Genomic DNA, 144,179 nt, shown 5'->3' on the forward strand with positions numbered 1-144,179 from the left:
GGGTTTACATCACTTCAAGCCACCAAGTCTCTCTAGCCATTTGGAGGGAAAATGTCAGGGTGTGTTGGGCAGACGTTAACATGAAGTTTTCCCTTGATTGTTACTACCTTATTTGAGACAGGGTCTCTTTCACTAAACCCGGAGCTCACTGGTATAGCCAGACTAATCGCACACTCCAATACCACACACACACACACACACACACACACACACACACACACACACAAAGCAGCATTATTGATGACTTAGCTGTTTATGTGTACTCAAGCCATATTTTAGTTATACTTTTCCTGGAACTGGACAGATGGCTCAGTTGTTAAGAGCACTTGCTGTTCTTGTAGAGGATCCCAAATTCTACGCCCCAGCACTGATATGTCAGTTCACAAATATCTGAAACTCCAGCCTTCTTGGGCACTACACACACACATGGTTCACATACACACATGCAGGCAAAATACTTCCACACATAAAGTAAAAACAAAACATTTTTTTTAATCTATATATGTTCATATCAATAAGCAATGAAGCAAAACAAACATGGTTGAATGGAAATTTTTCTCCTGTTAACTCAGAATCCTTTAAGTGTAATATTTTAAGTAATTCTCTATCAGATTTGGTGAGTAAACACATTGTCTTGCTCTATGTTGGTGTTGGTTAGAACCTATGCAAACAGGTGGAGAATGGCAGTCTGGACACTTCGTAGCTTTTTTTGTTAAGAGCCGAACAAAGTTCTGCTGTCAAGTTGCCAAGGCACTGTGGAAAGAGTTCTGGAAGGGTAATGTTAGAGGAGAGGACAGCAGACCTCCTTGACTCTCATGACCTTTATGGGCAATGACTCCGGCTGCTTTATTCCTTCTGGACCCAACCTCTGTTATGCAAACCCTGTGTCTTCTCTTAGTCAGGTAAGTATTGCTTTGTCTCCAGTGATGCAGTTAATTCCTGGCAAGTTAATTCCTGGCACTCCACTCTGGTGATGGGGGAAGGCTGAGAATTCACTGCTTTTTAGTCAGCTAATAACCTGGCTATTTTAATGTTGAAAAATAATGACAGGTTAGCAACTAAGTTAACTGCATGTGTCTGCTGTTCTAGAAACTCCAGACTAAAGATGTTTCAACTGGTATTAGGTTAAAAATTACAAGTAAGCAACTGCTTCTGCAGAACTGATGTAACATATAAAAATCAAAAATGAACAAAATTAGGGCTGAGGAGATGGCTCAGCAGGTAAGAACACTGACTGCTCTTCCAGAGGTCCTGAATCCAATTCCCAGCAACCACATGGTGGCTCACAACCATCTGCAATGGGATCTGATGCCCTCTTCTGGTGTGTCTGAAGACAGCTATAGTGTACTCATATACATGAAATAAATAAATCTTTTTTTAAAAAATAAACAAAATTAATTTGTAGCTTTAAATGTTAGACGGTGGTAACATCTGAAAACAAAATGGCTTCAGGGAGCCCCTGCAAGGCTTCTGACGTCCTATTCGTGTTGTTTCTTGACCTGGAAGGTGTCTACATGGGGATTTCCAGACTCAGTGATACTCGTGGTGCATACTGCATTCATTCAAAGGAAAATGTTTAGTTAATGGTTTCCACTTTGTGTCGTTGATACCAGGGCATGTGTGATTAATGATAGCAAGTTTGCTTACGTGGGTTTTTAATGATGAAGGCAGTATAAAGCTGTCCCTGAAGAAACTTGTTTTGGTTTTCTATCTGAAACACCTGTTTTTTTTTTTTTTGTTTTTTTTTTTTTTTTTTTTTTTTTTTTTTTTTTTTTTTTCTGGCCGTGATTTGAGTCGTGTCCTGGTCTTGAGATTAACAGATATCCATAGTTCGGTTAATGCACTTAGCTACAGTGCTGGCATTTCAACTAACCCTTTTGCCTTAGAACATTCATGTGGTAGACACATCAAGGCCAGAAAGCCAATTTCTGGTCTGGTCTGTGTAGCACATCAGTGGCATGACTGGCAAGAGACATTCTGTGCTACAAAACTACTGGTGCTTCTGAGTACACAGGAAGCCAGGGTGGCCTACTTCTGTGTTTCTCAGAGATTGTTAAAGAACATTCTGAAATTAAATCATTTTTATCCAAAAGTATAGGTTAAAAAGTAAACTGTCCAGGTTCCCTCTTCAGCACTTGATTTCTCCCATGAAATGAGCATCTGTCCCATCACAGTGGACAACCCAAATTAGTGGACATGTTAGAAAATAAGCTTGGGACCACACCCAAACATTGCTGTAACTCAAACCCTTGTGGCATTATTGGCAGCCAAGGCAGCCAAACTGAGACCTGCCTATGACAAATCAGAAATAGAAACAAATGGTGGGTTTCATCCTGCTGGAGTCTTTGAAATGACTTAATTCATGTTTTAAGAGGTGACTTAAACTCTGACAACAGTTTTGTGTGGCTTTGCAATATTGTACGTGATTGATGACATTTCTTAAGTTTTGAACATAAAGAATTACATAAATATCTTTCCTAATTGAGACAGAGTCTCACTGTGTGGTTTCAGGTTGTAATTCTCTTACGTGTGCATCCTGAGCGTTGGTGTTACGGGATATCAGACATGGAAATAAGTGTTAGAAAAATGTGTCAGAAAAATGTATTCATATACTTTTATGCAAAAATGCTTTTAAAATCTGTACACTTATCTTTGTTTTTTAAAATAAAGTTGTTCAATTTAAGAAAAACATTCTAAAAAAAATGTGTCAGTTCATGTGGTTATGCATAGCGGCTTTAATCAACACAAACAGTGGGGTTTTAATACAATTTAAATAGAGACAGGATGAAAACAACCCTTGGAAAGGACAGCTTACACCATTGTTTAACCTTCACGCCAGTCGAGAACATTCAGCTTCCATGGAAGGCCTTCGGGTCCATTGGTGTGGCTCTTTGATAGGCTGTTAAGATCCATTTTTAATTATTCATTTATGTACTTGGTCCTCGGTATTGGAACATGGGGCTGTGAAGATTTTGGGTGTGTGCTTTGTCACTGAGCCATAACCCTGGGTATGTCCTTGCTAACGTGTTCTTTAATCAGCAGACAGTAGATTGTTGTTCTTAAGGGCTCATTGCCTTTGGATAGGCCAAAAAGTATTTCTGCTGCATTCTCAGTGCATTGAGGCCTTATAACAAGGAGTAAATTATTAGTGTATAGTAAAATTGTACAGTGCTTTAGTAATAAATGGATCTTTACTGCCCTACTAGCACATTGATGCTGAGTAATGTACCAGTATATCTTTGTGTGCAATGGCCTAGTCCCATGAAGAGTGATGTCATACATCTGTAAGTCCTGCTGTAGGACTCATCACATTTGTGTTTCTATAACAGTACATCTGAGTTCAGCTGTATGCTTCCATGTATGTGTACTGCTTTGAGTGAACATGTGTCATGTCTCCTGCAATGATGCATCTACATACAGTACTTTACTTGATTTCCATGCCTGTCTCTGTACTAGTAAACCCGAGTGGACTACGGATCATGGACATCCATGTGTTCTCATTTACCAGGAAATTCACGGACACACCATGAGTAGAACATCAGGGCGCACCTCTCTGCTTCTGCACAAGTACATCTGTGCATGTGCAATGCAGCAGCGGTCTTTGCTATTTGAGTAAACGTTTGCACTTCCTTCCTAGTAAACATACACACGGTCCCGTCCAACTAGATCTGTGGACATGCAGAAGGAGTACAGCCAAGCTTGCTGCTGTGTGTGTACCCAGAGCTGCATCGCTCAGCCACTCCACTGATGCTCACCACACTGCTCCTACAACAGTGCTGTTTAAGCTAAGCATGTGCACTGTGATTCAAGTACATCCCTGTGCTCAACTGTTTCAGTACACGCACATCTGTCTGTGCTCCAGCAGTAGGACAACTGTTTTTACTCAGACACCGAGAGGCAGTGCTTTTTAGTGAGACATACATGTGAGCTGCAATATTATTGCTTTCAAGCACATTGCGGTACTCACATGTCCATGTGTGCTCCTGTCTAGTACTTTCATGTGAGTTGGCTTGCTGTTTTGCCCATTTGTCCTGCTATAACACATACCTACATGATTTTGTATGCCCAGCACATGTGTATACACATCACAACTGTGTATACATCTGTAATAGGACATCTGTGTGTAAAATTGTCGGAGTACATTCAATAATCTAATAGTAAATCTATGTGCGGTTCTTTTCTAGTACACCCATGTGTACTGCTGTACATGCAAGCATGCTGCTATCCTGGCACAATCGTGTGCATTCCTGTGCTCATATGTCAGCGAGCACTGTTTTACTATTGCATCGTATGAAATGCTGTACGGGTAATTCACGTGTAGTAATTTGTATGTGTAAGTACGTACAGATGTATTTCTTTCTGTACCTATGTCCTTGGCCTCCCAGTTCATTCTTGTCCAATTCTATATGCCTGTATGATTGTGTACCACTGTACTATCACATTCATAGATGCTGCCATACAAATACATCCCTGTCAAATCAATATCAATTGGCTCTCAGTTTATTGTGCGGACACTTTGTGTAGTGAGAATTTATTGATATAAATCTGATTGATAAATTGTAAGCCTCAAGGGTTTTGATTTTGTTGGGTTACTGGGAATTGCGACCATAACCATGGGTGTCAGGGGGCAGATGTGGGGAATGGGGGCAGAGAACCATGAGAGGGTTTCTGTTGCATGGGGCTAGCCATGGAGGCAGAGTCCGCCGGGGACAGAGAGTAGCAAGAGGCAGTGTGGCGTGGTGCATGGAACCGTGGTTTAACGTTGACTGCTGCGCACATGGACATCCGTGCTCTGCTCTTCAAGCACATCCATACACCAGGAGACAGTAGGATGACCGCGAGCTGTGCTCTCCTTCTGCATCAGTATTTCCATGCTTCAGAGCGCATGAAGACAGCCACGTGCAGATGTGCTACTTTACTAGTACAACCATGAGCCCCGACGTCCCAGAGCATTACCCCATTTCTAATAATACCTGTAGATCTTATACCAACTTTATACAAAACTCTTGCCTCACACTATCTGTAATGTGAACACTGTCTCTGGTGCCTAAACTTAGTCATAATTCTAACTGTAACTTAAACCTAAAATTAACACTAGGCCTACCTCTAACGATAACCTTAAACATAATGCCAATGCTGTATGTAATCCTACCAAAAAATTAGACATACTTCTAAATTTCACATTAATCTCAAAAATATAACTAAAATTTTCATTTTCTAACACAAACTCAGGTCTAAACATAACTCTGTCCCTAACTCTAACATTAATCTTAGAATAAACCTAAAACTGTCTCTAGAACTAACACTAACTAGGTAACTTTGGCCATTACACTAAACAAAACCTTATGTTTTATTACCTAACCTTAACCCAACACTTTTTATTACCTAACCTTAACCCAACACTTTCTGATCTCAATTTTAACCCCAATCTCAGCCTTAATAATTCTAATCAGATCCCAAGCGAAATCCTAACCTTAACTCTTCATCTTGTCCGAACACTAAAACTAGATCTAAAACTAACAAAAATAAAATTGTTAACACGAAATTTATCCCTTGCCAAATCCTAATCTTAACCCTAATGCTAATACTAACCACAACCATTACCTAAAACTAGTCCTAACCCTATCTATAAAACTTACACCCAACACTAAACAAAATGTTATACCTAACAGAAACACTGACACTAACCCTAGTTTTAGCCCTGAAACTATCCAGACATACTCTGATTCTAGCACTAGTTCTAAGACTACCTATAGTCTGGACTAAAACTAACCATGACCAGAACCCTAAACCTAACAGTAGCTCTATCAGTAGATTTAACTTGAATTATCATCCAATCCCTAGCTCCCACCTTATGCTAAACTCTAGCTCAAATAGTAGACCTAAATTTATCCCTAGCCCTAAACAAATCTAACACTGGTATTAAAACTATCTCTCACACTACACTTAACCCTCAATAGATCCTTGATCCTAGACAAAACTGTAACTCTTCCTCAAGTCTGCACCCTAAAACTACATCTTCAGTAACTTCTAGCCTAGTTCTAACTCTACCGCCTGCACTAACTTTAGACCAGCCCTAACTCTAAGCTTAATAAACCTTAACCCTAATCCTAACCATAGCCCTCCTAAACTGACTTTATACCAGCCCTACACCTAACACTAAACAACATTCACTCTACCACTAGTCTTAACATTAAAACTAACCCAAAACACAGCCCTAATTCTAACTCTAACCCTGACCTATATCTAAACTATCCCTATCACTAAACTAGCTCTAGCCATAGTCCTAATTTGAATACTAGCCTTAAACCTAACTCTAACACTTCCCTTAACTTCTGTTAAAACACTAGCCCTAAATAAATTCCTAGACCTAAATGAAGTGTACCTCCAACTCTAACAATCTAAGAAATGAACCTAATTTTCTCCACCCCTAATACTAACCACAGACACAACCCTAACCATAGCCTAGCCCTATAATAACCGTGTTTACCCCTAACACTAATGATATTTCTAAGCATACCCATACAAGAACCCCAATTAAACCACAGGAAAAAAATCTACTTGAACAAAACTAAGTATAAAACTAACCATAAAGCAATTTTTAACACAAACTCTATACCTAGCCTAATACTAAAGTCTCTTTTCCCTGAGTCCTAAGCCTAAACTTAGCTCTGACTCTAATTCCAAGGCAAATTAAACACTGACATTTACATCTAACCCAACCTTAACCAGACTCTAACCCTACTCTAAGCCTACATCTTACCTCTACCTAAACTGACAGCAAAACCAAATCTTAGCTGTCACCATAATTTTGACCGTAGCTTGAACACTGGCCCTAAATATATCAACAACCAGAAACCTTAATTCTGTCCTAACCACTATTCCTCACAACACCTTAACCCTAACCCTACATCTAATCTGCCTTAACCCTATATAAAATGTAAAACCTTAACCATAGACCTAAACCTAGCACTGTAAACTTAATATAACCATAAATGTTGCCCTAAGCCTAACACTCCATCAGAATGCCAAACCAAACTCTAATCTTACCCTTACACCAACACTAAATCTAAACATAAACATAACCCCGGTGTCAGCTGCCTAACACTAACCTTACAATAACTCAGAACACTATCCCGAACCCTAACTCCCAATCTTAAACATAATTCTAACCCAACCCTGACCCTAAACTCTCCTGAACCCTAACACTAACCCTAATTACAATCTAACCCAAACGAGCTAAACCTTAACTGTAATCCTAATGGTAATTCCTAAAACAAACCTCAAAACTCAAACTTAATTCTAATCCTAACCCATTCTTTACTTTTCAGTTATAACTCTAAAGTGAACTCAACCCCAACTCTAAGTCAACACTTACCATTTACCTCTACCTGAACATTAAGCCTAATTCTAACTCCGAGCTTTATCCCTAACACCCAAATACCAACCTTAAACATAACCCTCACCCCAATGGTAACACCAACCTGAACCCTAACCACTAAAGTTAATCCTAACTTATACCTTAACCACCAATCAAAAAGTCTAACCCTCACACTAAACCTTTCAACCCTAAACCTAAACCCTAATCTTAATGCTAACACAAATACAAACCTAACCCCTAACTCTAGTCCCTAAAGTCAGAACATATCCCCCCTTTCTACAGGCACAAGACCATTAACAGTCTGTGTTCAGGCACACAGGTAAACACAATCTCAGGGTACCATTATCTAGTCTTCCTTAAAACTGGGCATTTGGAAGGTGGGCTAAGGTACAGATGATAATCAAAAATGTCACATGTGATGATATTAATCTGTCCCAGGTCATAAACAGTTAAGTAGTTCACATATACACTCCAAGGAGTGTCATATCAATATTGTGACATTCTAAGCACAATTCACTGTGTATTTAACCAACACATAGTACCTAGTGCCTCCTACATACTCATGTGCCAGGGATGCAGAACTCTGACATGGCTGCTGCCCCTTGTAAGCACTGGACCATCCTGAGACGATGGAAAGCTTGTGTTAAGTATTTCTTTCTTTTTTTATTAGATATGCTCTGTATTTACATGTGAAATGTTATCCCCTTCCCCAAACCCACTCCCATCCCCCCTCCCCCTCCACTTGTCTTCACAAAGGTACACTGGATCCTAATCACCCTCTCCACCCCATTGCCTTGGCATTCCCCTACATTGGGAAAACACGCCTCCCTGGACCAAAGGCCTCTTCTTACATAGATGCCAGACACTGATATCTTTAGCTACATATGCAACTGTAGCATGTTAAGTATTTCTAAGTTACGATAAAAACGCAAAGAAATTAAGCTAGTACTTGATTTATTTAATTAGAGGAAGAGTTAGAAGATTGGTCTGTGCCTGTTGGGGAAAGTCTGACAGGACCAACTATTAAAGAAGGAAGCCAGGAGATGTGGAAGTCATCTTTGTTCACTCTATCTTCACATAAAGAATACCTGGCTTGGACACCGACTACTCCTCTCCTCCCCGTAGCACATTATAAAATCCCATGCCTTAACTGAGTAGTCAACACATGGCCACCTATGCTGAGGGCACCTCTCCACTAGCTTTCCTCCGTCTGCTTGGGCCTCAGAGTGACATTACACGTTATAGTAGATTGTGACCCCCCAGCAAAGCACTAGAAAAGTGAAAAGATAGGATAACATTTTTAATGGAAGAATATAACATTGTTTTGGAGTTTACAAAGCTTAGAAAAAAAATAATCTAAGAAACAAAGCCTCTGACGTACCCATTTTACTCTGGATAACAGAGACCCAGGAAGATAGATTTTGCTAATCTGATGATGCTAAAGATTAAGGAGTAAAAAGAGAAAAGACATATTCCTGAGTAGACCAGGGAGAGATGTATCAGGAAAGGCTTCCTGGCAGTAAGTAAGCTGTTGAACAGAAAACCACAACTATAGTGGGACAGATAAAGAAGAGGAGATCTCAGATGCCCTTCTCTGCAAAGGCTTGTGGATGTCTGAGAAGTTGGCAGGGACACAAAGATGATGACAGTGACTTCGACAGCAGCTGACACTGTGCACCAGTTAACAAAACAAGAACTATGTTCCTAGAGCCAAGATGTCTCCTTACCTGTACATATACCCATACACACAAACACAAGCATGTTCACAGAAAACACACACACACACACATACACACATACACACACACAGTATTCTCAGCAAAAAAAAAAAAAAAAAAAAAAAAAAAAAAAAAAAAGATGATGGGCTTTAGATCTTTCTGAGAGGCAAGGTGGGTGGAGGTTGGACAGGACAAGCTGGTTGCTCAAGAGACCTAAAGAGACAGTGGGAGTGGCGATCAGAGGTGTGTTCCCAGATCTCCTAGCGCTATTGGGTAAGCATTTGTTCCTCGTGTCTCTACTTCCTCTGTCTGTAAAGACAAAATAATATGTTTGCATCCATCTGCCTCGGGAATTGCTTGAAAATTAATGGTGCAGAGAGGCCCGACTGGTTTCCGTGAGTCAAACAACACCCTTGTACAGTATACTAGTGGCGCACATTAAATACTGATATATAAAATGCATACTGAAGGCAGACCTGGAAATAATTATAGTTTGTTAATTATTGTTAATTTTACCACAGCTTTGAATGGTGGACTTTCTCTAGATTCTAGAAGAGATTGTCACCCTTTCATCCTATTCAAAGAGGCAGTTTCTCACAGACAGCCCCCTCTCCTTATCCTTAATAGTTCATCCACTCCGTTGAATAAAGGAAACGAAAATCAGTAATTTTCTCTCTTAAAATCAAATTGTACACCTCTCCTAGTGGACTGACTCACTCTACAAAAAGTTTCTTTTCGTTTTATCTTAAACAAGAACCGGTACCCGTTTGTGATCAATAGAACTTTTAATGTGGGGACACCTGGACACCTGGGTTGCGCAGGTGATGTAGCAATAGAATTGTTTCGCTAGCCTGTCCTCAGATGCTGCAACATTTTGTTTTCATAGATACTCATTGACAGTTCTTAAAGCCCAGCAGAAGACCCGGGAAGAATCCTAGGAAATCAGTGGCTGGGAGACTTCAGGTCTCCCTGCCTCATCTGCATCCTCCTACCTAGACTAGGGCTTACAGAAAAAGGCTATGGTCACGCTTAGGTTAGTGACTAGAAAGCAAACTGTTTAACTGTGCTCTAGAGTGTTCTGGAGCAAGAAAAGAGGGAAGGAACGAAATTGAAGATAGGAGAGAAAAAGAAGGTATGGGATGATGGGGTCTGGAATTGTAGGGGCGTGGGGAGTCAGAAGTGGAGCTTCCGGAGGAACTCCGAAGGCGCACTAGGGGAGGTGGGACGCCCTGATCCTGAGCCAGAAGGAGGACAGCTTTTCCAGGGTGGGGCCAGGTAAATACTGGTTTCCTCTGTAGGCTTTTGGTCAGCAGATGGCAGGAGCAGCCTCCCCTGCCTGATCCTATCTCATGCTGCTAAGGGCTGGCGGCTTCCTCCGCGGGACCTGGGAATGAGGAGCGCCACCCAGATTCCACTGAGTGAGTCACTAGCTAACCAGTCCTGCAGGTACCGGAGAGTATAAGAGCTGGAGGGAACGGCCCGGCGGGAGTCGCCAGCAATCTTCATCCTGATCCTTCAGAATCCCTGCCTCTGGTCTGTAGCTGTAGGTCCGTTCTACATCACCCCCGACATGGCGAGGGGCTTGGATCTAGCGCCGCTGCTGCTGCTACTGCTGGCGGCGGTGACCCACTTTTGCACGGCTCAGAGCAACTGCACATGCCCTACCAACAAGATGACCGTCTGCAACCCAAATGGCCCAGGTGGGATCTGCCAATGTCGGGCAATCGGCTCACAAGTGTTGGTCGACTGCTCCACGCTGACTTCCAAGTGCCTGCTGCTCAAGGCGCGCATGAGCTCCCAGAAGAGCGGCCGCAGCCTGGTAAAGCCGAGCGAGCATGCGATCCTGGACAACGATGGCCTCTACGACCCCGAGTGTGACGACAAGGGCCGCTTCAAGGCGCGCCAGTGCAACCAGACCTCGGTGTGCTGGTGCGTAAACTCTGTGGGCGTGCGTCGCACGGACAAGGGAGACCAGAGCCTGCGCTGCGACGAAGTGGTGCGAACCCACCACATCCTCATTGAGTTGCGCCACCGCCCGACCTCCCGAGCCTTCAACCACTCCGACCTAGACTCGGAGCTGCGGCGGCTCTTCCAGGAACGCTACAAGCTGCACCCCAGCTTCCTGTCCGCGGTGCACTACGAAGAGCCCACCATCCAGATCGAGCTGCGGCAGAACGCGTCGCAGAAGGGCCAGAGAGATGTGGACATCGCTGACGCCGCCTACTACTTCGAAAGGGACATCAAAGGCGAGTCACTGTTCGTGGGCCGCCGCGGCCTGGACGTGCAGGTGCGTGGGGAGCCCCTGCATGTGGAGCGGACGCTCATCTACTACCTGGACGAGAAGCCCCCCCAGTTCTCCATGAAGCGCCTCACCGCCGGCCTCATTGCTGTCATCGCTGTTGTCGCTGTGGCGCTAGTGGCTGGTCTGGTGGTCTTGGTGGTCACCAACCGGAGGAAGTCGGGAAAATATAAAAAGGTGGAGCTTAAGGAGCTGGGGGAGATGAGACGCGAACCTAGCTTGTAGATTCCCGGGCTTCCTCGGCACCTCAGATGTGTTGGCCTGTTGATTCTTAGCCAAGTGGTAATTTTCCTCCCAGATGTGACCTCTTCCTTCTCTCTCCACAAACAAGTTCCCTAGATGCTGAGCTCAGGTCACCTCCTCGCCCTTGTTTTTGAAGGACGCATTTCTGAAATTCCTTGTCCAGTCACTGGAAACCTGACCCGGAGAGTTAAGCAAAGGCTGGCTAGGTGACTTGGTTAAGAAGCTAATGCCAGGCAGCCCAGTCGTTCTCCAGCAATTTGAATCTACCCAAAGACTTAGGTACACGGTTTGAAAACGGGAAAGCAGCGCTTTTGCTCTCCTGGGCTGCTGGGGATCCATTCGCTCCCTGCTTCACAGCCTGCAGGAAAGGAAGAGCGGCTCACCGACTGAGCCTGTGCAGTTGTTCAGTGCCCTCGTTGATATGGGAAGAAAAGGCGTCTCCGACGGACGTCGGAAGTCCTCTTAAATGGCTCTGTTGGACTGCATCTGTTTTTCTGCTTGCCCTTGTAGCTGATACTCGAAAGTTTTCTTTTGTAAAATGTTTGTACAGACGCGACTTTGATAATGCTGCTGTTTTTTTAAAAAGCAACAACTCAAGTTTAATAAAATGTGGGAAAGGCACGCCTAAAAGGGCTGTGTGACCGTTCCCTCCAGATTTATATCATTTTATTGTTCTCCTTGGAATTTTATATTTTAAGTTCTAACGCTTCCTTGTGAAATTCCAACATCTACTATCCTTACTCTGGTGTTTCCTGGAGGCTGGGCTAGTAGTGTGCTTGCCTCACGACTGACAGGCCCTGGGTTCCATCCTCAGCAGTGGGTGGAGGGGGAGAGGTAAACTTTGAGGTTGCTGTTCCTTTGAAGAAAGTTGCTAAAACTAATCACCTTCAAATCTGAAGGTGAGTGGAGCTGGACGCAGCCTCTGGCTGCTTATTAACCTTCCTTTGTGGTTTTGAAGCCACGTGAAGGAGTAAAGCCCACTCCCAAGGGTCCAAAGATATAAATGACTAGACTACTTCAGGTCTCTAAAACTTTTCTCAAGAATAGGGCAGAGTCTGTTTGTTTTTTTGTGCGGACAGGTGCCTGTTGGCGACAGATTATATAAAGGCTTCTATTGGGAGTTTGGGGGACAAAAGGGAGGAAAGACCTAAAGGTAGAAGTTGGGAGAATAGAGAAATGTGGGAGAATGGCCTGGTATAGCACCTCTGGATCCTTTCCTGAAATTCTTCTCTTTTATTAATCATTCCATTTGTTTACATTTCAAATGATATCCCGGTAACCCCTCCACAAACACCCCATTCCACATCCACCCTCTTTCCCACCCCACCCTCCGTGCTGGTTCTCCAAGTGTTTCCCAAGGGGTGGGAGGTGTAGTTGCCTAGCAATGGAAGCCGCGAGAGGTGGAGCCTAGGCGGGCATGCGAGTATCGGTTTCCTCTCTAGGCTTTCGTTAGCCCCGAGGCAGGTGCAGTTTGATGTTATCGCACGGGGTGGGAGGTGGGAGCGGAGGAGGTACTCCGGGGAGAGGAAAGGCCACCCAAATTCCTTTGGGTGAGCCGCTGGAACCAGTCGGTCCGGTCTGGCAGAAAGTAAGGGCTAAAGGGAGCGGCCTGGCCATCCGCAGTGTCCCAGCACCTAGCCTGAGCCTCAACCCCAGGTCTGCTCAGGTCCCTCGGAGACTAGAGCCGGGGTTCACGCTCGCGCTGCAGATGCTAGATGTTCGCCGCCGCGCGGGACAGCGACCCTTGCTCTGCCAACTAGATGGCAGGCTGACCACCTCCACGTGCCTGCTGCTGCTCAAGTGTGCAAGCTACTGAGTATCCTTTACTTCACAGCGTGTTTTCTCGTATGAGTCCCACTGTGATGTAGGAGGTACCAGTCTCATTTAGCGGTTGGGCAATATTAATATTGGTGGTGAGACTGTTAAGCAACTTCCCCAAACCCATGTTTATGAGCACATCCGTCTTTGTTTCCATTGGCTGTAGGAGCCAGTCACCCGATTTCATCAAGCTTAATGCCTCCTGTTCACTCCTGCGAAGCCAAGTGTATTGTGGAAAGGCAAAAAGACACTGCAATAACCGGGAAGCTGATGTTCCACGGCTTCAGTTTCTCCCCACAGAAATGCGTCTCACCTCGCCCCTTTGCTACCACCCAAACTGAGCCCCAGCTAGTGGTTAAGCGGCTGCCCATCTTCTAAACCTGGGGCTGTGGGTGTTTGGGCATTCGTGATTTAGGCTGGCATGGGATGACGGATTGGCTTCAAGATTAAAACTTCCTCTCCCGTTCAAATGAAATCACCTAAAGGAAGGGAGCGGGTTCCCAGCAGTGCGTGGAAGCGGAAGTGCATAGAGAGATTGCTTGGGGTCTTCATTCTCTGGCCGCCTTCCTCTCCTCTCCTGGGGGCTTTAGCTGAAAAGCCTTAAGGAAGAGCAGGGCATCTTTTGACCTAACCTTCCACTGTGAGGGTGAAATGAACAAGCAGTTTCCCAAAATTAAAGTTTCGTTGGCCCAACTGGAGCTTACAAGTTTCTTATATTCAAATGTTAAATAAACAGGTGTAGACGTGAAGCTGGCAATTGAAAATAACAAAACACAAACAAAAACTTCTTCGAGAAAACCTTCCTCCATCAGAATGGAGCGACTGGAACATCAGTTTCTCCTGGAACCCAAGGGGACGCTTGGCACTTCCCATCTCTCAAAGTTGGAAACCTGTTCACGTGTATGATCTTTGAGATATTGGAGAATCTGAATTAAAATCCAGCTTCCCTTTGGGGAAGAAAGTGGTTAAAACCCTTCTGTGTGCAGTAAAACCACAAAGCCTTCTCACTATTGTGAAAGGGACATGAGGTATTTAGTGAGTTCAACATACTTACACCTCTCTCTTTTCTAGATCACGTGAACGACACACACACAAGGAAACTAAGGGCCAAAGACATTGACTAAAACATATGTGCTCATCCTCCATGAGCCGAAGTCACCTTTGGCTTCCTGGACCAGGTGACTGTCACAGGCACCAGGTGTGTAGAGTACCTTTCCTCTTCACTTCCCCAAGCGGTTTCAACTCATTTCTCCCATTTCTGTTTCCACTCCAGCCTATCCTGAGGACAGGGCCAGAACAAGAAACCCTCAGGGTCTTGACCCCTCTTCCTTACCCTCCCCCTCACTCTGGCCGAGTCCGGGCTTAAGAGGAATGTGAAAAGCAGGTGGGGCTCAGCAGGTCGCAGCTTGCTCTTTGAGCCTCCAGCAGTCGGGACTGATTTCCTTGTGAGTCACGGGGTTTCTCCACTCTTTCCACTCCCTTAAGTAGAACAATATTGAACATTATTTACCTCGCTTGCATGGTTTTTGGGTTGGTTTAGTCTTTTGTTTTTTGTTTGTTTTTTTTGCTTTCTTACTGTTTTCAAGTAGAATGTTAGGGACAGGAGTGTCATTTAGTCTTATGTTTTATTCTACAGAGAAGAGAATAGAACACAGAGAAAAGACTTACCCAAGCCAGGCAGCAGGTAGCAGTATACTTGAGTTCCTAAACTCCTTATAGGCCTACCTAGTGTTCATTCTGTCTGCCTGCCTGGTTACTCTCTTGTTGTTTGTTTGTTCTTGATTGTTATACACGTGTTGTTGTTGTTGTTTTTAAGACAGGATCTCACTCTGTACCCTTGGCTGGCTTAGAACTCCAACTCTACCTCTGCCTCCTGAGCGCTGGGATTAAAGGTGTATGTCCCCATGCCTGCTGATCATTTTCAAACTTCAAGTGTGATTATTCTGTAGCTTTTGACTATCACTTAAATGGGAGAGATACTCACATAGATGTGAGATGGTAAGCCTTGAAGTCGTCCGGCTGCCTATTTTTCCTGTTTGCAAAGTGGGTATAGTTTTATTTAGCAACATGATTGTTCTTAATGGTTAAATCAGGCCTAAGGGCTGGAGTGATTACTTCTCTCCTGTTTCATCTACAGAAAATTAGCCTAAGAACCTGGGGGAGAAATTGCCAGTTGCGAATGCATTCGTAGAACCTCCACCCACCTGTTCGCAAGAACATGTCATTTTCTAGGCTTCTGTGAGAGGGAAACTGGGGCCACCTGTTCACAGACAAAGCCACGGCCTCTCTGATTTGTATAAGACTTCCATGTTCGGCTAGGTGAACAGAGACAGATCTTCAACTATGATGCGAGAAACAAATGTGTTTATTTTTAAACTTCAGGTTTGTCCACTTAGGAAAGTTCTAGCTTGTAAAACTGAAAATTCCTTTGAGAGAGCCAGAGTTGAGAATGGCGCTGGAGGGGCTCCCTGCACAGGGAGTAGGAGGCAAGTAGCCTCACACTGAGGAGTCAGGCTGGGACAGTTCGGCACCCAAGAGGTGGTTGATGAAGCATCTGGCTCACAGAGGAGCTCCCATGGTAAGTCACGCCTCTAGAAGCTACCAAGCCAAGTAGTTTTATGTCCTATATCCCTACCCAAATCCCTCTCCCTGTAATTCCTTTTTAATACTCAATGTCTATTTTAACGAGCATCTTGGTCCTGTCTTATATATTTTTTTCTTTTTCCCGTCTTTCTCTTTTTAATCACTCAAAGAGCAAATACTGTCCTGGTTTGTTGGTCTTCATGGACTCAGAGAGATGAAACTGTTCGGTATTATCTGCGACACATCGCTCTCCTCTCTTTCAGATTACTCTCTGCCCAAACTCTCTCATCTCACCCTCCTTTTCTTGCTCCTACAGCAATCCTTACTTTTATGGACTACCCTCCTTCGTGCTTTCTATCAATCCAGTGCTGATCACTAGTCTTTCTTACTGTGGGGTTTTTCTTTTGTTTTGCTTTCAATGAATACCCTTAATATCTGTTATATTAATATACATGGTACTACCAGTGTCTTTAAATCGCAAAACAATTGGAATGGTTGTTTTGTAATTGGTTATAACTTTATTATCATGATGGGTTTATTCCTAGATAGTGACTAATGAAGCAGATAGAATTCTACTCTCCTGGGCAGACTGGACTTAGAGCCTAGTGTCTTGAACACTAGTCTTAAAAAGGAAATGACTCTTCAATACTACTATAAAGTGATTTCTCCTGATCACTGAAAGAAGAAAAGTGACTTTCCAAATGCACAAGCCCCAACACAAACAAAAAAGTAATATAAACACAAAGACAACTTGTCTCCTCCAAAAGTATACAAATCCCCCAGTATTGACCCCAATAAGAATGACTTCAATGAAATCTGAGGCAAATAATTCAGAATAATTATCATTAAACATGTTCAGATAAATCAGAGAGGATATGAATTCTGAGTGAATTCTAAGAAAACACAAAAAACTGAATGAAATACAAAGTCAATACAAGGATTGAAAAACATGGAATTTATTCAAGAGATAGAAAGTCTGGGAAAATTTCCACAGCAATTAAGAGGTATACTACTCTTGCAGGGAACCTGAGTTCTTTTTTTTTTTTTTCCAGATTTTAAAAGTGGGGTTTAATTTTACACAAAGTGTGGATACCTGCTATTCTTTTTTTTTAAACTTTATTTTAAAAAACAAAGATAAAAGAAAAAAAATTTAAACATTTTTGCATAAATGTGTACAAATACATTTTTGTCAGTGCTTGGCTTTTTTGTTTTTTTTTTCTTTTTTTTTTAAGGTTTGATACTCTGCGTTAAGGTCTTACTAGTTACAATGAGCAAAAAGTACATGTAAAACAGGATGTAACCCGGAATTAGTCAACGTTTTCTTGGTGTGTAAGGATTGAGCATAATGGTTTTTTTTTTGTTGTTGTTGTTTGTTTTGTTTTCTTTTCTTTTTTCTTGAGCTTCACATAGTCTGTGAGTTGTTTCTGGGGCAGTCCGAGCCTCTGGGGTTAGCATCCCACTATCAGTGACTGCATATTATGTCTGTTCTTTTGTGACTGGGTTATCTCACTCAGGATGATGTTCTCTAGATGCAACCATTTTCTTAAGAATTTGGTTAAGTCATTGTTTCTGATAGCTGAGTAGTACTCCATTGTGTAAATGCACCACAATTTTTGTATCCATTCATCTACTGAAGGACATCTGGGTTCTTTCCAGCTTCTAGCTATTATAAATAGAGCTGCTATGAACATTGTGGTGCATGTATCTTTGTTGTATATTAGAGTGTCTCTGGGGTATATGCCCAAAAGTGGAATAGCTGGATCTTCAGGTAGTACTATGTCCAATTTTCTGAGGAATCGCCAGACTCATTTCCAGAGTGGTTGTATCAGTTTACAACCCCACCAACAGTGGAGAAGTGGGGAACCTGATTTCTATTCTCAACACCAACTTTAGGTACCTCCATGAATACCTGCACTCAAGTGCGCATACCTATACAAACACATATACATAATTTAAAATAAAATATTCTTAAAGATAGAACTATTGAATACAAAATGAAATTCTAGAAATGAAAGTTTCAACAAATCAAACAGAAATATCAGAAAAGTACCTCACCCATAGAATTTGTCATAGGGAGGACAATATATCAGAGACTGAGGACAACGTAGTGGAATTGTAACATTCTGTCAAGAACAAACATTCATTATTTAAAACATATAAATGAAATATAGAAGATCTATGGGCTGCTAAGAAAATAATTACATGTTAAAAGCATAGAAAATACTTTCAGTGTAACAGAAGAATCTACAAATCTAAGGAAGGAGATGTTCACTCATGTACAAGAGATATGTAGACTATAAAATAGATAACATCAGAAAAGAAGCTCTGTGTATCACATTAGAATCAAAATAGAACAACTAATTTATCAAAAGTTGCAAGAAATTAAAGTCACATATACAAGTGATTACTATACCTAGCAAAACTCTCTGTTGTCATCATTGAAAGGGAAATTAAAGTTTTCATGATAAAGTTGACTTAAGAAACTTTTTCTCCCAAAACTTCTTCAGACTAAACAGAATAACAATCCCATGCATGAGGCTACATAAAAAAATAGTTAAACAAATAAAGATAAGGTAAATATCAAATATTACAACATCAATAAGACAAAAGTAATTCATATATAACTTTCAATAAAAACTCTGATTATTAATAGTCCCCCAATCAAAACCTACAAATTGGAAAAACAGGTGCATGCTGGTGAGAGTGAAAACTTGAGCCATCACTCTGGATATCACTGCAGAGGTTCCTTGAAAAAGCTGGAAATAGACCTACCATGGTATCCAGCTATACCGCTCTTGATAACATTTCCAAAGAACTGTATATTTTATTATAGAGGTCACCTGGATCAGGGACAGGGTCCTGATAAACAGAGTTTGCAGAGGGGAGAAAGTGTGAGAGTCAATAGAAAACTATCATATAATGAGACGAAGTCAACAGGAAGCTAATAAAGCAATGTTGCCCAAAAGGAACACAGAATATCTCAAGTATGACACAGACTGAGCAACCCCAGTCTCCACAAGGAGAAAAGAAAAGTTCCTAGGAACAGAAACACTTAACTCCTTGGGCCCAGCCACAGACCAGACCTTGCCAAGTCTGCCGCTGCCCAAAACACAGAACTAGCCTACTCTCCATCCTTTCATAAGGACCTTTAAGAAAGTAGTGGAACACTCTGGATCCCAACACAGAGATCCTTCCTTTTCCTTCACTGTTGTTCTAGTCACAATTTCCAGGAAATAAAAAGAGCCTAGACGTTCACGAGCTAATGAATAGATAATAAAAATGTAACATATTTATACGATTAAATGTTATTCACGTGTTAAAAAATAAAATTATAATATGTTAAGGTGTACTGGCTGGATTTGTGCACCAACTTGATAACAAGCTAGTCATCAGAGGAAGGAGACTCAGTTGAGGAAACGCCTTCACGAGATCCAACTGTAAGGTATTTTCTCAATTAGTGATCAGAAGGGGGAGGGCCCAGCCCATTGTGGGTGGAGCCATCCCTGAGCTGATGGTCCTGGGTTCTATAAGAAAGCAGACTGAGAAAGCCATAAGCAAGCAGGCCAGAAAACAGCACACCTCCATCAGCTCTTGCCTCCAGGTTCCAGCCCTGCTTCAGCTCCTGTCCTGACTTCTCCGATGATGGATTATGATCTAGAAATGCAAGCCAAAGAAACTCTTTCCTTCCCAGCTTGCTTTTTTATCATGGTGTTTTATTGTAACCATAGAAACCATAACAATAACCATAATAAATGAAACTGGAAAATATCATCCTGAGTAAGGTACCACAGATTAAAAAAGATTAACTTTTAATCTTTAGATATGAGTGTTTTATTTGAAAGAAACATAGAGGTTAAGAAACAAAGGAATGAAGGGATCTTTCAGACAAGGATAAATAGAATATGTTTCAAAGGGAGGAAATGAGAATAGGAAGGATTGAAGAGGGTGGAGTGGGAGGCAGGGTAGAGGAGAGAATTGGAGAGAGACAACTGGCACTAAAAACATTTTGAGAAAGCCATAAGGAAACCTCCCAGAATACACACACACACACACACACACACACACACACACACATATATATATATATGTATATACTTTTTTAAACAATCACCAGAAGCTGGAAAGAACCCAGATATCCTTCAACAGAGGAATGGATACAGAAATTGTGGTACATTTACACAATGGAGTACTATTCGGCTATTATAAACAATGACTTTATGAAATTTCTAGGCAAATGGATAGAACTTGAAGCTATCATCCTGAGTGAGGTAATCTAGTCACAAAAGAACACTCACAGTACGTACTCACTTATAAGTGGATACTAGCCCAAAAGGCTTTGAATACCCAAGAAAACATCCACAGAACTTATGAAGCTCAAAGAGAAGAAAGTCCAGAAAGTGGATGCCTCAGTCTTTCTTAGAAGGAAGAACAAAACATTCATGGGAGGAAATAAATGGACAAATAGAGGATCAGGGATTGGAGAAAAGATCATCCAGAGACTGCCTCACCTGGGATACACCCCATATATGTCCAATAACCCAAGCATTATTGCTGATGGCAAATAGTGCTCACTGGCAGAAACCTGATATGGATGGCTCCTCAGAGGCTCTACCAGAGCCATACTGATACAGAGGAGGATGCTTGCAGCTAACCATCAGACTGAACACAAGGACCCCAATGAAGGAGCTAGAGAAAGGACTGAAGGAGCTGAAAGGGTCTGCAACCCCATGGGAAGAACAAAATTATCAACTATCCAAACCCACCACAGCTCCCAGAGACTAAAACACCAACCAATGAGTTCACATGGAGAGACCCATGGCCTGAGGTACACATGCAGCAGAGGACAGCATTCTCTGGCATCAATGGGAGGAGAGGCCTTTGGCCCAGTGTAGGGAAATGCCAAGGTGCTGAGATGGAAGAGGGTGGTTGGGAGAGGGAGCACCTTCATGGAGGAAATGGGAGGGGGAGGGGGATGAAATTGAGGGAAAGGGATAACACCTGAAATATAAATGCAGAGAATTTCCAATAAAAATATTTTTGGGGAAAATAAGGAAACCTACCAGAATATATATAAATATGTAAATATAACTATAACTATATATATATAAATAAAGTTAAATAAATAAGTTAAATAAAGCTACACTATAGTGAGAGACAATGCTGCAACATGGAGAGATCAAGTTGACACTAAGTTGGAAGTTTCATTCCTATTGGCTAGCATTAATAACGCTAGAGGATGCTATTCACTGGTGGTTCTCAGTCTTCCTAGTGCTGTGATCCTTTAATATAGTTCTTCATATTATAGTAATCTCCAACTATAAAATTATCTTCATTGCTATTTCATCACTGTAATATATACTGTTTTAAATCATAAAGTATATATCTGTGTTTTCTCACGGTCTTAGTTGAGGCCTGCCAAAGAGTCTTCTGACACCCCCAAGGGACTTTCGACTGACAGAGAGCCACTGCTGTACACACTGTGGGAGGAGGAAAATTATCATCAGTCTCACCCAGCCGTGAAATTTGCATGGTATAATAATGATACATCTAACAAGATATGCCCCTTAGTGCAACAGTGGCATAAGCTGGTGGAACACGACTTCAGTGACAACACATTTGGACCTGTAAGGCTTTAAGGCCCTCCTCAAGAGCCCAGACTGCTCAAGCTTAACAACTGATGCATAGGCATCGGTGGTGGCAAGGTGGGCTGGCAGCCCTGGGCAGTCCCTTCCTGCATCCACATTGGGATGTGTGTTCTAGCCCTTAAGACTACCTTTGGGGGCATAGAATGTTGTCTGTCACTTCAGAGAAGAAAAAGCAAAGCCCCAGACAGTAGCCTGCAGCCAGTGAAGAAAAGAGTCCAGATGTTATGGGATTAACCATCCATTTTTTGGCTGGATCTAAGGCCCACTCTATAAGATGAAACAAATATCTGGCACTGTTAAGACCAAGACCCTGCAGCTGAACAGCTCACAGACGCTAACAGACAGCCTACTACTATTATTCTGCTAAATGGATGTAGCATTTAAATGACTTCTAATGACTTACTGCTATCCTCATAGATCAGTGTGTCAATCATTCTTCATTAGAAAAGCTTAGTCTAGGGCTGGAGAGATGGCTCAGCGGTTAAGAGCACTGACTACTCTTCTAGAGGTCCCAAGTTCAAATTCCAGCAACCACATGGTGACTCACAACCATCTGTAATGAGATCTGATGCCCTCTTCTGGTGTGTCTGAAGACAGCTACAATGTACTCATATATAATAAATAAATAAATCTTAAAAAAAGAAAAGCTTAGCCTTTCAGTGGATGGTGATTATCACAGAAATCTACAACTGAAATCAGAAGTCAGAGAATAAGAGACTGTAGAATATTCATCCCTAAATGAGGTCTAGACCACAATTCAAGGTCCAGGGATATTCTTGAGGGACAGGGTGAAAAGATCATTAGAGCTTAATAGGATGGATGACATAGGACATGATGTTTTCTGGACACAAAAAGCATGCCTGCAGAAACTAGGGATTGTGGCAATATACTCCAGATCTGAGAAAGCCCAAGTCAGTCAGATTCCCCCAAGAGGTGTGACAAGGTAGCCAAGTAGTTAGTTCTATTCTTGGCTGAGAGTTAATTGATTTTTGACAACTGCTCAAAAAGGCATCCATTTTTGTAAATGCTTTAAGCCTTGATATGTTGACTATACTCTAGGGTGGGCGCACATCCATAGAAGTTAACCAATCCAAATCCAGAAGCTGGATTTGATGAGTGTAAAAAGAGAGAGTGCAGGAGTAAATGTATGAAAGAACAAAAAGTTGGATGAGTAAGAAGGTTTGGCGAATGTGGGAGAAACGGAGGTGTAAACGATCAAAATACATTGTATGAAATTTTCAAAGACTTAATAAAATGTAATCTAAAAAATTAAAACAAAACAAAACAAAAAGAGAAATATGAGCCATCTCTTTGCCAAAGACAAGAAATACATACAGCTTATTGTCAAAATAAGACTCTACCTTCAGTTGAAAGGATAGAGGAAAATATTACAAGCTAACAGATCCCGAAAGCAACCAGGAATTTCTCTTCAAATAGACTTCAAAGAAAACTACTCCAAAGAAATCAAGAAAGTCACTTTATGGTGATTAAAGGCAAAACAAAAACAAAAAGCAAAAAACAAAATCCAGAAGACATTACAATTATAAACATATATCAAATACAAGCACACTTGTCTCATGAAACAAACACTACAAGCTATAAGGTCACGGATTGTGATGAGTGGCATTATCTGTTAACTTGACGGCATCTAGCATCAGCCTGGAGATGTGTGCATGCCTGTGAGGCAGTATTTTGATCCTTTTAATTTAGGTGGGAAGACTCGCCAGTTGTGGGTGGTATCAATCCCTTGTTGGGATCTCGGGTTATACAACAGAGACAGTGAACTGAAGAGTTTGCATTCATGCATTGCTCTCTTCCGACTGTGGCTGTAGTGGAGCCAGTCTGCCTCAAGCTCCTGCTGCTTTCTCTTCCCAGGATGGACCACACCTTCAACTCTGAGCTAAACTAAAAAAAATGTCTCTACTAAGTTCTCTTTGTTTAGAATATTTTGTCACTGTAACAGAAAAAGAAACTAAACTAGACACTAACCGTGTGTTTACACGGATAGTGGGTAACTTTAATGCCTTCCCCATTCTTACCCTTAGACCCAGACATGAGAACAAACTAACAGAAACATCTGAGTTAAATGACATCATAGGTCAAGTGGGTGTATCTACAGAAAACTCCATCAAAATACTATAGAGCACATATTCTTCTTAGTAGCCCACAGAATTTTCTCAAACAGGACTCAAAGTAAGTCTCCAAAAGTATAAAAAATTTATAACTTTTTGCATTATATCTGACCACAGTAGAATAAAGCTAAACATCAACAGCAAGGCAAACTATAGAAAACATGTGCAATCTTGGAGATTAAGGAACAAAGTATGGAATGATGAAAGGTGTAACAGAAGAAATCAAGAAGGAAAATGTAAAATTCTTAGAATTGTGAGAGAATGGAAACCTATGGAAAATAATGAAAGCAGTCCTATAAATACAGATTCATTTATAAATTTTATAAATTTATATTTATAATACTTATATATTGTTTATTTATATGAAAAATTAAAAATCAGAAGATACTCCAATAAATGACTTAACCATGCACTTCACAGCCTTAGAGAAACAATAATCAGCCAAATCTAAAAGGAGTAGCTGGACATAAATATTAAGATAAGAACACGCTGAGTGGTGGTGGTGCATGCCTTTTATCCTAGCACGCAGGAGGCAGAGGCAGAACTGTGAGTTCAAGGCCAGTATGGTCTACAGAGAGAGTTCCAGGACAGCCTGTGCTTCAGAGAAAAACTTGTCTTGATAAAAAAGCAACAATAACACAAATTAAAAACATTAAAACAACAACAAAACAATGTGGCTTAGAACCTAGCCATTTCCCCAAAATTAAGGAAAGCCTCTTAGGCCAAGTGTGTAGCAGAGGGGACCCAGAAAGTACATTGAGTAAAGTTGTAAAGAGGAAGCATGCATTGAATTGAAGACTCCTAGATATTGTAGATATCAGAGTCCTGGGATACCTGCCAAGAATTTCTGCAGACAGATGTACAGCTAGCCCAAGAAAGAGAAGTGTATTATAGTCAACAAAGCTGAAGGGAGTGATATTGGAATCACCGTCTAAGTCAGGATTTGAAATTTGCCTTGGGTGGGTTTTAGTCTTGCTTTTAGTCTGGTATCTCCCCAATATGTCCCCTTAGGTCCCCTTACCATGAATATGGTATGGTTCCTTATATTCTGTGCTATTGTATGTTGAATGTATGTAATTTGTTTCTTGACTTTACAGGGATTTACAGTTACGAGATTGCCTTGAGTCTCAGTAGAGACTTTAGACTACTAATCCGTGTTGTGACTATGGGACTTGTTAAGTTAGAATAAATGTATTTTGTATTATGATATGGCTACAAGCCTTTGGGAGCCAGGGAGTTGATATGGTGGTTTGAAAGAAAATGGCCCCCATAGGCTTATATACTTGGATGTTTGGTTCCCAGTTGGTGGACTTTTAAGAACAGGGAGACAGCTAGGTTGTTTCCACTTTCTGGCTTTTTGGCTAACCAGTTTGGCTTACTCAGTGAACCTTGGGTCCCAGAAAATTACTCTGCTCCAACAAAACACAGTAGGGGGGTTCCTGATGAATAATACCCAATATTGACCTTTGGGTATCATGCATATATAGACACATATGTACACACATTTACATTCATATAAACATGCACATTTGTAAGCCCCCCCCCATGACTATAAATAAACTACTAGAAAACTATTGGTATAGATAGAATGAATCATGTCTCTGAAACATACTATAAATATGATATTAAAGGTAGAAATCACAATTGTGTAAATCAGAAAATTTGAAATTAATTATGTTTGTATACATGAATTAATAAAACTGAAAACTAACAGTGAGGGGGGAAATGTTACACATATGATTTATTTTAAATATATACTGAAAGGTCTTGGCTTTGGGGATCCAATGGTGATACCGAGGCAGACTGTCCTTGTGAATAGATTTATTAGAAGAGAGAGCAGTAAAGGCCTATGTAGCAGAGTGGGACCTTTCTTAAAGGTTTCAGAGAAATGGTTAGCATTGTGGTTGGTAGCTTGATAGGTAGATGGTGATATGGGTCTACAATTTGGCTGTCTCTGACTCTCAGCGGCACAGCAAAGGGAAGGGGGTATAGCATTCTGAAGAATGTGTGACGGTGAGGCTGTAAGGGAAGTGGAAAGGAGGAGCCCACTTAGTTAATGTGTGCCCATTATATATGGTGTGAGTTCTTTTCTCTGGGGCCTGTATGCAGGCTCAGCTATGGGAGTGGGGGGCACCTCATCTGATTTCTAAAGGAAACAAACTTGATCAATAAAAGGAGTGTTTTATTTTAAATGGATTGAAAGAATTAATAAGCAATTGCTTGAAATAGCAGGTAAACATGAAAAAGTGTTTGTCTTGTAAGTGACAAAGGAGTGTGCACTTAAGTGACAATAAAAGGAGTATAAGGAATAGCTCATCTTATACCGTTTCAAGTGCTTCAGTTTAGGGTATTTGAATTTTGTATTTCAAGAATGTTACATATCAAAATGTGAGCGATGGTGGGGGCACAGGCACTCTTCTTTGTTGTGTTTATCCTCAGTCCTGCAACTAGGAAATAATCATTTGCACTTAAAGGAGTGCTCAGCTGGAACTTCTGGATGTGTAAAGATGTATTCCAGCTGTGGCTGCTTCCTCTAGCTCCCCACGGAGCGCACTCAGCCATTTGTAATTTTCCTAGTTCCAACTTGAGAAAACAGATCCTGGTAGCTACTAGTTAGACAAGAGTGAGACTGTAGTCGGGAAGACCAGTCAGGATGTTGGTACACTAGCAATCCAACAGGTAGTTATAAAAACAGCATTCTGTGTGCTGGCATGAGCATTCTCTTCAAGAAAATAAATAAATAAATAAATAAATAAATAAATAAGCAAGCAGTAAGTTTAAAGTGTAAAATCTGGTCAGTGAGAAGAAGGGTTAACGTGGCAAAAAGGTAGAAAAAGTAAATAATGGATGAATGGTGGCATGTTTCTTTACTATTTTATTAGGTTCTTATTCCTCTACCTCCCTTCCAATCTTTATTCCACCCTAATTACTTTCAACCCCCCAACATTAGGTTACAAGAGAAAGAGGTTGTAGAACTCTCTCAGACAACATAATAAACTACTTCCTGCAGATCGGGGGCTGTACTGGCTGGTTTTGTGTCAATTTGACACAAGCTGGAGTTATCATAGAGAAAAGAGCCTCAGTTGAAGAAATGCCTCCATGAGGTCCAGCTGTAAGGCATTTTCTCAGCTAGTAATCAAGGGGGAAGGACCCAGCTCATTGTGTAGGGTGCCATCCCTGGGCTGGTAGAACTGGGTTCTCTAAGAAAGCAGGCTGAGCAAGCCAGGGGAAGCAAGCCAGTAAGTAACATCCCTCCATGGCCTCTGCATCAGCTCCTTCTTCCTGACCTGCTTGAGTTCCAGTCCTGACTTCCTTTGGTGATAAACAGTGGTATGAATATGTAAGCTGAATAAACCCTTTGCTCCCCAACTTGCTCCTTGGTCATGATGTTTGTGCTGGAAAAGAAACCCTGACTAGGACAGGGGCATTGGGTTCCTAGGATTAAAACAAAAACATATTCACATAACATAACTAGATTTTTAAAGAAACTAAAATTTTCACTACAAATAAAGGAAATGCCAAGCTAATTTCTATTGGAATGCAACTTGTAAATCAGGATTCTGAGATTCTTTTGGTTGGTTGATATCAAACTCCCAGCCAGTATTTCAAACACCAGGTTAGTCACACCCAGTGTATATTCTAGAAAGAAGAGGAAACATTTCAGGCAAACTGCTGTCCCAGTGTGTGTTCATTTTGGCCATGATTCTCATAAACCCATGGCTATTTCACCTGTGTCACAGGCTTACCAACAACAGCCAAGATCTGATTATTACAATGAGCACCTATGTGAACCTGTTATAAAAACAAGTCACACATCATAGTTCTGCAGATTTCTTATCACCTTTAACTTAGTATCCAGCTTTCAGTGCATCCTATAAAAGATGTGAGTGAAAGTTTCTCTATACAAATGTGGCTTTCTGTGGGAAGAATTTGAGATGTATTACACTGGGATCTCTGGAAACAGAAAGGTGTATCAGTGTGCAGGATTATCGTACAAAGTCTCCAGGACCAAGGAACACTGAGCAAGCAAGTTAAATAGTGTGGCATTTCTCGGCCAAACCCCGGGAAGGGCTCAGGTGCCTGCATACTTGTCTTCACGTGTAGCACAGGAGCCTTGGTTTTGTGTGCACAATCAATCTGTTGTTAAGTTTGTGCTGTCTCAGAGAAGAGGCATATGCTTTATCCATGGAAAATGTAGACGGCAGGTAGCAGCTTGGATGGGAAGCTCTGTGGATGGGGACAGGGTATATACAGTTCAGTGACTTCTCTGAATATTAATGAACAAAGTCCTAATGACAAAGATAGTGTCAGAGAACAAAGGCTTTGATAGAACTCAGGTAGCTATCCTATCATGAATATTTAGATAAAACATACTCACAAAACATGCACATACCTCATCTCAGCCATAGTCCACTTGGAAACACTTTTTCTAAGGACTTAGCCAAAGGAAGTTATGTTTTGTTCCTTTGAATACAGGTAGTTTGGAGACTTACGATTTACAAAGTTTTTGGATGTAGTATGCTGTGTTAATTTTCATTGCTGTGGAACATGCCGAGAAAATACTAAAAGGAAGGAAGGTTTGTTTTACCCATGATTCCATGCTGAACATTACAATGGGGACTTGCCTTCAATATGCCAGATTTTGGGGGTCACAATGTATATTCAAGCTATACAAGTCAATACAAGAATGTTGGTTCCTGAATGATGTCCGATAAGGTATCTAAATTACCTCCTCTCCTATATTAATCACCGTTGCTTCACCATCATCAGATTCTGGTTGAGGGTCCCTTTCTTGTTTTATAGACAGATACTGTATATTCACCTTGTAAGAGGAGAAGTTTCTGATCTCTCTACTTCCCATAGAGAGGTCTATTGTCATTCAGGAAGACTCTCCTTCCATTACCTAATTACCTCCTCTCCTCTATTAGTCATCTTTGCATCACTACAATAAAAATATCTGACATCATTAACTATTTTTAAAAGGTTTATTTTGGTTCATGGTTTGAAGGTTATAGTCCAAGATGAAGTAGGCACATCTCTCTTTGCCACTGTTGAAGTGCCAGACAGTCATAGACAAGAAATATGGTAGAGCAAACTGTTCATATCATGAGCTAGGAAAAAGAGAAAAGGTGGGGTGGGGAGAGAAGACTGGCTGGGTCCCACTATCTCCTTTGTAAATTCAGCCTCATTACCCAGGGCCCTAAGTAATGTTATGCTGCCTAAAAGTCCAGAATACCTCCAAATACTGGGGATTGGGCTTTTGTGGTCATGTAATCCCATCAAGAGCATCTGGACACCATCACATCAGGTATTCAAAATATGAATTTGGAGGCATATAAACATGTTGGATTGTTTGTCAGCATGATGCTGTATATTCCAAACAGAAAACTTACGCAAATTATAAAATTTTTGTAGCTGCCGAGACATAGTTCTAAAGAATCTTCTGTGGGAGACTGCTGTGTGACACTGTTCCTGGGAAGATGCACACAAATATATCGACCGTGTGCAGGGAGCTTGTTACAGACAAAATCAATGACACCACTGAAGTTCAGCCTTGTAAAGCAGTGAGTTTTACTGGGGACACATACAGGGAAATAGGCAAGGGGTCACCTAGCGGTAGCAGAGATGATGCAAAATCGCTGAAGCACCAAAAGCTCTGCCCAGCAAGGACAAACACCCATGGAAGCTGCATGACTTGAAGACAGATCAGCAGGGTTAAACATCTCTTCCAGGAAGCTCAGCTCCTCTGAGCACCCTCATAGCGGTCCTTGCTGCTAATGGAACTTTGAGGAAGGCGCTCCTTGTCACAGCCTGTCAATTTGGGGGAACTCCTGTTTCTTTTCCATTTTAATTTTAAAGTTTTAGTTTTAGATTTATGTATTTACTTACTTTTGTATGTGAGTGCTTTGCTTGTGTGGACATAGGCATTCCATGCATGCCTAATATTCACAGAGACCAGAAAAGGGTTTCAGATGCCCTGAAACTAGAGCCATAGATGATCCTGAGCCACCATGTGGCTACTGGGAACCTAGGCTGGTATAAGAGCAATAAATTCTCTTAACCATTAAGCTGTGAATTCAGCCCCCAAAACTTCCAGATTCTTAAGGGGCCTCCTTCTTGGGTCTTGAGGAGCTTCAGAGGACATTTCTATATGGCAAGAGTATGAGAAACTCACAGCTTCTACCCCTCACCTGGGCTTCCCCCAAGAGAAAGCAACAAGTTCTTGCTTTCCCCAGACTCCTATCTAATGACTGAGTATAGTCTGAAGGACAGTAGATACCGGTATCTGCAAGATACAGAGTTGTAATGAGCAATTTGGAGTCTAGGGTTTTCTGTCGCCAGTGCCTCCTCAGAACTATGCTAAACCTTGAATCTCTTCTTGTGCAATCATCTCTTCTTTAAGCAATATCAGACTTTCATCATGACCTGCTTGGATTAATGAGATTTCTGTTTTATTCCCAGCACCCTTCTCAAAATTTCCCTTTTAGTAACTATGGAGTACGTCTGACACCATCTTGACATCTGCACCATGAAGGGCCTAGACTTCCTGGTTTGGTGTCTGGCTCACTCACAGGCTCATGTTTTCTTATAAGAACCTAAGGCCACCTGCCTAGAGTACTGTCCTTAAGATGGCTGGACTCTCTCACATCAATTAGTAATCAAGACAGTCCTCCACAGACATATGCACAACCCAATGTCACCTAGACAATTACTTAACTAAGACTTTCCTGTCAGATGATTCTAGGCTATCAAGTTAATAATTAATACTAATTTCTCTGTGGCCACATAAGGGCTCGGGGGAAGACTGGCAGGCATTTTATTTATGAGAAAAGTGCAGAAACATGAAGCTTAGGCTGATCCACAGCTCTGCTGGAGAAGGCAGAGAGGAAGTAAAAAACAGTCAAGAAGCAAAGAGTGGAACTTAGGTTTCTTCTTAAGGTCCCACTTTTGATTAGATTTGGTCCCTTAAATTAGCTAGATAATTCTTCCTCCCTCCCTCCCTCCCTCCTTCCCTCCCTCCCTCCTACTCTTACTTCTCTCTCCCTCACTCTCCCTCTTCCTCTTCCTCTACTTCTCTCTCAAACACACACATGCACTTTTGCATGTTTTTTTCTTTTTGCAAATTATGACTAAAAAATTTATCACCTTTTTGAGGAAACTCTGGTCTTGTTACTTTTTCCCCAGGCTGGTCTTGAACTCCTAGGTTCAAGTGATTTCTCCAGCCTAACTTTCTCATGTATCTGGTTTGAACTATTTGTAAGCATGGTCTAAAGCAATATTGACTTTTGTCTGTGCAAACTCATATCTAATCTGCCATTTTATACACACAAAGCTGTCAGTTTGTTCATTTGACTGGAATTAAACTTCCAGAGATTAAGAATTCAGCAACCTAGTTCTCACAGGTCAAAGTGTTAATGGCCAAAGACCCAGCAAGCTAAATTTGATCTGCTTTTAGCGTAAGGTCTCTTTATTTTAGTCTTAAAATTATGTAACAATTTCTCTGGAAACAGAATAATTTTATTCTGTTTATAAGTCAAAGGACAGCCTGGACTATATACCAAGATCCAAGTCGCCCCGACTTGTCTAACGAGGGGGGGGACTATCTCCACTGAAACTAACTAAACCAAATTCTGTACCTTTGTGAGATGCAGAGTTTTCCTTCTTTTCAATTGTTAGTCTATTAAATTCCCAGTAATCATTTTACCCATAATTAATTTGAGAAGTTGGTTTGATTTTCATATATTGATTATAACAAATTGATAAAAAAAAATTCCATTTAAACTACCAATGGCAAAAAAAAAGACATGACACAAAATATAACAGCTAATTTTGCTGCATTGCCAACTTGTTCTTTGAATCATTTAAACTGAGTATGTATTTTACAACCTCATTCTAGATTTATTTTAATTATATGTGTATGTTAGTCAGAGCTCTCAAAGGAACAAAGCTGATAGAGTGAACTAATGTCCATCTATATATAAATAAGGGATTTATTGGAACATTGTGTAGGCTGTGGTCCAAGTAGCTCTACAATGGCTGTCTCCTGATAGAAAGGCTAATAATTCAGTAGTTGTTCAGGCCACAAGACTGGATGTGTGAGAAATCCCAATCTGATGCTGGAGTCCCAGAGAGATCCTAGAGAGCTGCCAGGTGTCAGTCCTTGTTAGAATCCTGTAGAAGGAGATTCTAATGCCTGCAATGGAATGGGTCAGGATATATGTGCTTGGCAGATAGAGTAGGAACAAGAAGATAGAAAGCACAGCTTCCTTTTTTCATATTCTTTCACATGGGCTGCCACCAGAGGGGATGGCCTAGACTTAAGGTGCATCTTCTCACCTCAAATATTCCAGATTTAAGGTGACTTTTCCCACCTCAAATAATACAACCAAGAAAAAAATCTCCCACAGGTGTACCAGGCTGCTTGAGTTTTAGCTAATTCCAAATGTGGTCAAGAACAAAGGTTAGGCATTAAAATGTATGTCTCTGTGTGTGCACATGAATGCAGATGTCCTTAGAGGCCATAAGAGGGAGAGGGATCCTCTGGTAACAGTAAAGTGTGAGCTTCCCAGAGTGGATGCTGAGGCTGAACTTGGATCCTCTGCAAGAGCACAATGGCTCTTTGCTACCGATCTGTATCTCCAGCCTTCAGGTCTGATTTCTTGATCATATCTCAGGGTTCTTGGATGTCGTGAACATGCTCCCCAGTTGATATTGAAGAGTACTCTTTTCTTAGATTTGTTCTGCATCCCTAATAGTTTCTCTTCTGTATGATTAAGTCTCTTGGTGATATTTGTATCTCTAGGTTTGAGCCCAGTCAATAACACATTTTTAAAAGTAACAAATGACTGACCAGACCTTGAATTTCAAAGAGAGAGAAAGAGAGAGATGAATTGTTTTCTAGATCTAACTTTTTCTAATTTTGAATAATATTACATTTTTTTTTTTTGTTTTTGGCACTGGATAGGCATAAAACATATTAAATAGTGAAAATGCTGAATCCAACATTTGGCTCCATAGCTTCAGCAGGACTACTCTGAGTCTAAAAAGTCACTAAAGTGTTCAGGCTCTAAATCTGGTTAATTCTAGTGTGTGATGCTTATTTTATTTGCAAGATTCTTAAATTATGAAATTAATTTTTTTAAAGTCAATAGACAAAGTAAAACTATTCTTTAAAAAAAAAATCTGAGAAAGCATAAGAGAGGTGAGTGTGTAAAGAAAAATGGTTCAGTGTGTAAAGGAGCTTACTGAGCAGACATGGTGACCTAAATTCAATACCTGGAACCCATACAAAGGTGAACAGAGTGAACCAACTCCGTAGCCTTGTCCTCTGACCTGGCACAGAAATCCTGTCTCCATCATGCAATTAATTAACACAATAAATTAACAAACAAACAATGGGTGGGAAGATATTTAATTAAAAAGGGGGTGGGGGACTTGAGAACCACCAACAACAACTAAAATAAGAGTAATAAAAATACTTAAGTCAAACTAACTAAATGCATTAAGGGGGATAAAATTTAAAAATAAAAATTCATTAAAAAAATAAGCACAAACCTGACCCTGCAGAGACTTGATACGCCAGGGTGGGGGGATACTTCGGGGACCCAACCTCTCAGAAGAGAAAGGGAGGAGGGATGGGGTAGGGACTTTCAGAGGGAGGCAGCGTTTGGAATGTAAATAAATAAATAAATAATAAACTGTATAAGCACAGAAGCATCTAAAAGCACCGTAAAAAGAAAGAGTAAGCACGTGTTGAGAGAAAGAATAGAAGGAAGGAGGTCCGGAAGGGAGGGGAAAGGAAGGAAAGAAAGAAGGAAGGCAGGCAAAGTGTTGGAACAGCTTTCTTCTGGACCTTCAGAAATCAGACACTGGCTGAGCGTGGAACCCCACGTTCAATAGTTCAATAGAATCTATAGTTCAAAGCAGAGCCTTGGCCTACACAGATATGCTCACAAGATAATTTGCATCAAAATGCCAGGAGGGGAAGAGGAAAAATGAGACAAAGAGTTAAGGAAAGAAAGGAACTTAAGGAAAGAAAGGAACTTTGGAGACTGTCCGGCAGACAGAGATAAGAGACTATTAATCGATTGAACTTCTGGACTCTTTTGTTGGTGTTATTATTTTGATTCAGGGTCTACTTTGTAGACCAAACTGGCTTTGACTTACAGGAATCCTTCTGCCTCTGCTTCCAGAGTACTAGAGATACTGGCCAGAGTGTACCCTAGGGTACATGCTGCACCCAGCAACTGTTAGATGCCTCCAAGAACGGCCTTCGGTTCAGTAGCTTCTTTTGTTTGCAGAACAGTGACCTCTGCTGGCTGTACTTAGTTTTGCAGTCCATTTTCAGGACGTAATCTCCCTCTAGACATGGCCTAGAACATAGCTGGAGATATGGTTGATATTCTTTCTAGCTGAGGTGTCTTCCAAGTGGGATGGGTGCAAAGGAAAGAAGGCAGGGCACTGAAATCTTTAAAGACTGACCTGTTGTGCTTTCAAAATGTACTAAGCACGAATCACTCAGTTGGAAGGATGGGTCTGTGAACAGCAGGATGTCTGCTGGAGCCTCAGAGTTCATGGAGTCTACAGCACTGAACCTCGAAGCAGGTTAATCTAGCTGATGACCTCATGCTTAGAGATACCAAACTCCAAAACTACCCACAATGAATTTCATCTGCTCCCCAACACCTATCTGTGCCTCTGCTTTTCACCTGCAATTCCTGGTTTGTTGGGGGGTTTTTTTGTACTATCTTATTTATTTATTTCATGTATGTGAGTACACTGTCAGTGTCTTCAGACACACCAGAAGAGGGCACTAGATTCCCATAACAGATGGTTGTGAGCCACCATGTGGTGTTTGGGAATTGAACTCAGGACCTCTAGAAGAACAGTCAGTGCTCTTAACCGCTGGGCCATCTCTCCAGTCCTTACTATTATTTTTAGAGCATGCTGTTTTACATAAAACATTCCATAGATTTCTCATTCACTATGTTCCCACACCTTTATCAGTGAGATGCATTTATTAGATCAATTTATTAGAACTGATAAGGCTACAGTGACATGTCATTATCATACAAAGTCCTGGTTGATGTACATTCTATTGGGTTTAAAGAAATACAGAATGACATGATATCACCATTGGATTGTTGTCCAGTACAGTTTCACTGCCTTAAAAATCCTCCACTTAGAGACCAAAGGAAAAGCTAATCAATAACCCATCCAACTCAAAACTCATTCCGTGGACCAGCACCAATTCCTGACATTAATGATACTCTGTTACCTTGCAGACAGGAGCCTAGCATAACTGTTTTCTGAGGTTTTTGAGAGACTCTACCCAGCAGCTGGCTGAATCAGATGTAGATACCCATAGCCAAACATTAGACAGAGTTTGGTGATGCTAATGCAAGAGTTGGAGGACAGATTAAAGGCACTAAAGTAGATAGGAACCCCATAGAAAGACCACCAGAGTTCAAAAACCTGGACCGCTGAGATCTCCCAGAGTCTGAACCACCAATCAAAGAACACACCGAGCTGGAAAGAGGCCCCAGGTACACAGAGAGCAGACAGGCCGCTCAGCTTTCATGGCTGCCTTATCTGGTCTAAGGGGGAGAAGATGCTCCTAGTCTGACAGAGATTTGATGTGCTAGGGTCAAGGGCAATAACCTAGGAGACTCCAACCTATCAGAGGGAGGGGATTTCCTGGGGGAGGGGAGCTGTGAGGAAGGAACTGGGAGGGGGAGCATTGTTTTGGAGATAGATAGATAGATAGATAGATAGATAGATAGATAGATAGATAGATAGATAGATAGATAGATAGATAGATAGACGGATGGATGGACGGACAGACAGATAATTTTAATTTAAAAATCCTCTGCTTAGCCTGTTCATCCTTTCTCCCCTCAACTCAACCACTGATAACCACTGTGGATATTTTTCAGTGTTTTTGTTGTTTTTTCAGTCCTCTATAATTGTAACATTATATATTTCAGTCCTCTATATTCTGTAACATCGTGAACTAGAAGTCACACATTATGTAGCCTTTGAAACCAGCTTCTTTCACATAGCAACATTTATTTAAGCTCCTGCCCTGACATCCTATGACACAATAGCTCTTTTTTAAAGAAAACACTGAATGATATTCTATCATCTGTACAGTTTATTCATTTGCCTAAAAGACATATTGGCCTTGTCCAAGCTTGAGTAAATATGAATAATATCACAAATTCCGATATTCTGGGTCCTGTGTGCGTCTAGATGTTTTGTCCTTTTTGGGTTAATACCAAGGAGCACAGTTTCTGGTTTTTATTTAAGAATTTAGAAGAGTCTGCTTAAATCTCAAGGCAGTGGTACTTTTACATTTCCCGTTAGTAGATTTAGTTTGTCTCTGTTTCTTAGAGTGCTTAAATGTCTTGGCATTTAAGTAAAGTGGACTTGAAGATCCTTAGACACTATCACTTGCACAGGTAAGACTGTAAGTAATCATTAAATCCTGATTAATAGTTATTTCTTCTGCTTGGTTTTCAAAGATGTAATACATTCATGTTTTCCTGTGTTCTCAGCTTGATCATTTATTCCAGTCATCTAGGAGGCTTTCGTAAAAATCTCAGTATCCACATTATACCCACAGAAATCACTACTTCATTGCCTGTGATGAGTCTGAGTGCAGCAATGTTTGAAGTGTTCACACACTATGTGCGTACTAGAAACTGAACATGGGTACTCTGGAAGAGCAGCAAGCTCTGTTAACAATTAAAAGACATTTCCAGACACAACGTTTCCTGGTTTTTGGTTTTGGTTTTTTTTTTTTTTCGTTTTGTTTTTTGTTTTTTTTACTTTTGAGACTGGGTCTTGTTTAATTTCCTCTATATTTAAACATTTTAGCCCAGCTGGCCTTGGGTTACAAATAGAGATTCTCAGCCTCACAAACATTAAAATTTAAAGTAGCTTTTCTTTTTTTTTTTTACAACTTTATTTTAAAAAACAAAGATACATGTACAGATTTTAAGCATTTTTTGCATAAAAGTATACAATACATTTTTGTCAGTACTTGGTTTTTTTTTTAAGGTTTAATAGTGTGATTACGACCTTACTAGTTACAATGAGCATAAAGTATATGTAAAACAGGATGTAACCCGGAATTAGTCATCGTTTTCTTGGTGTGTAAGGATTGAGCATAATGTTCTTTTTTTGTTTGTTTTGTTTTGTTTTCTTTTTTTTCTTGGACTTCACACAGTCTGTGAGTTGTTTCTGGGGCAGTGTGAGCCGCTGGGGTTAGCATCCCACTATCAGTGACTGCATATTATGTCTGTTCTTTTGTGACTGGGTTATCTCACTCAGGATGATATTCTCTAGATGCAGCCATTTTCTTAAGAATTTGGTTAAGTCATTGTTTCTGGTGGCTGAGTATAAAGTAGCTTTTCTTTTTTTTATTATTATTATTAAACGATTTTATTTTGCAAAACAAAGATAGATGTAAAGATTTTAAACATTTTTTGCTTAAAATTATACATTTTTGTCAGTACTGTTTTTTCAGACATTAAAATAAATTTTACATAAAACCATGTGAATATGTTTTTTTAGTCAGTACTTGATTTTTTTCAAGGGCTTGACAGTATGCATTGAAAACGTATTAGTTGCAATAAGCGTAAAGTACATGCAAAACAAAACGCAACATGGAAATAGTCAAAGTCTTCTTGTTTTGTGAATATATGTATAGTTTTTGTTTTCTTTATTTCTTGGACTTCATACAGTCTGTGAGTTGTTTCTGGGGGAGTGCAAGCCTCTGGGGTTAGCATCCCACTATCAGTGACTGCATATTATGTCTGTTCTTTTGTGACTGGGTTATCTCACTCAGGATGATATTCTCTAGATGCAGCCATTTTCTTAAGAATTTGGTTAAGTCATTGTTTCTGGTGGCTGAGTATAAAGTAGCTTTTCATAATAAATATAATTATACATATCAAAACATAAAATATAAATGGAGTCATGGCAAGCATTTTACCTACTAAGCCATTTCCCCAGCTCTCAACTGATGTTGGTCTTTTCAAAGATTTATTTATTTTATGTATAGGACTATGCTGTAGCTGTCTTCAAACACACCAGAAGAGGGCATCAGATCCTATTGCAGATGGCCATGAGCAACCCCATGGTTGCTGGGAATTGAACTCAGAACCCCTGGAAGAGCAGTCAGTGCTCTTAACCACTGAACCATATCTCTGCCCACAACTGATGATTCTTATTCGAGACTCCTCTTCCTTATAGGGGCTGTTTGCAAGGTAAAATTTGTTGCTCCTTCATCCACCATTAGCCCTCAAGAAAGAGGAGGAACATTGACCCGGAGAGCCTTCCACTTCTGACTGGGGAAGCACAGGTGTCTGAGTTAAACCTCAGCAAGCTTCAGAGTGTAGGCTTGGGAAATGAGGCTGACAGGGGAGAGTAGTGCTACTGCCTCCTTAATTACCTCAGGTTACTACAGGAGGAGCTGGAGGGACTAGAGGGTTTCTCTCCAATGCTCCTTGAGCACTCATTATTCTCCCTCTTAACTTCAGTATATGTTGTGTGTACAAAAATCACTTGTTATGTAGATTGACATTTTCTTTAAAAAAAAAAATGTTTTTGTTCTGCTCTCACTCTGAAGCCCTAGCTGGCTTTTTCTTAGTTAGGGTTTCGTTGATGTAAAGAGACACCATGAGTAAGGCAACCCTTAAAGAGGACAGCATTTAATTGGGCTGGCTTACAGGTTCAATGATTCAGTCCATTATGATCATGGCCAGAAGCATGACAGCTCGAAGGCAGACATGGTGCTAGAGGTCTTCATTCTGATCCGAAGGCAGCCAGGAAGAGGCTCTCTTCCACCCTGGATGGAGCTTGAACACTAGAATCCTCAAAGTCCACCAACACAGTTCCTCCAACAAGGCCACACCCATTCCAACAAGTTCACATCTCCTCATAGTGCTACTTCCCATGGGCCAAACATATTCAAACCACCACAGTGGCCGAGAGCTCCTGTAGACCAGGTCGACCTTGAATTCAAAGATCTGCCTACCTCTGTCTCCTACATACAGGAATTAAAAATATGCATGACCCTCATTGATCTATTTGACTTTTTGCATAAGACACTTTTCAATTAAGGTGAGGAGAAAAAGCACTGATGAAGCAGATCATTTTCAGTAATCTGGGTTTTTCCAAATAGTGACAAGGCAACTAGTCATTATGAAATGGACACCGAGTTCCTCTTCAAGAAATGGAAATGTAGGTCAGGGCTCTGCTGACATTTCCATTTGCCTCATAGGTTTAAAAAAAAACTGAAGCAAATGCTGACAGGCAGGTAGTGGGAAAGAAGTCAGCACAGCCAGGAGGGCAGCTGCTAGATTCTGAAGAGAGAGGTAAGCAGACCCTAACTCCTGAAATACTTAGAGATGGCTGTGCTTTTTTTTTTTTTTTGGAAATAAGCGGGCCAAAATGCTTTCTTTTATGACTTCTGTGATTTGTTCATGTAATGCTACCAATGAATGATGAGCCAAGAGCAGTTAACTGGTGAGCAGCTAACGTCGGATGAGGCAGTTCCACGGCTTGTGCTGCCTCTTACAGAGAGATATGTTGTCCCAAATGAAGAAAGGATTCCCCATAATCGTGGGGTTTATGCTGTTTGATGAGCCATGAGTTGTGTTTTGAAGTTCTTTAATATGAAAACTTGGGTTTAACTAAGTTGACCAGAATAATGATAATAATGATAACAACTATTATTGATTAACTTACTTATTCTACAACTAGGTCAATGAGTGGTGAGCAAGGCTCCCAGTGTAAGGTAGGACAGTGTCTTTCAGTATTTCCACCACAGGTCTCTTCTGAGCCCTAGAGATGAAAGGGTCCCCTGTAGGTTTGACTTTGCATAGTATATGTCTTTGCCTTATTCCAGTTTTCCTCGCTTTCTATCCATTTGTCTTTAGGAGTTCTGAAATTTTCTGCCTTTCCCAACTTTCGTTCATCAAAGACTGGTCTTCCAGATCCTGATGGTTATGAACCAGTCAGACATTAACTGTTCATTATGAGAATTTACAGCAGAGAGAGGAGCTGCCTGATGAACAATGGAACAGAAGGAACAACATTTTAACAAGGGTCTAGTAAATTCCTAGGTGTTAATCTGCAGTGAGGCTCGAAGGCAGACATTTCACCTTTATGCTCTGCTTAACTGCCTTGTGATGTACCTCTTTACCGAATGTGGCCTCTATCTGCCCTGTTTCTGTTCTTCTGAAGGAAAGGATCTCACTGAAGATAATAATTATGAGAAATGTGATGCTCATTAGCTCTCTAACATGTTGCAATATAAATATAAACATTTTTCCATCTCTTTCCAGAGAGAGATGAGAGTTTTCTACTACATCTGGGACATGAGTCACCTTACTTTTCAGTTCCATGTGGTAATAGCTCTTTGTGTGCTCCTCGGCCTGTGTCACGGAGGTACAGTATTTTGTGTGTTTGTCTAAATCTTCATTTAACAAATAAAACACTGAGTTGTTATCATTTTCAGGCCATTATATCATATCTGGAAAATAAGAAGTTATTAAACTGAACAAAATTAATATGGGATGGAACAAACTAAAAATAATCTAACTACCTTTCAAATACAGGTTGTTCTTCTCCCACCCCCACCCCCAGATGCCCAAATGGGCCCTCTTCCATAAATGTTTCCACAAAGGAGACCATCTTGAGTTGAAATGTCCTATTTTAGGATTATCATAACTATTATATAGCTTAGCCAAAGCCTTCATTTACTTCAGCTCTGTGAGTTAATTATTGATGATTCCTCAAGCTCTCTGCTAGCCTTTAGTCCCTGTTAAACACCATTATTTTGCTGTTCTTATTTCTGTCTTGTAATTCACAAAACATTCAGTAAAACAAGATACTTTTTGAGACTCCATGTTTAAGGAAGGGTATAGTTGGAATCAGCTCTCTCCGAGGCAATGGTACAGATAAAAGAAGACAGATAATAGCAACACAGAGTTCTGAAGAGTCAGAACTCTATTTTTCAGACTAGGTGATTCCAAATAGTGACAAACTTGTTTGCTCTCTTTCTTTCTTTCTTTCTTTCTTTCTTTCTTTCTTTCTTTTCCTTTCTTTCTTTTTCTTTCTTCCTTTGATTCTGCTGCTGCTGCTACTTCTGTTAAATGTTAAATGCTTCACAAATTTGTAAGTCATTCTTGCTTGAGACCATATTGACTATATTGCTCATCTCTAGGCAGAGACACAATTATGTTGGAGCTATATATGTAGATGTAAAACCTTTCAGCAAGGAAACTGAACACTTCAGAGAGTCAGATTAATAGTTTTCCCACAGGTTTAACAAAAATGCCAGTTGCTTGACTGTCTATACATCCAAATGATGAGCACACATCAAGTGAAATAAGACATGGTGTGAGACAGTGTCTAGACTGTGATAAGACATGATGTTAGACAGTGTCTAGACTGTGATAAGACATGGTGTGATACTGTGTCTAGACTGTGATAAGACATGGTGTTATGCAGTGTCTAGACTGTGATAAGACATGGTGTGAGACAGTGTCTAGACTGTGATAAGACATGATGTTAGACAGTGTCTAGACTGTGATAAGACATGGTGTTATGCAGTGTCTAGACTGTGATAAGACATGGTGTGAGACAGTGTCTAGACTGTGATAAGACATGATGTTAGACAGTGTCTAGACTGTGATAAGACATGGCGTGAGACAGTGTCTAGACAGTGATAAGACATGGTGTGAGACAGTGTCTAGACTGTGATAAGACATGGTGTGAGACAGTGTCTAGACTGTGATAAGACATGGTGTCTAGAACTGTGGTTCACTCTGCAATGACTATTTTAATAGAATATAGGTGACATCTGTCCAAGATTTCACTCAGATGATGTTACTACATTTCAGTAGCTTTACTGGCCAAGTGCAGAGGCACACATCTTAATCCTGACACTCAGGAGGCCAAGATAGGAGAACTGCTGCAAATTTGAGGCTAGAGTGGGCTACAGAGTAAGGATGAGGACAGCCTGGTACAAATCCAAAACTACTCTGCCAGAAAATTAATCCTCAAATAAACAAAAGGCTTTACAAGTATTTTTTTTCAAAGCGTACTATACATTTTAACAATGAGTTGAACAGGTCTAACCAATCTAATAACTGTATGTAAGAAATTAACTTAGCTGGGCAATATTATCAGCATGCAAGAGACTGAGGCACTAGAATAGAAGTGAGTTCAAAGCCAGCATAGGCTGCAAAGTGAACACCTATCTAAAAAAGGAAGAGCAAAAGACATCACTGACACGTTAACATGACCTACTCTTTTATAACCTGTGCTTCCCTCTTCCTGATCACCAACTTGCCTTCACTATGTTCTAAAAAGTCATTTCTAAAACTCGGGTCATGTGATCAAATCTTTTGACACTTTTCTATGTATTCTAAAAATGGTTTCACAATGACTCATGGAATCATGTTTTGTCTAAGCCCAAATTATCAAACTTATTTAAAAATAGCCAGGTATTTCCTTTTAAAAAAGAAATAGAGAGAGTACTTCACAAATCTGTCTGCTATCTTTACTCTTCACTCATGCTGATGGCCCATTTTTCTTCTTCTTCTGTCCTTTCCTCTTTCATCCATATCTTCTTCTTTTGCTTGTTTTTCTAAGGCCAGGTTACATTTCGCACATTAGACTAACTTGCTATGTAACACAAGCTGACCTTAAAATCCTCCTGCTTTAGTGGCCCAAATGCTAGGACTATAAGCATATGCTACCATGACCTGACACGTCCGTTTCTTTCTTCCTTTTTAAGTAATTTTCACACTGATTTATCTGTTTGTGGAACAGAGTGTGTGCCGTGGCACAAGGGAAAGATCAGAGGACAATGTGCTTCTCTCTTTTCACCTTGTGGGGCCCAAGGACCAAACTCATGTCTTCAGGCTTGGTAGCCATCTCACCTGCTCTTGCTTCTTATTGCCTATTCCAGCCTAGCTTAAAGTTTATAATCTATGTAGCACAAGATTATAAGTCAAGGTCCTCTTCTCTTGAGTCCCTGGGTTTACAAGAGCATATTTCTGGTTGCCAGGGACCAGCCTCAGTCTGGAGAGTCAAAAGAACAACTTTCAGTGTTTCTCATTGATCCATTCATTCCTTGCTTCTTTCCAGTGATGATTTCTTTTATAAATCATCTTGTTTTGCAACTTGCTTTTTAAACTCAATAATGCATCATGTTTCCTCTATACTATTAAATTAGTGTTGAATTTTATGTGGTATTTAAGTATTCTCTTTTTGACATTGCAAGAGTAAACACATGATCATTATAGTCTATGATGATAAAAGTAGATTTTATCTCAAACAAAAACACTTCCCACTCCCACAAACAACAAAAGATTGGTTAAATATCAAGAGAATGGGATTGGATTCTGCAATGCCCAGTAGTATTTTGAGTCTTGTCTTTCAAAAAGTGCTGTAGCTTCATAATATCTCCATTTTCTACCTTAGAGTAGAAGAAGAAATTATATTTGCTCTCTGACAATGAAAAAAAAAAAAAAGCTCAAAGGCTGAATCCTGCCACTGGCTATCAGTGGCAACAAGATGAAAACCTGGAGCATTTTTAATTATCATTTATTAATTAAAAGGAGTTTTACATGCAGCAGCATATTATTCTTCTTAATCTATTACAACACTTTGCATACAATTATTTCATGTGTTTGTTTCTAGGAATCACAAATATAAACTGCTCTGGCCACATGTGGGCTGAGCCTGGTGAAATTTTTCAGATGGGTATGAATGTTTCTATATATTGCCAAGAAGCCCTTAAGAACTGCCGACCAAGGAATCTTAACTTTTACAAAAATGGTTTCAAAGAGAGATTTCATATCACAAGGATTAATAGAACAACATCTCGAATTTGGTATAAAGGCTTTTCGGAACCTCATGCCTCTGTGTACTGCACTGCTGAATGTCCTGGGCATTTTCAAGAGACACTCATCTGTGGGAAAGACATTTCCTCTGGATGTAAGTATTATACACTTTCCTAATGGTTAACTGTTAGTTGCTGGGCTTTTACATAAAAATGGAGGCGAATCAACATAGTTTATGTATCAGATTGGTTTGAAAGTGGAGCTCAACTCAAATGTCTTCGGAGTCATCTTGGTGAACTATGAGTTATAGGGACTGGTAAGGCTTGAACAGAGGAGAAAGATCGTGGCTGGCCGAGGCAGCCACCACCTTTTGGGGGCCCAGTGTGCCTTGACCTGCTGAGTTTTTAAAAGAAGACAGCAGTGTGGAAGTTTGGTGTGAACATCAGAAACTTTAAATATTGCAAATACCCCCAGAGAACAATTTTCCCCACTAGCCTGAATGAACACAGTCTATGTATATTGAAAGGCAGCAGCTCTTTAGCTTAGATGCTGCTCTTAGCTAAGAATGATAGTATATATCTATAATCCAGCACTCTGAAGTGGAAGGAAGATGGCAAATTTCTGGTCAGCTTGAGCCTTGACAACAATAAGTTTAAATAATGTTCTTTCATCTGGTTTTACTTGGCTTTTGTTGGTATGTTTATTTGCCAAGTTAATATCATTAATTTTTAGTCTAGCTGGTTCTATTAACAGATTTTTGAAGCCAAGATTCAGAGTGCATTTCAAAACTACATTTGCGTTCTCATTATGGTCCCAGCGAGTAGTCTTGGCACAATTTGCTTAGCTGACCTCAAGCCCCATTTTGTGGAATAAAGGTACCTGTAAGCATCCTAATTCAACAATTTGTTTGAATGTATACTAAAAACTTTAAAGTATGTTAGTGTTGAATCCTTATAAATGCATGGTTTAGATAAAACATAGGGAGATTCTCCAGACAGGTATGATGGTTTCTGCCTTAGATCTTAGCTCATGGAGTTCAAGACTAGCCTATTCTATATCAGAGATTCCAGGCCAGCCAGGTTACATAGAGAGATTCTATTTCAATAAAAAAAAAAAAATCAAGTAAACATACATATGGAGATTCTCATACAATATCCTGTTTCTTATCACATAGCTCCTGTTATAAATTACCATTACTGTCATTGTTAAGAAAAATTTACTCAAATCACTCACAACACATACTAAATCAGTTTATGTTCACAATATTCTGAAGATATGTAAGTTCCTGTACTGATTTGTACAAATATCTATGAACTTTTGTTTTATATATGTTTATGTACCTGTGATTATGTTCGTAGGTGTGTGTGTGTGTGTGTATGTGTGTGTGTGTGTGTGTGTACGTATGTGCTTGCACATCCACACACACACAGAGAGACCATAGATAAAACTTGGAAGGAGTCTGCCACGTTTTTTCAACACCTGGATTCATACTGTGACATGAAACTGACCAATTTGGCTACCCAGAGGACCTTAGGAATCTTCCTGTGTGGATCCTGCTATGAAGAAAACTGCCCAGTACTAGGATTACAAGTTTATGGCACAATACCAGACATGTTTGGAGGACTGCATGATTGCACACCAATCCCTTTTTTTACTAACTGATGAAAGGAAAAATAGATATCCTGTCATGAGGAAATCTAATCTTCTCACATGGGGTACCAATGTTGTTAAAAGATGACATCCCAGGTTTTAGCACCAATGTTAAGAAAAAAATGAAGAGAGTGAAGGGAATATGGCCCATGGAGGTATGGGGAGGCCTGGGGAAAAGGGGGATATCTCAGGGGGACCCATGTTGGGAAACCCTTCCTTCTGAGGGACCAGCCACAGGACAATATAGTAAAGAAAAGTTTATTCAGGTCATGGCAGGGGGCAGTTAAGAGGGTAGTAAAGGCAATGAGAGAAGTAAAGAAGTAGAGGCCAGCCATGAGCACGTGGAGGAAGAGGGGGAAGGGAATGGGGAGAAGAGGGGCAAGGGGGAGAGCAAGAGAGAGAGGAGGGGGCAAGCAGCCCCTTTTATAGAGTCAGGTAACTGAGGCAGAGCATACCTGGCTGTTGCCAGGTAACTGTGGGGTGGGGTATACCTGGCTGTTGCCAGGTAACTGAGGGGTGAGGTTTACGGATTCCCAACAACTGAAGCCACCTTCTTGTTTATTTTTTTCTCTGTTTTAAAGCAAAGAGTCATTCTCCAGTACATCATCGCCACTGGGGCTCAAAAATCAGAAGAGCTCCCTTCCCCACATACTTATGATAATATTATATGAAGCTCTTGCTTCTTCCTTGGTTTCAGATCATAGATAAGAAAAGCCAGACCAGACCCCACTACTTTGGGACTGGCCACCTGAAAGCTAAGAGACTTCCTTGCTCTGTAAAAAGGCCACTGTCCTACTTAACTTCAGGCAGCTGACAAAGCATGCATGTCTTTCACACGAGACAGCCACAGGATGAGGGGGAGGAGCATGGAGGAAGGAGTGAGTTTTAGACTTTAATCATGACCTTGTTATGTGCACTTTAAGCTACTGAACTGAACAGTAGAAGGTGCCTACATTGTGAAAATCAAACCATGAGCCGTCACCTCATCTGATGTATGAAGTCTTGCCAACTTGTTCATATCATCCCCTTAATAAGTCAGTGTGCCACTGTTTCCCTTTGGGGACTGATGTCTGAGTAGACAGGCTACACAATTTCATCAGAGGGAAAATGAGAAATCTCCACAGCTTCAGGAAAAGGTGAGTTGTTACTTTAAGCAAGAGGGAGAAAAATGATCTAACATAAGTACCACTTCTACTGAAAGGAAAAACAGTCCAGCAACTTTGCTTTCCAGTTCTGTCTCCTACTTACAGTTCCTGAATCCAACACATCATCCTATAAACAGACAGATGCTGTGGTGGTTGATCTAAGCAGGTGTTTTTTTTTTTATAGTTTTGTGTGTGTGTGTGTGTGTGTGTGTGTGTGTGTGTGTAAGAAAATAAGACATGTCATTGTGATAGCACACTTCCTTCCTTTCATCTTAAAAGACCATGCCTTACAAGGTAAATATTTATTTTTTAAATACAAATGAAGACTAGGGAAAAAAATCAGGCACAAAATACTCCAAAATTAAGTGAAGTTGACTTAGAAGAATGCATTGTTTGTCGTTTCTTGGACAGACAGATACCTCAGTGCTGCTACAGTGTGCTGCCCAGTGTTTCAGACAGACACATTCCTCTCCTCACACACAGCTCCCCCTCTTCCTCCCAGTTTGTTCACAGCCCTTACTACAGTCTTCTCAGCTATTTCCAGATCTCCCTTTTCACTCTTTTAAATTTATAACAAATATATACAAATATCTAAATGAATATAATAAATCTCTGTATAAAGTATATGGAAAGAAATATATGTATATGTAAAGTCATGTTTTTTTTAAACAACTTTATTTTACAAAACAAAGATAAATGTACAGATTTTAAACATTTTTTGCTTAAAATTATGCATTTTTGTCAGTACTTTTTTCAGACTTTAACATAATTTTTATATAAAACTATATGAATATATTTTTTAGTCAGTACTTGATTTTTTTCAAGGTTTGATTGTATGCCTTGAAAGCTTCACAATAGTTACAATGAGCTAAAGTACATGTAAAACAAAATGTAACATGGAAATAGTTAAAGTTTTCTTGTTTTGTAAATATTTTTTTTGTTTTGTTTTGTTTTCTTTATTTCTTGGACTTCATACAGTCTGTGAGTTGTTTCTGGGGGAGTGCAAGCCTCTGGGGTTAGCATCCCACTATCAGTGACTGCATAGTATGTCTGTTCTTTTGTGACTGGGTTATCTTACTCAGGATGATATTCTCTAGATGCAGCTATTTTCTTAAGAATTTGGTTAAGTCATTGTTTCTGGTGGCTGAGTAGTATTCCATTGTGTATATGTACCACAATTTTTGTATCCATTCATCTTCTGAAGGACATCTGGGTTCCTTCCAGCTTCTGGCTATTATAAATAGAGCTGCTATGAACATTGTGGTGCATATATCTTTGTTGTGTATTAAAGTGTCTCTGAGGTATATGCCCAGAAGTGGAATAGCTGGGTCTTCAGGTAGTACTATATCCAATTTTCTGAGGTAAGCAGGTGATTTTATAAGACAAAACAAGCGATCAAAAGTCACCACCATGTTACTGAAGCATTAAGATGGGATATTGTTGTGGGTGCTATTTTCAGGCAAATAGGGCCTTAAATTTTAGCTTGTCACTGAGCACCTATCCCTTGTTTTTAATTTAAATTGCTTGTTTGTTTTCCTATTGAAGCACCTTCATCCAAAACAACAACAAATATGTTTTTAAAAGTTTACCTTAATGTCCCTTCCTGCTGCTAGAGTGCAGGTGACTGATAGCTTGCAGCCACTCTCCTGCTGTGGGTTATGGGGTTCCTGCCCAAGCCCAGAGCCTTGGCATGTGTTTCGTGTCAGAGTGCTCCCCTTCCAGGGCAGCCTAAGAGAAATGTTCATCCTTCACCATCACTCTTTCCATTCATTAATTTATGAGATATAATTTTTCCCAGAAACCTTGAGTTATGAGTGTGCAAACCCAACTGCCAGGCAAGAATTTACTCAAATCCCTGGGTTCAAGCTCAATGTGCTTTGGGGCTGAGTTCTCAGCAAACTTACTTCCTATTAACTAGGTCAAAAAGAGGAGCCTTGAGGGTTTTGTGGTGTTCTAGAAAGCACACTGCTTTCACTGAGCTGCTTTGATACAGGATATCTGTTCTGTAAACTTTACGATACCCCGAGGTCAGCACTGTTTTGAACGGAGTGATTGCAGGCATGTGGACACATCACGATAGGTGAAGAGCAGTGAGTTAGTGCTTTCCCTGAGAAGACCCAGGTTCTGAAGTCTCTCTAACAAATGATTTCTGAAATATCACTATCACCATTTCCACTATAGTCCAGACTCTTGAATACTTCTTAGATTCTTATCTCTGCTTAAATGAGAATGTATTATGGAAAATGTGCTCAAATAGGGGTCACTGAAAAGTGGCAAGTCAAATAAACTATGTAGGTAATGCTTCCACCTAACCATTTACTTAAATTTCTAAGAATTTATTTTTGCCTTCATTTTTTTAGTCTTGACTTTCACTCAAGACTGAAAAGAAGATAATAGAGTTCTTATCCACTGAAATCCTTAAATATTCATCATCAGAGTTGTTCCTTGGGTGGATAGCCTAGCCTGAACCCCCCTGCAGGTGCTTAGCGATCTCCACCTGAAACTTCAGGCCTCTCTCCAGCTTAATTCTTGTCATTGCCATCTTTTGAATTGCCTTTCAATTTGTACAATAAACTTCAGTGGTTGTTTTAGCACATGTAAAAATATGCTAAGCACTAGAAATACAAAGTAAAGAGAACCATAGACCCCGCACCCCCCCAAAAAAAAAGATTTCAGTGGCAAAGAATCTTTGGTTAGGCTGAATTAGTTAGTCTCCTGGTAAATGATCAGGGGACATTCTAGTAAGTTTAGAGAGATGAGATAGTATGAGAGAACAAAATCTTAATCCTCTATGTGCATCCAAGATATGCTCAAGATGTGGACAGTCAGTTTTATTCTTGGATATTTATAACCTAGAATCCGATTTACAGTGGGATGTGCCTCCATGACTACTCTCTAGCTCTTACTCTGCTCCTCACAAACATACGTTGCTCACTTACACACGTACGGAGTTGTCACTTTCATCTTTTGCAGAGTTCATGCCAACCACACATTTACACTGCTTCATGGAGAAACAAAGTCAAGGATGTTGTCTTCTGTGATTTTCAAATTAACAGTGTTCTCTGCCTAAAACCACAGGAGAAAGTAGCAAACAATGAAACACCTATGAAGCCCACAAGCCCATAATCCTACCCATGACATAGTCCCACCATTAGAACCCATAACCTCTCACAACCCTGAGTACAGAATGACATAAAGCACTGTCACCATACTTACCTTCTTTAAGTCCAAATGGAACTTGAAAGATTTCCTTTACCTTGTGGGAACGCAACTTACTCACCAAACTCTTACAATACGCTTTTATGTAATCATCTCTGCTTGAAAGTAGCTTTTAAAAAGAATATTAAGTTGTACATGTGTGAGAGTACGTGTGTGTGTGTGTGTGTGTGTGTGTGTGTGTGTGTGTGTGTGTGTAAAGGCTAAAAGAGGGTAGTGCATGTTTGCCTCTGCCACTGTCTTTTTTCCTTAGAGAATCTCTCTCTGAACCCAGGACTCACATTTTCTTGGCTAGCCTGAAAGTTATCAAGTCACAGTCTCCTGGTTCTGCTTCTCCCAGAGCTGGGTTTACAAATATGCATACCAGCCCAGCTCATCATGGGTGCTGGGATCTAAGATCCAGGCTACAAAATTGTTCAACAAATTCTCTTATCCTCTCAGGCACTTCTATAACCAGGAACACAGATTTTAATAGTTGATTACATTCAACATAGAAAAAAAAAACATTTAAAAGCTTTTGTTGAGAAAAAACAGAAATGTCTGTCAAGTCCATGAGTCCTTGTCTCTGTTCATGACATAATCCCATCTCAACAACTGGAAAGGCAGTTTTGAAGTTTCAGTATTTATCTTTCTTGTTTTATCTAATGAAGATGCTACACTATATCACTTTGTAACACACCTTTATATCATTTTATCTCATGCTCATTATCTAGAAATGCATTTCTAATACCTTGTGAACAGGACCTAGTTACTGACATCTCTGGGCTGGGCAGGGGTAGAGAGGGCAGCTGAGGAGACTGAGAAAAGTATTGCTTCTTGTAGGGGGAAAAATGCTAGCAAACAAAAGAATGAAGCTAAGGAGAGGAAAAACTGAACAGGGGTGAGGGAGTGGGAGTGTGAGTAAGGATGTGGCAGAGGGAGAGCTTGTGGGTAAGGATGTGCCTTGAAATAGTTCTCTGAATACTAACCCTTTAAAAAAACCAAACAAACAACTTTTGATGTGGTGAGATAAAATGTACAAAGTATGACCCACTTATTTTTGCCAGGTTTATGGGCTTTGCTTCAGTGCTGTTCACTGCATTGACTTATAGCCTCCCAAAACTCTCTCGTAAGAACTCTTCTTGTCACAGGAAACTATCTCATCCATGAACTTGCACACAGCACCTCTCCACCCAGGGGATACCACCATCATTCCACCTACTGCTTTATGAACTTAACTATTTCAGACATCTCTTACGAAGGGAATCATGCAATCTTTTGTGTCTGGCTTATTCTGTACCCAATGTCCTCAGGTTTTATCCACATTATAACATAGTTGGAAGTTTCCTTCCTCTTACTGCTAAGTAGTAATCCTTTCTGCACGTGAATAGCTAACTTTCAAAGGGAAAAGTACAGTGTATTCTCCATAAGAGGAAATAGTCTTCCAGGGCAATAGGAAAAAGCTAAAGACTCTTTCACAGAGCCCAGCCTTGAAGGGGAAAATGAGAAGAGAATCAACTCCTGCAGCGACCAATCTCAGTAATAATTATGTAATTCTGGTGGGACAGCACGGAGTTTTCCAGAAAGAAAGTCACTGTCACCTTAACAACCGTGGCTTTGGTAAAACTGTGCAAACTACATTTTGAGTAAGTCAGATGGGCTGGGGAGATGGCAAAGTAAATTGGTAAAGTACTTGTCATGAAAGCTTGGAGACCTGAATTTGAATCTCTAGCACCCACATAAAAGCCAGGCAGGATGATGCCTGCCTTTAATCCCAGCACTAGAGAGGCAGAGACAGGAGAGTCCCTTGGGCTTATTGATCTACCAGACCAGCCAATCAGTGAGCTTCAAATTCAGTGAGAAAACCATGCCTCAAAACAAACAACCAAAACAAAACACAAAAACAATAGCAATAACAACAAGAAAATTTTTAAAAGGTGAGATGGCTCAGTGGTTAAGAGCACATACTATTCTTGTGTAAGACCCAAGTTCAGTTTCTAGAACCGACTTAGGACAATTTACAACAGCCTGGAATTCCAACTCTAGTGGATTCAATGCCCTCTTCTGGCCTCCAGAGATACCTGTACTCATCACATATTCCCACACAAACATACATAGTTAAAAATAAAATAAATATTTAAAAATAATATGAAAAGTAATGGAGGAAGATACTGAATGGACTTCTGGCCTCCACATGCACCAGAATTCTCACACACATAAGTATACAAACACAGAATACACACACACACACACACACACACACACACACACGTCCACACAATAATTTTTTACCATCTTGCTTAAAAAAGAAATGTGGAATGGTACCTGAGGGGAGATAGAATTGGAGACATAGAGGGAGGCTTACTTGATTGGATGAGAGGAACCTGAGCTTATTAGCATCCCCACAGAAGAAACTATAGGAAAATATACTGTGAGAAGAAGCAATGCTTGGTGTCAAAGTTGTCTACACTGTAAGGTAGTGGAATGAGAAGCCCATGGGTTCTCAGTGCCAAGAGGCCTAGTTTCCCTCCGAAACTGACAGTTTAACAGCTTTATCAAAAGCAGCTCTTAGTGATTCATTTTTGTTGCAGATCCACCAGATGCCCCCAGAAATATCACATGCGTTATTTATAAATACTCAGGAAACATGACTTGCACCTGGGACACTGGGAAGCCCACCTACATAGATACCAAGTATATTGTGCACGTGAAGAGGTAGGTTCTATAGCACTAACAAACATGCATTCTATTCCAGAGTGAATCCAGCTGTGACCAAGACCTGCCTCTAATCTGAGAGACCTACCTTGGTTAAGAAGCTTAAAATCACTCCTGTTCCATTGCCATTTTCTTCTTTGTGGGACAACAAAGTTTATGACTTCCCCATCCTTTTCTCTTGGTGGTAACAGGTAGAAGGAGCCTAATGAAATCAAAGCCCACTTTCAACTGTGACCTAAAGTAAAGCCCTTATTCTTCTTTGAGGATCAAAATAATTTACTTAGTCCCTCAGAATTTCCTGTCTTTAAAATAGACCCCCAAATGCATGCTTGTTCTAGTTTATTGAGTAATTCTGGCTTTCAACTCCTATAATTGTGCCAGGTCCCAAGGCAGGAAGTTCAGGGGAACAATTAGTGGCTAATCATGACCTTTGAGTTTTAATTCTACTTTAGATGCTACAACTCTAGCTGAATGGAAATTCAAGTTTTAGATAGGGAAACTGGTGAAAGAAAAATGGTGCTCTCCCATGGACTCCTCCTCCGTGGCTCTGGGCAGAACCATGTGTCTGTCTATTCTGTCCAGGTGGAAACCTGACAGAAGGCATACAAAGTAACCTTACTGCTGACACCCAACGCTATTTGCCTTTTGCCTCTATATGACCTAGGAGAGGTTGTTAGCCTTGTTGGATGGCTCTCAGCCTCCCATGAACTGAAGACAGTTATTAAAGCAGTGATGAAATAAGAGGTATCTTAGCCCATTTATGTTACTGTAACAAAATACCAGCAACTGGCTGATTGGTAAGAAATAGAAATTTGTTGCATATAGATTAGGGGCTGAGAAGTTTGAGATCATAGTGCCAGTAGAGTCTACCAAAGGCCATTCCCCATGAGCAGTATCTTCTTCAAGGTCTCCCATAAATGGCGGGAAAACAACTTCATTGTTTTATAAGGCATTGACATCATCCTTGAGTGTAAAGCCCTCATTACTTCACCACCATCTAAGAGCTCAACCGCTCAGTACTCTTGCACTAGAGGCTAAACCTTATGTATGAAAATGACCCATTACTCAAGAGACCTGCTAGGTCTCAGCATGTGCATTTGAAAGGTATTTGAAAGGACACCAATCAGACCATTTATATCAAAAGGGATAAGAATATCATATTGCACTCAAAACTGGCTGTATAAGTTGCTGTGATTTATCTTATACCAAGCCTGACTTATATAGGAACAAAAAGATTAATAAAGCAGTAACACTCACCTACAAAGTAGCATATACAATTTATTTTCAGGTAATTTTGTACAAATCTAGAAAATTCCATTGGATCTCTTCTAATAGAAAAGATTAACTTTATAGCTATTGCACCTAGATATTCGAAAATCTGGGGGTGGGGGAGATTCTAAAACCTGCACTTCTGATCCTGAGTACGTTGGATAAGAAGTTAAACAAACTATAGACAAACTCTGTGTTTTGACTTGATGGAGTTCAAATCAATGTAGTTGCGTCATGTAGTAAAGAAGATGCAATGGTGCTGAAAAGATGGCTCAGCAGTTAAGAACACTTACAATTACTCCAGAATACTCAAAGCTAATTCCAAGAAGCTATGTCAGATGGCTTGTAACTGTCTGTAAATCCAGCTTTCTATGGATACCTGCACTGTGGGTACCTGCACTGTGGGTACCTGCACTGTGGGTACCTGCACTAGGGGTACCTGCACTCACGTGCTCATATCATTACTTGTGCACACACACATGCGCACACTCCCTCACGTGTCATTAAAAATAATAAAGCCAAATTCGTTAAAGAAGACATAAACATTGGAAAATTATAGAAAATTGATGTTTTCTTCTAGCAAATTCAAAGGGCACATTCCAGGAAGCGCAAACGAAAGGAAACAGACATGTAATCATCTTCAAATTCAGGAGAAACACCATAATGAGCTGAAAAGAGTTTCAAAAAAGCCTACCCCTCTGGCAAACTGTCCAAGGGCCTTTTCCCTCCAAGAAGAAGTTGAGTTATATCAAATGCTGTGGGCAAGGTGGGAAGCATGAAGCAGGGAAAATGCCTGTGCAGACCTGGCCTCTTAGGGTATTTCCACTTAACCAAACAGCCAGAGACCAGCATAGGCAAAGTTTCACTTCCAGCTCATGTGCTTCTTCCTGTAAGATCACACAAACTGTAAAAGCCTGTCACTCTGGCCCACCTGCTTGTTCAAAAGAAAAGTGGCAATCTTTCCATGGTAGGGCCTGGTCAAACAGAACCTAATCTATTGATTCAAGAACTCTCTTCCTTCCTGGCTCCTTAAAGAGTTTTGTGTTGTTTTGCTGTGTATCAGGGATACAGTTGGAGAAAAAGATTGACCTCTGTTACTAAGTATCTACTGACTGTTGGCCCCGTTGTCTGCAGCTGACGCTTATAAAGACGCATTTTCTCTGTGAAACTCGGTAGTATCTCAGGGTGCCTTCTACCTGTTAATAGTTGCTGAAAAGAAATGAATGAATGGGGTCCTCAGGACAGTTGGAAATGCTCTCCTCCAAGCCTGACAACCTGAGTTTGACTCTTGAGAACCATATGGTGTAAAGAAAGAACTGAAGTCAAAAGTTGGGCTCTGGCCACCATATCATGGTATTTGTGCCTGTGCGTATACAAATTCACCAAACAAATAACAAATGGAAAGCTGTGTAACAATTTCTACAAGCTTTAGAAAGAATACTGAATGAACGATAGCCCTCCATTTTGTACCAGCCAAGCCAATTTAGCAAATATTGATTTCCTGTTTTAGGACCTCCGGGGCCATGGTAAACCAGAGAAATTAACCTAGAAATTTTTTAGAGGAAAAAAAAAAGATATCAACAAGTCCGGCAAGCTCATAATCATTTGGCATCCAATTGCTCCTCTTAGGTGTCCAAAGTGAACGTAGATCAAACACCAGCTTCTGCTTCCAACTCACTTCCAACAGGTTGTCAGGCTTGGGGACAAGCATTTGCAACTGTTGAGCCCTCTCTTGTAACCTGCAGCTCCCCTCACGCTGTTTGGGTCACATCCTTAGTAAGCCATTCATTTCTCCTTATAAGACTTGAGATCTCAGTATGTGTGGTAAGAAAATTAGCCACAAACCAGTTAAGAATGTGTATGTGGTTTTCTCTTAACTGGAAACCAGTTGAAAATGTCCCACTTAACACTTATGCTTGCCACTAAGTACAGTTGCAGCTGACTTGCTTTCATGATTGAATTCTTATTCATTATTGAACACAGGTTAGCCTATTTTCCAATAAATTCGCTATTGATATGATTATGACCCCTCTCATTTCAGAAAGTACATAAGCAACCTGTGTAACTATGTAAACTCAAGATATAATTTAACTTCAGATACAGACTATATATAAACACTGGCAATCTCCAACACTTAGGAAGCCAAAGCAAGAGGATTAAGAGTTCAAAACCAGCCTGAGATACACAACATTCCTGTCTTAATGTTTTATTTCATTTATATTCATAAAAGTGACATGATAAGTGTCCCCTTTACTTGCTGTAACTTAATGAGTCTTCTCTAGGTACGGGGCCATCTACCCCTGGCTTTTTCTGCTCAAGCATCTACCTCCATTCATGATCACAGTGATACCATCTTTCCTGTTTCACAGAAGTGAATCAAGTCACGTGACATGCTCTCAGAGACACAAATATGAGAATCAGAACCCTTCATAAGTTGTGAGACTGACACGATTTACTTTGCCTTGAATCACTTTAGTTTACACTTCTTGCTGAAGTATTAGGAAGCTGCAGAAACTCAAGCATTGCTAATCAGGCATGTGGTAATAAGGCATCTAGGATGTAACCCTAAGCATGAAATAGCTGTAACTTTAGCTCTTTCTTATGATCTCGTGAAAGCAGTCTCCTGGAAGAAAAGTGATGGTGTTTGATTTAAAAAAAAAAAAAATCTGGCCAGTTGTTGCCTCAACTCAGAAGCTCAAATGCCATCATTGGGACAGTAAAATGAAGATGCAGGTGTCTCCCCCAGCACCCATCCCCTATGAAGGCTAATGTGCAGACCTATGAAGTCTTTCTGTTTCTCAGAAACAAGAATTTTAGGGCTGAAATGTGACTCAGTGAAGAGAAGATTGTCTGGCATGCACAAAGCCCCAGGTTCAAACCCGAACTCTGAATAAACTGGGTGAGGGAGCGCATGCTTATAATACAGCATTCAGGAGAATCAGAAGGCCAGGGTCATCCTCAGTAACGCAGGGAGTGTGACACTTTGAGTCTCAGCCCCTGGGGACAGAAGCAAGCAGATCTCTGTGGATGAGGCTAGCCCTTGCTTCATTTGAATTTGTTTTAAAGATTCAGATCAAATGATGCTTGGTTTATTTTTTCAGTAACAGGTCACGTTATAAAATCAGGTGGAAACGATAGCATTCAAAGTTTCTGAAATAAAGAAACTAAATAAATATATCCTGGGGGGTTGTTTTACTGATTGATTGACTGATTGATTGATTGATTTTTTTAAGATTTATTTATTTATTATGTATAAGTATACTGTAGCTGTCTTCAGACCCACCAGAAGAAGCATCAGATCTCATTACAGATGAGCTACCCTGTAGTTGCTGAGATTTGAACTTAGGACCTCTAGAAGAGCAGTCAGTGCTCTTAACCACTGAGCCATCTCTCCAGCCCCTGTTTGTTTTGTTTTTGTCTTTTTAAAAAATAGTTTGGAGACAGAAGAAGAACAGCAATATCTTGCCTCAAGCTATATTAACATCTCCACTGACTCATTGCCAGGCGGCAGGAAGTATTCGGTATGGGTCCAGGCCGTCAATGCTCTAGGCATGGAGAACTCACAACACCTACAGGTCCATCTGGATGATATAGGTAAGGAATGAGAGGTGCTGCATGTCTTTTATTACAAACAACTAATTTGCATGGATGGTATCACACAGTCTACATTTGAACAAAGGGCGCCTAAAGTTCCTGCAGATTATAAGCAACCGATTTTCCCATTGTTCTGCCGACTGGGCTAACTCTACACCTGGTCATCGGTCCAGTCTCATCTCTAGAGGGTGGTGAGTTTACAAAATTTGTTTTAGAACTTGGCTCCCCAAAGCCAGAGGGACTAGAAGAGACATGAAATCTACCTTAAGATGACTTGTCACCTTTCAGGAGCAGATGGGAAGAAACCAGGATTGTGCTCGGAAATGATGAGTCTTCTGTTGTTAACGATTATGCTCTGTGTGCTGTGTCAGGAAGGGTTGGTTTCAAGTACATAGAGATTGCTGAGTTGTGTAGACATCTCTAACTTCACCAACCAGGAAATTATCAGCATGTTTTGCTTGAGATATTTTAGAGCCTCCCTTTTAAAGTTTATATTAAGGTACTTCTATTAAGGTAATCTACAGTATTCTTTTCAGTATTTATCTCTGACATGTTTTGTAATGTGGCGGCATGATGCAGCAGGAGGGGGTGCCTTAGTGGGCCCAGGCTAAAGTATCTCCTACCCCCAAGATACCAACCCAACCTCCTGGTTCTCTCAGCATTCCACAGTTCCTACCTGGCATACCTGGACCCCAACCCTAAGTTTTCCAGATGAGGGGCTGGGCTGCCTCAAAAGGTTCTTCCCTATACAATCCAGACACACCGCTCTCTCTCTCTCTCTCTCTCTCTCTCTCTCTCTCTCTCTCTCTCTCTGTCTCTGTCTGTCTGTCTGTCTCTCTCTGTGTCTCTGTCTCTCTCTCCCTCCCTCTCTACCTCCCTCCCTCTCTCCCTCTTTCTTCCTCCTTCTCTCTGCCTGAGCGCTCTTTCTCCCCACCCACCCCTTGCTTGGGGCCAGTGACATCCACACCCCCCCACACCCTGTCGCCAGCAGCTTCCTAATAAATCTGCCTATAGTATGTTCTAATATGCCTTGAATTGGCTTATTTCACCAGTGGAGAAATAACCTATATCAGTAACCAAAATGTCTGCATTATGTATGGAAGAGCCTGTGGAGAAAGGGCACACCAGCCTCTTGGCTGGATTGTTCAGAGTAGGGGGCAGGGTATGCCAGCCATACCTTATAATAGCTACAGATTGAAGGATCCTAGTAGAACCTGGAGGCCTGGTTCGCTTTGATATGTTAAATACACACCTCAGCCCAGCATCCTGGCTTTGAAACTTGGCACAAGATGGGGTGGTGTGGAGTGAGGAGGGATTGCTGGATCCAAACATGTCACAAGCCTCTGAGGTCACTTGCAGGGTCCACATAATATGTCATGAGGACCACAGGGGAAGCCAGAGACATTCCCATGGGTGGATAGCTTCTGCCCCATAGCTGGAGCCCATAAGAGTGGGCAAGAGTGGGAAGCTGGAGGCAAGCATACGGTCAGAAATCTGAGAATGTATAAGTGTGAAAGAGCAGAGGCAGGGGTGCTACAAAGATTAGATGCCAAAAAGGCAGATGACAACACAGCTTATGATCTTTCTTTACTAAGTTGGGTCTTCCCTCCCTCTCTCTTTTGATTAATGCAATAAACAGTTTCTTTAATTTATTCTTACTACTGTTTTTCCCATTTCTATTCCGTTAATCCCTGCCCTGATCTTTGAATAAAATGAGAAATAAGTGCAGTAAGGAAATCAGAATAGCCACCCCATGGGTGAAAAGAGAACGTTTATTCCAATCCACCAAGACTGCTCTCAGGAAAGCAGAGATGATGATGATGATGATGATGATGATGATGATGATGATGATGATGATGATGATGACGACGACGATTTTCAGGGTTTTAGGGGAACAGGTACCTGGAAGGAAGGGGACCAGTGAGCTGGGGTGGAGGGCTTTGATGTATAACAGGTACTTGTGAGTAGAGAAAGAAGAGGCTAGTTTAGACTTTGAGATGGTAGTAGGCACCACAGTCTTATGTTAATGGAGAGCCTCAGATAAAAAGAGTGATTCCTTTAGCAGAGAGAGACTGTTTTCTTAAGTCTCCGGAGGAAAAGCTGGCTTTTGTCTAAATGCCAGACTTTGAGCAGCCATTTTCATTATTGTTTTCCATCTGTTACTTTGAAGTTTGGTTTGATGTGATGTCAGGGCTATTTATCTGAGAAGTCATTAGAGGTGATTACTGTGGTATTTATCATTTTTGTAGGAGTCATGGTGTATTGTTCTTCATGTTTCTTATAATTGTATCTTGGGACTTGAGCACCTTGTGTCAGCAATTGGTTTGGACGTTTTGTCATCTTTGTTCTTTAAAGAGTTTGCTTTTTTAAAAGATTTTATTTTTATTTATATGTGTACACTGTAGCTGTCTTCAGACACACCAGAAGAGGGCATCAGATTCTATTACAGATGGTTGTGAGCCACCATGTGGTTGCTGGGAACTGAACTCAGGATCTCTGAAAGACCAGTCCATGCTCTTAACCACTGAGCCATCTCTCCAGCCCATCTTTGTTCTTTAAATGGAAACCTTTGCAGTGTTCAGAAGTGCAAACAGCAGCAAGGCTTCAGTATTTTCTCTGTTAATATTCAAGGACTAGGTTCAGTCTCCAGGTAGTCCTTTGAAACTAAATCTGTTTGGAATAACTATCACTATCACAGTGTAAGTCTGCTATAAACATAGAGTGATGGTTAAATAACTAAAGAAATCAATCCTTAAACTCCAGTCATTTTAAGAAATACGGAACGTTGGTTGTATGGTATGTGTGACAGAATTAATTGCTTCATGAATGTCTGGAAAGAAAAAGATGATAGTGATGAGCTTCAGTACATTGAGTTTTGATAGTTCTATATGTTGATGAAAAGGTATAAATTTCTCCCCGAGGAAGGGTTTTAACCACTGCTATTTTGGTGTTGTGTTTGTGTGTGTGTGTGTGTTTGTTTTTCTTCTAGTGATCCCTTCTGCGCCCATCATTCTCAGGGCTGAGACTACAAATGCCACTGTGCCCAAGACCATAATTTACTGGAAGAGTAAAATTATGATTGGGAAAGTGTTCTGTGAGATGAGATGCAAAGCAACAACAAACCGAACATGGAATGTAAGCTAAGTTTCTTTATTCCTCAGCCTGTGAGGTGATGATTTACAGAAAAGCCAGTCAGGGGTATTCAGGCTTGGCTTAGGTAGAATCTGCTGCTCACATATTTAACCGATATGATATTTGAACCACTCCAGTTTCAATGGTTACTGTATGCTTCTGAATGGGGTCGTTTTCTGAAATTGTCGTCTGCCTTCTGTAAATTGCCAAAGAGGCTGAATTTGCAACTAACTGGGATCTTTTGTAGTTTCTTACTCTTAGGATAAAATTTACATCCGCACTCACAAATATAAAACTCAAGCATTCTATGGTGAAATTTGGCCGTGTGGTGGGTGAGAGTGATTTTTTGAGTTAGACTTAGAGAAAGATACCAGTTTTTAAAGTGAAAACATATAGTCCTGGAGCGGAAGCAATGGCTTAGTTATTAAAGATGATGTTACTCTTGACAGAGACCATAATTTGGTTCCCAACATGCATAAGGTAGTTTACAATCCTCTTTTAACCCCTACAGCTATCTGAACACATGTGCATATACACACAGACACCAGACATAAAAACAAATCTTTAAATAGTGTACAAACTCTAAGATCAATTCCTAGTATAGACTTTAATTTGAGATAACATTAAAATAAAAGTGAATTTCTGAACAAACTAGCTGTATTTAAATACTAAGACTAAATTACCAAATATCTTAGGAGAAGCAGTTTGCAGTCAGTTTGGTTTGCAATCAAAGCTTTTAGGGCACAAGCCCGGGTCCTGGCAGCCCCAACAAGCTAAGCTTGGTCACCTGTCTCTAACATGCAAGTGATTAATTAAAGAATGAATTAAAGTAATTACAGAAGCAAGTGAAAGTGGCCATTGTGAGCATGTGGGCATGTGAAAAGCAGAGGAGAGTCCCATTGAGTGTGGTCACAAAAGGCAAATCCAAAACCAAAACAAACAAGTAAAGCATCCAATGACCCCCCCCCCCCCAGTCTATCTTTAGGGCACTGACATGAGGTTTAGGTTTAAATAAAAGGCAAGAGGCAGGCATGCTTACCCTGTCCTTGTCTAGGTGTGAACTCACGACTTACCATCTAACCTCCTTTCCTCCAAGGTGGTCCTACAATGTACCATTACTTACAGTGTACTCCTCAGATTAACTGTGTTCCCAGCTGTGCCCTCCCCTTCACTGGGACATGCCCTTATATGGGTGACAGGCTGGTTCTGGTTAGCCTTGCTGTTTCTAGAGTCCAGTGTTACCCCAGAGGAATCAAGGACAACAGTTTCTCTATGCCTTCATCCAAACTACAGGAGACAAATGGGCTGGAAATGAAAGTGAGGTGTGGCCTAGCTTCTGCTTCTAGTTACCTTGTAGGCCCAAGTCAGGAGTCAGTGCTTTCCAGCAAAAGCAGCTTCTACCTGTCTGATTGAGGTTCATTCATCAAACCATCACAGGGCAATGTAATAAGCACATTCATTGGAATTAGTCTGACCGAGAACATGGTTCCAGTTCGGCTACATTTGATAAGTGTCATTTTATTACTTTAAAATATTACAAACTTCCCTATGAGCCAGATAATTGAAGACTGTGAGGATGTCTGTAAACTAGAAACAAACTCAGAGCAGGTTTTCAGAGGTTTTCTGTCCCCTGGTTGAAATCGTCACTCTCTGTCCCCAGCTGGTGCCTGTGGGATTGGAGGCTAAAGAGTGGCTTTTAAACTTTTTAAAGTCTTGCTGTACAGCCTAGACTAGCCTGGCGTTTTCAACCCTTCTCTCTCTAGGACAAGTCTGGATATTACAAATGTATGTTACTATGCCCAGCTTTTGAAGAAAAAAAGCAAACAAAAACCCTGTATATATACTTATTGGAGAGCAGAGTGTGTGCCCCAGAGAGTACACGTGCAGGAAAGAGGACAAACACGGGCATCTGTTCCCTCCTCCCACTATGTAGGCCAGAAGACATCAGACCCAGTGGTGCGCATGCACCCTTACCTGCTGTGCCCCCTGTTGCCCTTAATCTCCTTTTTCAAAACACTATCAATGTTCAAAATGCACAGTATTCAGAAAGCCACCCATTTGGGAACTCAGAGAACTAAAGGCACAAAAGATCTATCTTCTGTCCAGACAAAAGACACAACTCTCATCTTAAAGGAAATCAGGGGTCATTTATTGTGAAGCCATCTTAAGTAACAGTGGCCCAAGAACATCGATTTAGGTTACTCCAAATTCCATGTTCCAACGTGGAGACAGTTTCATGAAGTTTTATGGTTTCAGAGAAAAAAAGTAAAATCGTAAATCAAAGCAAGTTTAAAATATATTGGTGGGGAAGCTTTTCTATATGCCCAACACGATTATTTAGCTCTTGGGTTGGTGGAAGCCAGTGGTCTGCTAAATTAACAGATTCCAAGAAGTTTTTTGTTTTGGTTTTTGCTGTTGTTGTTGTTGTTTTGGTGGTGGTGGTTTGTTTTGGTTTTGTTGTTGTTATTTTTGTTGTTCTTTTATCCATTAGTCATACATGTTAGTCCTAACACCGAAATGGGTAAGGGATGGCTGTTCCAACTAGAACCAGCCCAAGATAGTTAGTTTCTGGACCTGCAACATTCCGTCCTCTCCACCACACTACAGTTCCAATTAACAGTCATGACACGGCGTCTTTTCCGTTTCTCCTGTTAACCATGTGTCACAATTTGGGCACTTGGCGGTATATATTATTTATTAAATATTACAAGGTCCATCATAGTTAAGAAGGTTTATTACTAGGATCTGATGTAGATGAGGCTTAGTAGTGGGCAGGACAGTACCTTCGGGACAGAGGATTAGTTGGCAAATGGCATTAAGAAAAAACTCCTAGAAAGAGGAACACTTCCAAGGGGTTGTAAGCTGGTACAACCACTCTGCAAATCAGTCTGGTGGTTCCTCAGAAAATTGGACATAGAACTACCTGAAGACCCAGCTATTCCACTTCTGGACATATACCCCAAAGATGCTCCAACATATAACAAGGACACACGCTCCACCATGTTCATAGCAGCCCTCTATCTAATAACCAGAAGCTGGAAAGAACCTAGATGTTCTTCAGTAGAGGAATGGATACAGAAATTGTGGTAATTTACACAATGGAGTACAACTCAGCTACTAGAAACAATGACTTTATGAAATGCCTAGGCAAATGGATGGAACTAGAGAATATCATCCTGAGTGAGGTAACCCAGTCACAAAAGACATAATATGCAGTCACTGATAATTGGATACTAGCCCCACAAAGCTCTGAACACCCCAGAAAGAACACACAGGCCATATGAAGCTCAAAAAGAAAAAGCCTCAGTCCTTTTTAGAAAAAAAATAAGTGTATAGTACCCTCTCAGAGTGTGGTACACCTAGACCTTAAATCATTAATAATACAAGAGCTAAGAGTGCAGCCTTGTGGCAATTCATGGTATTTAAAATCATTATGTTTAGTCTTTACACACCAAGAAAACTTTGACTATTTCCATGTTACATTTTGTTTTACATGTACTTTATGCTCATTGAAACTAGTAAGTTTTCAATGCATACATACCATCAAACCTTTACAAAAAATCAAGTACTGACAAAAATATATTCATATAGCTTTATGCAAAATGCTTTTGAAATCTGTACACTCATCTCTCTGATTTTTTAAAATAACGTTGTTTTAAAATAAAGAAAGAAACTCCTAGATTATATAAAAAGTGATTGGATCATGATCCAGATCGGCCTTATTGTTTTACCCTCTCCGTATCTGACGTTCCAAGGACACATGACAGAGGAAGCACTACCTAAAGCTAAGTCATGAGGAACACAGTGTGGTCTAATGAAATACAGGTTACAGATGGAACAAACATTTTAAAAGTAACTAAAATGTATCTTTTTTGACACATTACATAATTCCCTTGGCATTTGTATCTAGGCACTATCTTACTTATATTTAAATAGTTAGAAATAGGACTTAAAGAATAAGTATGGTATTGACCCTTTTTTATTTGCAAATTATGAATATTGCTTAATAAAATTTTAAATTTGGCTAATTGTCCTATAGGGCATCTTGGATACTAATTAAACCAAGAAAGATCAGTGTTTATGGTTCAGTATTGTTGTTATTAGAAACTGATTTTTTTTTTTACAACTTTATTTTACAAAGCAAAGATAAATGTACAGATTTTAAACATTTTTTGCTTAAAATTATACAATTTTTGTCAGTACTTTTTTTCAGATTTTAACATAATTTTTACATAAAACTATATGAATATATTTTTTAGTCAGTACTTGATTTTTTTCAAGGTTTGATAGTATGCCTTGAAAACTTAATAGTTACAATGAGCTAAAGTACATGTAAAACAAAATGTAACATGGAAATAGTTGAAGTTTTCTTGTTTTGTAAATATTTTTTTTGTTTTGTTTTGTTTTCTTTAGTTCTTGGACTTCATACAGTCTGTGGGTTGTTTCTGGGGGAGTGCAAGCCTCTGGCGTTAGCATCCCACTATCAGTGACTGCATATTACGTCTGTTCTTTTGTGACTGGGTTATCTCACTCAGGATGATATTCTCTAGATGCAGCCATTTTCTTGAGAATTTGGTTAAGTCATTGTTTCTGGTGGCTGAGTAGTATTCCATTGTGTATATGTACCACAATTTTTGTATCCATTCATCTTCTGAAGGACATCTGGGTTCCTTCCAGCTTCTGGCTATTATAAATAGAGCCGCTATGAATATTGTGGTGCATATATCTTTGTTGTGTATTAAAGTGTCTCTGGGGTATATGCCCAGAAGTGGAATAGCTGGGTCTTCAGGTAGTACTATATCCAATTTTCTGAGGTATCGCCAGACTGATTTCCAGAGTGGTTGTATTAGCTTGCAACCCCACCAACAGTGGAGAAGTGTTCCTCTTTCTCCACAGCCTCGCCAGCATCTGCTGTCATCTGAGTTTTGGATCTTGGCCAATCTGACTGGTGTGAGGTGGAATCTCAGGGTTGTTTTGATTTGCATTTCCCTGATGGCTAAGGATGTCGAGCATTTCCTCAGATGTTTCTCGGCCCTTCGGTGTTCCTCAACTGAAAACGTTTTGTTTAGCTCTGTACCCCATTTTTTAATAGGGTTATTTGATTCTCTGGTGTCTAGTTTTTTGAGTTCCTTGTACACCTTGGATATTAGGCCTCTATCTGATGTGGTGTTGGTAAAGATCTTTTCCCATTCTGTTGGTTGCCGTTTTGTTTTCTTGACGATGTCCTTAGCCTTACAGAAACTTTGCAATCTCATTAAGTCCCATTTGTTAATATTTGACCTTAGAGCTTGAGAAACTGATTTTTTTAAATAATTTAGATAAAAAGAGTTACCCAAATATCTCTATATATTAGGTATCTCTAGTGAAAGTTAATAGAGTTAACTTTTAAATTGAAAACTAGTGGGTTTTTTGTTGCTGTTTTATTTAAATTGTAAACAATAAACAAAAATTAGTTTTGAATAGGATAGGATCTAAAGCAAAAAAATAAAATCAGCCATAACAAAAAGTCATGATTAAATAGGAGATAATATTTTTATTTAACTTCATTAAAATCAAGATTAGTGTTATTTTATCATTTAGAAATCAGATAGATTATTAGATATTATAAACAAAAATTAAAATCTAATTACAAAAAAAAATTTAAGAAACATAAAAAATGAGAAAAGTGTTAGTAACTTGGAAGACTTGATTATCACTGGTGGTGGAGACTGTTATCCAATATTTTCAAAGTCCACATGAATGTATTCTCAGGTTGAAAATGTCTACATCCTCCTAAAAGTGAGTTCCAAGTACATGGAATCAGTCCTGATTTATGGACTGGAGAATGGAATCTTTGGTGTGATACCTTTTTTGTTTTATAAGTTGGTGAAATCATCTTGTCTTTATCCTCTGAGACAGGCTCTGCAACAAATTTTGAATTTTAGTTATCGTAGTTGAGGATTTTACAATGCTATGTGTTTTGTTTCTTTAATAGAACAAATCTTAAGAACAGGTTTAAATATGTGTTAATTAACACAGTATAAATAGTCTAAGTAGGCATCAGATCCTAAAGAGAAACTTTTTTTGGTTAAAGCAATGACTAATTATCTAAAAAGCAAAGGCTTTGACTAATGAAAAAGTATTAAAATTTAATCATAGGTTTTAAATGTTTATTTAGTAAAGGAGTATTAAAAACAAACCAATTGTCTTACTCAGAGTTTCCATTCCTGCACAAAACATCATGATCAAGAAGCAAGTTGGGGAGGAAAGGTTGTATTCAGCTTACACTTCCACATTGCTGTTCAACACCAGAGGAAGTCAGGACTGGAACCCAAGCAGGTCAGGAAGAAGGAGCTGATGCAGAGGCCATGGAGGGATGTTGCTTACTGGCTTGCTACCCCCTGGCTTGCTCAGCCTGCTTTCTTATAGAACCCAGTTCTACCAGCCCAGGGATGGCACCACCCACAATGGGTTGGGTCCTCCCCTCTTGGTCGCTAGTTGAGAAAATGCCTTACAGCTGGATCTCATGGAGGCATTTCCCCAACTGAGGCTCCTTTCTCTGTGATAACTCCAGCTTGTGTCAAGTTGACATAAAAACAGCCAGTACATCAATATAAGATAACACTGCTGCAAAACATAAAGTAATAAATTTATTCCAGTGTGTGGAATTAACCTTAAATAATTTATAACCTTTACATTATTTTAACTTAGATACATGTTTTAGTCAATGAATTAGTTAATTATTAATTTACTTTGCATCCCAAGTGAAATTTCCCCCTTTCTCATCTCCTCCCCATCCTTCCCTTCCCACCCCTCCCCCTAATTCTCATCTACTCCTCCCCTGTTTCTCTTTAGAAAAGGGGAGACCTCCCATGGATATCCCTGGCAAATCAAATTACAGTAAGACTAGGTTCATCTTCCCTCTTGAGGCTAAAGGAATCAGCCCAGTAGGAGGAACAGGTCCCAAAGGCAGGCAACAGAGTCAGAGGCAGCCTGTTAGGAGTCTCATGTGAAGACCAAGTTATACAACTGTTACGTATGTTCTAAGGGCATAGGTTCAGTCTCTGTGAGACCCTATGGACCTAGGTTAGTTGATTCTGTACATTTTCCTGTAGTATACTTGGCTCTTCTGGCTCCTACAAAGCTTTCTTCCCTTCTCCTGGAAGATTCCCCAAGCTCAGCTGTGAGTCTCTGCATCTGTTTCCCTTTGCTGCTTGGTGGAGTCCCTCTGATCATGGTTATACTAGGCTCTTGTCTGGGGTTCTGGGTGCCCGTGTGACCTCCGGGAAAGCAGCCAGAGGCAACATATTTCGCTTTTTAAGCAACCTTTTACAACATACTTTAATTTTAACATCATTATTAGAAAATTTAGAAAACGTGGTAATTTTAAATGAAAGCTCCAAAAGTTGTATCTAAAACACAGAAAATACACAGTATATTAGATATCTAACAATTATAGACACAGATAAAGCATATTACTAATTTTTGTTGTCTTCACCAAATTTAAAAAATAACTTGTTAAAGATTTAAGTTTCTATAACATTGAAATTCTTTCTCTTGGAAAAACTATTTACTTTTCACTAGTGTTGATGAGGCATCCAAAACAATATAAAATGTGACATTTATAAATTTGCTATTATTATTTTGAGTAAACTCAAAGAGGAATAGTCGTTTTAAATGCATCATTATTGTACAATACATTAAAATGATCTGTAAATTCTCATATGTTTGTTAGACCCCCGAATAGGTTTTTTAAATGCAAATTTAAAAAAACGAACCTTTAAAGTTCTTCTCTTAAATAGACCTGGCTAAAATAAGGGTCTTAAAAACCCTGTTCATTTGTTTGTTTTTAAAGACACGGAAGTGAAGAAAGTGTCCTTAACATCATTTAAATGTTTGTATGTATTTATACGTTCACATGCACATATAACATATGTAAAGACACAGGCTTAGCTGGTGAGAAGAGGCTGTGACGGCGGAGAAAACTAATGAGAACTTCAGAACTGTGGAGAAACTGCAATGTCGCACATCTAGAAGCTAATTGCCATATTTTGAGCTCGTTCTAGCTCTTGGGAACAGCCATTCTGTGTCCACCTCTGTGTTGGGAGTCTCAGTTCATACTTCTTCAGGATACCAAAGTTAACATATTTTTATAGCAAGTCAAAGCAAAGGCAATAAGTCATCCTCAGATTTAATTTTGTCCCCCTGGTCAGGTGGTCATCTTTGCCTTTTTTCATCTGCTATGCTTTCCCTCATTGTGGCCTCTGTGTAAGAGGAGGGGAGTTCAGATACCCTGATGGATATGGGCTGTTACATTCCTCCCAAGTCACCGTATGGATTACATGTAGGTTAACTCAGAACTGCTAACAGTGGTGCTGGGCTTTTTACAATGTATTTCTACAGATATCTTTCAAATTATGAACTACAAATGTGCCCTTATAGTATAGAATGCTGTGTGATAACATTTTCTGGAGAGATACAATAAGTACACACACAAATAGGGGAGAAAGTGATAGATTTATTACATAATGATAATAGATGATAGATAGAAAAATAGATAGATAGATAGATAGATAGGTTATTGTTAGATAAATAATAGCTAGGTAGACATAGACAGATGATAAATATTAAATAAATATGTAGATGATAGATGTAGATAGATGTAGATAGATAGATAGATAGATACACAGACAGTAAATAGATGATAGATAGATCAATAAATATATAGAGGATAGATAAGAGAGAATAAGAGAGAGAAAAAAGAGAGAAGAAAGTCTATTCACCCCAGAAAGAGAACTCATGAAAAACCAAATGAAAGGTTACACTGATATTCGTGCCTGTGAAACAATGAGTTGTTATTGGGGTTCCTAACAGGACTATGAGTGAGGAATTACTCACAGGAGCAGGGGTGACTCAAATGCAACTGCATCACCCAAAAGAACCAACACTGGTGATGACTCACTGAAAGCATATACCCTGGAGCTCTCCGCACAGCTTTCAGGTAACTTAGTCTTTATGTGGCACGAGGCTGCCAGAGGCCCCTCCCAGTCAGCTGTTTACACGGGTTTTATGCTGGGGAGGAGCCCTGGGGAATCATCCAAGTTTCTGTTCTCTTGGTCATCGAAGTGACTTTTTGTTTACCTCCTAAACATCATGAGTCTTCCCTCCCCCATGGAGGGAACTTGTCAGAGGAAACTGCTATACAACCAATGTAAAAGTGCCTCTGTCTGTCCCTCCTGTTCCCGTCATATACATAATCTCCTGTAATCCTCACAACAATCCTTGGAGGCTGGAAGTATTAACTCCATTCATTATATAAATGAAACACCACCTGAATGAGTGAAGCCAAAGGTTTCCAAATTTACAAATAGTTAGGAATTAAGTGCCTCTCACAGACTGTATTGCCAGGGTTCCAGTGAATCTTCAGTAAATGAAAACAGTAGGTTTCAATCCAAAACCCACATTTCATTCCTTCTAAAAATAAAGCTACTAACACAGGAAAAGGTGAATCGAATCACCATTTCTTTCTGATTTTCCAATTAAGTCAAAAATAGCCAAGATGAAGCTTTCTTTTATATTTTTGTCTAAGCCATGGGTATGAGTGGGAAAAAGTGGAGAGTTGAAAGGGGCTTCACCTTTCACCTCAATTCTGGGTGATGCTGCCTTCATCACCTGTAGCTGGAGGGCAGTGGCAGGCAGCTAAGGAAAACATTATGGCTCAGATCACAGGCTGTGGGGCAAAGCTGGGTTCTGCTTTCAAACCGTACAACCTACAGCAGTCCCTTTCTCATTGGGCCTTAGTAAACCAGTGAGTAATACCGGAATATAGTGTGTTAATTGAAAAGTTAGGGGAATGTCACTGTCTGGGTCCTAATGATGATACATTCTGCAACATCATCATAAGAGAATGTTAGGCCAAATGCAAAACTTAAGACAAATGGTTGGGTTTTTTTTAATTATTTATTTTATTTATATGTGTACACTGTAGCTAGATGATTGTGAGCCACCATGTTGTTACTGGGAATTGAACTCAGGACCTCTGGAAGAGCAGTCAATGCTCTTAACCACTGGGCCATTTCTCCAGCCCCCACAAATGGTTGTTAAAGAGGGTAAGAAAGCTCAAGAAAATATGTGATACAAACTACTACATTCCATCTCTCCATAATCAGGATATTCTGATCATCCACAATTTAAGGATTTATAAGATCTTCCTCAAAGAATTTCAATTCACAATCTCTTCTTGAATTTTGAGACTAAGTTGAGACATATAGTGAAGATTTAAGAAAGTCAGAAATAGTAATAGGAAAATCATCCAGTCACAGCCTAGTCCAAACTACAAAATAATACCAGATCTCCAATGTTGGTTGTATCTACTTGAGCTATGTCAATAACATAGACACTTTCGTGGCTTTCCACATCAGAATTTATTGAATAACAGTAAATATACAAGTTCACATACATTCACTTCATTGGCTTTAGTTTGCCAAGAGTAAATGTCGTATCCTGACAGGGAGTTGTCCCTCCCTTTGGCTATTAGAATATTGAAACAATGGTCCCCAAGATGGTAGAATCCAGCCCCACCCAGGGATCTCTTCCTGGGAAAAAGAAAAGACCAGGTTCCTAGTCCCAGCCAGAAAGGGTACTTTGTCTTACTGAGAGAGATTCCACACCAAAGTAACAACCTGCCAGACCATTTTGAAGGACAGACTGAAGCCAAGACACGGGTAATGGATGTTCACACCTGAACCGGGACTACTTAATTATGCACACTTTTTGCCCTTCATTTGAACCTAAATTCCATGTGAAAGCCCCTAAGATGTGCCAGACTGAACCACTTTGTTCTCCTTCCATTGTGGTCACAATGAATCAATCCTCTCATCTTCCTTTTTATCATTACTTTGTCATTTTCATTGACCCATTGTAGATGAGTAACAGCTTATTAAGGATAATTATTAGGCTAATTAGTCCTAGTATATTAGGGCTGCCAACCTTATCTAGGCTATGACCTAAAAAATTTGGTAATGATTTTGGCAAGCCATGGCCACCAGGGAAAAAAAAGACAAGACACATTTAGATGTGTGGTAGTTTGAATGAGAACTTTTTGGCATAGTCTCTGCATCTGAGCACTTGGTCTCCTATAGTTGGTGATGTTTGGGTACGTTTAGGAGGTGTGGCCTTGCTAAAGGAAGTCTGTCACTGGGAGTAGACCTTGAGGTTTCAAGTCTATGTGTAACTCTCATTTCACATTTCTTGTTTCTTGCTTGTGGTTCAAGATCCTAGTCCTCAGCCTCTTGTTCCAGCTGCTGTGTCTCTACTCTGCCGTCACAGACTCCTATCCCTCTGGAACTGTAAGCTCAAATAAACTCTTCAATAGGTTGCTAAGGTCATGGTATCATAAGTGATGAGATTATAGAAAAATTTATTTTATAGCTGATTACCTGAAACTAAGTGAATATCTACAATAGCTATCACAATGGGGTATTATTTTTTTTTAAATGAAAACAATCAAGGTGCTAGATAGATGACTCAGTGGTTAAGAGTACTGGCTGCTTTTCCAGAAGACCCAGGTCTAATTAAAATAAAAGTAACCAAGAATATAGTATGTCCTTGTCTTAGGTAGGGCTTTACTGCTGTGAACAGACATCACGGACAAGGCAACTCTTATAAGGACAACATTTAATTATGGCTGGCTTACAGGTTCAGACATTCAATGCATTACCATCAATTCAGGAACATGGTGGCATCCAGGCAGGCATCATGAAGGAGAAGCTAAGAGCTCTACATCTTCACCTGAAGGCTGCTAGCAGAATACTGGCTTTCAGGCATCAATGAGCAGGGTGTTAAAGCCCACTCCCACAGTGACACACCTATTCCAACAAGGCCACACCTACTCCAACAAGACCAGACCTCCAAATAGTACCACTCCATGGGCCAAGCATATGCAAACCACCACGGTTCTAAAGAAGTAAAGACAATGGATAGGAAAGCAAATGGAAAGCCAAATTATAAAAGAAATTAGGTCACAATGCAGTATTGTTTTAAATTTTCCTATAATAAAAAATGTTTTACTCCATATACCCAATACTTTTAATGAAAGAGATAAAAAAATAGAAAAAATTCAGATAAATATAGTGGAAAACTTGATTATTTTTGAATATGAGAACTTGCTTTAATAAGTAAAGTAGTAGGCCCTGGTGAGAAAACAATCATAACCAAAACATAAGTGATGTAAAAGGATACAATGTTGCTACCTGTATCCTGATCAAGAGTAATTTAAGGATACAATGCTGATACCCATATCCTGATCAAGACAGTAATTTAAGGATACAATGTTGCTACCCATATCCTAATCAAGACAGTAATTTAAGGATACAGTGTTGCTACCTATATCCTGATCAAGAGAGTAATTTAAGGATACAATATTGCTACCTGTATCCTGATCAAGACAGTAATTTAAGGATACAATATTGGGCTGGAGATATGGCTCAGCAGTTAAGAGCACTGACTGCTCTTCCAGAGGTCCTGAGTTCAATCCCCAGCAACCACATGGTGGCTCACAACCATCTGTAATGGGATCTGATGCCCCCTTCTGGTGTGTCTGAAGACAGCTACAGTGTACTCATATACACAAATAAATCTTTTTTTTAAAAAAAAGGATACAATGTTGCTACTTGTATTCTGACCAAGACAGAGCTTGGCATCATTTTATCATTTAACAATATATTAAGCCAAGTTTTAAATATTTAAAAATATGACAGGATTTAAGAAATGTAAAATGTAGTCCTTTCCCTTCAAACCAAAGGGAGTTTTCTTCTAAAATAATACATATCTTCATTTTTCAGGAGCTTGTACAAAGATTTTGTAATCAACTTTATAATTTTAGTTATTTTCAAAAGACCTTTGTCACAGTGTATGTTTCCCTTCACTAGATATGATGCCTGTTGTTTTTACTAAACTTTTTGTAAGTACTTATTTTAAAAGTGACAATAGTTTTTTTTTTTTTTTTTTTTTTTTTTTTTCTAAAAGGCAGCTCTTAAAAGAAAGGCAAACACCAGTTAGTTTTGACATTTTGATAGTGAAAGAGTTGTTTACTGAAAATAACACATACGATTCTTTTTTTTATAATGGGACAAATTATAATTATATATAAGTATTCAGTGGCTCGCTAACAAATCAAAGCTTTCCATTTTAGATGGTTTACCTAGGTTTTTTTTTTAAAGATAAAAGACATTAAACAGAGTCCAAATTTTAATAGCCTTTAATTGTTGGAACCAGCTGAGTTATAACTGTGCCATCTTTTTTCCTCAAATTTAACTACCATAACCTTTTCAAAACATGCTTTAGTCTTTTAATTTATTTTTAACCTATTTTTTATTTTGAAAGAATTTTTTACCTAACATAAAAAGACCTTTTTCACACAAAGCATTCCCTTTTTTGCTAAAATTTTCTTTACCAAAAATAGACTTTATTACCCATGGATATTTTTCATATGATTTGTTTTGTTTTATTTTGTTTTTGAAAATCCAGAGAATACTTTTTTGTCAACAAATTACATTTCAAATGACAACCCAAAAAATCATATTACATCATAGGAATTAATTATTGTCTGGTAGTTTGAATATTGCTTAGCCCAGGGAGAGGCACTATTAGGAGAAGTGGCCTTGTTGAAGTAGGTGTGGCCTTGTTGGAGCAAGTGTGACACTGTGGGCATGGGCAATGAGACCCTTCTCCTAACCACATGGGAGCCAGTCTTTTTCTAATGGCCTTCAGATGAGGATGCAGAGCTAACTCTCAGCTTCTCCTGCACCATGCCTGCCTGGATGATGCCATGCTCCCACCTTGATCATAATAAACTGAACCTCTGAAACTGTAACCAACCTGTTATCTTTGTAAAAGTTGTGTTGGTCATGGAATCTGTTCACAGCAGTAAAACCCTAACTAAAAAATTATCCAAAATACATCATAAATGAGTAATTATATTTTTATGTAAATAAAATTAAGGATGTCTATAAACTACAAGATGTCGCTATATTTAAAATAAACACTCTTTATTCTAAAATGTTTATGGGCATATACCTATTTATACATATATATTCATTCACACATTCACATCTTGAAAGTCACACAATAGTATTTAATACGTAGTGGCCATGGATCTTATTTACATCATTTGGAAAATAAGCATTATAGGTCATAGAAGACAGATCAAATAAAACCCTTAGAAACACATATGAATTCTGACCATGGAAACACACTGAACTAACATGGGTTGTGTGACCGTTTCTAAATCTCCTGTATGAAGTTTTCAAGCAAACATGTCAGGAAAGAGGCCTTCCATCCTGAGGTGTTCCCCTCCACCCACCACTCTCCTATTTAGTTATTTTCACTTTGTATGCTTTGTCATTTGAACACAAACCAGCTTTCTCTTAAATGTAACCTGAGAACGAGGTTGGTAAAAGGGTACGGCTCTATGAGTCAGGTGAAAGATGGTCTTACTTTGGTCAGAAGGAGAAGTGGACTCCCCATTCCAGAAATACTGAGAATGTGAGCCTGCTTTGGCCTGACCAGCGGGAGAAACTGCAGGTGGTGGCTGGTGCATGTTTTACTAGAAAAGCAGTGGTTGGTTCTGTGATGTGCAACCCTGGAGATGGGGTGGAGATGGGGCGCCTATAATAATCCACACAAGAAAGGTACAGACAACCACACTGATTAGGAGTCCTTTATTAGCCAGTGACCAAGAGTAGTCTCATGCCTCAAAGTGTTTTCATGCAGAAGTTCAGGGGTACAGCATTTTTTAAAGGCAAAAGTCACAAACATCAAAGTTAGATGATGGTCAGAGTAACCCTAAAACATTCATTCCTGGCAGAATATAGTAATTAATTTAGACAGAATAACAATTATTATTTTTTACTTATACCTTCCTCAGTTATTTTAGTTTATGATAAGTTTGTATAAACATTAATTATTCTGGTTAATACATCTGGACCAATGGTTAAGGCTATGGAAATCTCAAATGTGTTGCGAAGGTAAATTGACTATTGTGCAGTAGGAAACCAAGAACTGTTTAAGAAAACATAAAATGGAGTCAGGACAAGATGGGGTACTTTAGTCATGTCTTACCTGCATGGGGCCATGGGGAGCAAGTACAGGGAGAGTATGAGCTCCGGGTCTAAGAGAAATCAGGAGGCTTTTAGGAAGATCCCAAGGGCTAGAAAGTAGCAAGCTTGACTTTGTGTCAGCGGAGTCAGATAAAACTGAAGTGTGACACTGGAGATGCTGGACGTTTGGTCATCAGAACGAAGCAGAGAGGTAGTCTAGGCATGAGGCCATCCGTTGTAGAAATGTGGCAGTTTCTAACCAGCTGGAGGAAGAGGCTTTCTGGACAGGGAGCTCTAGTGTGGAGAATATAGCGAAGAAAAGCAGAGAGGGGGGAAAAAGCTATTTTAGAGGTAGAAAAGACATTTGCTACAGGAATCTTTGAACCATTTGCCACTGGGCTGCATAAGATCCAGGACTGTACCAGTGTTTACATCAAGGGGACTATATTCACGACATCAAAAGCCATTGTCTAACTTGTTTTTCTGTGAAGACTTGATGCTATAAAAGAAAATTGGGTATAATCCCTCCCCCCAGGTTAAATCATTTTGAGAAAAGGTCCCTGAAAGGAGAACCTAGGCAGGCAAGAATAAGAATGGACTTTGTCCATTATGAGGCTTGGTGAGTGGGCCACACAAGTGGAGAGAAGTGAAGAAAACCTCCTCCCCTCCTCCCTCATCTCCTCCCAGAAGAGTAGCCATTGACACACCAGGAAAACAAACTGAGCTTGGGCATCCCCAAAACTGAGCAAATGGGCCCTAACCCAAGCTCAGAGGAGGCACCTGCCTTAACACTAACTTTTAGTTGGTTGGTCCACATATAGCAGTTGTCCCAAAGATGAGGGTTTTTTTTTTTTCTTTTTCTTTCTTTCTTTCTTTCTTTTTTTTTTTTTTTTTTTTTTTTTTTTTTTTTTTTTTTTTTTTTTTTTTTTTTTTTTTTTACCAAAGGAAGATAGGGGCTAGTGCAGGGTATAGAGAAGCATCAGTAAAAGTAATGGGGTCAATGGAGCCCAAAGGGCATCTGTTTCAGCTGAGCCCCCTCATGAGCTTTGGCACCATTATGAAAGGTTTCAGGTTAGGAGCTCAAGGTACACACACTGAGAGAGGTGGATTGTCTGAGGAAAGCTCAGACCCATAAGGTAGAGTGTGCGCCCATTCGAACATGTTTCAAAGATATTGGAAGGAGTAGAGCCGCGCTTTGAGTGGATGTGCACAGCTGGCTCTAACTTTAGAAAGCAAAAGAAGAGGTCTTGTATTTTGAATGAGTGACTTTGAGGAAGTGACGGTTAGCTATTGTGTTTCTAGCACTCTTTTAAAGTAGACAAAACTCCTTCTTGATCAAGTGAATAGAATCTTTCTTTGGCTGGGTAGAGACTTAACATTCCGTGTAAACCGGTATAGTTGGCTTTAAAACTGGCATTGGCTGGGTCTGTTTTATACAGACTTGTCTGCTTCTGCTGGCTTTCCCTGGCTCTAGGAAGTGCCCAGACTCTAGTAGCCGCCCCACGGGTCTTCCACCATATCACTTCACTTCCACCGTATGTCTGTTCTAGGTTAAAGAATTTGACACCAATTTCACATATGTGCAGCAGTCAGAATTCTACCTGGAGCCAAACAGCAAGTACGTCTTTCAAGTGCGGTGTCGAGGAACTGGTAGTGGACGCTGGCAGCCCTGGAGTTCGCCCTTTGTCCACCAAACTCCCCAGACAGGTGGGTAAGATCCAATACTCTTTGCACCTTTCCTTTTGATCTCTCTTCTCAAAGCATTCTTTCAGCTTGCCTGCTACCATGGAGAGAAGCGATTCCATGGAGAATGATAATATTGAAATCAGCAATCATTGAAATGAGCTTTTGAAGTCTTGGAGAAATCAGGAGTTCAAGTCTCATACTTATTCGTAGCCAAAGCAATAGACAGCAAACCAACAGCCAACCTCAAACCAAATGAAGATAAACTCGAAGCAATTCCACTAAAATCAGGGACTAGACAAGGCTGTCCACTCCCTACCTATTCAATATAGTACTGGAAGTACTAACCAGAGCAATCAGACAGCAAAAAAGAGGTCAAAGGAATACAAATTGAAAAGGAAGAAGTCAAAATATCACCATTTGCAGATGATATGATAGTATACTTGAGTGACCCCAAAAATTCCACCAGAGAACTCCTACAGCTAATAAACAACTTCAGCAAAGTGGCTGGATATAAAATTAACTCAAACAAATATCTACTTTCTCTACTCAAAGGATAAACAGGTTGAGAAAGAAATTAGAGAGTCGACAATCTTCACAATAGTCACAAAGAATATAAAATACATTGGTGTGACCCTAACCAAACAAATGAAGGATCTGTATGACAAGAACTTCAAGTCTCTGAAGAAAGAAATTCAAGAAGACCTCAGAAGGTGGAAAGATCTCCCATGCTCATGGATTGGAAGGATAAACATAATAAAAATGGCCGTCTTGCCTTGATAATTTGTGAAATGGTTTAAACACACTGTTAAGGCTTATGTTTCAACACATTCACCCACAACTCTCCCCACAAAAGGTTTTTGATTCCATACACCATTGGAGTGACAATTCTTACACTAATTTTCCATAAGTCTTTGTTTTGAAAAGTATCACTGAGTAACAAATTTTTTAAAAATAAAATAATTTGAATAAACACTAATTATCACTATATTAAAAGAACCAGAAAGAACTAAAAACACTTAACCACGGGATTAATGACTTCTCAGAAAGACTTTGCGGATAGGAATTTAAAAGACCTCATTCCTATAATTAATAACTACTTATACATACATAAAATTGTGCTACACAATTATGCCTTCTTAGTGAAATAGATTTCAATTGTAAGCAAGTGATAAGGTCAATCAGTTATAATCATCATTATTATATTCCAGAATATTCCGTGAACTAGAGGTATGCCTTTTATTTAGTTCATAAGCCAGGCGGGTTTTTTTACTTTCCAGAAAGAACACATATGGCTTAATTATACTCATATTATCAATGACATCATCCTTACTTCAACAGCTTAATAACTGTGGTCTATGGTTTCAAGTGGAAGGAGCCAGGCAAGCCAAGTTCTTTTGGCGCCCCCTGATGTCCAGATCTTAGAGCTACATTATTAAGGGAATGATTTTCAAGTTACCAGTTCTCTCCTTTTGGAATTTAAGTTTTAATGTATTCTGTCTTAACTTGATATTGGTAAAACTTCATGAGACTTTACATAGAATATAAAATAGAATTATTTGGTAATTAAATTGTTTTCTGAATTTTATTTTATTTTGGTTTAATGTGTATGAGTGCTTTGTTTACATGTTTGTCTCTGCCTGATGGATTGCCTCAATCTGTAGTTATGCATGGTTGTGAGCCACATTGGGGGTGCTGGGAATGGAACCATGTTCTTCTGGATAATCTCTTATATGCTGATCCATCTCTCTAGCCCCAAGTAACCTGATTCGTTTTAAATAAATACTCAAACGAGTATAATTAAGCATAATTCACTTAAATTAGCAAAGTACTGATTTCAGCTTGTTTGTTTTCCCCATTAACCATATTTGGGTGTGGAACCAGCATCCACCATCTGCAAATGTATAGCCTGAATCGTGGTTGGACAGGCAGCACATTGCTCGTGGGTCACTGCACTGGGTTGTTCAAATGCTGGGTATTCTCACTACTGCTCAGCAGTTTCATTTTGTTGTTATAGTTAAGTTCTGTCAAAGCAGAAGGGCAAATAATGTGGCCCCTCTACAGGTTAAGGGTAGGTCAACAAATGGTATGTGCATGTGTGTCTGTGCCTGGTTTCTTTGTTTGAACAGAGTGTCATTCTGTAATATAGGCTTGTCTTTAACTTGTGATAATCCTCCTGCCTCAGCCCTCCAAGTACTGTAATTACAGGTATTTGTCATCATATCCAACACAAATGTTTAAGGACAAAGCTTCTCCATCTAGCATAGAAGGGAATAAGAACCTACAAAATCTAGGCTTAAAGTTTCTTACTTCATAAGGTGAAATTTCACTTAGAAGGCAAGACAGCAGTCAAACTTAAATATTTATGCACTCCACACATTAGCTAAAAGGAGCCACAGTTGATTCTTCTGTTGTCTTTCCTTTCTGTGATACATTAAATGGGGAACAGTGAAAATACCAGAGAAAGTAAAAATATTAAAACTCAAATATATTTTCTTCTTTGCAAACACATTGTAAGTTTATCTATTATATGACTTAGAAATGTGTACTACTCATTTTATATTTCCCACACATTTACATTTTCTGACTGCTACTCCAGTGTGTTCTATTTGCCTATGTAGTCTACATTGCTGAGTTTTTATGGCCACACATTATTCTTGTGTGTAGATTATCCTGACTTATTTAATCATGCAGTGCCTAAGGAGGCCAGAAGAGGGCATTTGATCCCTTGAAACTGGATTTATATGTATGCAACATGTAGATACTGTGAATACACCCTACCTCCTCTGGAAGAGCAGACAGTGCTCTTAACTGCTGAGCCATCTCTCCAGGCCCCATTTTCTTTTCCTTTCTTTCTTTCTTTTTTTTTTTTCATTTTACTTTTACTAGATATATTTTATTTACATTTCAAATGTTATCCTCTTTTCTGCTTTTCCCCTTAGACCCCCTACCCCATCTCCCCTCCCTCTGCTTCTATGAGGGTGGCTCCCAATGTCCCACCCCCTTCCACCTTTCTGCTCTTATATTCTTCTACACTGGGGCATTGAGCCTTGACAGGACCAAGGACTTCTCTTCCCATTGATGCCCAACATGGCCATCCTCTGCCAAATATGCAACTGGAGCCATGGGTCCATTTATTTCTACACTTTGGATAGTAGTTTAGTCCATGGGAGCTCTGGTTGGTTGGTATTGTTATTCTTATAGAGTCACAAACCCCTTCGGATCCTTCAATCCCTTCTCTAACTCCTCCATTCTCAGTTCAATAGTTGGCTGTGAGCATCTGCCTCTGTATTTGTCATGATCTGGCAGAGCCTATCAAGGGACAGCTATATGTCAACATGTAATTCTTGGCATCAGCAATATTCTTTGGGTTTGGTAGATCTCCAGGTGAAGCAGTCTCAGGATGGCCTTTGCTTCAGGCTCTGCTTCAAACTTTGTCTCCCTATTTTCTCCTATGAATATTTTTGTTCCCCCATCTGAGAAGGACTGAAGCATCTGCCCTTTGATCTTCCTTCTTCTTGAGCTTCATGTGGTCTGTAAATTGTATCTTGGGTAATCCAAGCTTTTGGGCTAATAGCCACTTATTAGTGTGAGTGCATACCATGGGTATCTTTTTGTCATTGGGTTACCTCACTCAGGATGATATTTTCTAGTTCCAGCCATTTTCCTAAGAATTTAATGAAGTCATTGTTTTTAATAGCTGAGTGGTACTCCATTATGTAAATGTACCACATTTTCTGTATCCATTCCTCTGTTAAAGGCCATCAGGATTCTCTCTAGCTTCTGGATATTATAAATAAGGCTGCTATGACCTTACTGGATTATGTGTCCTTGTTATATATTGGACCATTTTTTGGGTATATGACCAGGAGTGGTATAGCTGAGTTCTTAGGTAGTACTATGTCCAATTTTCTTAGGAACCTCCAGACTGAGTGCCAGAATGGTTGTACCAGCTTGCAATCCCACCAACAGTGGAGAAGTGTTCCTCTTTTTCCACATCCTCGCCAGTATCTACTGTCGCCTGAATTTTTGATCTTAGCTATTCAGACTGGTGTGAGATGGAATCTCAGGGTTGTTTTGATTTGCATTTCCCTGATGACTAAGGATGTTGAGCATTTCTTTGGGAGCTTCTCAGCCAGTCAGTATTCCTCTGTTGAAAATTCTTTGTTTAGCTCTGTATCCCATTTTTAATAGGGTTATTTGATTATCTGGAGTCTAACTTCCAGAGTTCTTTGTATATATTAGATATTAGCTCTCTATCTGATGTAGGGTTGGCAAAGATTTTTTCCCATTTTGTTGGTTGTCTTTTTGTCCTAATGACAGTATCCTTTGCATTACAGAAGCTTTGCAATTTTATGATATCCCATTTGTCTATTCTTGATCTTAGAACATAATCCATTGGTGTTCTGTTCAGAAAATTTTCCACAGTGCCCGTGTGTTTGAGGTTCTTCCCCAATTTCACTTCTACTAGTTTGAGTGTATCTGGTTTTATGTGGCGGTCCTTGATCCAATTGAACTTGAGCTTTGTACAGGGTGATAAGAATGGATCAATTTTCATTCTTCTACATGCTGACCACCAGTTGGACCATCACCATTTGTTGAAAATGCTATCTTTTCTCCACTGGATGGTTTTAGCTCCTCTGGCAAATATCCAGTGACAATAGGTGTGTGGGTTCATTTCTGGGTCTTCAATTCTATTCAATTGTTCCACCTTTGTTCAAAACCAGCTTGGTCAAACAAGAGGTTCCCCAGGGCAGGACCAAGGATTGAAAGAAAAAAAAGACCATTAGACAAAACTGTAACATGACTCCAGCCATTTCTGAGGCTAAAGTAAAATTGGTACATTTCAGTCCTCTTTTAAACCACTTTAATTACATGCAGAAAGGTAAGACCAATTCTGAGTCAGGTAAGAAGCAAGCCAATAATCAAAAATTCTGTGACCACCTTTCTGGGGACTAGGAGGAACTTCAGAGACAAAAGGAACTTCCAAGAGACATCTTCATCTTCACCTACATCTTCAGAGCCTGCTGTGAGCTTCAAATGTAAATGTTCTCAATCCCGGCCAGTTTCCTGAGATTAGGGGCAGAGTCAGATTCCTGCCTTGACTTACTTCTTTTGTCCTGTGATGTCAAAAATTCCCCACTGCCAACTGTCTAGTGGCACTAAAAACCTCTCCACATATCTTCTTGTCTCTGTACCAATACCAAACAATTTTTACCACTATCTCTCTGTAATACAGCTTGAGGTCAGAAATAGTGATTTCCCCAGAAGTTATTTTATTGTTGAGAATAGTTTAAGCTATCCTGAAGTTTTTGTTATTCCTAATAAATTTGCAATTTTCTCTTTCTAACTCTTTAAAGAATTGAGTTGGAATTTTGATGGGGATTGCATTGAACCCATAGATTGCTTTTGACAAGATGGACGTTTTTACTGTATTAATCCTGCCAATCCATAAGCATGAGAGATCTTTCCATCTTCTGAGATCTTCTTCAATTTTCTTCTGCAGCAACTTGAAGTTCTTGTCATGCAGATCTTTCACTTGCTTTGTCAGAGTTACAAGTTATTTTATATTCTTTGTGACTATTGTGAAGGGTGTCCTTTCCCTAATTTCTTTCTCAGCCGGTTTATCCTTTGAGTAGAGAAAGACTACTGATTTGTTTTAGTTAATTTTATATCTAGTCACTTTGCTGAAGTTGTTTATCAACTATAAAAGTTCTCTGGTGGAATTTTTGGGGTCACTTAAATATCCTATCATAGCATCTGCAAATGGTGATATTTTTCAATACGTATTTAACCTTCTTTTTGTTGTTTAATTGATCTATCTAGGCCTCCCACTACTATATTGAATAGGTAGAAAGAGCGTGGGTATCTTTGTCTACTTCCTTATTTTAGTGGGATTGCTTCAAGTTTCTCTCCATTTAGTTTAATATTGGCTACTGGTTTGTTGTATATTGCTTTTTACTGTTTTGGAATGGGCTTTGATTTCTGATCTTTCTAAGCATTTTATCACGAAGGGGTGTCGAATTTTATCAGCTGCTTTCTCAGCATCTAATGAAATGATTATGTGGGTTTTTTCTTTGATTTTGTTTTTATATTGGATTATGTTGATTGATTTCCATGTATTGAACCATCCCTGCATACCTGGGATGAAGCCTACTTGATCATGATGGATGATCATTTTGCAGTGTTCCTGGATTTGGTTTTCGAAAATTTTATTGAGTACTTTTGTATCTATATTCATAAGGAAAATTGGTCTAAAGTTTTCTTTCTTTGTCGGGTCTTTGCATAGTTTAAGTATAAGGGTAATTATGTCTTCATAAGAGGAATTACGTCATGTTCCTTCTGTTTCTATTTTTGTGGAATAGTTTGGAAAGTATTGGTATTAGGTCTTCTATGAAGGTCTTATAGAATTCTGTCCTAAACCCATCTGATCTTGGGCTTTTCTTGGTTGGTAGACTTTTGATGACTGCTTCTATTTCTTTAGGGGTTATGGGACTATTTAGATGGTTTATCTGATTCTGATTTAACTTCGGGACCTGTATCTATCTAGAAAATTGTCCATTTTAATATAGATTTTTTTCGGTTTTGTTGAGTATTGGCTTTTGTAGTAGAAATTGATGACTTATTTTAATTTCCTCAATTTCTGTTGTTATGGTTCCCCTTTCCTTTCTGATTTTGTTAATATGAATACTCTTTCTGTTCCCTCTGGTTAGTCTGGCTCAGGGTTTACCAATTTTGTTGATTTACTCAAAGAACCAGCTCCTGGTTTTGTTGATTCTTTGTATAGTTCTTTTTGTTTCTACTCCGTTGATTTCAGTGCTGTGTTTATTTCCCGCCATCTATTCCTGTTGGGTGTATTTGCTTCTTTTTGTTCCAGAGCTTTTAGGAGTGCTGCCAAGCTGCTAATGTATGCTCTCTCCAGTTTCTTTTTGGAGGCACTCAGACCTATGAGTTTTCCTCTTAGCACTGCTTTCATTGTGACCCATTAGTTTGAGCTTGTTGTGCCTTCATTTTCATTAAATTCTTAAAAGTCTTTCATTTCTTTCATTATTTCTTCCTTGACCAAGTTATCATTGAGTAGAGCATTGTTCAGCTTCCATGTGTATGTGGGCTTTCTGGTGTTTGTTTGGTTAGTTGGTTGGTTGTTTGGTTGGTTGGTTGGATTTTGTTTTGTTATTGTTGTTGAAGATCAGTCTTAGTCCATGGTTATCTGATAGGATGGATGGAAATATTTCAATCTTCTTGTATCTATTGAGGCCTGTTTTGTGACCAATTATATAGTCAGTTTTGGAGAAAGTATCATGATATGCTGAACATGAGGTATTATTTTTTGTTTTAGGATGAAATGTTCTATAGCTATCTGTTAAATCCATTTAGTTCATAACTTCTGTTAGTTTCACTGTGTCTCTGCTGTATATTGTCCTATAGCCATTTGTATTTTGATATTAATTCCACTTCCCCAAAAATGGCTGCCTACTCAGGAGACTTTATCAGAACCTTCCCATTTTAATTAGTAAAATAAAGGTGAGAGCCAGTGATTGGGCAGGGGAAGAAAAGGTGGAGAGAAGGTCAGAAGGGAGAGATAAAGAAAGAGAGAGGATGATCAAGATGGAGCTCCAGGAGGATGAACTGGATCCAGGTAGACTTAATTGATGATAGGTAGCATTTTAAGAATTTCATAGGTCTTTTATCTCATATGGAAGGGCAGTTTGTATCTTTGTCTATTTGATGTAATCTTATTGTGTAGAGGGTTGGTTTATTGAGAGTTTGATATATAAACCTTTATCAAAAGCTATTGGATTTTAGAGTCATGTTTCTGCTGGGTGGGGCAGTAATTCCACCCGAGAAAGGGGCAAAAGCATCAGGGCAGGCAGAGGAAACCACAGGAGAAGAATACAGCTTGTGGACCACAGTGACAGAATCTGTGCATGAGGCTCCATACTAAAAGGTGCTCCAGCAGAGTGAGACTGTGGGACTACTAAAGAGATAAGCCATCATATTTTAATATTTACTGCAACATGTCTTTGTTTAGTTTCTGTTTCCATGATCTGTTTATTGATAAGAGTTCTGTGTTGAAATCTCCTACTATGTGTGAACTGCAATGTGTTCTTTGAACATTAATAAGTTTTTTGGTTTTGAGGGGGGTTTTGTTTTGTTTTGTTTTGTTTTGTTTTCAATAAATGTAGTTGCCTTTGCTTTTGGAGCATAAATATTCAAAATTAAAGTTTCATCTTGGTGGATTTTTCCTTTGATGAGTATGAAGTGTCCTTCCTTATCTTTTTAGATAACTTTTGGTTGAAAATCAATTTTATTTGATATTATAATGGCTACTTCAGCTAGTTTCTTGGGACCATTTGCTTGGAAAAAATATTTCCCAGCCTTTTACTCTGAGGTAGTGTCTGTCTTTGTCACTGGAGTGTGTTTCTTGTATGCAGTAAAATGCTTGGTCCTTTTTACAAATCCAGTCTGTTAGTCTATGGCTATTTATTGGAGAATTTAGTTCATGTATGTTGAGAGAAATTAGGGGCCAATGTTTGTTGCTTTCTGATATTTTTGTCATTAGAGGTGAAATTGTGTTTCTGTGGTTGTCTTCTTTTGGGTTAGTTGAAAGATTACTTTCTTTAGGGTGTAGTTTCCCTCTTTGTGTTTGGAGTTTTTTATCTATTATCCTATATAGGGCTGGAATTACACAAAGATATTGTATAAACAGGGTTCTGTCATAGAATATCTTGGTTTCTCCATCTATGATAATTGAGAGTTCTGCTGGATATAGCAGCCTGGGGTGGCATTTGTGTTCTCTTAGGATCTGTATGACATCTGCCCAGGATCTTCTAGCTTTCAGAGTCTATTAAGAAGTGTGATGTGATTCTGATAGGTCTGCTTTTGTATGTTTTTGTTACTGACATTTTCCCCTTACTGCTTTTAACATTCTTTCTTTCTACTGTGTTTTTGGTATTTTATTATGTGGCAGGAGGAATTTCTTTTCTGGTCCAATCTATTCAGAGTTCTTTAGGCTTCTTGTATGTTTTTGGACATCTCTTTCTTTAGGTTAGGGAAGTTTTTCTCTATAATTTTGTTGAAGATATTTACTGAGCCTTTAAGTTTAGAATCTTTGCTCTCTTCTATACCTATTATTTTTAGGATTAATCATCTCATTGTGTTCTAAATTTCCTAAATGTTTTGGATTAGGAGTTTTTTGCATTTTCATTTTTTTTTGACTGCTATGACTATGTTTTCTATGGTATCTTCTGCCCCTGAGATTTTTTCCTTCATCTCTTGTATTCTGTTGGTGATCCTTGTGTCTATGACTCCAGATCTTTTTCCTAGGTTTTCTATCTCTGGAGTTGTCTCCTTTTATTATTTCTTTAATCTTTCTATTTCCATTTTTAGATTCTGGATGGTTTTGTTCAATTCCTTCACCTGTTTGGTCCTATTTTCCTGTTGGCCTCTAAAGGATTTTTGTGGGGTTTTTGTGTGTACATTTGTGTGTGTGTGTGTGTGTGTGTGTGTGTGTGTGTGTGTATTTCCTCATTTAGGGCTTCTGTCTGTTTATCTATGTTGTCCTGTATTTCTTTAAGGGACTTAGTTATTTATGACCTCCCTTAAAGTTCTCTAATATCATCATGAGTTTTGATTTTAAATCAGAATCTTGCTTTTCTAGTGTGTTGGATATTCAGTACTTGCTATAGTGGAGGAACTGGGTTCTGATAATGCCTGTCACCTTGGTTTCTGTTGTTTAGGTTCTTAGACTTGCCTCTCACCATCTGCTTATTTCTCATGTTAGCTGGTCTTGCTGATTCTGACAGTGGCTTGACCCTCTGGTAAGCCTGTGTGTCAGCACTATTGGGGGACCAGCTCTCTCCCAGCAATGTGTGGGTCCAGAGAACTGTTGCACAGGATCAGCACACTGCACAGACAAAAACTGAGAGGATCATGTCCCAAACTGCTTCTCAATTTCTGTGTCCTGAAAGCTCCATGCAGGTCCCTCAGAGCAGACGTGGTGGACTTACCTGTGCTCTCAGATGTTTCAGCACTTTTGTGTGATTAGCTCTCTCTCAGTGGGGACTGGGTATAGAGAGCTGGGAAGATAGCTTTGTGAATAAAGTGCTTGCTGTACAGGAATGAGAACCCACAAAAGGCCATATGCAGCAGTGTGTGTCTACAATGCAGTGCTTGGGTAGGGCAGAGTCCAGCAGATCCTAGCCGCTGACTAGCCAGTCAGTCTAGCCCATCACTGAGTTCCAGGTTCAATAAGAGATCCATGTTTCAGAGAAATAAGCTGAAAACAATAGAAGTAGAAACAGAATGTAAGCCTCAGCCTTCCACATGCACCTACATGAAAGAAAGTATCCTCACATATACAAGCACACACTCATACACACAGCTAAAAGCATGTACATGTATACACCACACACGTCTGTATTACCCACACAGAAAGTTAAACACACACATACACATACAGGTCACAAATAGATCGAGTCCCATATGGCGGGACGAAGGAAGAAGGGGAAGAAAGGTAGAAAGAATTAAGCACCTTTTAAGATCCATGTTGTCAAAATAAATTTCTATTACTCTATTGGTAATTTGATACTGCAGTTATATCATTTCCACTCTTACATCTCCTCTCTACCTCCTTTTCCTCTGAAATTCATGATCCCTTCTTGTACAATTATATATTTACAATTCTACTGGTACGCGCATGTGTGTGTTCGTGTGTAAGTGTGTGTGTGTGCATGCACACGTGCATGCACATGCATATGTGTCTTCTACTGAGACCCTTCAGTGTTGTACTTTTGTATTTTGTTGGAGCTGACCATTTGAGACGAATAGTTAGGAAACTTACCTCGGAAAACAACTAATTTTCCCTTCCTCAAAAACCATTGCTTGCCTGTGGCTCTTCATTGAGGAGTGGGGTCTTGTGAATTTCCTTAATCTTCACAGGCACATCAAGTGGTGTATATATTGTGCACATCTTATTTAATATGGATTTAATTTAACTATACTGTTGAGAAACCATGGAAGCAGACTCTGTTTACAAGACACTATCTTGCAAGAGACATCTTGGTCTTGTGGTTCTCTCCATCTTTGTCCTCTCTTTTCCACCATGTTTCCTGAACTTTAGGTATTGGGATTATGGCATAGATATGCCAATTGGGACTGTGCACCCCATGGTCACCTAGTTTTAGCATTTTGACCAGTTGTACATTCCTGTGGGAATCTCCATCTCTTCTGAGAATAAGTTTCTTTGAAGAGGGCTATGAGCTACACCAACCTGTGGTTCTAAGGATAAGTATTTAGAAATATTTAGAAGCTATATTGACTTAGAAAAATGATAGCAATAGTTGCTAGATTTTATTTTTTAGCAAATATCAATTTACTTTTTAAAGAATCCATAAAAAACAGTTTATTATTGTTAATTAAACATTAATGGTGGGCATTATACATGCTTAAGAACCTCAGGAAATTAAAGGTCACAAAGATCTGTATGTTGGAGAAGTTTTATGGGAGAGAAGATAGTAGGACAGAATAATTCTATAACAACCTGCTTTGCCTTATAAGTACAAATACAAATAAAAGCAAGAAGCAAGATGAAGGCTGACATGATTTATGACTGAAAAGATAAAAATTCTGCTGCATTAAAATTATTTTTGGTTTGCTTGATAATGAAGGTCTTTTTCAACAGTGAAACCCCAAGTAATTAAGAGTTTATATTCGGGCTGGAGAGATGGCTCAGTGGTTAAGAGCACTGACTGCTCTTCCAGAGGTCCTGAGTTCAATTCCTAGCAACCACATGGTGGCTCATGACCATCTGTAATGGCATCTGATGCCCTTTTCTGGTGTGTCTGAAGACAGCTACAGCATGCTCATATAAATAAATAAATCTTTTTTTAAAAAGAGTTTATTTTTAAGGAATTAACATCTCCTCCATAGAGAATTTTTTTCTGATTTATTTTCTAAATTACTTGTGTACCACTGGTTTTCAACATTTTATCCAGGTAGGCTACTGGCATTTCTTTTTATTGCTGCTCTTCAAAGAGAGTCTTTTCCTTGCATTTATAGTCTGGTCTTGGGCAGTGGGCATGGGTGCAGATGCCTATAGTCCTATCACATGGCGGGCTAGAGAGGAGGAATTTTTAGTTCAGGTCCAGCCTAGACCATGTATCAAGAACCTGCCAATGAATGGATGGATGAATGAATGAATGAATGAATGAATGAATAAGAAGAATACAATCAGCCAAATCTTGGTCTGAGGCTGAGATACTAGTCCAGTTGTAGAACACTTATCTGCTTGGTTTTAGTCCTCATGACTGCCAACTATAACAACAATTAAAAGTTTAAAAAGAAAACCCACCTCAAAGAGAAACTGAAACAGCTCCTTTATAGTAAACGTTAGAAGGCTTGCATGATCTCATTTCTTTTTACTTTTACTGTAAAGCAAAGCTTATCTGGGATGGGGCAGGGGTGGGGGTGGGAGGGGCGGCAATCAATTTCTCAGAACAGCAAGTCAGGCTTTAGCACACCCAGGAGGGAAGTTTTTCTGGTTACAGAGCCATTCTCCTTTGGTCTTGCATATTCTTAAGGTCACTTAGTAAGACTGGGTGTCTTCAGAATATTAAATAAGAGCTAACATTTCTTGACTATCAGTATGCGTGGGGTCCTATGTAAGCATTTTACCTATAAATTGTCCTTTACGGCCATAGACCTACAAAACCAACATAATCATTGCTTCCCATGTGGACAAAAGCCATAAGGTCCAAACATTTGTGGAATGTTACAAAACTGGTAAAACGCCAGGTCCTAGCACACTCAAGCTGTGGATTCCAGAACAGCTGAGCTGCTTGCCTTCCCCAGAGACCTAGGGAATGGCCGATCCCAGCCACTTGTTTACAGGCTCTGAACACCCCAATAATAAAGCCTTGCCAACAGAGTTTCCTTTCTAATGGAGGGCTCACTGTGAAAATGTACGTGCAAGAAAATAATAATAGTATGCCATCAACTCCTTCAAACCTTGACGTGACTAGATGATGAGGAAGCAGGGTTAATTTGTGGTGATGATGGTGAAACCACGGAGCTCCAAATATCTTGAGATGGTATCAAGAAGGAGGTGGTCTGAGGGAAAAAAAAAAAAAAAAAGACCATGTGGGAAAGGTAGACGTTGTTCAAGGCAGGGTAGTCGTGCTCAAATCATAGTAAGTTTTCCAAGCTGGTTTCAGTCGAGTAAATTATCTCAAGTACAGTGTTTCTCAGAGTGGGAGCCCTGAGACCGGAGCATTGGAAATGCGGATCCCGGGACCTCTTCACTCCCAGATACTTCTGTAAGGAAGTGTAAGAACCAATGTTCTAAAGGACAGGCCAACCTTCACGATAGAGAAGCGCTGGGTGTGGTGGCTACTACCTGTAATTCCAGTTGGAGGCACGGCCTCACCAGGACTGCAAAGGCAGGCTGGACATCATAGTGAACTCTCAGCCAGCCTGGAATATATAATGAGACCCATCCTCCCACCCCAACAACAGAGAGGATTACTGGTTACCGGTCAGCCCAGGTTTAGTTTCCAGCTCTCCGTGATCAGTGTTCCCAGCTTCTTCTTCAGTTCCTTAGCTGACACAAATAGAAAACAAAGACAAACAACACCATCTTAATGAGACCAAATGCAAGGGAGATGGCACCCAGAACAGAGGAACCAAACTGGGTTTTCAGGGGCCCAAGCGTCTCACTTATGTAAATAAATGATTGGCTCCCAAAGCCATATAGCTATCCACTACTCGCAATCTGGCATTTCTACACATACTTGTAGAGTTCTTTGCTCTCTTTTCTAGAGTTCATGCTTGGTTTAATGATCTGCTCCTGCGCACTGGGTTTATCTGGGTCCCATTTGCTGCCTCTGAGCCAGATCTGTCGGCTAGGTTCAGCTATAATATGAAAGTGGGCTTTGTAAGAAAGCCTCGGGGAAGAGCCGACAGCTCTGCAACCTGGTCACTGGTGAAAGTGTCTTTGTAAGCAGCACACAGTGTCAAGCGGTCTTGGAAGCAGATTGGGGCTCTGCTGCTTAGTGTCTTCAAGAAAGAACACCCAGCAGGGATTTAAAAAAAAAAAAAAAAAAAAAAAAAAACAAAGCAAAACCCTAGGAGACACAAGTGTGAAAGCCAGTTTTAGTAATAATAGGGTTCAGTGGATATTTGAGAATTTCAACAATTCTCTCTGTACTGTCTGGCTACTTTCCTGCCCACCTAGGCATCCCTGGCAGCCTGGGTTCTGGGCAGGTCTGTGCTCAGGAATAGTGTCCGTGTGACTGTCTCTGCAGCATCTGGTTTCGTCTGACTGTGAGTCCTCATCGCCACTCAGAACCGCCGAGGGCTTCTAACCTATCAACCGGGACAACTGCTGTAGAAACCCCTGGGGTCTCTAAGCCCAGAAAACACCCGAAATGAGAAGGACAATTTGTCAATAATTTATCGCAAACCAATACTGAAAACCAAGTCATTTCCCCGAACACGGCTCTGTCGTACAGGCCCTCTCTGTAATGGAAAAAGGTTCCAGTTTCATAATCCTTTTATGGAGTTAGAGCACCAGGGAGAAAGCAGTAATTTCATAATGACTAATTAGTGCTTAAGCTGCAACTTTCAGAAGAAGTTTCCCAGAGAAGACAGACACCTATTTGGATGGTTTTCCAGAGGAAGGCAAGTGTGAGCAAACTGTAAGGCTTCATTTCACTTTGTCCCTGTGAAGTTACTGCCTGTGGCATCACCAGCTCAACTATTTAGGTGCTCATTAGTTCTTCGGGATTTTTCGTGCATAAAAAAGGAGAAAAACATATTACTAGAATTCAGTGTATGTGCTAGTAAATGTAATGCAAATTTAGCAATACTGTGTAAAATGTGCTTTCCAAATTTTCTCTCATTTACAATTAGAGATTTGTCATTCACACATAAGAGATGAGTTATAATTTGTAGATTCTTAGTTAATAAACTGTGAAACAAACACAGTGTTCCTTAAAATATGAGCCTTTTTGGACTTTTTATTGAGGTTTTTATCTTCTGGTCCTGCCTCCAGTAAACCGCTGTGCTTCTTCCCACGAAGTAACAACAACTCAAGAGTTTGGAAGGGCTAGAGAGATTGCTCTGTGGATGGGAGTATAAACTGTTCTCCCCAAGGGGCTACTAGATGATTTAAACGTACACTAAGCCCCAAAACAAAGGTAGACTTTGGAAGAATCTTTGACAGTAGGTAAAATTCTTATCTCTAAAACTTTGGCGTGCTTTGACTGCTGATCCTCATCTCTATGTGGTCCACGTGGCTTGGGGAATTTCATGAGCAGCATCTTTTCTTTTCTCTTATTCATTGCCACAAGATTCCTTTGTTCATCTTTTTTTCCCTCTCTGTAAACTTACTTACAGTGGAGGAATGCTTGAATTAAGAGAGTCCCGTGGATGTATCTCTGCGTACCTTGCCATCTTTAATGTACATGGATGGTACAATCATTAATCCACAAAATAACTCTTGTCTGGCTTAATCTTCCAGGTGTCCTGCTGGTGTACCACTGTTTCTTCCTTGGGTTTCTGATGCCTGCCTGATATTCTGTGTTCAGTGTCTTCACGTTACCAATCAGTATATATATGCTAGACCAAATTTTTGTCCTTGGTCTGATGGTATTGAGTTCCACCATCATGAGTTTGCCCAAGGATGATAGCACTTAAATGCTGTTACACAGTTTAATTATTAGAATATTAGAAAGATGGGGACCAAAAGGAGACAAATATATTTTAAGAAAATAGGAAGGGTGGAAAAGAAGACTACCTTTTTCTTTGACTCTTTTTTTCTTTTGAAAAAAAATATCAGGACAGCACACCTGTCGGCTCTGACCTAAGTTCTTATAATGCAGCCCTTAATGGACACAAAGACTGACAAAGGAGGAAGTGAGTAAAACAGTCTCATAGATGCTTGTGTTTGTGACAAAAGAAACCCACTTATAGAAACACTGCCTTGAAAAATATTAGAGACATGGAGCACGAGATATATGGGAAAGAATCAACAGGTAAGGGAAGGACATCCATGTGCAATGACATCTGTCCCAAAGCTAACTATAATAGTAAGAATTTGAAGCCAATTTAAATGTCCAACCTAGCAATAGAAAAGTGTTTCCAATGCTTTAATTTATGCAAAATGTGGTACCCGTACTTTAGGTAAACTGTCTCCTCATTGTGGTAGTTTAAATGAGAATGGCCCCATAGGCTGATGTGTTTGAATGTTTAATCTCTAGTTATTGGAATTGTTTGCACATTAGAAGTGTGGCCTCTTTGGAGATGAACACAGAGCTATCTGACTCTCCTTCCTGTTTCTCCTCCGTACCTGCAACATGGAGGTCAGATGTGAGATCTCAACTACTATTCTAAGATCTATACCTGCCCACCGTGGATCCCACAATGATTCTCTGAAACTGTCAGCGAGTCCTCAGTTAAATATCTCCTTTTATACACTGCCTTGATTGTGGTGTCCCTTGACAGCAAGAGAACAGTAACACAAAACACAAAAATCCCTGAGTTGAAGCATGGCTGGTTTCCAGTTCTACTTGGAAGAGCACAAGTCACAAAGACAATTAATAATTTGTCTGGGATTAGGTAATTTCAAGTGGTGGAGCTAGGACCTGAACTACTTTATGTGAGTCAACAGTTTGTATTCAAAAGAGCTTTTCAACAGGATTGTGATCGAATTGATACTGTATTGTATGAGTGTGACCGGCGTTAAGTAATCACAAGTGTGTTTTGAATCATTTTAATGAGGAAATGCTCCTTATATAATGTTGAATGAGGAAGGCACGGGACACCGTGGTTAAAGCATATGGTCTCCAAGAGAACACTGACGTGGAAACAATACTTAATGACGGTTTAGGATAAGTGTCTCTACGTTTTGAAATCCTGTATGCTTCCATAATCTTCTGTGCTTCCCACGAGACCCCCAATTAGTGTGTTTACTGAATGGTCAAGAAAAATATCTGGAGAAAATAACCCATCAGCTGAAGATTGAAAGAATCAGTGCCCGGCACTTTAGCTCCATAATACACACTGTGCTGTGCTCGAGAGCCCCATGAAGCCAGGCAGGGCTAATACACTGGGACTTATCCCCAGAGCAGCAATGCTTTTTGGGGGGTTCCGGACTGCTGCCTGGGCCACTACCCTGAACTGTCCTGATGCAACAGTGAAACTCACAAGACTAGTGATGAGTACAAAGTAAATATAAAAACTAGGCGAGAAGTTCCACTCTTCAGCTTCCATGTAGGTGACATGAGCAAGTTAGTGACCACGTCTAAGTCTTCTCTCAATCCTCCAGGAAATGGCAGGCTTAGTTATGGTGAAGTTTTAGACACGATGGTGAATCTCAGCAGAGAACATGTGAGGTCTACTGTCACCTGAAACACACGGGAAGGTACTGAGTGGTTGCTTCACAGTGATGACACACAGTTGGCCAGAGGTGGACACAGAGCAGCTAAGGAGATCATTTGCCACCAACCCTAAGAAACAAATAGAAACCATTATTTCCAAAGCCATTATTTCTTTGGAGTAGATTTGGTTAATTTAGCCTTGTATTTGTTGGACTAGAGAGTATATTTATACTAAAGAGTATAGTTATGCCCAAGGATAACTATTCTTTTTTAATATTTTTATTGGATATTCTCTGTATTTACATTTCAATTTTTTAAAAAAATTTACCCCCCCACTCCCATCTCCCATCTCTCTACACTTGCTTCCATGAAGGTGCTCCCTCTCCCAACCACCCTCTCTACCTCAGCACCTTGGCGTTCCCCTACACTGGGAAAATGAGCCTTCACTGGACCAAAGGCCTCTTCTCCCATTGATGCCAGACAATGCCATCCTCTGCTGCATATGCAACTGGAGCCATGAGTCTTCCCATGTGTGCTCAATGGTTGGTTTTAGTCCCTGGGAGTTCTGGATGGTTTGGTTGGTTGATAATGTGGCTCTTCCCATGGGGTTGCAGACCTTTTCTGTTCCTTTGGTCCTTTCTCTAGCTCTTTCACTGGGTTCCCCATGTTCAGTCCAATGGTTAGCCGCAAGCATCCTCCTCTGTATCAGCATGGCTCTGGCAGAGCCTCTGAAGGGGCATCGTATGTGGTCAAGGATAACTATTCTTACTGAAAACAGCCTAACTTCTTTCCAGACACTTCTTCTAAGTGTTCTAAGAACACTGTGTTCTCAGAGGTTCACTCTCACTTGCAATGTCAGTATATGTAAACTACGTTCAAAAATCTTTCCTAATTAGAAAGTATTTGGGTTACTGAATATCCTAAAATATATCCTGTGAGAATATACCAGTCATGTGATGTAACACTCTACGGCAGGACAAAATTGTCCCAGTAGTTGCAGAATCCCACAGGTAATAAAGAACTAACAGAGAAAGTGTGGGGTTTTGCAGCATGTTAGCTAAGGACCTGGTGGTTAAAGCTGATATAAGCAATGTCTCACACCTGTGAAACAGTCTATGCATGTGGCATTTTAGTTGTGAATGCTTTCATAGGTTAAAATACCCAAATGTACCACAAAATACTAATAGCTGTTGAATTAAGAGGGTAGACATGGGTTATTTTTTATCTCACACTTCTTTTTCCTGTTACAATACCTTCATCATAACTTTTTGCTTTCATGATAAAAAAAGAAATTTAAGTATGACATAAAGAAACTAGCCACTTGGGGGTGGTATAACTTGGCGAATGTGTGGCTTCATTTCAGTCCTTTGCTAAAAAAAAAATTTTGTCATAAACTTGATTTCTTCTCTGATAGTTCTGTTTATAAGTTAATTTGCTCAGATATCTAATTCTTTGTAAAATTACCCTCTCATCATTAAGCACCTCTTTTAAAACGACTAGTTTAATTTAAATGCAAGTAACTCATTGATTTGAAGCTATGATAACAGACTCTAAGAGAAAATTGTATCTACTCATTAAGGCTAATAAATGGGAAATATAGTTATTTTCATATGATAAAAGTTAGTAACCTAATGAAGTTTTCATTGCCAAATCAACTGTAGTTTATATAAAGAATTATATTATCTTGTAATAAAAAGCACAATTTGTTATCTTTAAATAAAATGCTAGTTTTCAAATAATAAAAGTAAAAATAAAAATAACATCAATGTATGTTGTAAACCTCTGTCTTTGCCAAAGGGAAAATTATGCTGCACTCTAATGTTGTTTTTCTGCTTTTAACATTCTGAGAGCATGTAGCTGCAAGTTCTTGAGTTGTGAGAACTATCATTGCTCTTCTACATGAGCGAACCTGGCAGCTGGCCATGACCACATAACCTTCACCACTTAGAATTTAGTGGAACCACTTGCTTGGGCACAGAAGAAACTTAGCAAACAGTGAGAAGCTGAAAACAATTCCCAATTGCCATCACTCACAGGAAACACTTCTGTCTTTCTGTCAAACACAAGACAGACCTTACAGGTTCCTGAGGCATTCATCTTCTAAAATCCCCAGCCCATAGTTTATAGAAAACCACATAAAATTAGCTTTTTTCCCAAAAGTTCTAAAGGCTTATATACAAATCTTTCCTTTGAACACACATTGTGCATTTTGAAACAAGTGTCCCATGAACCACACTTTATCCCAAAAGCCTTATGGCAGCTTGACAATAGGAATATCTCCAGTTGTGTAAGACCCTTTTTCAGAAGGTGAGTTGGAAAAACGCTGGAGCAGCTAGCTGCGGTCTAGGGGACGCTGAACTTAGATCCTCCTTCAGAGCTGTGTCTCCTGCCAAGACTGAGGGTTTTGTCCATGAAGTCACCTGTGGCTGCTCTCAATTATTAGGAAGCAGGAGATGGGCAAGCTTGCTCTGGAACGCTTTTGAATTCTGACTTAAAGTAAATTAACTGCCAAGCCTTCTTACCTCACCCAATTCTGAAGCTTTCATTCCTGGGGCCCTGAAAGTGTAATGACTAGACAGGACTGGCTTAGAGCCACAGGAGCAGGAAGGCAGCAGAGAGGAATTCTTAGTTACATCTCTGTATTGCAACCCCAAAATACCCTCTCTGAAAAGTTCATCTTAGTGCAGCCAAGCCAGAGCCTGTCCGAAGGCAGAGGTGGCACACATCGAAGAAGCTTAGGCGTCTTAGCATCACCAATTTGAAGAAACCAAGTAGAGACAAGTTATTGTTGCATTTTTGTGGCAGGGTGGAATCTTTATCTTGGTATTGTCTTGTTATTTGTTGCCTAGAAACCAAGGGAAATTGCTAGCCACACTGGTATTTTAAAGCCTGGTGTAGTTTTTAACTGTCCCTGCAAAAGTCCCTCCTTTGAGATGTACTCACTGAAAAGGAAATAAGAAAGCGTACACATTTGGGACCTTGCTCTATTCCCCCTCTGAACCTGTTAGAAGGACAAGTTTAATCACTTCCAAACAAGAGAAGACGTCTCAGGAAAGTGAGCCATCTGAATGCTAAGACCTAAAATGCTAACACCTGAATTATAAATACAGAGAATATTCAATAATAATTTTTTAAAGACCTAAAATGCTGACACTCTTTCTTGTTTCAAGTTTCCCAGCTTATATCAAAATCATCCCATGAACCTCAGATGATTGAGATGCTCCCTGCTACAGTCTTCAAGGGACATGCTACTTCAGGTAAACACACACACACACACACACACACATGTATTTATGCATGTAGGTACACATGTATATTTACTAAGGCCTCTTGAGCCTCCAGCAGATAACGTTCACACCAAAACTGATGTGTCAGCATTTCTTAGAAAAACAACAAGCTATTTTCTATGGGAAAATACTTAATTAGTTTCAAAATGTGCTTACACTGAATGCAAGCCAAAGCAGCAGTGTGGTGTTCAGGTTGTCATTTCAGTGGGCTCTGGGTCTCAAGTCCCAAAAATGTCTTTTTAAAAATATGCCACCTACTTACCATGTGCTAGAATTGTATATACATCCTCAGTCGATCTCCAGAGCAACCTGTTAAGACAAATTCCATGAATCTACTTTATTGGTGGGAAAACTGAAATTCAGGAAGGTTGAAAATATTTAAATGTACAAAGCTGTTAGAAATAATGCAAAGATTTCTTTTTTGATTTCCTTTAATTTGTTTGTGTTTTGGTTTGGTCTGTCTGTTTATAGCCCAGTCTCAAAATGTCCTAAAACTCACTCATAGCAAGCCTCCTGCCTCAGCTTCCTAATGCTGGGACTATGGGCTTGAGACACTATACTCAGTCCAATTCCTTTAAGTACACAAGTCTTTGTTCTTTCTCTTAGATGAACCAGCTCCCATTTCATTTGCTAGTATGTCTTGATACTTTTTTTAAAATTTATGTTCACATCTAAATGTTTCAGAAATGTAAAAATATTAAATAAAATTTTACAATGGACAAATATAACCCTAAATTGAAATTTGACACTGGAAAACTTGAGGCCTGACTATTTTACTAGTAAACTATTTCCTTCCTGGCACATAAATCTAACAGGCCTTAAATAAGAACATTTGGGGTCGTATCGATATTTCTGCTCTTTTGTTAGTTTATTCAACAAATGTGTGGTAAATAACTAGGTACTAGGTACTGTTCTGAGTAGTGATTGGTATATGCTTATTATCCTATCCAGGAGGAGGTGGAAGCAGAAAGAGCAATAGCTCAAAACCTAAGATACAGAGCAGGTTAGAAACCAGGCTGGACTACATGAGCCCTTGTCAAAGAAGGAGGCATGGAATGGGGAGAGAAGAAGGAAGGGAGGGAGGGAAGGAAAGGAAGGAAGGAAGGAAGGAAGGAAGGAAGGAAGGAAGGAAGGAAGGAAGGAAAGAAGGAAGGAAGGAAGGAAGGGGGAAGAAAGAAGGAAGAAAGGAAGGAAGGAAGGAAGGAAGGGGGAAGAAAGAAGGAAGAAAAGAAGAGGGAAGAAAGAAGGGAGGAAGGAAGAGGGAAGAAAGAAGCAAGAAAGGAAGGAAGAGGGGAGGAAAGAAGTTAGGAAGAGGGAAGAAAGAAGAAAGGAAGGAAGGAAAGAAGAGAGAGAGAGAGAGAGAGAGAGAGAAGAAAAACAAAGCCTTTGTCTTCATGAAGCTTCTACTCTTGATAGGTAATAAAAACTATTAGAAAATCAACAAAATGTTACATGCTACACAGAAACATGAAGCAAGAAAAGACACCTCCACACAGATTCCTAATTGCAGACATGCACATTGAAATTTCTGTGGAAATTTTAGAGGCTGGGGACTCATGGCTGCTCCATTAAACGTACAGTGCTGTGTCTTATGAAAATTAAAATGGGAATCTCAACAAGTTTATAATTATTCCCCAAAGTCATTGAGCTGATGAATGGCAGAGTTCAATTTGGCTCTTGGTCCTTCCTATCTCCTTATACCATTTCTCCAGGCACCACGTTCCTTGATCATCCTTCCTCTAATTCTACACTCTAATGCAGCAGGTGTGTGCTGCAGCTTGTAACCTCATTGGTTGCTTAGAATGTTCAATAATAACTCTTTGGCCCTAGGAAAAAAATATGAATTACCGAGTCTGTGTGACTTTGAGGCAGACTGAAGTTCACAGGCCTGTCTGGCAGGTGACTTTCAAGATGAGAGAGGATAGCTTGGGGCCTATGAATAAACATGTTGGATAAACTATACTGAGAGAGCTAAAAAGATTAATCCAAATTCAAGATGTAAAAGGGTTTTTTTTTTTTTAAGGATGTAAAATGTGGCCATTTTGATTTCTTTCTTACAGCATATGTTGTTCTAAGTAGAATTACCGCTTTCTCATAGGTAAAGTTTCATTTTAAAGAATGGTAAGAAGTGACAGATATATTTTGCCTCACAGAAAAGTTTATAAAAATGATCACAGTGGTGGCTTTGACCAGCCTTAGACACTGTCACAGCAGTTGGGAATTCTCAGCTGTCAGACAGACTGAATGAGGTTTGTCACGACACATACACCAAATATGTCTGTGCGAGTTGACCACATTTGCTGAAGGTGCACTTCTAGAAACCCACTGACCTCAGATGGATGTGGTCCAGTTTCCTCACACAGAAGATGGTTTCCTGGAGTATACAGTCAGGCAATCTGGAAAGGCAATCGCTTTGTAGTCCCGGGTGAAGTCTGACTCTGCTTCCCCTCCCTTTGAGATCAGTGACTTCAAACAGGGTACAGAGAACATTGACAGGGTCATCACAGGACACAAATGCCCAGTTAAAATTACTTTTCTTTCTTTTATTAGATAATAATCAAGACATTGCACTTTTGTCGGGAATGGTCTTCTTGGCCATCATGTTGCCGATCTTTTCTCTGATTGGGATATTTAACAGATCGCTTCGAATAGGGTAGGTTTCTATGGTTTTTAGTTCCTGGTTTAGAGCATATATATGTACTATCATAATGTAGTCAATTCATTTATTTACTAAAAGAAAAACCCACCTGAACATCCTCACTTTGAAAAAGAGAAATTATTGTGTGGGTGTCATGTGTGACTAGGAGTATGTGCCTGTGTCACAGGGGGTACACAGAAATTAGAGGATAGCGTTGTAGAATTGGTTCTCTCCACCTTTATGTGAGTTTCAGGAAACTCAGATCATCAGGCTTGTTCAGAGAGACCTTCACCTGCTGAGCCATCATCTCCCCAGCCCTGAAAATGAAAAGTGAAAGGACATTTATTTAATAAATACAAAAGTAAATAAATAAATAGATGATAGATAGATAGATAGATGATAGATAGATAGATAGATGATAGATAGATAGATAGATAGATAGATAGATAGATAGATAGATAGATAGATAGATAGATAGATACCCTTGTCAAGCTCCTTACACACATCTTCAAAATGACTTCATCAGAAAAGCTACATGTCCCATATTACAGATGAACTAAACAAGGCTTAGAAAGAAAGAAAAAAAAAGGTTGACTTCTCCACCCAAGGCCCTCAAACACTCATCAAGGAGAGATAGTGGATATCAACTTCCATGTTCTTCTCTTCCTACGCAGCATTAACACTGTACCTAGGCATTGTCCACAGTGCCTGGACTCTTAGCAGTGATCACAGCCCACCTTCACCTCTATCCAAACAAAACAGCTGAATCAGTGTGAAAGCAAGTGTGGCTGTTTTAATTTGTCTCTCCATTACCAACTGTGTTGATGGTTATGAGTCTAGCCTCAGGGCCCCTTCTATTTTAAAACTATCCTAACAATTCAACGCAAGTATACAGTATAGTTTGTTCATATTCCCTTCCCTGTTCCCTTCTCTTATTCTCCCATTTTGCACCCCACTTAGTTTTATTGGGGTTGCTTGTGTGTGCATAGATGTAGACGTGTTTACTAAACCATGGCCAACTTATCCTTAAGGAAAAATGATCCCCACTGGACCAGCAGCCATCACCTGCCAATAGCTCCTTTAGCTAGGGATGGGAATCATGTGCCCCTCCCATAGATATACTGGGATACTTTCTGGTTAAATCTCATACAGGTCTCATGCAGGTAACCACATTCGGTATGAGTTTGTGAGGGCTACAATGGTGCTGTGTTCTGAAGACAGCGTTTCACACACTCCTTCTAGCCTCAGGCTCTTGCATTTTTTTCTGTCCCTTCTTCACTCATGCTTTCTTGAGGGTGTCACAAATGGTCCAATCAGGCTGATCATTAAAATGGTTACTTACTTCTCTGGATTGTGACAAGTTATAAATCTTTGCATTGACTGCTGCTTGCTGCAAAATAAGCTTCTCTGACCAAGGTTGAGGATACTATGGGTATAAGCAAATATTTAGAAGGAAATTTTGACAACATGACTATTTAGCAAAACAACAGTAGTGCATCTCTTCCTTATTTGAGTTTATTCCCTCCTCAGACATGAGCTTACAGTTCTGTACTGAATTGCCTCCTATGGGAAGAGGTTCAAATCCAATCAGAAAGTGGTTTATTACCTCCCAGTAACATTTCTGGCACCATTACACCTGTGGACATATCTAGCATGGCATTTTATTATTGTCATATATGGCATTAGCACTGAGTAAAACCATTGATGACTTTTCTCCCTTAGTGGCCTATATAACCTCTTCCAGCACTATGAACACTGGCCAGTAGGGAGGAATATTCCAAGATAGTCCCAGCTTGATTTCTCTATGTTCTGCAATCAAAGTATAAGGTGCCTTCAGAAATAAGGTCTTACTATCTAGTTTTGTTGGGCAACTGTCTTAGGGTTTTACTCCTGTGAAGAGATACCATGACCATGGCAACTCTTATAAAGGAAAATATTTAATTGGGGCTGGCTTACAGTTCAGACTTTTGTTGTGGTAAATATTAAAAGGATGGCTTAACCTTTTATTGGCCCTCATGGTCTTACTCCTCAGACGAAGCTCTAGTATGGAACGGAGCACACACATGAAGTCCCCAGACCACTTGGCACTCCAAGCCACCTCTAAGAACTCAGGCTTGGTTCATTCTACCATCCCTTTGCTGCTTCTGTCCAGGGTTGATACAACTGTCCCAGGTGTTTCTTTCCTCCACCACCTGGCACAAACATGACTCCAAAACCCGATAGCTTTTCAAGCAGGTTTACATATTAAATTCTCAATCCATAAACCCTATATATAATATGATTACATCCAATGGACAAAGATACAAACCACCCTTCTGTATAAGATAAAAAAGACGTATAGAATCCCTTACAACTATTGCCAATTAAGCCCACCTGGATCTAGATCATCCTTCTCTACCTCTATCTTGATTCTCCCGGAATCTATCTTTCTGCCTCCACATCTGCTCCTTGACCTTTCTTTGCCTATCTCTCTCATGTCCAATCGTGTATCGCCTTAACATAAATCTACAGAAGTTTAGTCCATTATCATCATGGTGGGAAATATAGAGGCATGCCAGCAGACATGGTGCTGGAGAGATAGATGAGTGTTTTATATCTGGATCCACAGGAAATGAACAGTGACAGAGTGTCCAAGCTTGAGCTTCTGAGACCTCAAAGCCCATGCCCTAGTAACACACCTCTCCAAAAAGTGTACACATACTCCAACAAAGTCACACATCCTAATAGTGCCACTCCCTATGGGCCTATGGGGGCCATTTTTATTCAAACCACAATAGCAACTATAAATCAGTAGTAATAGCCTGTGTTGTCTTGGGGAAAGACCTATCTTCTTTCAAACAACTTCTCCCAGTGTGGTATTAGTAAAGGTCTATGCTTATTTGTTCAAAATGATATGAAGAAGGAAAGGCCTATTACTTTCTAAATGTTACCAGATACATTTGGTATTTCTAATATCCCAGTGGACTAAAGTTGCTTAATGTTGCAGTTTTCTAGTACATCTAATTATACAAAGATTTGGATGCACAAGAATATTCACTGGTTTCTGACTTAGACCATATATGTGGCCAATCAGAAATTGGAAACCAGTTTCTTTTCTTTTTTTTTCTTTCTTACTTTGTCACCACTAGTTATGTAACATAATTATTTATTATTTATACATAATTATAATAAATAATAAATTAAAAATTATTTATCAGGCTGGAGGGATGGCTCAGTGGTTAAGAGCACTGACTGCTCTTCCAGAGTTCCTGAGTTAAAATCCCAGTAACTACATGGTGGCTCACAACCATCTGTTATGAGATCTGATGCCCTCTTCTGGTATGTGTGAAGACAATGACAGTGTACTTATATATAATAAATAAATAAATTTTTTTTTAAAAATAATTATCCATCAAAATGTATAATCAAAATGAAAAATATTTTAAGGAAGCTAGTCTATAAGTTGTACCAACCTAATATGTGCATAGGCTTTTCCCACAGAATGTAAGCAATATTTCAAATTTTAAATTATATATTAATAAGCATAACCCAAGTAGCTTTTCAAGATGGACAGCTAGCTAGTAATTTTGCTTGGGGTGTATTAAAATGTAATTATTTACAATATAAAGGCTCTTGAAATGTCTTAATGTTCAAATAATATCTATAAAAATATTTTATGTATTTTGAAATTTTAAGTAATAACCATTTCATTACTTAATATAACCCAAAAACTTTTAGTTAACAATAATACATAAGAAAATAGAATTCATGGATAATTTAATTATTTAAGTTCTAATTTTAAGAAGATATAAAGGGATGTGGGAAGATGGTCTTTCAGTAAAGCACTTGCCTTGCAAGCAGGAGAACTTAAGCTTGAGCCCTAGAACCCAAGTTAACAAAAGGTATAGGTAGGGTGTTACTTGTTTATCACCCAAGTGCTGAAAAAGCAGAAACAAGCAGATCTGTGGGGCTCACTTGTCAAGCTCCAGGCGAATGATAGACCATGTCTTTAAAATAAAGCAGATAGCAGCTGAGGAATGACACCCAAGCTTGTCCTTGGGCCTTCACACACACACACACACACACACACACACACATATGAAAATACACATGTAAAATAGAAAGAGGAAATAGTTCCAATATAAGTATTTTACATACATGCAGATACTGTTATTTAATACAATTAAACATTACTAATAAAACCTGTTATTAGAGTCAAAACTAAAAGGGAGGCAAACATCACATTTCAAATATATGTAGATTATACATGTTAGAGAATGAGACCAAGTTACCCAGAATGCATCAGTGTTGCATTAAGTAAAGAACTAAAAGCACTTCCCTTGGAGTCATTTAATCAAGAAAGAACAAGTCCAGATTTGAGTCCTCTGCTTCATGCTTCCTCTGCCTTAGGTCCTCATCTGTCTGTTGTATGAGTCTGAACCTGTACCTGCCTGAAAGCTGTCTATCCATGTGTCTGTGTGTGTGTCTATCCCTGTGTGTATCTGTCTATGAATGCTGTTTCTCTCCCTCACAAAGGGCTTCACTCTTTATTTATTGAACAGCACAGAAAGCATCTCATGGGAAGAAGTAAGATATTTTACAGAAATCTCTAACAGTTATATAAGGGATTAAGTCCCTGGCTCCAACTGATTCAGAAAACAAATACCATTATTTATCAACCCCTATTCATACATGGTTGCTTTCAACCTTTGTAGTAGATTTTAGTAAGGGGCTTTCAACTTCTGTATTTCCTGGTTTTAGCAAACGATACACATGCATTGTTTGGGTCAGGGACATGGTACATAATTTAAGATTATAGCCATGCATTAGCTTAGGTTGTAAATGTTGATTACATGGGAAATCCCAGGCAAGTAAAGTCAACTGTTACACTGTGCTCTTAAACAAACCGAGTATACAGTAGGCTAGTAGTCTTAAGTCATAGGTGATCTAGAGGTGTATTATCAACTCTGGATGTGAGATCCAGCAAAAGTTACAGTCTTTTACAATGAAGGATATTTTCAGAGTATTGTATTGCCACATAAATTTAATGACACTAGGAATAGATAAATTTTAAAAACATGTATGTAAAAATCCCTGTATATTACATCAGCATGCTTTGCGAAAACGTTCCAGTAGCATCAAGCATTAGCTTTGTTTAATTATAAACATAGAAAGAAAGTCAATCAATTTTTTAAATTAAGTCATAAAAATTATATAAATATATGTGAAAAATATCATCACTAGTGTTCATTAAAGTCAAAAGACTTGCAAAGTTCACTTGGCCATTTTGGTTGTCATTTAATAAATGTGTTTAGAGAACCTGTTAAAACAAAAAACAGGACTTACTTGTTTTTCAGTCTCTTCATGTGTAAAAACATACTTCAGATCAGTGAGGTCTTGTCCACATTCCAGGTACAACCTGTTTGCACAAATTAGTTTGCACAGTCAATGGAGATGGTGCTTTTATACACGAAGATAGCACCAAGAGGAGCATTTTACAAGACATCAAATTCAGCTTCTCATTGAACGTTTGCTAAGAAAGCAATAAACTTTTTGCTTCATGAGGTTAAGTTGTACTCCATTCTAGCTCCGTTCATCACCTATGATTGCCTGCACCCATTTTAAAAAAATTTTCTGAGAAAACATGATGGTCATGCCTTTAACTCAAACATTCAGAAGGCAGAGGCAGGGGGTTCTCTAAGTTAAAGGCCAGGTCTGAAGGACAGCCAGGACAGCCAGGGCTACACAGTGAAACTCTTTGTCTCAAGAAAACTGGAAAGGAGAGGGAGAGGGGTAGGGAGAGGAGGAGGAGGGAGGAAGAGGAGGGGAGAGGGAGAGGAGGGGAGGGGGAGAGGAGGGGGCTGGGAGAGGGAGAGGGAGGGAGAGGGAGAAGGAGAGAAAGGAAGGAAGAAAGAAAGAAAGAAAGAAAGAAAGAAAGAAAGAAAGAAAGAAAGAAAGAAAGAAAGAAAGAAAGAAAGAAAGGGAAAGAAAGAAAAGGAAAGAAAGAAGGAAGGAAAGAAGGAAGGAGCTGCTTCTAATGTATCTTTTTGTTTCCTAGAATTAAAAGAAAAGTCTTACTGATGATCCCAAAGTGGCTTTATGAAGATATTCCTAATATTGAAAATAGTAATGTTGCAAAATTATTACAGGTAATTAAACAGCACCAAACAGAAACTAATTTGTGTCCAATATGATGGGGTATGCTGGTAAAACTAACATAGGGAAGGCTGAGGCAGGAGGATAAAGATTTCAAGGTCAACCTGACATATATAATGAGACCTTATCAAACAAATAAGCAGGGGCTGGAGAGGCAGCACAGTGGTTAAGAGTACCTGTTGCTCTTGCTGAGGACCCAGTTTCAGTTCCTAGAACTGATACGGTGGCCCACAGCAATCCAGAACTCCAGTTCCAGAGAATTCAATGCTTTTTTCTGACCTCCACTGTACCATAAATACACATAATGAACATACATATATGCAAGTAAAACATTTATACATATAAAATAAATAAATCTATAAGTAAACAAATAAGTATTTAACAACTACAAAATAGCCATAGTTGAAATATCAGTTAGGACCAAAAGTTCAATCTGGTCATCAGAATACACATTTAATTTTTTTCTAGGAAAAGAGGAGTTCACAGGACATCCTATGGATGCTGGGGGTTGGGAGAAGTTTTGACAGCTACATACCAGAGAGAAAATATGGGAAGATGAGGAGTTTCTCAAAAGAAAGAATATTCTAGTCAGAAGAGTGATGTGAACTCAAGTCCAGAGAAGACTGTTGTGGAAATTTCTTATCCCAATAAGCCCACATAAAAAACATACAACCAAATTTTTATATTTATAAACTATATGCCTAGATGGGGCATAACTGTCACTGTACTTATCAATTCCCTTGCTACTTGAGGCTTCTCCAGGCCATCCTCCTGCCTCCTTCTGCCACCTCTCTTCCCTCCCTATTCCTCTCTCTCTCTCTCTCTCTCTCTCTCTCTCTCTCTCTCTCCTCCCTCTGAGGCCTCCAGACCCACCTTTCCCTTTCATCACCCAATCACTGGCTTTAGCCTTTATTTGACCAGTTAGAATGCGGAGAAGGCCCAGTGAGATCACCTCAGTATGTGATCTACTTCTCATCAGGGGCACCTCAAAATACAAACAGTACCAAGGCAACCCACAACATTCCCCCCTCTTTGTCCAATCAAAAGGCTCTTTCTTTTTGCAGATATAAATTAAGCATAACCACAACAATTATGTAAATTATAAAGTATAATATATCGTTAACATCTGGTCTGTCCATTTGTCACTTACAGTACTCTACCACCTATCCTAACCAAAGAGCTCACATATGATTTATACTTTGATTTCAGCTTAGGCAGACCATGCCTATTTATAAAGCAGATACATGTGGCTCTACTTGAAGTTGGGTGAGCCCATTGCCTTAGTTAGCTGTCCATTGCTGTGAATAAATACCATGACCAAAAGCAACTCGGAAGGAAAGAGTTCATCTTACAGTTTGCCATCTATCACCCAGGGAAGGGAGGACAAAATATAGAGGCAGGAACTGATGCAGAAGCCATGGATGAGTGCTGCTTACTGGCTTGCTTTCCATTCCTTGTTCAGTGTGCTGTTTTATAGCACCCAGGACTACCAGCTCAGGGGTGGTACTGCTGGTCTCTCCCACATCCATTATCAATCAAGAAAATGCACTATGGGCATGCCCACACGCCAATCTGTGGCCACGTGGTCTCAACCCTCATCCAAAATGACTCCAGCTTGTGTCAAATTGACATAAAACTAGTCAAAACACTCACTAATCAATTTAGCCTAGATACATATCATCTGAATGAAGGATTCTCAGGAAACAATAAAAAATAAATAAAAAAATTTAACACCCCTCCCCTCAAATAAAAGGTTTTAAGCAAGAAGTACACTTAAGATATGTATTATTCTTAATTCTCCCTTTGGGAGACCTATGTAAAGATTTAGAAGAGACCAAAAGGACATAGATGGGCATCCAGGACATGAGCATTAAGATAAAAGGAAAAGGAAAGGGAAGGTGGGGAAAGTTTCAACCCCAACACAATCCTTCAGTCAATCCCTTTAAATGACTTTTGGGTTTATTTGGGGTGGGGGAGGGTGTTTTACCTGTAAAATGAATTAATGTTTTTCCCCCCTAGGAAAAAAGGGTATTTGAGAACGATAATGCCAGTGGGCAGGCCCTGTATGTGGATCCTGTCCTTACAGAGATAAGTGAAGTGTCTCCCCTGGAACACAAACCCACAGATTACAAAGAAGAAAGGCTCGCCGGAATCCTTGAGACAAGAGACTGTCCGCCCACCGCACTGTCTTCCAGTTCTTCCGTTGTGTACATTCCTGATCTCAACACTGGGTACAAACCCCAGGTTTCAAATGTTCCCCCAGGAGGAAACCACTTCATTAACAGAGACGAAAGAGACCCTATGTCCCTGGAGGCCACAGGTGACCACTTTGCCATACTGAAAACACATTCCAACATCACATTTTCTGCTTCAAGTCTGACTTTACTAAACAAAACACTAATTCTTGATGAGCTGAGCCTCGTTTTAAACCAAGGTGAATTCAATTCCCTCGACATACAAAACTCAAGACAGGAGGAAACCAGAAGGAGTTTGCAAAGTGACTCACCCAGTGAAGCTGTCCCAGCACAGACTCTGCTGTCTGATGAATTTGTCTCCTGTTTGGGAATTGGAAGCGAAGACTTGATGTCTATTAATTCTTACTTTCCACAGAACGTTTTGGAAAGCCATTTCAGTGGGATTTCACTCTTGCAAAAGGAGACTATGCCATCAAAGTCGCTGTGAGAGGCTGCTTTTCCACTACAAGCCAAAAGCTGCCCTCTAAAGAAGTGTAAATGTTTGCTTGTTCGTTCGTTTTTGTTTCATTGTGATATTTCCTCTTAAGACAGGAGCTCACAAAGCCCAACGTGACTTACTGTGTAGTTGAGGATGGTGGAACTCCTGATTTTTCCTGCCTCTTCTTCCCAAGTGCTAGGAATAAAGGCGTGTGCCACCAGAACTATTTCTTTCCTACTTCTGTCATTAAAGTGTACAGAACAGCTCGGTTTGCACAAAGGATGAATGGCACAGAGGACATAGTAGTGAAATGAATGTACAAATGGATCTCTAAAATCAAACCACGATTATTTCCTCCCAAAGGCAGAAACGAGTTTAATTTTCATCTAGTACATAAAACTCTCTTGAGTAGAAAAGATCTGGAACCAAGCAACAGAACAAGTAATGGCAGAAACAGAGACCAGCAGCTAGTTAATGTACTTGCTTATCATCTTCCACTACTTCCCTTGTTTTAGATTAAAAGGTTGTAAAATGGTGGTGGTTGGAGCCATGGCCCTCCTTTCACCATTGAAACTAAGAGTGGGGAGTGGTGGGCTTCATTCTGTGGTAAACATCAGTATTTATTCTAGCAGAATTCACGTGAGGTGGGAGGCACAGCTTGAACAAAACAAGAGGCTTGAGTGTTATTGCCAACTATGTGTTGAGTAGCTCATAAATCTATCCTGAAAATAGCAATGGATCCAACTCTTGAATGGTGAGTACCCACTACATCCCATAGCTTATGTCTGTGGCAGACATTGCAGACTGGTCACTACATGCCTTTGGGTTATTTTTTTTCCCCTCATTCCACTAAGCCATTCTGCTCCAAAGGAGAGCAACTGGTTAAAAACGTGCAAAGCTTACCACCTAATGGAAGTTCTGTTGTCTATCTTAAAGTATGTATGAATTTGTTATACTTTTCATAATCTAAACAGGATGTTTTGTGCCACTAACCAAATGCGAACATCAAATATCTTGACTTGTAAATTGCCCTGACTTTGCCTTATTGTCTCTAAAGGGGGACTGACAATAAGGAAAAGAGGCGGGTCAGATTTGAGACACTAGGACAAGACAGCTTCACTTTTGTTTGTTGGCTGATCTGGTATATTTGTGGAAGACATTTTTATAGGCCATGTCATTGCAATCATAAACCTGACATGTGCAAAGAGCGTTTGTTCAGTTAAAAGGACAACAGCAAAGAGTTCTTTCATAAATGTTTCCGCCACAGCGCAGTGCGCGCCTCTTGCCCCATGTGGTGTGAGGCAGGCAAAATGTTTTGTTCTATGGCCCCTCCTCCCACCACAACCCTGCTCAGCACAGGAACTTTTTAATTAGCTTACAAAGTAACAGGTTTCTTTGTGGCTTTTTCATTTACGCTTAGTTTTGGTTGACACTCTCCTGACGTCATGTCCTTGCCCCATGCTCAACTGAGCCCTCCCACCCCTGTATCCCTTCTTGTGCTTACATAGTACAATGATCTATTTCTCTCTCCACTGCTTTCCCCTGAAAACATTGTCTTCCTTCTCAAGGGCCCCCTTTTTAGGTTCCTGGCCTCTACACATGTACACACACACACATACACCTACAAACACACATAAAATATTAGAGCCAGGGATCCACATATGAGAAAGAACATGAAATATTATCTTTCTGAGCATGAGTTACTTCATTTTATATAATGTTTGGGAGATGAAGAGATGGTTAACAGTGGGTACGACTCTCACAAGCACCTGAATTCCTTTTCTAGTATTCATGTTGTTTGGTTCACAACAACTCAAGCTCCACGGGATCAGAGAGAGTACCTGTACTCATACACCTATACCCCTATACAGACAGACACATAATTTAGATATACAGTTATAGAAAACAGTATATAATACTTTCTAGTCCATTCATTTTCCTGCACATTTTATAACTTCTCTTTTCTTTGCTGCTGAATAGTATCCCATTCTGCAGACATATGTACCACATTTTCACTGTCCATTTATTAGTGTATGGACATCTAGATTGGTGCCCCTTCTTGATGACTGAGGGTAGAGTAACAGTGAATGATGAACACTGTACCTCTGATGGGTGTCCATTGGGCTTAAGCCCAGGAGTAGATTAGCTGGGCTATGGGAAAGATCCATTAGTAGGTTTCTGGGGAATCCCCACATTGCTATCCTTGGTGTCAGCAACACTTTTTACTTCCAACAGTACACAGAAGTTCACCTCTCTCACACTCCCACCAGAATTTGTCTTCTCAATAATACCCAGTTCAATTGGTATGGGATGGAAGCTCAAAGTCTCTACTTTCATTTCCTTGACATAAAATTATAGTGAACCCTCTTTTTAAAAAGAAAAAAAATGTATTTATTCTTTGGATGACTTTCTGTTAACTTCCTAAACTTGTTTTCAAAATCGTGTTGTTTGTTTTCTTTTAAAATTTATTTGTGTGTCTAGATACTTTGTACACATGCATGTCTGTGTGCTGTGTGCTTACAGTGCCCATGGAAGCCAGAGGACAGCATTGGATCTCCCTAGGACTGGAGTTTTAAATGGTTGTCAGTCACCACATCACTGCTAGGAATCAAGCTCAGGTTCTCTGGACGAACAGTCCCTGTTCTTAATCACTGAGCCAGCTCTCTAGTCCCTCATTCATTTAGTATTCTAGATATTAATCCTCTATCAGAAGTATAGCTGGCAAATATTTTTTTCCATTCTGTAAGCTGTCTCTTCACCTGATTAACTATTTCTTTTGCTGTGCAGAAACTTTTTAATTTTGTTCAGTCCCATTTCAGGCCTTTTTGCTGGGTGACTGGGGTACCTTATTAAAAAAAAAAAAAAAAAAAAAAAAAAAAAAAAAAAAAAAGTCCTACTTAAAGAAGAAATCCAGAAAGAAAGGAAAGAGAAAGAAAGAAAAAAAGAAGCAAAGAAAGGAAGGAAGACAAACCTTGGAATAAACCTAACAAAGGGAATCAGAGACAGTATAATGAAAGCGGAAGCCTTTTTCTGTAGCACATTCATGGTTGCACCTTACACTGAAGGAAGGCTTTAATACTTTTGGTGTTTGCTTTTGTGCTGGGTAAGAGATAAGATCTCATTTTGTTCTTGAATGTGTGAATATCCATTTTTTCCAGTGCCTTTTGTTGAAGAGGCTGTACTGTAGCATCTTTATTAAGAAATCCCATTACTGTAGCTAGTTTATGTCTGTTTTCTCTGCTCTATTCCGTTGGACTGTACGTCTATTTCTGTATCAACACCTTGCTGCTTTTATTACATAGTTCCGTAGTGTGACTTCAAGTCAGGTACGGTGATGTCTCCATTTTTGCTCAGAATTGCTTCGGCTATCCGGGGTCTTTTTTGCTTGCTTTTGATATAAATTTTAAGATTATTTTATATTTTCCATAAAGAATAATATCGGAATTTTTATTGGGTGGTGCTGAATCTGTAGTTTTCTTTGGTAAGAAAGCCATTTTCACAATATTAATTTTTCTGATCTGTAAGTATGTGGAGTTTCTCCATCTTCTAGTGCCTTCCTTGATTTTGTTTCTTTCAGTTTTTGAAGTTTCCTTGCACAGGGCTGTCACATCTTTAGTTAGGTTTATCCCAAGGCATTTTGCTTCTCGGTTTGTTGGTTTGCTTTCCATTCTATTGCGAATGGGATTATTTTCTCAGTATGTCATTAGCAGGTAGAGATAGGCTGCCTTCCTCCTTTTCTTTATTTATTCTTTCATTTGCTTGTGTTATTGGGCTAGCTATGATTTCCAGTACTAGTACTACACTAAGTAAAATTTTTAAAAAAAAGGTCTTGTCACTTATTTTACTGGAATTGTCCTGAGTTTTCCAACATTCAGTATAATTTTGGCTATAAGATTCTTGTATATAGCATTTATTATAATGTGATATGTTTTCCTATTGAGTTTGTTCAGGACTTTTATCAAAAAAGGATGCTGAAGAGATAGCTCAGTTGAAGAGTACTTGCTTCCATTGTAGGGGATCAGAATTTGTTTCCAGTTCCCACATTAAGTGCCTCACAGTCACCTGTAACTTCAGCTCTAGGAGCGACAAAACCCTCTTCTGTCTTCAGTGGGCACCTGCATGCTCCTATGTGTGCACAAACACACACACATACATACATACATACATACATATATACATACATACATACATACATACATACACATAAATTGTTTTTAAACGTACCAAGGAAGAAATGGGATTTGGGATTTGGATGAGACATTGCTTCCCTCCTCCTTCCATTTTATATTATAGTTTAGTAGTGGTTTCCAAGTGTGCTGGCTAGTTTTATGTCAACTTGAAACAAGCTACAATCATTTAAGAGTAGGCTAACATTTAAGACTAGGTAACCACAATTACCTCCACACAATCTGGCTGTGACCCAGGCTGTAGAACAACTCATTAATTAGTGATTGATAGAAAACTGTCTAGCTCATTGTGGGGACACTCTTGGGCTATTGATCCTAAGTGTGGATTTATGTTAAGCCAATACATGATTGGACTGGGAGAGGAGGTAGGAAAAAGGAGAGGAAACAGAAGAGGAGGAGTCAGGGAGTAAAACGGAAGAGGAAGAGTCAGAGAAGGAGAGGAAGGAACAGGAACAGGGGGCCAGTGATAACAGCAAGTTATAAAGAATCTCCTAGGAGGGAATAGAGAGTGTAGTGGTGAATCTGCCCAATATAGACTCTCGGCTTGTGTTCCTAATTACTGAGTTGTGTTTTCATTGAATGGGTTTATTTGGGTTGAAGAGGATATTGCAACAAATTGGCGATTTGAGTTGAAGACGATATTGCAACAAGAGGTTCAAAGCAGAATAAGCAAGCTGTAGGAGCAAGCCAGCAAAGGGCATACCTCCATGGTCTCTATTTCAAGTCCTGCCTCCAAGTTTCTGCCTGTTTGACTTCTTACCTTGGCTTCCCTTGATTAACTGTGAATCAGGATACATAAGCCAATCAACCCTTTTCTCCCCAAACTGCTTTTGGTCACAATATTTCATCGCAGCAATATTAACTCAAAATAAATCACCAAGGAAGAACATACCAACTGATTATCAAATATCAACTGGTGGTCATCTCTAAAAGCAAATATATAAATAATATTATACAGATTGAGCAGGTTTCATTGACACATTTAAGAATATACATGAATATGTATGTATATATATGCACATATATGTGTGTATGTGTGTGTATATGTGTGTGTAACAAAAATTAAACAAAAAGAAGTCATGAATTTGGAAGAAAGCAAAGAGGAATGTTCTTGGGAGGAGACATTTTTATTGAATCTTTTGTGTTGGCCATTCTGATTGAACTGGACATTGAAAGTGTGCCTGTAACATGAGCAATATACTTGCTACTGCCCCAGTTCTCATGGAAACTTCACCTCTGTTACAACAATGATGTGTGGCAAAGAGTCAAAGGTTTGCTTTCTATAATTCTTTTAACATGTACTTATGGAATTATTGTGTGCTTAGAAGGAGCATAACCCTTCTAAATAAATCTGAGAAGTCAGCACAGAAAAATTCTCGAGTGGTTAAAGTCATACTTCTCTCCCCATTGATGGTGCCACTCACATCAGCTCCAGTCTTTGCCTGAATCCTGTACTTTCTGTGCCTTCTGGGAACAAGTGTGAACTATGACATCATTCCATTTTGCTCTTGAGTATATTATTAACTGCTTTTCCTTGAGTCTCACAGTATTGTAAGCTGATGATCCTCAGTGGAAGTATCCTCCCATTTTGTATGGTATAGAAGGGAAAAAGGGGGAAAGTGGACCTCAAGACACCACTAAGAAGAAGGGGAGAGATGCTGAAACATGATGGGAAAGATGCTGAAACTGGATGGAGTACCGTGCTCTGTACAATGCTATAGCTGGGAAGGAAAATAAATTATTTCCTGTCCTAATACCTTCTTCTTTCTTACATAGGGTCAAAAAATGGAGTCAGAAATAGTGCAGTGGGACCATGTCCTGAAGTAGGCATGGGAGTGAGTGTGAGTGTATGTGGGGGGGAGGCCAGGGTTTGGGTATGCATTTTATTTAGAGTAGAATTTTTGTAACCAGGGTTAGAAATAATATGGAAGAAACAATAAGGCATGTGGCTCTCAGGATGCATGGGTTTCTGGGCTGTACTTCCAGTACATTCCCAGGTTCTTCTTTTCTTACATTTTCAATTATTCTTTTTTTTTTTTTTTTTAATAGAGGGACTGCTCATGACTATGGCATAGAGCAGAGGTTTTGGAAGATGTGCTTTAGCAGTTTAATCTTCTTTATCAAGCACAATCATTTCCAAAATTCCAAAGCGTAAAAGGGAGGAAAACAAACTACCTTCTGAGAACACATCGGAGACCTTGTTTAGGCCTCCCTTTCTCCAACTGTTAGCTACATCCACTTCCGCAGCAGCATGGGGAACCAGACTGCGCATCTCTCTTCCACTCTATGGACTGAGCATGGCCTACAGACGCTGGAACCTCGGGATTAAACAGAATTCTTTACCTAATGTCAAGTGAGCGAGCCCAGAAGATTCACCCAGAACATCCCCAAATCCCTCCGTGGTGCCGGCAGGGGCGGACCACATGCAGAGAGAACCTTACCGCTCTTCAGTTACCATGAGGTTAGACTGGCTTTGTTCACATTTGGACTCTTTCTGGGATCGGTGAAAATAAGATATTGTACTGTACACATAATTAGATTTTATAAGCCCAGAGATTATGGAGTCCTGCTGGGGCTTCTCTCTGTGTGAGGTAAGCATGCCAACTGCAGAGAGTTGCGCTTTTAAGGCAACTGTTACCCACTTGGCAGACACTATTGATTGAACATATAAGAGATAATGAAAAATAAACCACAGCTCTCTGAGGTAAAGGCATGACACTAATATAAAGTAATTAGATTCAGATTCATGACTAGATTGTGTACATTTTCTGTGGGTACCATAGTTAGGACAGAATTACAGAGAGCTACCAGAGGCTGGACAGAGTGTTACTATATATCTTTCTCACTGCCAAGATTAACTATTCAATTCCAATTAATGTTAGGGCTCTTTTAGCCATTTTACTAATTTCATAGTTATCCTGACTGAGGAGAGTGACTCTCCACCTTGCATGTGTACATTTCCCACCATTGCTCTGAAGAAACACTCCATTCACCCACATGCTCAAAAAATACAAGCTAATGTCTGTTTTCGTGATTTACCTTTAGTAAATGTTTGGACTGTGATCTTACACAATCCATGTTTACTCTGAGCAGTAAGAAGATTCCGGTGACTTGTATAACAGAAAAAGAAAAAGATGAGCAAAGCAACATGAAGCTAAGCAAGAGTTTTACAAAAACTCTATTCTTGGGCTGGAGAGATGGCTCAGCGGTTAAGAGCACTGACAGCTCTTCCAGAGGTCCTGAGTTCAAATCCCAGCAACCACATGGTGGCTCACAACCATCTGGAATGGGATCTGATGCCCTCTTCTGGTGAGTACAGTGTACTCATATAAATAAATAAATAAATCACATTTAAAAAAAAAAAAAAAAAAACTCCATTTTTTCCTGAGATCATTGTCTCAAGCCAAACCAAATACTGACTTTGGTCATAAAGACAAACCTAAAATGAGCTACTCTCTCCCAGAGCAGAGGAAGGAAATTATAAACAGTACAATATCAGGACCTGAGTATGAAATGTGGAAGCCAATGAGCCTTCTTTTCCGCTTCTCTTTACATCCTGCCTGAAAATCCATTTATTCCAACCTTTTTATCTTATTAGTGTATGTTAACTGTATTTATACCCAATGAGTTACAATGTCGCCTTTTCATAGAGGTATATAATTTAGTCTGATCATATCCACCCCCTTGTTATCATCTCTTGTCTACCTGACAGTCCTCATCCCTACTGGTCCCCATCTACTTTTGTGTCTTTGTGTTATGATATAGTTTCATTAGAGTTCCTCAAAGAACCATGAGCGATAGGTTGTTTATGGGAGCTTTGGCAACTTACTAGTGGCTACCCTACTTAAGAAAATGCCTACATTCCCCAACAATATATATATCTTCAGCCATTGTGAGACCTTGTGAGCTCCCCCAACTCAATATCAAAATGGTCTGCCTAAGAACTTAACTATAAAAAGTAAAAGGGAAATATAACAGTAAATTAAGGAGTAAATGTTTTATTTTAGAACTATGCAGTTATCAGAAAAATACATCTCAAACAATGTGAGTAGAGTCGTGTGTGTGTGTGTGTGTGTGTGTGTGTGTGTGTGTGTAATTGAGCTGGGATTTCACTACTGTACCCCAGCTAGTCTAAACCTTCTAGGCTCATGCAATCCACCTGCCACAGCCTATATAGGAGCTGTCCCTGCAGGTGTTGCCCCCACCCTCAGTAAACATACATTTCCAACATGAAATAAGAAGGCAGTGGGCACTAGAAGCCCACTGGGCTGAATAGAGTTCTGCCCTCCCAGGCCTTAGCACTGTGGTTTCTAATACTCCTGAGGATTTGGGCACATTTTTCCTTAAGATAAGGTCATATTGTCAGCAGTAAAGGACAAAGACATACTGTCACCATCAGCAGACTGGGCACTTCTAATCTTTTAGGAATCCTCACTCAGAACTAACCTGGATATGTGGTATCCACACAGAAAAGAATTTTAAGCACAATACTCCTAAAGTATATTTGCAGGCTTTACTAAAGACATATTTGGCAGTTGTATTGTTTTGTTTTGAATTTTATTTATTGTTTTACCAACCAAGCGGGTGATATACACACCGTGGTGTGGAGTCAGCACTTTCTGTCCACCCTACAGGATTCTGGGAATCAAACTCGGGTCATTAGGCTGGGTGGCAAGTACTCCACATGGTTAGCCATCTCATTGACCCTAAACACACATATAGGCTTAAACATGAAGGTTAGGAGAAAGAGAAGCATTCATGAGGAAAACAGGATACACCCTTGCTGGTATGTACTTCCTAAGAACAAAGAAGAGAAAAGATCTATCCAAGTACACAGCCAGCCTCCTCAGGGGAGAGCTGATGAAAGTGAGACAGACCCAGGTGTGGACATGAGCTCCTCAAGCTAGAGTTACAATTCACGTCTTGCCTTTAGCCGCATCTACCAGGTTGGTGGTCCTTGAGTTACATCTCAAACACTTTTGAAGAACATCTTTTTCTAATAGAAAATACAAGTTCAGCTCTCATTTTTCTCATTTTGGATCCGGTGCAGGTTTAGGCTGTCTCTGTCCCTGAAATTGGATTCCTTCGCATTTCATTAAATGTAATGAGATTTTAAGAAACCACCAGATGCCAAGTGCTTGCAGGTTTGCTTTCTTTAGGAATCTGTGCATGCAGCCTTCGGTATACCAACTTGTAGGACATCTTCGAGTGACTAGAAAAACACAAGACACCTTGTAAGGGAAAAGAAGAAACTCAGGGATGCCATCAGCATTACAAATGATTAGTGGAAACGCCAGAAACAAGCCAGAAGCATTCTGTGACAGATACAGCATTCTGTGACAGATACATTGCTCACTGTGTCAGTGTTCAGTGACTTCTAAAAACACAGTTAAAAAATTCTTAAGTTGAATCTTTCTAAATTTTTTTGTGGGTACAGCAAACTCTTTTGGTGATATTCAAAAGAGCAGGGCTCCCTAAGCCCCTCCCATTATTGCAGAGATCTGGGATGGAAACTGTGAGGAAGCTGCTCAGTATTGGGAGCTGAATTGAGACAGAGAGCTGTGGCATGACGGCCGTGGGGCTGCCCAGAAATTCATCCCTGCATCCACTGATGCTGCTAAGGTTGTGGGTAAGATGATAGAGCTGAACTGAAAGCTCAACTGGCATGGCTTTCCATGAATCTACCCTATTGTGCCCATCACGGACATGCCAATGAGCCTCCTGGAGAAAGCTGCCAAATATGATGACATCAAGAAGGTGGTGAAGCAGGCATCCAAGGGCCTACTCAAGGGTACCCTAGGCTACACTAAGGACCACGCTGTCTCCTGCAACTCTAACAGTAACTCCTACTCTTCCATGTTTGATGCTGGGGCTAGCATTGCTCTCAAAGACAACTTTATAAAGCTCAATTCCTGGTATGACAATGAATATGTCTATAGTAACTGGGTAGTGGATGACCTCATGGCCTACATAACCTTCAAGGAATAAGAAGCCCGGGACCACATACCCCAGCAAAGACAACCTTCCCATTCTCAGCTTTAAATGTACCATTGAACTTGCCATAGGTAGAGTCATACTGGAACATGTAGACCATATAGCTGACATCAGTGAAGAGGTCATAACAACAATCTCCACTTTGCCAGATGAACTAGCAGCCCTGGTAATCAGGCTACCAATATGGTGAGATCTGTTCTCCCTGACCTTCACCACCATGTCTATGACAGGAGACTGGCACCATATGAGAAGATAAGGCCATCTCTGGAACAGGGAGAAACAGAGAAACGAATGTCTTCCGTGTTGCATTGAAGACAAATGAGGTTGTTGTTGTTATTATTATTATTATTATTATTATTATTATTATTATTATTATTATTATTATTATTATTTCAAACTCACTACATGCCCAGTGTGTGATATTGGGTGCTTATTAGTGTCCTGATCTCTGGTTGCCCTTTTTCTGTGACAGGCATGCAAGCTCTGGTGTGTCTTGCTCTAAATATTGCTAAGTTTTTGAAACAGTTTCTTCCTTCCAAAGATATCACATACTGATGTTTTCTTTCTTGGACCACCCTGCCTCTGTTTCCTTTCACAAATTTTCCTCATTTCCTCTTCACAGAGACACTGACAGTCTATTTCTTCCTTGTGACCTTGTCCATTCTTGTGGCTTTACACACTATCTAAGTGTTTAAAATGGGCGAATCCAAGCTCTCTCCTCAACTCCACATTCAAATATCCAACCATCTATTTGCCATCTTCATTTGTGCATCACAAAGGCAGATAAGGCTGAGTCACTACCCTGTAGGGAAGCAGTAACTGGTCCTTTCCACAGCTTCAGCATCTGAACACAAGAGTGACAAAAGAAACATTAAGAAAAGAAAAAAAATTCACATAATTAAATATACACATATAGAAGACCCACAACATGTGAGGCTTGAAGAAAAGTTATATAACAAATGTATACATACATAAGCCTGACAATACTCAGTCCTTTAGGGGTCACTCTGTCTAAAACTGCAACATGTCTTGCACCCCCATTCAGACACTATTTTTTCCTATTCAATTTGCAGCCTTCACTATCCCCTAGCATTGAATAAACATTCTACATACCTCATAAAGTAATCTTGTTCATTGCCGCCTACTGCAGGATGAAAACCAGGAGGGCAGGAATTCCTTCTGCTTGATTCTGTCCAAAGGCAGAAATACAATGAATTATAGATTTAATCGGTCTTCCATTGTATTTGATGAATGAGGACAGTCCCAGTGCTGCAGAACGGCATGGGTGATGTCCTCTAGGAAGTGTACAGCAGTGGGTTTGGCAAGGTGGCAACAAAGACACAGAATAGCAGGGAAAGATGGCTGATCAACATCAATTTCTGATCACAGTTTTGTAAGAGATGGAGAAAACTCAGTAGACTTTAAGCTTCCTTAAAATCTCACTTTATTCGGTGCCATTTAGTACCCAGGTCAATTAAAAACAATACCCTCTATCATTTGTACATAGCAGTGCCTTGAAAAAATGTCCTATGCTTAATTTCTTTATTATTTTGTGTATATGGCATTTTATGTACATATATGTATGTACACCATATGAATGCCTAGTGCCCAAGGAGGCTGAAAGCATTGGCAAATTTTCAAGCCTATATAGTGTATGCCAGCTATGTGGTGATTTTGTTTTATTGTTTTGTTTTGCTTTCTTTCATAATATCCCTACGATGTGCCTTCATTACCTTTTTCCCCTAATCATTCATCCTGTAATTAACGTGAGAGCAGCAATACAATGCACTTTATGAGTTTTTCTTTCCATTCATCTAGTCTTATTTTCTTGGGTCACTCCAATGTGACAGTCATTTTCAATAGACTTCTTTGCTTTTTGACCAAACCCCCTTTTGTTAGGTAGATTAATTTGGTAGAGTTAAGACCCCATCACGCAAACAGTGTCCCTCATTTGGGAAGAAATCTCTCCAGTCTCCACACTTATAAGACAGCTATCCACCTGAAAATAAGGTACAGGTAAGCAGTGCACTAAATTAAAAAAAATGAGTAAGCAAACCTTCATGCTCATCTTCCAGAATATTAACTAAATATCTTTCAACAGCTAAATTATAAAAGACAAAACATTCTTATAGCTGATGGAAAGCTTGGCATAGAGAAGTGTGCTGCTTCCATATGTAAGTTTTAGTAATATGATTAATATGATTAAATATGATTAAAACCTTGCATTCATGAATGCCAACTATGTGTTCTGCCACTGAGCTACAGCCTCAGCCCGTAAGTTGCAAATTAATTTACTTCTAACAGTCAAAGTTTATTCATTATATATTATTGTTTCAGATGACATCTAACTGATTAGTTTGGAGTCAGTCCATTCTTTTTCTGAATGAAGCTGAGATTAACCTGATGATTTATATGGGTATACAGAGCCAGACCCTCTGCCTCACTCAGACCATATTAACATGCTCAAAAATGGCTCAGGTTTTCACCCTGCTTTAATCTCCCAGATTCCTTTTTAGGAAAAAAAATAGGGGAAAAAAAAAAAACACCAAGTGAGACCAAACTCCCAAAGGTAAAGCTCCTATGAGCCCTTTTGGAAGTTTCTAAAGGTTTGTCGGAGATATTTTAAACACTTACAAAAACTAAGTTTCTTCATTATAAGAAGACACTTTTTTACTTTTACTGACTATTGTGCATCTCTACCTGACCTGGACTCTCTCTCTCTTCTGCCTGTGATTATGTGCTTATGACACACTTACCATGCCCCTAGAATTTACCCCAGTGTTGGGGTTCTAATTAAGAATAGCAGGGACTGCTGAGTTTCTTTCAAATATTCATTTTCACATTCCTATTTAATGAGATGTGAAAATTCCTATCTAATGGAAGTAATACACTCAATTAAAAGATACAGTTCCCAGCTTCTCTTGCAGCTAGGTTTGACCATAAAAAGGCATATAGAGACTACTGAGAGAGGTCCTAGGAAATATTTTTAAAGCAGTGGAGAGGTGTGGAGATAGACAAAGAAAGAAACCATTTCTTCCCTTACTCCTTTTTGATGATGAAAAAGTAGGTGGGACAGATGCAGCTCTGAAATCCATCTAAATACATAAGATGACCTAAAAGTTAGAAAGCATACACCAAAGATGGTTGAGCAGGGTTGTCAAGATGACATGGTAGGTAAAGGCAGCTGTTGCCAAGCACAATGGCCTGAGTTTGATCACCAGAACCCACTGGGTAGAAGAAGAAAACTGGCACCTGCAATTTGTCTTTTGATTTCCATAGTAAACACACAATGGCATTTACACACACACACACACACAAGTAATATCATTTTTTAATGTAGTGAGGCACAGAGAAAGAGCCAATGACTCCAGGAGTTTCTCTGGATCTACTTATCTCTAATATTTTGTATTTTTAAACTTTTTGAACTTGAGGGTTTAGACTTTTGATCTCTTTGTTTTGAGATGGAATCTTCTTTGATGTTTCCCAGAATACTCTGGCTATACTCTCCCAGGTAGCTGGGGCTATGCCTTACTGAAACTGATTTAAAATCCCTATAACTAGAAAGAAGCCTTGCTATTTGTATCTGAAGTAGTCCTTTTATTTCTTAATATTTCCTTCACCATCTTTCCGTCCTGGGGAGGGGGATCTGTGTGTTTCTGTGGGGGGGAGGGAAAGAGGGAGGGAGGAGGAGAGAGGAGAGAGAGAGAGAGAGAGAGAGAGAGAGAGAGAGAGAGAGAACTTATGGAAGTCAGAAGACAACTTGCAGGAGTCAGTTCTCTCCTTCCACCATGTAGGTCTCACAAATCAAACTCAGGTCATGAGTCAGGCTTCAAGGCAAGTACCTTTTCCAGCTGAGTCATTTTTTTGACCAATTTAAACTAATCCTAAAGGGTGCAGTGTAAAACCAGAAACTATACTTCAGAGGGTAGATAGAAGGCTTTAGAAGAGAAAACTATCCCACAAGGGTAAACACAGCTCAGTAAAACAGATACTCCCAGACAATTCTTAATAAAATAACTAGTACTTCATTCCATGTGGATAAGGACTTTATAAACATTGAGGAGTGGCGTAGGATCCAGGGATAGATGCTTCCTATTGGCTCAGTTTGAGATTCTAGCGATGGTCTATTTGCATAGGGAAGGACTCCAGGTGTTTTCTCTAGCGACTGATTGTTATGGTCCTCCCAGAGCAGGTGGAGGCAGGCAGGGAGTGTCCCCACTTCTACCATTCTCAATTCTGAGATTCATTGGATTTGAGTTCATTCAACCTTGCCAGTTCTTCTGTCTGGTTGCAGCAACCACCTGCCCCACAAATTGCCACCATGGTTTATATGAAAATAGTCTTTTTAAAAAACTGGCTATTTTTTTTTTACTTACATTTCAAATGTTAACACCATTCCCATTTTCCCCTCTGGAATATCCCTATCCCATTCCCCCTCCCCCGTCTCTATGAGAGTGTTCACCCACCCATTGACTCCCTTCCATCTCCCCACTCTGGCATTCCTCTACACTGGGGTATTGAGCCTTCACAGAGCCAAGGACCTCTCCTCTCCTTGATGCCTCATCTGATACATAAGTTGCTGGAACCATGGGTCCCTCCATGTGTACCCTTTGGTTGGTGGTTTAGTCTCTGGGAGCTCTGGGGGATGTGATTGGATAAACTGAAACTAATAGAAGAGAAAGTGGGGAAGAGGCTGGAACACATAAGCACTGGGGAAATTTTTTCTGAACAGAACACCAATGGTTTGTGCTCTAAGACCAAGGATCAAGAAATGGGACCTCAAAAAATTGTAAAGCTTCTGTAAGACAAAGTACACTGTCATTAGGACAAAACAGCAACCAACAGAATTGGAAAAGATCTTTGCCAATCCTATATGCTATAGAGGACTAATATTCAATATATACAAAGAACTCAAGAAGTTAGACACCAGAGAATCAAATAACTCTATTAAAAAATGGGGGACAGAACTAGACAAAGAATTCTCACCTGAAGAATATCGAATGGCTGAAAAGCATCTAAAGAAATGTTCAACATCCTTAGTCATCAGGGAAATGCAAATCTAAACAACCCTAAGATTCTAACTCACACCAATTAGAATGGCAAAGATCAAAAACTCAGGTGATAGCAGATGCTGACAAGGATGTGGAGAAAAAGGAACACTCCTCCATTACAAGCTGGTACGACCACTCTGGAAATCAGTCTGGCGGTTCCTCAGAAAATTGGACCTGAAGACCCAGCTATACCTCTCCTGAGCTTTAACCAAAAGATGCGTTAACATATAACAAGAACACATTCTCCACTATATTCATAGCAGCCTTGTTTATAATATCCAGAAGCTGGAAAGAACCCAGATGTCCTTCAACAGAGGAATGAACACAGAAAATGTGGTATGTTTACACAATGGAGTATAACTCAGCTATTAAAAGCAATGACCACAAGAAATTCTTAGACAAACAAATGGATCTAGAAAACTTCATCCTGAGTGAGGTAACCCAATCACAAACAAAAACAAAAGCACAACAAAAGCTTGGAATACCCAAGATAGAATCCACAGACCACATGAAGCTCAAGAAGTTGGAAGACTAAAGAGGGGATATATCAGTCCATCTTTAAAAACGGAGCAAAATATTCACAGGAAGAAATACAGAGACAAAGTTTTGAGCAGAGACTGAAGGAAAGGCCATCCAGAGACTGTGGTGATCCATCCCACACAATACCCCCAAACCCAGACAATATTGAGGATGCCAAGAAGTACATGCTGACAGGTGCCTGACATAGCTGTCTCCGGAGAGTCTCTGCCAGAGCCTGAGTAACATAGAACCAACCATTGTACTGAGAATGGGGTACCCAATAGAGGAGTTAGAAAATGGACTGATGGAGCTAAAGGGGTTTGTAACCATACAGGAAGAACAACAATAGCAAATAGTCTTTGTTAAGAGAATGGAACCTTCCATAGGGCTGGTCAGTTCTGGTGAACTTATACATCCTAGCATACCAGATTGTGCTTGTCTCTAGCAGACCTGGTTATCATAGTACTTACCTTTGGAGTATTTTGGAAGAAGTGCTCCGTTAGCTAAATTCCACTTCACTGTGTGACCACGTGTCTCCCAAACAAATCTATTAGAAAATCATTTATTACATCAATTTTATATTACTTTGTCTTTCTTCTGCAACATGGAGACAATTTGTTCTATATTGTCTAGGCTAGCCTCAAATGTCTGATTCTCCTGCCTCAGCCTTAGAAGTTCTAGAATTACATAAATAAGCTACTATGTCCAGCTATAATTAATAAAACTAAGGACTCGAGGCATTTAGAATGATCATTCTTTTTTAACACATTCTATATAGCTCTTTATTCTTGCTTGATAACTGCAAAACCTACTTATGTTCTGGCCACATGGATAAAAACAAGACTGACAACAGCTTTGTAACTAGGTTTCTAATGTGTCATTGGAGAGCCTTTCTCTCACACACCTGACTCCAAATTTCCTAAGAGCCTTTGATGGATCTAACATGGAGCAAGTGTACACAGTTGTTAGTTCAAGGCCTGGGGTGAAGGGAGGGCATTTTGATAAGCTTATATTGCAGCAAGTGTTTACTTCATGCCAGTCAAGAAAAGGTAGCTGGTTGGTTGACACTGATGGAATGGGCAGGAAGGTAGGAAGGAACTAGAAAAGTGGAACTAGAGAAACAGCACTTGACCAGTCCTGTGTACTGTACATTCTCTCCAACGTATACCCTGAAGTCATAACTTCCAAATTGAGAAATCTGGAGAATGGGCCTTCAGGCTAGGTGTGTTGGCTATTCCCAGTTGTCAGCTTGACCATATCTGGAAGGAACTACAATTCAGAAATGGAGGGCACATCTGTGATCTAAATCTTGAGGTTGGAAGATCCGGATCTTGACATGGGATGACCCACACTTTTGGTCTCAATCTTGGGGCAGAATGGCCATGAAAATCTTAGGTCCAGGCAAGATGGTCCACGCCTTTAATCCCAGGAGACAGAGCAAGCAGCTCTGTGTGTTCAAAGGCAGCCTTTCCAAGTAAAGAACAGATTAGGTCCAGGTGTGGTAAAATTCATCTTTAATCTGGGCCAAATCTTCTGCTAGATGCCTACATAAGGACAATGAAAAAAGGAGGCCTTCCTTCTTCTTCACTACCTGCTGGTACTTTCTTGCCAACACATCTGTTGGAACCTACTTATTCAGTATTCCAGCTTAGACAGAAGACCAGCTCAAACAAATAGACTCAAGGGACTGAATGGCTACTAGATTCTTGGGCTTTCAATCACAGCTGCTCATTGTTGAGTTAGTTGGACTGCAAAATGTAAGTTATTTCAATAATTTTCCTTAATATATAAAGATATTTCATAACTTCTGTGACTCTAAAGAACTCTGGTTAGTACACTAGGGAATTAAAATTAAATGCCATTTTAGGGTTGAAGAGATGGCTCAGCAATTGAAAGAGTGTACTTCTCTTATATAGGACCTAAATTTGGTTCCTATCACAAATATGGGTAGTCTCAGAGTCATCAGAAACTTCAGCTCCAAGAGGATCCAATGCCTTTGGCCTTCGTGGACACCACTTACACATACATAACATTCTCCCCTCCCCCGATGTAGGAGAAACCCAAAGTCATGAAACTTTAAGAATTTACTAATAGATTTGTTTAGGAGACATGAAGTTACAAAGGTAGAATTTAGCTAAGAGGGTACTGCTTCCAAAATACCCCAAAGAAAAATACTATGCTAACCAAACCTGTTAGTGATAAGATAAATCTAAGCGGTTAGAATGTAAATGTTCGCCAGGAATGAACATCCCTGATTTCCATACCAAAGGAATACCAGTACAGGGTAGTTAGGGGTGTGGCAGTGAAGAATCACAACCATCTTTAAATTCAGGTCTGCCAATAAGATTTCTGGGCACTTATCAGAAAACAGAGCTCTACAAGGTGGCCTGACTAAGCCCGACATAACAACTATTTGAAAGAGAACAACACTGGTGTACTTAAAGTAATTCTGGCAATATGCAGTATCTTGGCTGTGTGTAAATCTCCTGTCTGCCTAGGCAACCAGACTGTAAGTCTTCTGTCCCTGTTTAAATTGTTCTGAAGTGTAACCTGAAGCCAAGCCTGAAAGAAATTTAAGATGACAACATGTAAACTCCATAAGCCTAAGGTGGACAGTAGCTAAGGAAGTCTTCTGTTGGGGGCCAACTCTTATTGGCACATCGTTTCCAAATAGTCAGATGCTAAAGAACTTTTCTTTCATCTCTAAATGAGTGTAGCAGTTTCTCACTAGGAAGGCATATTATTTCTATTACATCAAACAAACAAACCAACGAAGTTCAATTACAGGGCTGTAGAGATGGCTCAGCAGTTAGGAGCACTTGATGCTCTTCTAGTGGACAGGGCTTTGATTCCCAGTTCCCACACAGCAGTTTACAGCCATTTTGTAGTTCCAATCCCAAGGGATCTGACATCCTTTTCCAGCCTTTGTGAATAGTTCACACACACATGGCTCATAGACATACAGTTAGACAAAACACCCATATTCATAAAAATAAATACATAGTTTTTAAGACAATGTCTCACTCTGTATCCATAGCTAGTCTGAAACTTGCTGTGTAGACCAGGTTACCCTTGAACTCACACAAACCTTCCTGCCTCTGCCTAGAGCTGGGACTAGAGAGCAACTATAAATACTTTTTAGGTTCAGTCATACTCATGACTGCTGGTTCACCCTTTCTTCATACAGTCCATTGTCTTTTGCTTCTTAAAATCCAGCTTCTGTTATTTGCAAGTGAGATTCTCAATGAATGCCATTTTGGGGGGTTGGGAGGGTTGTTAAAGGAAAACTTCATGTTCATCTTCTAAACTGTGTGGGGTTTTGTGTTAGTAATGAATAGCAATAATCCACAGTGTTCGTTTCTACTTTAATGTGCCTGAACTTGAACAGGGACCACAGCCTAAAGAAACATTTGATGTCTCCAGCACAGTATGCTGGGGTTTAAACATGAAGCCAGTCTCACAAATCCTCCACTGGCATTTCTGCGATTACAGATAATAAAACAAATGGAATTACACTGCAAACTGATGAGAACGCCATGTCTTAAAGGCTCGTGAGGAGGCATTGGCCATTGTTATCAACTCATACATCCTATTTGGAATTCTGAAATGGACTAAAAGCTCTGTTGTTTTTATGGCTATAAATGATTCTATTTGTGGCCCTTACATCTCTGTTTAAAACTATTCCTCAATAAAGATATTAAGCATCAAATGAGAGGACCTCCCTCTCCCAAAGCACACAGCTAAGTTTTAGTATGTGAATAAAGTATTGTTAAACAAAATCTTTCAGCCAACTGACGCAACTTCTCTTTCCGATGACTACATAAGCAAAACTCTTTTGCATGGTTCTGAGTTTGATGTGGTGTGGCACATAAAAGAGAAAGCATTGTATTTGCACAGAAACTGGGTAACTCTTCCGACAAAGTGAGAAAGAGATGACCTAAGTGTCAGCTCTTACACCCCACCCCTGCTCTAAATAGCTTTAATGAAGTACCAGGCATCATTACCATAAATACAGAAACTAAATCTCAGTGTGCACATTCTTTCGCACGGGATTCTTCACCTCTGTTGTTTAATTACACTTCCTAACAACCACTGGGACATGGGTTATCACCATTTCTTTGGGGGGGGGCAAAAAAGCTAAGTATTTTCTAACATCACCTACTAGTGTATGGTAATAGATTAATATGGATCTTGAAGTCATGTCCGTCTCTTCCCCTGTAGGTTCCTTGATAATTCCCAGGGGCTGCTGTTTAAATTGTCTCTTTGAGTAGGAATGCAAATCTGGATCTTTCTTCTTAGTAGTAATGATACAGAAACAATTCACAAAAAATTATGAAAGTTACACCAAGACAATATGAACATCAGCTGGTGTGTGTGTCTAAAATGTTACTAAAGACACACCATCCAGATCCAGCCACAATAAGTCATTAAAGAAATAATATTTATCACTGAACATAGCATATTAACCTGGACCAAACACTGTATCATAAGAAGGCATGATAGATTTCCCTGTCAATTACTTTTGGGATAGTTACCAGAGTTTTGATGCCTTAGATAATTATACAAAGTGTGGAACAATGTTAAGTTCTTGCATTTGATGCTATATTGTGAGCATTTAAAGGCATATCTTTATTTACGTTAAAACACATACGGGGCTTACAGCTAATGAGTCATAATGTCTGCAAGCAGCCTTTCTTGGAGAGTTTGGGGAGAAGAAAGGAAAGAGAGAGAATAATAAGGAATCAACACAAAAAAGAAAGCTCTTAAGTCAAAGGGAATAAGAGAAAGTTGATTCTAGAACCAAAATTTGAATGACCATGGTCTGGCATACAGTGTTCAGAGGTGGAAGCAGTTGTGTGAAGTTTTATGTTAACAGAATAAAGTTATAAAATCGAGGCATTTTTAAAAGTACATTGGTAGAAACATCTGAAAAGCAATTTCTGCAAAAATGGGAACATCTCAACTACAGGTTTTATATGCTATCTGATACCACCCTTAGCGTTTTTGTTGGTAGAGCCTAAGGCCTTTTTTAAAGTAAATAGATCCCAAGAGCTTTTATCCACTTATCAGGATATTAGGCCTGACACAAAAGTGTGCAAGGGATGGTTCTTTGGGAACTAAAGATAGAGAGATTTTAATTATGCTCTGAGACCTGAAACAGTCCCAACTCTCCATCGTCACTGACGTTTTAATAAATCTTTGAAGACAGAGCTCATTTTCAGAAATCCTGGTGCACAGGATAAAGCAAAAGTGGCGAAAATATTTATGAAAACTACAACAACAGCAATGGTGATCTAGGAAATCATGAAAACTCTTCATATAGCCTTTATATTTATCCTGAAAATTTGAATTACTTCAAAAATATAGTGGTAGTGCTTGGTTAACTCAGGAAACCTGGTTCAGGTTAAGATTTTCCATTATCCCTCTATGTCATGTTTCTTTTTCTATATAACCTTCTTGAACCTCCTTTCTTTAAACCATGGTTTATCATTCTATTATGAAAATAAACCTCTTTGTTCGAGGTATTAAGCAACTTACAGAGTATGCAAGTAAGCTTCCTTAAGAAACACATTAAATTGTTAAGGATTATAAACATTCTTAGTACCTGCTATATAATATATACATCAGGAGAAGGTGGGACTCTGTGCAAAAATTATTACAGTTTCAGGACAGTGATGGTAGAGCATTAAAATTGGCATTGAATTTTTTTCCCAACATATTTTTGTTGATTATTTGGGAATTTCATATAATGTACCATTCACTTTCCAGTTCTCTCAGGTCCACCCCCAACTTTGTGGCCACCCTGAAGAAGGAAAAGAAGAAGAAGAAGAAGAAGAAGAAGAAGAAGAAGAAGAAGAAGAAGAAGAAGAAGAAGAAGAAGAAGAAGAAGAAGAGATGCAATCTGCTCTGGTACTCACTGGAGTGTGCTCAACCTCCCAGCAGACAGGCCCTTAAAAAAAAACTGAGTCCTTTGACACCTGTACCTCCTCCAGAAGCCATCAACTGTGTATAGATACACTTCAGCATCCTTATCACAATTTCTAACAGTTATCTTCAATGGCTTCCAATCTAGGCTATTACTTTTGCGGGGATGAAGGTAGGGAACATCACAAAGGCCTTCTATTACAGTCTTTCTCTACTGTGAGTTTGCAGTCATCAATACCACTGCAAAAGTAGTTTTATTGCCCATTACAGTCAGCAGAGGTTCTTGAAAACTTTCATGTGATGCCAACCTAAACTAAAGCCCTCTGTGTTGCTGAGCTGTGGGAGCCAGAACTGGATCACTCTGAGGAGTAGCAAGAGGAGTGCTCTGGAGGTTCTTCTGTCTCTTCAAATGTATTCATCCTCACCGTTCAGTAATGTCAACCAGTTATTTGAACAGCATCTTTGCAGTAACACCAGTTACTCATTTGGTTATGATACCATGCGACTCCTTCCTGTTCCATCAGAAAAAGCCTGACATCTCCTCCCTTCTTAATTATCGCTAATATCCTCTAATCTGGGTTAGTTCATATTGCTGTGAGTTCCCAAAGCCACCTTCACAATTACCATGCTTGGCTCAAAGTATTTCTTCTTACTGGTCTAGTCCTCTACCTTCCTTCTTGGTTCTAAATTCAAGGAAAGTAGAGAAGCCTTTGTTTTCTTTACCGTTCTTGGTAAAGTACCAAAGACAACATATTATAATATCTATTGACTGTATCAATAATTATAGTAGCAACTAAATATTTCTTGCACTGTCAAATGTTTTAATTATAGCCATTCTGGTAGGTGGGGAGTGGTAGCTTGTTGTGGTTTTAATTTACATTTTTCTGATGACTAATGAGTACCTTTTCATGTATTCATGTACTTTTCATGTTTCCTCTAGAAAACCCTAGGAGTTCGGTGCTAAGCTTGTCACACAAAGTCTTGCCACAAATGGGTGGCTGAAACAGCAGAAATTTTTACCACCTCCCCTCAGTTCTGGAGGTTGGAAGTCAGACATCAAGATGTCTGAGCACTGACTCTGCTCTTCAGCATGCAGATGGCTATAAACTCCTTGCATTTTCACAAGATTCCCTGTGAATATCTGTATCTAAAGGAGAGAGAGAGGATCCCTCTTGGTGTACTCAGTCCGCCCTGCTCACACCATCCCTTTGAACCAGCACCATGTGCGGGAGTCCCAGTAGTGTCAATGCAGCAGTGATCTGTGCAGAGACAAGACTGAAAACTGGGTACAGACTGACTTCATCAACATGGATCAGATTTCAGGGAGTCTAATGCCAGATGGTATATTGTTGGCATATTTACAACACAGCACAATTTGGGAAAAGATTTCCAGGCAACAATCAATCTAATCAGTCCAAATTCCAGGTACATAATAAACCCTAAGGTGTGACTACATAGATACCCTTTTACAAAGTGCATGTGACCATGAGAGTGGGTTCTATAGCCAAAAGGCCTAAAATCAAGTGTGGTCTCTAATGATAGTGTAGAGGTCAGTAGGTCATAAAGTACATGTGACAACTGTCCTAAGAATGAGTTGATGGTATAGGGAGGGAAGAGTCTGGAATAATTTTCCTGGGAAATTTGGATGAGGTCTGCCTCTATAGCAAAAGGTAGGTAAGGGCTGCCTTCACAAATAGAAAAAAGGTCACCAGGTTATTAATAAAATGTACCCTCAGTTTTCTGAATGGAATCCATGCATTTGACTTTATCTCCTCCATGAGGAGACAACATTCCTGGGTCTGTTAGCGCTTCTCTATGAACACAGCACTTCAGTTGTCACAACAACTAAGACCTGGAGGCTCTCTCTGCCGAGGAAACCACCGGATATACTAGTTTGAGAATTAGGCAGGTTATTTGCACTCTCCTTCCTGTTCTCCATTACTAATTCCCCAGGTGTCATCCCCAGTTCTGTAGCAGATAACTTTCAGGAGCCTCTCCTCCCTCTCTGACACAATTCCCTGGAATGTCACCAAACCTCATCATAGCCTCCTGTGGACCCTCTCAGCCTCTTCTTCTAGACTATGTTCATTCCTTCCTGTCAATACCCAAAACTAGGAAACATTCTACTCCAGAGCCCTAGTGGCCACATCTGTAACCAGCTCAAAAGCATTCTCTACTGCAATACTCACAGTCACCACACATTTCTGAGATCCAAAGGAGGCAACAGAAATTAAGTAACAGAGCATTTACCCAACAAAGACAATACCAGATATCAACACCTAGAATCATCCAAGACCCTGATGCCTAGATAGCAGAAAAAAAAAAAAAAAAAAAAAAAAAAAAAAAAAAAAAAAAAAAACCACAATGACACTCAAGGCCATATGGCTTCATCAGAACCAAGCAACCCTACTACAATAGGTTCTGAGAAATACAACACAGTTGAGGCAAAAGACAAAGACACCAAAATAATTATTATGAAAATGTTCAAGACCTTGAAGAGAATATTAGAAAACCTGATAATGATGTCTGTGGGAACAAGCATTGAAATGAAATGTTGAAACAGTTCAAGATACAAAAATAAAAATAGAATCACTAAAAAAATCCCAAATGGAGGTAAAATTGAAAACAAAAAATTCAGGAACTCAAACAGGAATCTCAGAGGTTAGCCTCACAAACAAGATACAAGAGATAGGAGAGAGAAACTGAGGCACTGGAGATGAGATAGAAAGAATGAGAAGGAATGTATATACACCTCATTCAAAGAAAACATTAAATCTTCAAAATTCCATCCACAAAACATCTAGGAAATATGAGACACCTATTAATAATAGAAAGAGAGGAAGAAGAAGGAACCCAAGATAAGGACAAAAAACAATTTTAGCAAAATAATAAAAAAAAAAAAAATCACACAGACTAAATGAAGAGAGGCTATCAAGATCAAAGAAGCATATATAACAAAAAGTAGGCTAGACCAGAAAAGAAAACCTCCTTGGCACATAATAATCAAAACACATAATGTACAGAATAAAGAAAATATATTGGACTTCAGAGTGCAGAACAGAGCCCGGCCCATCTACCACGCAGACCGCCAGCTCCTAAGGTTGAGAGACTGGTAAGTGGGAGATCTTCGCGGCCGGCGAGCAGAGAGATCTCTGCGGAGTGCGCACGCGGGGCGCACCCTCCGACCTGCCTGATCCGGAGACCAGGAACAGAACTTTGGAACCTCTGTTCCCACCCGGCGACTCTGAGGCATAGAACAGGGCTGGGCCCATCTGCCACCTGGACCAGTGGAGATCCAGGGACACAAACCAGATACAAGGGAAAGGCAAGAACATGTCACTGACAACAAAATGGCAAGAGGAAAGCGAAAGAGTATATCCCAAGAAAACCAACACAACCTGGCAACACCAGAACCCAGCTCTCCCATAACAGCAAACATCAGAATTCCAAACACTCCAGAAAAAGAAGACGCAGACCTGAAATCATACCTCAAGATGCTGATAGAGATACTTAAACAAGAACGGGAGGAAAAGCAAAAAGATTCAGAAGCTTTTAAAGAGGAAACAAGAAAAACACTCAAAGAACTCAAAGAACTAGAGGAAAACAGAACCAAAGAAATGAAGGAATGGAAGAGGGAAATTAAAACTGAAATTGACACAATAAAGAAAACACTAAAAGAGATAACCCTAGAGGCAGAACACCAAAAAAAGAAATCCGGAGTCACAGAAGCAAGCATTTCCAATAGATTACAAGAGATCGAAGAGAGAATCTCGGGGGCAGAAGACAACATTGTAAACATAGACAAAACAGCCAGAGAAGATGCAAAAAACAAAAAGCTCCTAACCCAAATTGTCCAGGAAATCCAAGACACAATGAGAAGACTGAACCTAAGGATAATAGGAATAGAAGAGGGAGAAGAGTATCAACTAAGAGGCACAGTAAATATCTTCAACAAAATCGTAGAAGAAAACTTCCCTACCCTCAAGAATGAGATGACCACGAGCGTAAAAGAAGCCTTCAGAACTCCAAATAGGTTGGACCAGAAAAGAAATACCTCCCGACACATAATAGTCAAAACACCAAGTGCCCAAAGCAAAGAAAGAATACTAAAAGCAGTAAGGAAAAAAGGTCAGGTAACATATAAAGGCAGGCCAATCAGAATCACACCCTATTTCTCAACAGAGACTATGAAAGCTAGAAGTGCCTGGACAGACATCATGCACACCCTAAGAGAGCACAAGTGCCAGCCCAAGCTGCTATACCCAGCAAAACTATCAATCACCATCGATGGAGAGATGAAGATATTTCAAGACAAATCAAAATTTACACAATATCTGACCACAAACCCAGCACTACAACGAATTATAGGTGGAAAACCCATTACAATGAGGGAAAATACAGCTTAGTAAAAACAAGAAAACTCCTAAACAAGAAAACTAAAAGAAGAAAAAGACACAGACACAACTCAACCCACAAAAGCAATAATGGCAGGAAACAGAAACAACTATTCCTTGATATCTATTAACATAAATGGACTCAACTCCCCAATAAAGAGACATAGGCTATCAGACTGGATACATAAACAAAATCCAGCCTTTTGCTGCATACAGGAAACATCTCAGAGACAAAGACAGACACTATCTCAGAGTAAAAGGGTGGAAAAAAAACTTCCAAGCAAACAGCCCCAAGAAGCAAGCTGGAGTGGCTATTCTAATATCGAATAAAGTAAATTTCCAACCAAAAGTTATCAAAAAAGATAAGGAAGGACACTTTTTACTCATTACCGGGGAAATCTGTCAGGAGGAACTCTCAATCCTTAACATATATGCTCCAAATAAAAAAGCACCCACATTCATAAAAAAAAAACCCTACTAAAGCTCAAAAGTACATCTCACCCCACACAATAATAGTGGGAGACTTTAATACCCCACTCTCACCAATGGACAGATCATGGAAACAGAAACTGAACAAGGACACTGCAAAGCTAGCAGAGACTTTGAACCAACTAGAATTAATAGATATCTACAGAACATATCATCCTAAAGTAAAAGAATACACCTTCTTCTCATCACTCCATGGCACCTTCCCGAAAATTGACCACATAATTGGACACAGAACGAGCCTCAATCGATATAAGAAGATTGAAATACTCCCATGCTTTCTCTCAGATCACCATGGTGTAAGGCTGGTCTTTAACAACAACAAAGACAACAAAAAACTCACATACATATGGAAACTAAACAACACTCTATTAAACGATAGCAGGGTCAAAGAAGAAATAAAGAAAGAAATTAAGGATTTTCTACAATTCAACGAAAACGAAAACACAACATACCCAAACCTATGGGATGCAATGAAAGCAGTACTAAAAGGAAAACTCATAGCCCTAAGTGCTTCCAAAAAGAAACTGGAGAGAGCTTACATCAGCAACCTGACAGCACAGCTAAAAAGCCCTAGAACAAAAGGAAGCAGATATACCCAAGAAGAGTAGACGGCAAGAAATAATCAAAATTAGGGCAGAAATACACCAAACTTGGAACTTGCTCTGGCCCAGGCTGGCCTTGAACTCAGATCTGCTTGCCTCTGTCTCCTGGGATTAAAGGCGTATACTACCTTTCTTGGGCTTAAGTTTTTCATGGCCACTATGCCTCAACATCTGGATCACAGATGTGCCCTACATTTCTAAATTGTAGTTTATTCCAGATGTAGTCAAGTCAACCATCACATCAACCATAACTGGTTTAATTTGAGGTCTACCCGAGTGGGAACCCATGCCTGGATGACTAGGAATCAGATAATATATATCCCAGAGACTAGGATAGAAAAAGTAATCGATACAATGATTTCTAATGATATTATGCTATATTCATAGATTGGTGCCTAGCCCAATCATCATCAGAGAGGCTTCAGCAGCAGCTGATAGGAGCAGATTTAGAGACCGAAAGCCAAACATTAGACACAGAGAGAATCCAAATTGGAAATCTCCATTGGGTCCCTCTCTGTGAAACTCGAGAAACCTAGGGTAAGAGCAGGTGGAAGAATTGTAGAAGCCAGAGTGGTTGAGGATACCAGAGCGTGGTTCATAGAATCAGCTAAACAAGGTTCGCTCATGGGCGCTCGCAGAGACAGAAAGGGCAATCACAGAGCCTGCCTGGCTCTGTGGTAGTTCTTCAACACATATGTTATGATTGTTAGCTTGGTGTTCTTGTGCTCCTAACAATGGGAGAGGGTATGTCTCTGGCACTTTTGACTGCTCGTGGGACCCTCTTCCACCTGCTGGGTCTCCTTGTTCAGCATTGATATAAGGGTCTGTGCCTAGTCTTATTGTAACTTGTTACACTGTGCTTGGTTGATATCCCTGGAAGGCCTGCTCTTTTCTGAAGAGGAAGAGAAGAGGAGAGGGTCTGAGAGAAAGGAGGTTTTGAGGGCTGGGAGGAGTGGAGGGAGAGGAAACTGGGGTCAGTGTGTATGAGAGAAAATAAGCAGAGGGAGGAAGGGAGTGAGAGAAGAGAGAATGGAGAGAGAGAGAGAGAGAGAGAGAGAGAGAGAGAGAGAGAGAGAGAGAGAGAGAGAGAGAGGAGAGTTAAAAGCCATGGCTGTTCTTCCAGATGACCTAGGTCCAATTCCCAGCACCCATATAGCAGATCACAACTTTCTGTAACTCCAGTTCTTCAAAGCCAACCTGATCTACAGAACTATTCCAGGACAGCCAAGGCTATCCAAAGGAACCCTGTCTCAAAAACAACAATAATAATATAAAAATGAATAAATGAATATAAGAGAAGTTTTGACTATATTTAAGACTGGGATATATATACTTTTCAACATTTGATACCACAATCAAATTAAGGAGTTTCATTGATTTAACATATTGGAGTGGTAAGTGAAACCATTAATTTACAAAGTATTGTTAAAAATAAAAGTTGCTGAAAGCAAGACAACAAAGAGAAGGGTTAAGTTTAGATCTGGGTCTTGTTGTATGTAAAATGTTAAACTTTTGTTGACATAAGTTATGATGGTTTGAATGAAAAAAACCCACATAGGCTTCTACATTTGAATGTTAGTTCCCTATGGGGGCATCCTTATTCAAACCACAAACCACCACACCTTTTTGCCATGTTTAATTAGCAGCAGCACTATCTAATATTTGCAATCTCCATGTTGACAACCACCTGTTAATATTTATCCTGGGGCTCTTTAAGCAGCCGACATCTCAGTTACTTTTAGAAGGCCCAAATAAGAACATTCAAGACACCGAGTGTCAACAGCGAAGCAGGAAGACATTTGAAGGAATAAAGCACACCAGAAATGGAAACTGAGCTGTTTGTTTCCTAGAAAAGCCTCTGTTATGTCACTGTGGTTATGCTCTTAGCTGAGTTTCTCATTTGCAGAAGGCCGTATCACAGGCATAGGCTGACATTTTGGTTGACATGTTGGGCTTCTGTTGCCTCGCACAAATGGCCTTCACTGTCTTAGTCTTGGAATCAAGCCTCTCTTTTCTAACTAAACAAGCAGCTACCTTCAAAGGGGAGAAAGAGGAGGAGGGAAGGAGGAACATAGAACTTCTGACAGGTAAAATGGTCACAGACTTGTGAGGAGTAGTGTAGTTTCTTCAACAACTTTCTAACTCTGTTGAAAGTTTCGAAAATTCCAAATACCTAGAAATTGTTTCATTCCAACAAGAATAAGCTCTTTTGGAAAAGGGCTAATTCAACTCAATAAATCTTTAGTGAGCCTTCTACTGTGCCCTCCATTGTGGCTGTTGCTAGAGGCAGGAGAACAGACCTAGCACATGGGATCCCTGTGCTCTAGGAACTTACAACCTAGGAAGTGAGCAAAATGAGAGGATCTCTCTTATGCATAGCTATTGGCACAGGGTCTTAGTTGACCTGAACCCTACATTAATTGACAGACATAGACTGAAAACATTCTTCTACCTTATAGAAGAAAGACCATTTTATTGGGTTGCCTCTAGAGAAAGATTAAAAACCAAAGAAGGCTGTATTCACGATAGTTGATGTCCTTGCCTCAAAATCAAATTTAATCTTGCCTCTTACTTTCATTTCTTACTCCGAGGTAAGTATATTTCATATTTAAATATTTAAAGCAATTAGCATCTGATAGTCGTGTTGTACGGTACTATAGATGGAGGTTGGTAACCAGTGGTCTCTTGGCATTTTAGCCTGGATATGCCTTCAGAAAATAAAATGGGATTTTTAAAACCGGTTCTGATATATGTTCAGCTGCTTTTTATTCTGTATGCATATTTGAATAGTTAATAAGCTAAATAAAGCTATTGAGAATTAAACTGGGCTGGAGAGATGGCTCAGTAGTTAAAAGCACTGACTACTCTTCCAGAGGTCCTGAGTTGAATTCCCAGCTACCACACAGTGGCTCACAACCATCTGTAATGGGATCTGGTGCCCTCTTCTGGTGTGTCTGAAGACAGCAACCGTGTACCCACATACATGAAATAAATAATAGATTTTTTAAAGAAAAAATATTAACCTAACACATATAGCTAATTTAATGACACAAGGTTATTCCTCATATTTGCCCTCTATAATTTTTTAATTATATCATCTCTGATTATCACCAGCTGTCCTTTTAACCAGCCAGAAGCTGGTTATTCTCACTCGGTGTATATGCTACTGAGATGGCACCACTAAATCTATAACTGTAGGCTTTTTAAAATTGTGTAGTAAAAAAAAATTACCTAGGGTATTATGGACAATCTTACATTACAGAAAAATCGGCAAATTTGAAATATTTGCTACTCTAAGAATAATTAGTGACTTAGTCCTAATTTCATAGCTCAGGCAGCCTAGGGTTTACTGAGTCCTCCTGGGTAAGATTCCTGGTGAAAGCCACTACACCTGGTGTACATTATTTACTTTTGACTGAAACAGTTCGGCTGACTTTGTTCTACCAAGGATTTCCACAACTCTAAGCCATCTTGTTCCTAATGGAGTATTGATCTGAAATTGTAAAGCTATGTTTGCAGTCCTCGCATAATAACTTACTAGAGAATGTAAATTACGCGTGGCACAACCTATTTGTAAGTTGTGTATTCTGAGTGTGCACTTTTTCCAATTTTAACGCCTGGCAAACTAGAAGGCAGGAAAGCTGGGGTCTGGTGACGTGGGCGGCGGGGGTGGGGGGCAGGTGATGGAACAGCAGCAACGCACGTGCTCATGAAATTCTCTTATGTTCCGCTGATAAGGAGGGAAAGAAAAAGTTTAGTTAGGCATTTTGGACTGTCAGTGTGAGCACAGATAAAAAACAGTTTATCCAGTGTGTTTTGTTTAAAGTCCATTTTCTGTTTTATATGTCCTTATAGGGACGTTTAAATAAATGAGATGCTGGTCAATGAGTTGGTAAGTGTTCGCGCGTCAGCCCTGTCATTTTGTGGCACATGCCTCCTACACCTGGCGAGTTCCCTCTTTTCTCAGAACCGCACTAAGTTCGCTGGGCGCTAAGCGGCTGGGGTCACACGTCTTGGTGCCTTTCTCACTTAGTTTTAAACCCTCCCTCTGCGGCTAGCGGCGGGCGTGGTGAGAGCGCAGGAGGGACTTCCCCGAGGGCCAGGCACCCCGGTCTGGACACTTGCCATGGCCACAGCACCTGAGGACCACGCTGCCGTGGGGACGCCAGCGATGGCGCTGCGTTAGACTAGCGGGTGCTGGGATCCCGCCCCTTGTCCTGTGCGCGGGAAGAGATCCGGAGAGTGGAGGTACCAGGCGAGCGCCGAGGAACCGGGTAAGGCGACCTCGGGGCTCTGGGGTCCAATGTCCGACTTTCCTTCACCCGTGGACACTGTCTGGTCCTCATACTGAGCCCCACGGGCTTCCCTGGGATGAGGATAGTGGTTGGTGTCCTCGACCAGGGTATAAAGGGGAGCCACACCTCAGGGCTAATTGTGTCTAGGAGACTGAGGCAGAGTGAGGTGATGGTTTAAAAGTAGAGGTGAGAGGCTGGAGAGAGGGGAAGAGAGATTGGATTCCCATTCTCCATCAGTGAGGAATGGATGTAGCGCCCCTTTTCCTGTGCACCCTCCCCCCTTCAGGGAGTCCTCAGCTATTCCTTTGTCAGGCAGAACAGTATATTCTGGTTCGAGCCTCATGGCTCTAGAATGTCTCCGTGGTTAGTTAGATAGGATGACAAACTCTGAACTTCAGTCTGACTTTAGGAGAGAAGAATCCCCTTAGAAAGGGTTGCGAATAGTTTCTCAGTATTGGGCTCGCTTTCTTGCTGCTGCACCTGGCTTGTTCTCTAGCAAAATTTTGCTTTCAGTGTTTTCAATATGTAACCACCAAATCTCAGAGAGATCTGGTTTCCTTTGTCTGTTGGAAGTTTCTAGTACTCTGCACACAGCAACAGCATTTGTTGTTGTTTTTAAGAAAGAAATATATATTGAACATCCGTTTTTGTTTTTTTGTTTTTTGTTTTTTTTCTCGCTGCGCTTGGTAGGCCCCGTAGCCAATGGAAAACCCACTTCATTTCCTTTAAAGTTTAAATCAGAGAGATACTCACGAGTATATCAAACAAAGAGAATGCACCTTGTTTTCATCATATTAGTTTTTCAGCGGCACTAGAAGAATGCTTAAAGAGAGATCAATCCCCAGGCTACCTACCTGAGCTTTAACAACGACCTTGGAAAAAAATGCAGGGCTGTTCTTTTCCTTTTGAGTGGGAGAATAGGAGCATTCTCTACTGAGCGCTTGCTGTACGCTGGGTAGGATGCTTAAGAGCATCTCGTATTTAACCCAACAATAGTCTCACGGCATAGGGACCATTCTATTTCTGGTTCTGTGGATAGACCACACTGCTAGAACTCTCAGCTGATACTGAAGCATCTTCCCTGGTCAAAGCTCTTGCCTAACCTAGTTGCTCAGGGGACACGTTTGAAAGCTCAGGTCTGAGTGATAGGAACATACACTGTCAGATTCAACTGCTAGTAAGCTGCTACTTTGTGGCATTAACACCGGAACACTGAGGCTCATTGAAAATAAATGAGGTGTATAGTAGACCAGTTCCCACGGAATTGCAATGGGCAGCAAGCAAGATGAGGACTGCTGTTAGGCTAGCGGGCATGTAGAGTGATGGAGGGGTGAGAGGCAAGCATGGGATGTAACTCTAGTCTGACTGAGTCTGCTCCTACGTTTCCTGGGTCACCTAGGTGCAGAAATGCTGATCACTCCTTTGTGTAGTAGAGCAACTAAGGTTATATGAAAACTTAACAAAGGCCAGAACAGATGATCAAGCTCAGATCAATCAGAGTCTCCTTTGTTATTACATCGAGAAAATGAGTTCGTTAAATTAAATGCCAGCAGAGATGTTGACATGCGGATTATGAGGACAGTCACGTCAGCAGAATTCTCTACTTACATGAGAATCCTTGTGGGATGGCTATTAGTCTTAAACTCCTCTCTCACTTTACAAAAAGGCAAAAAGGCGGAGGGTGAAGTCACAAGATGAAGCAAACCTGTCTGGATGTCCCAGTGCTCAAGAGTCAGAAGTAAACCAATGCCTACATATTCCCCCTGACTCTGCCTCGACACGTTGGCCACACAGAGGATGTTAACACTGGGGTGTCAAGAAAAGCCCTGTGGAATAAATTAAGGAAGAAACATCCTACAGGTGATTTAATGTTCTTTTTTAAAGGACTTATTTTTATTATTTTTAAGTGTGTGTGTGTGTGTGTGTGTGTGTGTGTGTGTGTGTGTGTGTGGTGAGAGGTGGGGGTATATGTATTTGAGTGCAGAAGCCTTGGAACTAGAGTTCAAAGTTGTTGTAAATTGCATGACAGGGGGATTGGGAACTGAGCTCAGGGTCTCTGCAAGAGCAGCACTCTCAACCACTAAGCCATTCCCCCAGCCTTATGACTTAATTTTCTCGGTAAATGTTGATTGCCTTTGGTTTTATTTTCAGTCATTTCTTTCTTTGTTCTTTGCTTTGTAATCTTTGAGGGTTTTTTTGTTTTTTGTTTTGTTTTGTTTTGTTTTCTTTCTTCTGTTTTGCTTGAGTTGTTTTTTGTTGTTGTTGGTGGTGGTGGTGGGGGGGGTTTTTTGTTTTGTTTTTTAGGTGAGCTTCTTGCTTTGTTTTCCACACTGGCCTTGAAATCCTGTGCTGTAGTGCTCTGCCAGGTTCAGCTTCCTGAGCGCCGAAGCTATAAGTCAGCACCACCTTACCTAGTTTGGCCATTCACAATTGTTAATTATCATAAGTGGTGTGCTCCTGTACACTACTTATGTGCACACCTGCCACAGTTAGCATGTGGAAGTCGGGGGCAACGTGTAGTCCTTGGTTGTTCCCTTCCTCTTTGGGATTCAAGAATCAAACTCAGGCTTGTACAACAAGCACTTTTAACCTGCGAACCATTTGCTGGCTCTCCTCATTGTTATTGCTTTTCTTACACCATCCTGCCTCAGCGATGAAAGGATCCAGTACGAGTTTCCTTTGCTTTCGTGGACGTTAGGCACTTGCACATGCCCGGTAGCTATATTCACTTCAGCTTTTCAGGGCTGTCTGTCCTTTTCATTCACCCAGCTACTGACTGGGTTGTTTTCTCATTGTTTATGTGTTTTGTTTTCTTTCGTTTTTTAATTCTTGTATATTCTACATACTAATCGTCTGCTTGGTGTTTAATTGACAAGGGTTACTGTAGACTGTCTCTTCACTTGATTGATTTTTTTTCTGTGCAGAAGCTTTTACATTTTATTAAGTCTAGTTTCTCAGTAGTGTTATTTCTTGCATGACTAGACTCCAGTTGAGGAAGTCTCTGTCTATGCCTGTGTCTTAAAGTATGAGTCTTACTTTTTTTCCTTAACAGTTTTAGGATTTCCAGCCTTTCATTTAGGCCTTGGGTCTGTTTGGATGTGATTTTTGCACAAGTCCTAATTTCATTCTTCAGTGTGGATATCTAGGTTCTACAGAACTTTTGGTTGAAGAGGCTGTCTTTTCCACATTATACATTTTTAGCATCTTTTTAATTTAAGTTAGTTGTAGCTATGTGAGTTAGAATCTGTGTTTTTAGTTCCATAGATCATGGCTGTTTTGCGTGAGTACAGCTGTTTTAGTTCCCATAGTCCTATAGCATAACTTGAAATCAGGTTTGTGGGCTGGAGAGATGGCTCAGTGGTTAAGAGCACTGACTGCTCTTCCAGAGGTCCTAAGTTCAATTCTCAGCAACCACATGGTGGCTCACAACCATCTGTGATAAGATCTGATACCATCTTCTGGTGTGTC

The 144,179-nt window shown here is 39.9% G+C and overlaps 2 protein-coding genes across 2 annotated transcripts; both read left to right on the forward strand.

Moving 5' to 3' along the window:
* Positions 1-10,669: 10,669 nt before the first annotated feature.
* Positions 10,670-11,623, forward strand: TACSTD2 (tumor associated calcium signal transducer 2; the record flags this gene model as incomplete). Its single annotated transcript, XM_080932543.1, has 1 exon — positions 10,670-11,623. One exon carries the CDS (start codon positions 10,670-10,672, stop codon positions 11,621-11,623), a length of 954 nt encoding a protein of 317 aa, XP_080788669.1.
* Positions 11,624-40,207: 28,584 nt separating this feature from the next.
* IL23R (interleukin 23 receptor) lies at positions 40,208-109,264 on the forward strand (the record flags this gene model as incomplete). Its single annotated transcript, XM_080932144.1, has 10 exons — positions 40,208-40,277; positions 43,542-43,838; positions 52,266-52,389; positions 57,092-57,252; positions 60,242-60,387; positions 77,012-77,168; positions 97,693-97,779; positions 100,360-100,462; positions 106,485-106,575; positions 108,602-109,264. 10 exons carry the CDS (start codon positions 40,208-40,210, stop codon positions 109,262-109,264), a joined length of 1,899 nt encoding a protein of 632 aa, XP_080788270.1.
* Between the last annotated feature and the right edge of the window lie 34,915 nt (positions 109,265-144,179).

The sequence above is a fragment of the Micromys minutus genome (assembly GCF_963924665.1).
Source record: "Micromys minutus genome assembly, chromosome: 18".
Classification (NCBI taxonomy): Eukaryota; Metazoa; Chordata; class Mammalia; order Rodentia; family Muridae; genus Micromys; species Micromys minutus.